Source organism: Pleurodeles waltl, chromosome 6 (genome assembly GCF_031143425.1).
Source record: "Pleurodeles waltl isolate 20211129_DDA chromosome 6, aPleWal1.hap1.20221129, whole genome shotgun sequence".
NCBI classification, from domain to species: Eukaryota; Metazoa; Chordata; class Amphibia; order Caudata; family Salamandridae; genus Pleurodeles; species Pleurodeles waltl.
The window spans coordinates 1439253808-1439397986 of record NC_090445.1 but is presented as its reverse complement, the minus strand read 5'-3'; the positions used below and the strand labels follow the sequence as shown (position 1 = coordinate 1439397986).

The following is a 144179-nucleotide window of genomic DNA, read 5'->3' as shown; positions in this document are numbered from 1 at the left end:
GATAAACTGTTTCTTTGTCTGTTTTGACTTCATTATTTTATCAGCCTTGATAAAGTCCCATAACGGGACGGAACACGTGTCAGCCAAAAACCTATATGGGTGAAAGGCAAACATAACTTCATATGGACTGTAACTGGTTCTCGAGGGGTGGAAGACCTAGAAAGACTGAAAATTTTTGCATGGACTGAAATTCTTTCTTTTGTGGTGGAAGATTCATAAAAATTGAAGAACAGGGCTCAATAGCCCACCTGGAATCTTTGAAGACTTACAAAGAATGAACTTTTGGATTTAAAGTATCAAGTTGAGCCTTACATTCATGTACAGTTATTCATTTTGCAGCATTGTGTTTGGGTAACTCTTATGTGCTTCTATGATATTAGGATCGGATATTTCAATATATTGCACGATGTATTTATAGCTAATTTACTATTAAAATTGTGGATAACAAATATAATCTCAACACCTTAATGATTTTTTCTGCAATTGTTTATGTTTTTCGTAGTTGGTTACATTTTGATCTAATTCCCCTTTTCTATGGCTTCATTGAGTATTATAAGAGCATCCTAGATAGATCTTGATTGCTCCACTATATTATCTTTTTCAAGTCCTTAGATGACTTAGCGTTTCAAAAGCCCAATTGAGAGGCCATTTAGAACTGCTTTATGGATAATGCAACATTCGCCAAGTTGCCCCTAACTGAAAGGGACACCTTTAAATCAGTGATCAGAGGGAGATGCATAGCTGAGACAGTGGGGGTCGGAGGTACAATCTTGAAAGAGGTGGAAGTACAAGAGGGGCCACTGGGGGACTTGTGGCTCACTAGATCTAGGAACCCAGGATGAAACAGCAACTCCTGGAGGCTAGGGAGCCGATGGTGGCTTGCAGGGAAAAACTCTGATGTTCTGATCACTGTGAATAAATGGTAAGAGCACACGCGTAGCAAGATAATGTGGGAACACTACTGGCATGGCTTGTCAACCCCATATGGTTCCTTATTTCACTGATTCTTGAAGTGGAGCCTCGGCAGGAGAGCGCCTCTATAGAAAACTGATATTAATAACAAGTTTGAGGAATAATATGCCTCCCTATATGCCCCACTACTGAGTTACCGCCCTGAGTTCACCAAGTTTCTTGGTACAATGGACTTACCACAAAAAATGGATGAAGAGGTGACAGGTCTGGGAGACCCTATTAATATACCAAAGGTATGAGCAGCCATTAAGGCAATGGCCCTATGCAAATTCCTGGGAGCAGATGGCCTGCAAGTGGAGTTCTACTCTGCGTATGTGGAGGACTTGGCACCAGACCTGGTTGATCTCTGCGCTACTGCCCTAGAAGTGGGTAACTTACCCACTACCACCAAGGAGGCACTTGTGGTTCCATTATTCAAGCCGGGCCGCTCTCCCAATGACGTTCGAGCATACCGCCCCTTATCAATACTTAATATGGACTACAAGATCCTTAGTTGAATACTTCCTCCTGCCTCTTGCCCTTTATGACCAAGAGGATCCATACTGACCAGACAGGTTTGATTTCCGGGGCAACAGTGGAATTGATATTAGACAGCTCCTCTCTGTCTTGAAATCCACCTTCCCAGACAAAGACAGGATGGTAATAGTAGCAATTGACAATGAAAAAACATTTCATAGCCTGAGATGGTATTATCTTTGCCAAGTGATTCCTAAGATGGGATTGAGTCTCAGAGTCATCCGATGGACCAAACCCCTCTACGCGGCTCCTATGGCTAGGGTCCAGAAGGTTAGGGTAATCACTGACTCCTATACAGTGGGAAGAGGAACCAGACAAGGTTGCCCACTCTCTCTGTTGTTATTCACCATAGCTGTTGGGACATTGGCAAGTTTTGCACGCTCAGGCGCACACTGTCGGGGCCTGGAACGTAGGGGCATCTCCCACCACATTGCTGTGTCACGGATGATTTGCTCCTGTTCCTCCGGTATGTGGAGGATGATCTACAAAGGGCAATATCCCTCCTGGAGCGCTTTGAAACCACATCAGGCCTTTGCATCAGCTGGCAGAAATCACACAATTTTTCTATCTGCAGGATAATGCCCCAGACTCTCCTGGGAGGCAAATTGTCTCAAATATCTAGCATTTAAAATCTATCACAAACCTCGGGACCTTCCAGATATTAACATTGGAGCAGCCATCAAAGTGCTAATGCTAACATCCACTTCTGGAAGTCTCTCCCCCTATCTGTGGGGGCTGAATAGCAGTTGAAAAAATTGTGGTGCTCCCACGTATGCTGTACTTCTTCTCAACACTACTAATCATTATCCCCTGCCAAATGTTCCGGGAAATGGACTCTCTACTGATAGAATTTATGTGAGGGGAAATGGTAGGTGCAGAGTGGCAATGTCCAAATTGTGACAACCAACCTTGGACCGGAGACTGGTGGTTCCAGACATGGATGCCTACTACTTGGCTTCACAGCTCCAGTGGTTTAACCAGTGGATCCACTTGTGAGTACTCCCAGATGAAGAGGTTCCTAGTGGAACCCGAGCCTCAAAACCATGTTTCAAAATCTTCTGATTGTCAGATGACCCCTTTGGGATGGGCCCATGGATTTACAGGCTGTCCGATGTTGCTGGCAGCACAGCATTCAGCGCACCCAAACCCACTCATCTTAGTCCCCAGACCTTCTATTGAAGGGATTGGTGATGCTACCTGGAGAGGGAGCATTATAGGGTTCTCCAGGCCCAGCGGGTCTGCCTATGGCTGTGTTTAAATCCAACATTATTGTCTGGCTGGATTGTTTTTTTTAATCGCCTTGTTTGCATTCTCTCTAAAAACAAATACTGTTATTAACAGTTAGCAGGGCTCACTCCTCATCCCAATACATAAAAAGGGCCAGTAGTCCTCTCCAGTGAATTATCATCTCATAGCCTTGCTTGACGTGGAAGGCAGATGCTTTGCTAAAGTACTAATAAACAAACTTGAAGAATGGACCACCAAAAACAGGGCATTATGTTTCATTCAGTGCCAAACGTATATCAGTCCCTGAAGGCATGCCTCAAAACACTTAGGGCCTGATTACGACCTTGGCGGATGGGACACTCTGTCACAAAAGTGACCGATATCCCGTCCGCCGTATTACAAGTTCCATTATATCCTATGGAACTTGTAAAACGGCAGGAGGGATATCCGTCACCTTTGTGACGATGTGTCCCATCCGCTAAGGTCGTAATCAGACCCTTATTGCAGTTGGAAGTGATCAAGACACTCACAAGGAGTGTGAAATCCTGGGGAGCAGATCTGGCCTCTCTTGCTAACTTGCACTTTAATGACATTTGGATGAAATGACTACCACCTCAACAGGTTAAAAACTCAATAATGACACAGGTGGTTGTATGACAGAACCCTGCATGCCATTACAACTTATACTTTACTACACCTCCATTACCATGCAATGCCTTTACCACGTAAGACTTTACCACACATATGGCTTTACCACGCATGCCTTTACCACATTATAGTAAGTATATTACAGGTTAGTCAAACCTCAATTTTTTATATATATATTTTTCACATTAGAAAGGGAAAGTGGAAACAAGGACACAGTGCAGTGCCAAACTCGGCTTTAACTACTTGAACATTGAGGGACAGCATAATTTTAAACATTTGAAGATACTAGTGTGACTTTCGAGGTTAACACAGGTCCAGTGTTTTGTTGGGAGAATACGGAATGTGTTATGTAAGTCCTGTTGTGTGTTTCTTCTTGGAGACAAATTCTGCCCTGATGAAGATTCCTTGGGGTAAAACATGTTGGCTGTGCTCTTGTATGAAGAAGAATAAATCAATTTAAGGAACGAAGATCTTCTATTGACTATGGGCATCTCATTTGGTTCTCATATTTTGTTTTTGGATTTCCTCTCTAATGTGAAAACAGCTTATAGGGTTTGGGCCTTTTGTTAGTTGGCCTATAGAGGTGGGCAACAGAGAAGGATACTGTTGGACACTACGGTTTGTGCAGTAGATAATATTTCCCTAGCTCCCAGATATTTAAATAAGATTTTATATAGTAGGTAGTTATAGTTAGGACCTCGATTCCATAGAAAACCAACAACTTTGGTGCAGGTTGATGAATCTTCATGAAATTTTCAAAACTGATAGAACAATCAGTTCAGCTGCTGTTCTGAAACAGGACGATCCGTCAAGAGGGAGGCGAGAAAAATGGGGGGGTCTCAAAACCCATTTCCCCATGTATTTTCCCATAGGGATTTTGAACATGACTACAGCCCGAACCGCTGGATGGAATTTGGCAGAAGGCCAGCTCTTGGTCCAGAAAAGGTGCTTCTGTTCAGTAGTTTTAGAGATAGTAAAGGAAAACGAAATATAGATATCAAATTCAAATATTTTTATTTTGGCAACCAGTGCCATAAAAGTCTTCCTGGCAACAGTCAAAGTAAATAAATGGATAAGGACATAAATAATCTCTTAAAAACTGAAGATAGTAAAAACACTACACCATCTTCACCAAAGTTTCAACAACACAGGAAAGATACGTCATTACAGCTCAAATATACAATTCATAAACATCAAGCAGCAAAGCTAAAGCTCCATTAGGTACACAAAATTGTTGTCACAAGACACTAAAAATAATTATTGACTTATAAAGTCTTCAATATCTTCCTCCTAATACGCCACATGCCCCCAAGAAATTTAGCAACTGCAATAGCAATCCATAAAGTGGAATCCGATTTAAGAATTCTCAAAGCTGTGGCATGGTCTCGAGTCCCTAGCTGCTTACAGATTGGAGACAACCATCTCACCTGAGGTGAAGCATAGGTTGGGCAAGCAAAAAGTGCATGTGCAGTGGATTCAGTGCCAGCTTTACAACTAGGGCACAATATGGTGGAGATAGAGCTATTGTGCCAGTTACTTGTCAAAGAATTTACTGGAAGGGTGCCAAACCTAAACTGCATAAAGAGCTTCCTATCACTTGGCACAGTGATGTAGTCGAAATAGGGCTCCAGAAACCTCGTACATTTAAAACTCAAGAACATACTTGATAGATATCTAGGAATGCAGATCCAGTGCAAGAATCTGATTGGCTGTCTGCAACATGACAGGGAAACTGCGGCTGCCATTTTGTTTTATTGAAAAATGGCCCGGGGCTCAATGTGTTCTACAATGGAGGTAAAGGGATCAGGGATAGAGGTTCCCTGACCACATGGGGTTGATTGAAATATGGTGAAAGAGTACATAATGGGCTGAAAGGGAGTATTTTTTTTACGGTTTCTGAGATCTTTCAATCCACTTGCAGGGCTCAGTGCAGCCCCCGGTGTAAATCTGCAGGTGCATCGACGGATCTGCGGAAATATATATATATTTATATGTTACATTTCCGGAAATCCGTGGATCCACCCGCATATTTACACCGGGGGCCACACTGAGCCCCGCGGGTGGATCGAAACAGAAGAAGGAAGAGGTCTGTTATGGGCCCATGGCCCTGGGGACCACCACCTCCCTGGGGCAAAGTCCTAGGTGAGGGGGGACACTTAGCTCTCCTTGAGCAGCTGTTGATGGCCCTGGGGACTGCCTTCTCCCACGGCCGGCTCCTGCTATGTACGGGGGTGCTCATTTCTGGAACAAAGCAAAAGCAAAGAAAATCCGCTTTTTGCAAGTGAGAGCTGTCTTGCAGAAAACGGAGTTTTCTTCTGTCTATCCCTGCATTCAAATATGCATGCGGGAAAGACAGATGAAAACATTGCTCCCGCAAGCAGAAAGCTGCTATTAAAAGCAGCTTCCTGCTTGGGGGAGCAATACCAGCTCCTGTGAGGATGTGGGGACCCGGCTAGGACCATGGGGGTCTTCAGGCTCCGTCCATGGTTCTGTCACTCTCTCTCTTTCTCTCTTCCATCCCATAGTGGGATGGAAGAGAGAAAGAGAGAGAGAGTGAGAGTTTGTCATTGTATGGTCTCTCCATGCAATGACTTCAAAGCTTCAAACTGGCAAGATGTTTGGTACGAATGGTATAGTTACATTTGGATGAAGGGCGGAACAGAGTCACTTCTGGCCTAATGGTCACAGTCTTAGGCTATTATTCAGGAGGCTGAAGGTTCAAATCATAGTATTGCTTGCAGTGTGTTTGTTTATTTACTAGTGTTTTGACTGTTAAACCTTCCTAGTGATGAAACATTCACGTTTCTTTCCAATCACATGGGTAGGTTGACTGTCATAGGTGTGCCTTGAAGCATCACAGTAAAGAGTCAACTGTGGCCTAAAGGTTAATGTCAAAGACACACAAGCTGAAAGTTGATGGTTCTACTCCAAGTGTGCCTGTGGTTGTTTTCCTTCTTTAATTTCTTTTAAACTTCAAAAGTTTAAGGTTCATACTGAAAGGTGATCTTACTCCTTTTAATTGACAAATATATTTTTCTTTTCAATTTGTCCAGAAATATCTTATTCTAAGTATTTAATCCATCAAAGCCTAAAAAAACGCTCCCTCTCTCTCCTTCTCACTCTCTTTCTATCTCTCTCTCTCTCTCTGTTTCATTTTCTTTCCTCCACTCACACACCCAATCAGACCCTTACGCACCCACTCACAGACCCACTCAGATACTCACGCACCCACTCACAGACCCACCTAGACCCTTATGCACTCCACTCACAGACCCACTCAGACTCTCACACACAAACCCACAGACCCACTGAAACCCTCATGCACCCACTCACAGACCCACACAGACACTGAGGCTCCCCCTCACAGACCCACTAAAACACTGATATATCCACTCTGACACCCAGACAGACACTCAGACAGCCACTCTCATACCCAGATACAACCTGTCACATTTATTCTCACACCCAGAGAGACAGGCCATGGGCACCTCCTACTACGTATGGCCAAAGGCTGTGCGCAGCGTGCGGTTTGGTGGTTAAGGGGGTTGGCCGCAGCATCTGGCCACCCCCGCTGTGCACGGCCATAGGCTGTGTGCAGCATGGGGTTGATTTGTTATAGTGTTTGGCCGCAGGGCCTTGCAGCACGTGTGGCGGTGGTTGGATTAATGTATAGTTTTGAAAATTGCCTTACATTAAAAAAAAACATAGAAATTCACTGAAAAAAAACAAAGGCTACAGGGACAATATAGTAAGGCAATAGAGTTAAAAAAAAACTCATATAAATCCACTTAAAAAAACAAAGCTTACAGGAACATTATAGGTAGGTTCTGAGTTTACTGGTACAAAACCATAGAAATTCACCAGTTATAATAAGAGTTATCTCAAGTAATTATAACTCGTGCCCTAAGGTAACTATAACTCGTGTATGTATGGGTGGTTTTAGGGTTTAGGGTGAATAAGGTATTTGGGTATTATGGGCATTTTTAGAGTTTAGGGTGGTTAAGGGTATTTAGGTGATAAGGGGATCTGGGTAGCAAGTGTGTTTTTAGGGTAAGGGTGTTTTTAAGGTGGGTAAGGGTAATTGGGTGGTATAGGTATTTTTAGGGTCTAGGGTGCGTTAGGTCATTTGGGTGGTAAAGGTTTTTTAGGGTTTAGGTTGGGTAAGGGCATTTTTGGGTTTTAGGGTGTGTAAGGCTATTTGGGTGGTAAGGGTATTTTCTTGGGCTTAGGGTGGGTAGGGGCATTTCGTGGTGAGAGTATATAGTTTTAGCATGTCTAGGGACATCTGAGTTCTAAGGATATTTTTAGGTTTTAGGGTGGGTAAGGGCATTTGGGTGGTAGGAGTATTTTTTAGAGTTTAGGGTTGGTAAGGGCATTGTAGTGGCAAGGGTATTTTAGGGTTTAGAGAGGGTAAGGGCATATGGGTGGTAAGGGTATTTTTAGGGTTTAGGGTGAGTAAGGGCATTTGGGTGTTAAGGTTGTGTTTAGGGTTTAGGGTGGGTAAGGGTGTTTGGGTGGTAAGGGTTTTTTTAGGGTTTAGGGTGAGTAAGCGTATTTAGATAGTAAGGGTATTTTTAGGGTTTAGGATGGGTAAAGGTATTTGGGTGGTGAGGGTGTTTTAGGGTTTAGGCTGGGGAAGGGCATTTGGATGGCAAAGGTATTTTTAGAATTTAGGTTTGGTAAGGGTTTTTGGGGGTAAGAGTATTTTAGGGGTTAGGATGTGTAAGGGCACTTGGGTGGTAAAGGTATTTCTAGGGATTAGGTGGGTAAGGGCATATGGATGGTAAGGTTATTTTTAAAGGTTTAGGTGGATAAGGGTATTTGGGATCTACCGCACTCCAAACAACAATTGATTTATTCAGTCAAGGCTGTCACAATCTTTTAGAGAAAACAATTTCTCGACTTGCAAAGGCTACGCGTTTCAACCATTGCGGTCTTCTTCATCAGCCCAGATAATTACAGAAGCCCCCTCTCCCTTAGAAAATATACCCATGGTTTGCCTAAACATAGAAGACAGATCATTATGTGAAGAGAACACCACAACACCCCACACTTAGAATTTTGTTTTCAAAAACACCCCAAATAAATCCAAATCTTAATTAAAATAAAATTATCCAAAAATAATAACAATGTCTCAGTTGTTTTCAAAATATATATCCAAAATGTTATTATCTCAAAATTCAAACATTTTTCAATTTTTTTAAAACTTTAACCAATTGCCCAATATAATAATCACAACATTTACTGGCAATATTCTATTATCACAAGCATTTACTGAAGTACTGCAGTCTTTTTAGGAAAAAAACTTCTCAACTTGCAAAAAGACATTCAAATACTCAAATTATAACTAAACTCGGGAGTTTGGGCTATCAGACAAACGCAAGTCATACATAATCCCCTACTAACCTGCCTAACATCAACCTGATCTAAAATTCCTTTTTAGATTCAATCACAACACTATTTGCATGATGTGAGGATTACCCTTTATGGACATAAAATTCCTCATCCTTATTTAATCCCCACGGATGTCTGCTATTGAGTCGAATTAGGTACTCGAATTCCATTCTTCTCACAATCCGTTCCCTGTCGCCTCCTCTTGGAGTTAGCTGTACCCTGTCAATTCCGAAAAATAACATTACTTCAGTTCTTCCTTGATGCATAAGATTACAATGGCGAGCCACAAGATAAGAAACATCATTATTCTTGATGGCTCGCCAGTGTTCCAAAATACGTTTCTTCAAAGGGAAAATTGTACTTCCCACATATCAAAGGCCACATGTGCAGATAATCACATAGATTGCATAGTCAGAATTACAATTCAAGAATCTTTTTATCCTGACTTCTTGTCCTGTGGGTAGTACATATGTTTTTCGGTTTACACTGTTTTTGCAGGCCTTACACTTTGTACCTCTGAAAAAATGTTGTTGTTTATCCCAAAAAGTTTCCCTGTCTTTCATCTGATAACTATGATAACTATGCACAAGTATATCCTGTAGGGAACTACTTTTCTATATGCAACAGACTGGCCAATCATCCTGTCAGTTCTTATCAAATGCCAATATAATTTCAAAATCTTCATAACCTGATCCGAGTGAACATTATAGGTAGTGATACATCTCACAACCTTATCATTTACTTGTTTTTTTCTTGGAATAAGGAGATTTTGGGCCACTGTAGCAAATGATTGCGAGTCGCAAACTGCTCGCATCGCAATTTGCGACCCCGCAAAATGTGAAATGGGATGTTCAAATCCCATTTTGGAGTACCAAATAGTGATGCAACCCATTACCGACTCGCAAAAATTGCGACCTAATTTTGCGACCCGCAATTAGGAAGTCGCAAATTGCGAGTCGCAAACCGTATGCAAAAGCCAGTCACAAATTGCAACTAGTCGCAAAAAGCCCGTTTTGCACACCCAGATTACCACTGATTCAGAGCAGGTGGTAACCAGAACCAAAGTATAAAAGGAGACCCAGAAGGCATCTGGGCTACTCAAAATGGCTGCACTATACATGATTGCATGGAGGAGGAGAGTCCAGGCTGCCCTGCCCTGCAGAGGAGGAGGAGGCAGAGACAGGAGAGGATATATCGAACCAGGGAGACACTATTTCAACAAACTGAGGAGGAGATATATGATAAATACAGACTGAGCAGCGCTGTTATCATAGAGATAATTGAACTGCTGAACCCTCAGCTTGAAGGACAGACAATGCGTGGCAGCGTCATCCCCACACATGTGCAAGTGCTATGCTCACTGCACCTTTTGGCCTCGGGTAGCTATCAGGGGGTAATTGCTGTGGCAGGTGGGGTATCCCAAAGTGCAGTCTCACGATTCTTCAGATGTTTCCTAGATGCAATACTCGCACACATGTCCAGATATATATACCTTCCCAGAAATGAGCCAGAAATTAACAGCACCAAGTTGGACTTCTATAAAATTGCCAACTTTCCCCATGTAATAGGGTGTGTAGACGGAACACATATACCAATTTGCCCACCAGCAATGTGTTCTGCAATAGGAAATGTACCCACTCACTAAACATCCAGGTGGTATGGCATTGTGGCTGAATATCCAGGGAGTACACATGATGCATACATATCCAGGCACAGTGGGATACACCAACGCCTAGAACGTGGGGAGTTTGGAGAAGGATATTTATTAGGTCTGGGCGAGTACACTCTGAAGCCTTACATACAGTTCACTGTGTAACCCTGTGATGCCCTGCTAAATTTGCCTCTTTTGTCAAACAGGTGACTGTTCATATGGCCTGAGACTCACCCCATACCTAACACCTGGCAATCAGAATGAGAGGCGATACAACAGTGCACATCGGAGGACCAGAACTGTAGTCGAGAGGACGTTTGGCTTGTTGGAGTCAAGATTCCGATGCCTCCACAAAAGTGGAGGAGCACTTCAGTATGCCCCAGAAACAGCATGCAAGATAGTTGCCACCTGTGGCATCCTACACAACATTGCCACCAGACATGGGCTATATCTCACCCCTGAAGACCCATATACGGAGGATGAGAAGCAAGAGCCACCACACCGACAGCCTGGGGATAGAAGCATTGCAATGGAGGGCAGACAGAGACGGAACCACATTGCAACCCACTACTTTGGCAGGTACGTGGCAACCGTGACATCAATCACTAATGTAAGACACACATAGCCCAGTTGTGTTGTCAAACAAATTAACCCTTTTATTGCAGGACCATAATGTTGAAATCATTGTGAACTATGCTACAGTATGGAAAAAAAAGAGTCAAATAGGACACATTGGCCCTCATTCTGACCCTGGCGGTCGGTGATAAAGCGGCGGCCAAGCCGCCAACAGGCCGGCGGTCTAAAATATGCAATTCTGACCCTGGCGGGAACCGCCAACACAGCCCGCCAACTTAACACTCCGCCCGCCACAGCGGTACAAACAAACAGCGCGGCGGTTCCCGCCAACAGCCAGGCGGCAGACAATGTACCGCCCACCCTATTACGACCCACCAATCTGCCACCTTTTCCGGGGCGGGAGCACCGCCGATAAGAACACGGCGGAAACAGACTACGAACGGGAAAACGCTCACCTCTACGCACTCCACGCGAGATTCCGGCAGCATGGAACCAGAGTTGCAGGTCATCCCCGCACTCCTATTCCTGCTCATATACCAGGAGCACGCCCGGCGGCGCGGAAGACATCGGTGAGTACTGCACCTACGACACAGGGGAGGGAAAAGATTACCGGCACACACCCACCCACCCACACCCACTACAACACACACATCAATGCATTCCCACAGATCACTGTCACAACCCACAAACCACCCCCCTCCGAAATAATGCAAAGACCAAAAGAAGAGATCATAAACGGGCAGATATATTGAAATATGGACACCAGTAATCGCAATAAATAAATAAACTATATACAAAATATATACAGCTACTAAATGTAGTCCAACCACTGTCCGTGGATCACAGGGGTCCTGTGCAAAGGGGCAAGGCCCAGTCCCACGACAAGAACTCCACGGAGAGAACACTGCAGGGGCATCAGAAAGAAAATAGGACAGGCACCTCAGGGGGAAGGGAAGGGGGGGGCACCTCAGCCACTTGAGTACACGACGCCAGATCCACGAGGGGACTCCATGACCACTGGCCCATCCTGGGGAGAGCAAAGCCACAGTCCAAACAGTCCATACAGTGGGTGGCCTGCCCACTGGGCCATCCTGGGGAGAGCAAAGCCACAGTCCATACAGTCCATACAGTGGGTGGCCTGCCCACTGGGCCATCCTGGGGAGAGCAAAGCCACAGTCCATACAGTCCATACAGTGGGTGGCCTGCCCACTGGGCCATCCTGGGGAGAGCAAAGCCACAGTCCATACAGTCCATACAGTGGGTGGGCTGCCCACTGGGCCATCCTGGGGAGAGCAAAGCCACAGTCCATACAGTCCATACAGTGGGTGGCCTGCCCACTGGGCCATCCTGGGGAGAGCAAAGCCACAGTCCAAACAGTCCATACAGTGGGTGGCCTGCCCACTGGGCCATCCTGGGGAGAGCAAAGCCACAGTCCAAACAGTCCATACAGTGGGTGGCCTGCCCACTGGGCCATCCTGGGGAGAGCAAAGCCACAGTCCATACAGTGGGTGGCCTGCCCACTGGGCCATCCTGGGGAGAGCAAAGCCACAGTCCAAACAGTCCATACAGTGGGTGGCCTGCCCACTGGGCCATCCTGGGGAGAGCAAAGCCACAGTCCATACAGTCCATACAGTGGGTGGCCTGCCCACTGGGCCATCCTGGGGAGAGCAAAGCCACAGTCCATACAGTCCATAACAGACCCCACTGCCACTGGAGGAGGCAAGTTGGCCAGAGGACATCCTGCAGCCCTGCCCGAGATAGATCCTGCCCTGCCACGTCCGCCAAAGGGCCAGCGGTTCTTGCCTTGAAGGGCCCAGTTCAGCGGTTCCTGAGACGGCGGGGCCCAGTTCAGCGGTCCTTGCCCTGAAGGGCCCAGTTCAGCGGTGCTTGAGACGGCGGGGCCCAGTTCAGCGGTCCTTGCCCTGAAGGGCCCAGTTCAGCGGTTCTTGAGACGGCGGGGCCCAGTTCAGCGCTCCTTGCCTTGAAGGGCCCAGTTCAGCGGTGCTTGAGACGGCGGGGCCCAGTTCAGCGCTCCTTGCCTTGAAGGGCCCAGTTCAGCGGTGCTTGAGACGGCGGGGCCCAGCGGAGCGGTTCTTGAGACGGCGGGGCCCAGCGGAGCGGTGCTTGAGACGGCGGGGCCCAGTTCAGCGCTCCTTGCCTTGAAGGGCCCAGTTCAGCGGTGCTTGAGACGGCGGGGCCCAGTTCAGCGCTCCTTGCCTTGAAGGGCCCAGTTCAGCGGTGCTTGAGACGGCGGGGCCCAGTTCAGCGGTGCTTGAGACGGCGGGGCCCAGCGGAGCGGTTCTTGAGACGGCGGGGCCCAGCGGAGCGGTGCTTGAGACGGCGGGGCCCAGTTCAGCGCTCCTTGCCTTGAAGGGCCCAGTTCAGCGGTGCTTGAGACGGCGGGGCCCAGCGGAGCGGTTCTTGAGACGGCGGGGCCCAGTTCAGCGGTGCTTGAGACGGCGGGGCCCAGTTCAGCGGTCCTTGCCCTGAAGGGCCCAGTTTAGCGGTTCTTGAGACGGCGGGGCCCAGTTCAGCGCTCCTTGCCTTGAAGGGCCCAGTTCAGCGGTGCTTGAGACGGCGGGGCCCAGTTCAGCGCTCCTTGCCTTGAAGGGCCCAGTTCAGCGGTGCTTGAGACGGCGGGGCCCAGCGGAGCGGTTCTTGAGACGGCGGGGCCCAGTTCAGCGGTGCTTGAGACGGCGGGGCCCAGTTCAGCGGTCCTTGCCCTGAAGGGCCCAGTTCAGCGATTCTTGAGACGGCGGGGCCCAGTTCAGCGCTCCTTGCCTTGAAGGGCCCAGTTCAGCGATGCTTGAGACGGCGGGGCCCAGTTCAGCGGTCCTTGCCCTGAAGGGCCCAGTTCAGCGGTTCCTGAGACGGCGGGGCCCAGTTCAGCGGTCCTTGCCTTGAAGGGCCCAGTTCAGCGGTTCTTGAGACGGCGGACGGTCTATGGCCAACTGCTAATTGCCTGGTGGTGCCCTCCTGGGCAGCGGGGATGGTGCTCCTTCACTGCCCACCTGGGCTGTGGGTGGTGGGGCCCTCCTGGCCAGCTGGGCTGGGTCCTCCCTGGGCAGCGGCTATGGGGGTGGTGGGCTCTCCCGGGGCAGCTGTGCCGGTTCCTCCCGGGGCAGCGGCTATGGGGGTTGTGGGCTCCTCCTGGGCAGCAGGCCTGCTGCCTGACCTCTCCGACTTGCTGCCCTTGCCCTCCTTAGTCGTCGGCCTGTGGCCCTTTCCTCCCTTTGGAGCTGTGGCTGGTGACTGTCTCTGGGTGGTGTCCGGGGGGGATGTAGAAGGCGGGCTCCTGCGGCGCCCCTTCCGCCTTCTGCTCCTCTTCCCAGGGGGTGGGCTGGCTGTCCCCTTGCTGCTGGGCGAAGATCCAGACATGCGGGCTGGCGGGCTCCAATACCCCTGCACCCTTGTCAAGGGGGCTGCAGGGCTGGTGGTGGCTGAGGTGCTCTTCTTACCCCGACGAGAAGGAGGGGGGGGCTCAGGGTCAGGAAAGAAGTTAGTAGTGGCGAGGAAGAGCTTCTTGGGACAATGGAGAGTGGTAGGTACAGTGGGAATGGGAGTGGAGGGAGAGGATGTGGTTGTAGGTGAGTCACGTTTGCTGTCTTTGGGTGCAGGTGCAGGAGGGATAGGCTGTCGTGAGGTGGATGGCTGTTGGGTGGGTGGGTGGGTGCGTTTGTGTGGTGTGGAAGAGGGGGTGACAGACACAGTGGGAGAGGACACAGGGGACGTGTCAATGGCAGTGGGGGTGGTGACTGCACGTGTGCGGACTGGAGTGGAGGGTGTGCTGGTGATGGAAACACTGGCTGATGGTGAGGTGAATGGAGGTGTGAGTGTAGACGTCACAGGGAGGGAGGAGGGAGACGAGGAGGTGGGGGTCACAGAGGTGGTAGTGACTGTTGGCATGTCTGCATCGGAATGTTGCGTGTGTGAATGTCTGCGTGATCTGTGGTGCTTATGTTTGGATGAGCTTCTCTTGGGTGTTGAGGTGTGTGCAGGCTGGTCTGATGGTGTGGGTGGGACAGGCAGAGGAACAGGAGACTGGGAGGAGGGAGTTAGTAGAGGCAGGCAGGAGACAGGGACAATGGCTGCCGTCAGTGCTGAGGCCAGAGCCTGGAACGATCGCTGATGGGCAGCCTGACCCGAATGAATGCCCTCCAGGTACGCATTGCTGCGATGAACCTCCCTCTCCACCCCCTGGATGGCATTCAAAAGGGTAGTCTGCCCAACAATGAGCGTTCGGAGGAGGTCAATGACCTCCTCACTGAGGGCAGCGGGGGTAACAGAGGCAGGGCCTGAGGTGCCTGGGGCGAAGGAGATGCCCGGCTTCCTGGCAGAGCGGGCACGGGGCGAACGCTGAGGGGCTGCTGGGAGGGCGGAGATGGTGCGCTGGGTGGCGGCTGTACCTGTAATGGCGGGGGGCACGGATGGTGCCACCCCCGCAAGGGAGCCCCCTTCCGAGGACGTGTCCGTGTCGCTGCAGGCTCCAGTCGTCCCCGTCGTGGAGCTCCCCTCGCCCTCCGTCTCACTGGTCCAGTCTGACTCTGTGGCATGGCCCTCCTGGGCCATGTGAGATGCAGCTCCCTCCTGCCCCGATGCCACTTCTCCTCCGCCTGATGATGCTGATGCACACAAGCACAGAAAGACAAACAAAAAGGGGGGGGGAGAGAGAAATAAAGGGATATTGAGTACATGGATCTCCGGTACAGTTAGCGGACATGACAGACACAGATGCCCCCTGCACTAAGTTGCGCACTTGGGGTCCGCTACGCATTCCGTGGAACATGCCCTACACGCCTAGAGTTGACAACTGCACCCATGGATGACACGGCCCAGGGATGGCTGTACTGACAAACTACTGAGGGTGGTGGCTGGGGACACAGGGGCTTACGGGGGTGCCCAGCCTACAGATATCGCCCTGGCCTAGGGGGACCCCCAGCCATCCTCCCCCAACCAGACACCTCCACTGCGCGACAACAGAGTAGATAATGCTTGTACTCACCCCCTTGTGTCTGCTGTGCTGCCCTCACGCGCCCATCCAATTCAGGGTAGGCCACCGCCAGGATCCGGAACATCAGGGGGCTCAGTTGACGGCAGGCACCCCGCCTACGTTGGGAGGCCATCCCCAGCAGAGACTCGGCGGTCTTCTTGGTCCCGCGGCGGATGTCCTCCCACCTCTTGCGGCAGTGGGTGCCCCGTCGATGGTGGACCCCCAGGGTCCGGACTTCCTTGGCGATGGCACGCCAAATCCCGATCTTCTCATGGGCGCGGACCTATGTGACACGTACAGGGAGGGAGAAATACCACGTTCAAGTTTGTCAGCATTTTCCTTTCCAGTGGCCCAACGCCCCCCATCCCCGCCAGGCCCCCCGCCATGCCCAACATGCCCCCCATCCCCGCCAGGCCCCCCGCCATGCCCCCCGCCAGGCCCAACATGCCCCCCATCCCCGCCAGGCCCCCCGCCAGGCCCAACATGCCCCCCATCCCCGCCAGGCCCCCCGCCATGCCCCCCGCCAGGCCCAACATGCCCCCCATCCCCGCCAGGCCCCCCGCCAGGCCCAACATTCCCCCAATCCCCGCCAGGCCCCCCGCCATGCCCCCCGCCAGGCCCAACATGCCCCCCATCCCCGCCAGGCCCCCCGCCAGGCCCAACATGCCCCCCATCCCCGCCAGGCCCCCCGCCATGCCCCCCGCCAGGCCCAACATGCCCCCCATCCCCGCCATGCCCCCCGCCAGGCCCAACATGCCCCCCATCCCCGCCAGGCCCCCCGCCAGGCCCAACATGCCCCCCATCCCCGCCAGGCCCCCCGCCATGCCCCCCGCCAGGCCCAACATGCCCCCCATCCCCGCCAGGCCCCCCGCCATGCCCCCCGCCAGGCCCAACATGCCCCCCATCCCCGCCAGGCCCCCCGCCAGGCCCAACATGCCCCCCATCCCCGCCAGGCCCCCCGCCATGCCCCCCGCCAGGCCCAACATGCCCCCCATCCCCGCCAGGCCCCCCGCCAGGCCCAAAATGCCCCCCATCCCCGCCAGGCCCCCCGCCATGCCCCCCGCCAGGCCCAACATGCCCCCCATCCCCGCCAGGCCCCCCGCCAGGCCCAACATGCCCCCCATCCCCGCCAGGCCCCCCGCCATGCCCCCCGCCAGGCCCAACATGCCCCCCATCCCCGCCATGCCCCCCGCCAGGCCCAACATGCCCCCCATCCCCGCCAGGCCCCCCGCCATGCCCCCCGCCATGCCCCCCGCCAGGCCCAACATGCCCCCCATCCCCGCCAGGCCCCCGCCATGCCCCCCGCCAGGCCCAACATGCCCCCCATCCCCGCCAGGCCCCCCGCCAGGCCCAACATCCCCCCCATCCCCGCCAGGCCCCCCGCCATGCCCCCCGCCAGGCCCAACATGCCCCCCATCCCCGCCAGGCCCCCCGCCAGGCCCAACATGCCCCCCATCCCCGCCAGGCCCCCCGCCATGCCCCCCGCCAGGCCCAACATGCCCCCCATCCCCGCCATGCCCCCGCCAGGCCCAACATGCCCCCCATCCCCGCCAGGCCCCCAAGCCAGCCAGTGTCCCCAAATCCAGATTGAATTAAACTCACTTGTTGGTCTGGAGGACCGTAGAGTAGCGCATACTGGGGGAGGACCCCATCCACGAGTTTCTCCAACTCCTCTCCAGTGAAGGCAGGGGCCCTTTCCCCAGGTGCAGCAGCCATTGTCCCTTCCAGACCGAGGTCACAGCAACACTTGCAGTATAGGTCCTCTCCTGTGAAAGTTCAAGTCGCAAGTGGATAAGTAGATAGAAAATGGCGGTCACGTCCGCGGCGGTGCGTACCGCGGCGGTGCGTCCCGCCACCGCCGGCGCCCTTCGCCATTGGCTCCTGAAACCCATAGGCTTCAATGTTAACCAATGCGGCTTTGCGCCGCGGTCTTCGCCCGCCGCCCGCCGCGGTGTGCCACGCCAGCGCATTGACCTCACATCCCATTGTCACACTTCACAGGTCAGGCAGCCGCCATTTCCAGGGCCCACATGGCTCAATTTCAACTGCGTCACACAGGCCTAGGCCTTGCATAGCCACTCAGACACGCCATTCACTGCATAGAGAATCGTATACTGTGCTAGCTGTGAGTACGTACCTGTGGGTTGCTTGACTGTGTGCTCCATGTTGTCCTTCCTAGGCACCGTCCGCTGGGTTGGGCGAGGAGACGGATGAATCCTCCCGTGTACCGACCGCTGGTGGACCTGTCGACAATGGAAGAACGCCACATTATCCTGACCTACCGTCTTAACCGTGCCACTATCCATGAACTGTGTGCCCAGCTGGAGCCCGACCTGATGTCCCCCATCCGCCAACCCACAGGGATTCCCCCTCTGGTGCAGGTCATGTCAGTACTCCATTTCTTGGCAAGTGGGTCATTTCAGACAACCGTGGGAATTGCTTCTGGGATGTCTCAGCCCATGTTTTCGAAGGTGTTATCCAGAGTGTTGTCTGCCCTGATGAAATCCGTGAGGAGCTACATCATTTTCCCTGAGGTGGGCGAATTGGCTACAGTGAAGGGTGATTTCTACACCCTTGGACATATTCCCAACGTAATTGGTGCCATTGATGGGACCCATGTGGCTTTGGTTCCCCCAAGAGACAGGGAGCAGGCGTACAGGAACAGAAAAAATTACCATTCAATGAACATCCAGGTGGTGTGTTTGGCTGACCAGTACATCTCGCATGTAAATGCCAAATTCCCAGGGTCAGTGCATGACGCCTACATCCTAAGGAATAGCAGCATCCCTTACGTGATGGAACAGCTACAGAGACACCGTGTATGGCTAGTGGGGGACTCTGGGTACCCCAACCTGTCGTGGCTACTGACCCCAGTAAGGAATCCCCGGACCAGGGCAGAGGAACGGTACAATGAGGCCCATGGGCGTACTAGGAGGGTGATCGAACGCACCTTTGGCCTCCTAAAGGCCAGGTTTAGGTGCCTGCATATGACAGGTGGATCCCTAATGTACTCACCTAAGAAGGTGTGTCACATCATCGTGGCCTGCTGCATGCTTCACAACCTGGCTTTGCGCCGCCAGGTGCCTTTCCTGCAGGAGGATGGTCGAGACGGTGGTGTTGTGGCAGCGGTGGAACCTGAGGAGAGTGACGAGGAGGAAGACGACGGGGCTGAAACAGACAACAGGGACAGAATCATTGAACAGTACTTCCAATAGGACACAGGTAACATTTCAAAGATAATTTAGTAAATGTTAACTACTCTCCAGCATCTCTGCTGCCTGTCTATTTGCCCCAGTGTATGATGACTGAGTTTTGGCTTTTCCCTCCCTATTTCAGATCTGGGGTCCCCACTACGAGTCCTGTTCTTCGTTTCCCCATGGACTACAGCTTTGTGGCAGCTGTTTGTTGACTTCACCATGTACAAGGACATATTTGCACTGTCATGTCAATTACAATCTATTGAAATCACAGCCAGACTCCAGATATTTTGGTGCAAAATAGGTGTTTATTGAAGTGCTCAAAATGGGATGGGTGGTTTCAAGTGGGTGGGGGCTATGGTGAAGGAATGTCCATGGCAGAGTCCAGAGTAACAGTCACACAGGTGCATTGTCCAGAGGCCTGTGGAGAGATGGAGCATGGGCAGTTCAAGGATGGACAGGGTGACAATGTGGGACAGTGGGATGACATCAGGTGGTATCCATTGCTGGCGGGGGTCTTGACATCCTACTCTGTCTTCTTGCGAGATCTCAGGGCCCTCTTGCGGGGTGGTTCTTCTCCTGCAGGAGGTGGGGGTCTGGTGGGCTGCTGCTGTGCGGGGGCCTCCTGTCCACTAGCGCCGGCGGAGGTGGTTGGCTGTTCTTGGTCCAGGCTAGTGGCAGGGGCCCTTGGGTGTTGTTCAGTGTCCGCCCTGGTGTTTACGAGGTCCTGCAGCAGCCCTACCATGGTAACCAGGGTGGTGTTGATGGCTCTGATGTCCTCCCTGTACCCCCGATAGTGTTCCTCCTGCAGTGCCTGGATCTCCTGGAACCGGGCCAGTACCGTCGCCATCGTCTCCTGGGAGCGGTTGTATGCTCCCATGATGGTGGTGAGGACCTCGTGGAGAGTGGGTTCCCTGGGCCTCTCCTCCCCCCCCTGTCGCACAGCAGCCCTCCGAGTTCCCCTGTTTCCCTGGGCCTCTGCCCCCTGGCCGGTGTGCCCACTACCACTGCCCCCAGGTCCCTGTTGTTGTTGGGGTGGTGGGTTATCCTGGGTGCCCTGTAGTGGTAGACACACCGCAGATTGACGCGCCCTGGAGACAGAGGCATGGGCCCGCTGGGTGGGAGCTGTGCTGGTGTTCCCAGAGGGGTTAGGGTCTGTAGTGGCCTGGGCCTGTGTGAGGGGAACCGACTGTCCAGAGGTCCCCGATGGTCCGGGCTGGTCATCGGTGTCCAGGTCGACAGAGCTGCTGTCATCGCTGACGGCCTCTTGGGTGGGGGGTGTGGAGAATTCTGGCCCCTCCGCCGCGGTGTGTTGACGGTCGGGTCCTGCAGGGGTATAGAGGTATGGTTATAGTTTCAATGAGTGGCATATGGGTGTATCTGTGGGTTCTCGTGTCCCCAAGTGCTGGCATTCGTGTGTGGGGGCTTTGGTGAGGGTGGCTTGTGGGGGGGATGTGTATATGCATTGGGCATGCTTTGGTGATGGGTGTCCATGCTTAGTGGACGCATGCAGGCCTAGGTTTTGGGATGTGTGGGTTGTGATGGTGAGACATTGGCGGGGAATAGGTGTGCTGGGGGTGGGGGTGAGGATGGTGGTGGGGGTGAGGATGGTGGTGGGGGTGAGGGTGGGTGTGAGGATGGGGGTGGGGGTGAGGGTGGGGTTCGAGGATGGGGGTGAGGGTTGGGGTCTGATTTGGCATGCAGGTGGGGGGGAAGCAGTATTGAAGCTTCAACTTACCAGTATCCATTCCTCCGCCGACTCCTGCGAGGCCGTCAGGATGCAGGATGTTCAAGACTTCCTCCTCCCATGATGTGAATTGTGGGGGTTGAGGTGGGGGTCCTCCGCCAGTCTTCTGCACGGCGATGTTGTGCCTGGATACCATGGAACGCACTTTCCCCCGTAGGTCGTTCCATCGCTTCCTGATGTCTTCCCGATTTCTGGGGTGCTGTCCCACTGCGTTCACCCTGTCGACAATCCTCTGCCATAGCTCCGTCCTCCGGGCAATGCTGGTGTATTGTATCTGTGTGCCGAACAGCTGGGGCTCTACCCGAACGATTTCCTCCACCATAACCCTGAGTTCTTCGTCTGTGAAGCGGGGTTGTCTTTGGGGTGCCATGGGGTGGTGTGTATGATGTGTGGGGTGGAGTATGTGTATTTAAGTGAGTTGAGTGTGGTGGTGTGTGTTGTTTTGTGTGTGGATAGTGTGTGGGTGATGGTGTTGAGTGGCTGTGGCTGTTATTTTTTGGATGCTGGTGTCTCGCTCTTGCCTTCTTTACGAATTTTTTAGCGTAGGGGTTTGTGGGTGATGTGGGTGTGTGTTTTATATTGTATTGTGTGTGTGGGAGTGGTGTGTGTATGTGTATCAGGTGTGTGGGATTCAAATCGTCCAATGTGGCTGAGTTTTGTTCGTTTGTGTGTATTCTGACCGCGGCGGTGTGTCCCGCCAATGGAATACCGCGTTTGAATGACCGCCGCGTGGATTCGTGGGTCGTAATGGCATGGGCGTATTTCTGTTGGCGTGACGGTGGAGGTTTTGTCACCTCCACCTTTCCGCCGACCGCTGGTCTGGCGGTCTGTTGTGGCGGTCGGATTTTCGGAGGTTTGCCTTCTGCGGGTCAGAATGACCGTGGCGGGTTTCCGCGACCGCGGCGGGATTATGGAGGATTTCTGACCGGCGGTAGGCGCCTTTTACCGCCGAGGTCAGAATGACCCCCATTATGTCCATGTGCCTCTGTAACAGTACGTGTCAATAGCTCACAACTTCCTACGACTGCGTCCACCATGGCTTACTCCAGCTTGGTCTCCTGAGCCCTGCCGTGCAATGCTACTCCGCAACACACATGCATCAGTGGCAGACACACTACTCACAGTTGAGCCCTCCTCACTGTCCTGCGGGGTATCCCCAATGCCCCTTGCAGCCTGTCTGGTCTCCAGCAGATCCACCACATGGCTGATGTGGCCAAGCCCACGTGCCACATCTCCTGCAAAATGCCCCAGTTCTACTTGTTGGCTGACAGTGCGGCTTGACAGGCAGGTTGTATTGGTTGCCAGGCGCCCTATGGATGCACCTAGCCTGTCTAAACGGGCAGCAGTGTTGCGCTCCCTGTGCCGTGCCTGTGCCCTGTCAGCCACCAGTTCCCTGACCATATTGTCAATGGAGGTAGTCAGGTTACCCAAATGTGTGTTCATTGTTGTGAACTGGTTGTCCACATTTGCCAGCCCATGTGTGATAGTGGTCTGCATTCTTGAGAGGTTACGGTTCATTAACCTCATTTGTCTATTTTGCAGGCTCTGACTATGCAATAAGGATGCCTCAAGTCCCACAAAATCAAAATCTGACACATCCTCATTGCACACAGACTGCATTGTGCATCTTCTAAGCACTGCGCCTGATGATCCATGTGTTTGCCTTTCCATAGGCATTGGCCCTGATGTCCCAATGGCTGCCTCCATACCAAGCGCAGGATCATCCATGGTCTCCTGTGCCAAATCCACAGGTGGTGTTGTCTTTCACTCCCCTGCGGTGTCTGTGGCAGCCTCTTTCTGTGTGTCTGTGCCATGTTCCTCTCCCTGCACAGTGGCACTGATGGGAGGGCCTTGTGGGAGACCTGTGGGACATAGGGGATACACTGTCAGTCTTGCACATATGTTTGATGCCTCAAAATAAACATTTGCCTATATTTTGACTACTGTACGGCATTGCCCATAATGCACTATTCTATAGGTTGCTAAACTGTGAATGGAGCTAGTCTGGAGGTGCCTGCTGATGTGTACTGGGATTGTGTGCATAGTGGATATGTGGGTTTGAATGCAGAGATTTTGTTACTTACTTTTTGATATTCCTGGTGCAGAACTGTCTACATCTCCAATGCCCAGTACAGCCTCTGGCTCCAGAGTTGTCCCCACCATGGTTTTGATGGCTGTAGGGGGTGGAACAGTAGATGTCCCTTCTCCAGTGCCATGTATCTCCCTCATGCTCTCTGCCACCCTCTCCTTGGTCCTGGAGCGAAGGTCATACCACCTTTTGCGTATTTCATCCAGGGTGCTGGGGCTTACATCAATGGCATTTATCTTGTTCTGGATGTCCTGCCAGATCTTCTTTTTCTGGGTGTCAGGGACACTCATTGCTGCCTTGCCAAATAATTATTCATGGTGCAGGCAGCACTTCTCGGTCAGCACCTCCAACTCCTTGTCAGAAAACGTGATTTTCTGCCTCCACTGGGTGTCTCCTTCTCCTGTGTAGCCATTGTTGCTGCAGCTCCTCTCACCTGGATGTGGCTCTGCAGTTTGGGCTGGGTGGGTTCCTCCCTCCTCCCTGTTCCATGTGGTTACTTTCTGCTTCTGATGTCATCACTCGAAACCAGGAAGTGGGTATTTCAAAAGTTTAATTCCACCTGCAGGCAATTTGCGAGTCAGTCGCAATTTGTGACACCAGACCACACCCTTCGTGCAATTTGCGACCTAGCTAAAAGCGAGGTTGCAAAATGCGGTGCGACTCGCGATGACCACCTTCCTGGGGCTAAATAAATACTAAAAGGGGGTCCTGCAGACGCCCCCAGGCCTCAGGGACCACCACCTCCCTGTGGAGAAATAAATACTAGTAAATGAGATCGGGACCCCGGGGCCGGAACATAGTGAAGCCCAGGAAGGGGGAGATCCGTGTGGCCCCCCTCTTTCTTTAAATTAAAGCCCTGGGGAGGTGGTGGGCCCTGGGGCTCAAATAGCCCATACAGAGGGGATCTGCATGTGCCCCTTCTTTATAAGATTAAAGTCCCAGGGAGGTGGTGGTCCCCGGTGCTCATAAGAGCTACATGAGGTGCCCCATATGCCCCCTCCTTTAATTTTTGTGAAATTTGTCATGCCCCCGGGACCTGGCCCACCTGGGGACTGTGTTAACAAGAGCGGGAGACCATGCTTGTTTTTTCTTTTCTTTTTACTGCTAATTTGTGGGAAAAGTTAAAAAGAAAATGCTTTTTTGTCTTGGCGGGCTCCTAGGGGGACTCCAGCACCAAGGCAAGGGAGTCAGGGTACTTCTACCATGCCCCCTTTCCTTTTTGTTGCGTAGGCCATGTGTGACATGGTCCTGACTGCCTATTGGGGTGTTGGGTACAGGGCCCGGCTGCAGGCTGGGTCCCTTCGGCCAACCCTCACCTTCGATGCCCAAAGGCCAGGAGTAGTGCGGGATTGGGTACATATAGTGGGTAGGTTGCAGGGCCTGGCTGCAGGCAGTGTGTGGCGAAGGATTTGGTGCTCATAGGGGGTAGGCAGCAGGGCCTGGCTGCAGACAAGGACCTGCGGCCAACCCCCGCAGTGCACAGCCAATGGCCATGCGTGGCATGGGGTTTGGTGCTTATAGGTGATTGGCTGCTGGCCCTGCGGCCAACCCCCATGGCGCACAGCCAATGGCCATATGTGGCACAGGATTTGGCGCTTGTAGCGGGTTGGCCACAGGGCCTGGTGGTTGGATTAACGTAAAGTAATTAAAATTAATTAAAGTTAAAAAAATAGAAAATCTCTGAAAAAGCTAAAGTTTACAGGGACATTATAGTAAGAAAATAGAATTAAAAAACATAGAAACTCACTTAAGAAACCAAAGGTAATAGGGACGTTATAGCTAGGCAATACAATTGAAAAAACATAGAAATTCACTTTAAAAGGCAAAGGTTACAGGGACTTTATAGTTAGGTTCATATATTACTACATGCGCCCATGGCCTGTAAATTGAATGCTACTAGGGGGTCAGCAGCACTGATTGTGCCACACACTAAAGTAGCCTTCCAAACATGTCTCAGGCCTGCCACTGCAGATCTTGTGTGCAGTTTTACGCTGCAATTATGATGTAGCAAGTGTACCCCCTAGCTAGGCCAAAACTTTCCTTTTTATTGCATGTATGTCATCCCTAAGATAGGCCCTAGTCAGTCCCAAGGACAGGGTGAAGTATATGTAAAAAGTTAGGCATGTACTTTTAAGTTTAAAATGTCCAGATAGTGAAAAACTCTTACATTCTTTTTTCACAATTGCAATGACTGCCTCTTCCGTAGGACAGCATTATAATTGTGTTTAAACATCTTTCAAGTGTAATTTCTATTTGGGAAGAGATAAAGATGTGGAGTTTGGTGTCTCTGGGCTCACAATTTAAAATCACAACTTATGGTGAAGTTAGATTTTGAATTGTAAGTCTGAAAACGCCACTTATAGGAAGTTGGGATTTTCTTATCTTAAACCATTTGTGCCTTAGCCTATCACTGAATACACGTCTGGATTGGGCGACAGCTACACCTTGTGAATTCCCTCTACACAGCTACAAACATAGGGCACTCAGCTGCATCTGCATTCATCTATATACTGATGATGAGTCTTCCTGGGCAGAAGGAAGGGGAGGGTTTGACACTTACACTTTAATAGGTGGTGTCCTGTCTCCACCCAAAGGACTGATCACCCCCTACAGATAACATGGCAGACAGGGCTGGGATGAAAGGAAAGTGACCAATTTGCACATTGGGGAACCCCCTTGAAGTCACCCCTACATCAGTGATGTCATCAGTGAGGTCACTGACTATGTCATGAGTGATGTAATATGTGAGGTCATAACTAGTGCATTGATGGTTCATAAGTTATAGTTAAGTTTTCCAACTATAACTGATGAATTTCTATGGTTTTGTGTGAGTAAATTCAAAATCTAACTATAACACCCCTGTAACCTTTGTTTTTTTCAGTGATTTTAAAAAGTTTTTATATTTTATTTCCTAACTATAACGACCCTGTAATCTTTGTTTTTTTCAGTGAAATTCATAGAGTTTTTAAACACAGTAAGGGGGCTGTGTTAGTGCATAGATTATTGTGTTCCTGGGTGTGTCAGTGTATGTATCAGTCTGTGCCTGGGTGTGTTAGAGTATACATGAATGTGTGCCTGGTATGTTAGTGTATGCATCAATGTGTGTTTGGCTGTGTCAAATGCTTGAGTGGATGCCTCCATGTGTTTCAGAATACATATGTTATTAGGCTTGTATGTCAGTGGATGCGTGAGTGTATGCCTCCATATTTTACAGAATACATAGGTTATTTAGGCTTGTATAACATTGTCTGCAAAGGTATGTGCCTGGGTTCATCATTGTATGTATGACTGTGTATTTGGGTGTGTGACTGGTTCCGTCACTGTATAGGTGGGTCTGTAAGTGTCTGCATTGTTCTGTTGCTGGGTGTGTCAGTATATACCTGAATGTTTTCCTGGGTGTGTTACTTTATGCACGTGTGTGTGCTTGAGTGTATGATTTATCACATTATTATTTGGCCGGGTGTCTCAGTGTATGTGCCAATGTATGCCTGCATCGCGCAGTGTATGTATGAGTGTGTGTTTGGTTGTGTCTATGACTGTATCGGAGTATAGCTGGGTGTCTCAGTGTATTGATGAGTGTGCGCCTGGGTCAGTTACTGTATGTAGAAATATATATGTGGATATATCAGTGTTTTTATAAGTGTGTATTTCTGTATCACTGTAATTAGCTATGTCTGATTTGGTATGTTTATGGATGGTCTATCAATTAAAATAGATGTATTTAGTTATGTACATTACTGCAGTAAAGCGGTACATTAATGTGTTTAAATTTGGTCTGTATAGTTTTCGATTCTGCAATGAAAAAGATCATGTTAATAATAAAGCACAACACTTTTGTACCTGTGTAAAGGAATCATAGTGAAAATAAAGGAGATTGCAACCAGAAATGGTGAAGAGTAAGGACAAGGGAGAGAAAAACAACTATATATAATACCGTATATATAATATGTATTATATATATATATATATATAATACATAAATAAATACATTATAATACAGTATTTATGTATACATTTATGTATATACACATATATGTGTATATATATATATATATATATATATATATATATATATATATATATATATATATATATATTTACCTGATATATACTTACCATTTAATTGTAAAGACATGCATGGTAAAGGCATATGTGTGGTAATGACTTGCCTGGTAAAGGCATTGCCTGGTAATGACCATGTGGTAAGTGTTGCTTCCAGACCCAGGCAAACCTGAGACCACATTATGAAGGTTGAGCTGACCGATAAAGAGGAAGCACGTGCAGATGATCTCAGCACGTATAACAACGCAACTCTGACATATTTTGATCTTCCACTTGGCCTTGAACTAAAACACAATTTATTTAAAATAAAGTTTAACTTGTCCCTAATTCGGGGATTCCTTATGGTCAACTACGTTGTCACCTGCTATCCTCTGGTGATGAGAATGTCATCCACAATTTGGGCACCTACCAGGACTTGGCAGAACTACTAAGGCAATCATTAATAACTCCCTTTCCGAACTTGAAAATGAGGAAATGCACCGATGCAGTGACATGCTGCCTGAGTGGTGCTGATCCTGAACTAACTGGCAGTTTAAAAGAAAATTCTGGACATCATTCTGAGCAAGTTTTTTAGACACTGATGTTTTCTTTTTACTAGAACACGAGTCCATTTAGAATTGTTAAAAACTGACTAGTTAATGCTTCCATTTTATTTTTTAAACATAATAATGGTTACTTTTGTTTGATTACAATGGTATTAATTAATTGTGCAAAAAGCATGTTTTGATTGATCCATTGGCATGTATGCGCATGTATTTGTCAGTCTCTTCTATCCTATGTTCTGAATCAATCTGTTCTCTGTATTCAGTCTCATTTTAGTATTTTCTCTAGTCATGTTCTTTATATTTATACATACTTTGACAATACTTGTACATTTACATATGACAATAGTGCCTTATTATAGACAGTGTAATGGCATGCCTAGTTTTCTGCCTTCAGTTGAATCTCAATTGGAGCAGCTACCGGAGCTACACAGAGACGCTAACATGCTAATTCGCAATATTTGGGGCAGTTTTATTACTGTAACTTGGTTAACGGAAGAGGTCCAGTGTTTATTTCTCTTTGCAATTCAATGTAGAACTATTATTGTATAATGGAATGTTGGGGTTGTCTTTTGGCTGGCTGATAGAGACACTGCTTCTGCTTAGCTAAATAAATACTAGAGTGAAAGGGAGTGTGATCCTGCTGAGGGAAGGGTTTCTTCTCACAGCCCAGGTTCAGCACAGGATGCAGTTTTAATTTATTTCAATGCATTTGTTCAGATTTAGATCTTCCGTGAGATCCACATTATTAATAGTACAAGACAACATGATCAATACAACTTTAAGAAACTTTTAATTAAAAAAACAAATATTGAAAACACACCATTTCATTCACTGGATTAAGATTAAAGTGCAATGCTCCGTTCTCTGAACACCCCATATTTCATGAACAAAGGTTTCAACTGCAAAGGTTAAAGTGCAACAATGGCAAATAAATAACACATCATTAATGTCTTGGTCTGAGGTCATACAAGGATCATGTAATCTGTCTTCACTATTCAATCCTTTCCAAGCACAGATGATGTTAATCTGCAGCAATAATAAAAAACTGCAAACTCTATTGTCTAATTTCCAAGTTAAATAAGGTTGTGGTTGTGCTTCAGTACAGGTGGAGACAATGATATCCATCTTCTTTTGCCCTGAAGATGTCAACATGTCATTAACCACTGAGCTATGCCTGGTAGTGTTTAGGTAGTTTTTTACACTGGAAGCAGGATCTTTCCCGCTATAACGAGCTTATTCAATTTAAAGTGCCTAAGTGCTTGATTAAACTTTTTTTATAATCCTTCATATTCTGACCGAAAAGTTCTGTACATAAAAAACCTCATAAGGTGTCCTCAGTGCTGCATAGAAGCCATTCCCCCAGCAGAGGGATGAGGCCAACCAACCCCTATTTATAACTACTCTCGAAGCCCAATTCGGGCCACCGCATTTAGAGTACAGATTTTATTAAGATTTTTTTCCCTCCGTTTTGTGTGCATGACTTCTATGGCTTATAATAAGGTTGAGGGAGGGGGACTTTTGCCCTAAACACCAACAGTAAGAAATGAAAGTGTCTTTGACTGGTGGACCTTGATAGAGATAAATGTGAATCATTTGCATGGGTCAATGCTTTACTTGAGAGGGTAGGCCTGCTCTGAGTGATAGGCAGTAAAGTTTTTTTCTAAATAAGGGTATGTGTCAATGATTTCTTTCTGCTTACATCGCCCAACCTATTCATATTTCCTCATTGTTTTATTACTCTTAACCCAAAACGTCATCACTTTACTTTTTTTGTATTCATTTTCAAGCACATTCGAGTTGATTTTGTAAGCCTTCAGGGATAAAGTCCACAAGCACTATATCGTTACATAGAGTAACAATTAAATATTTCGATATCCTAGCTTCAGTGCGTCCTCTCCCAATTCATTCAGTGCTGGGGAGAGATCATAAATGTATAGGGAAAATAGTAGCGGGTGAGCAGGCAACCTTGTTTTAATGCATTTTCTGTGAGGCTTATCAGCCAGGTGAAACAAGCAACAGATGGATTCATAGAGTACATTTAGAATTTTAAGGAGAGGCTCCAGGATACTTAAATCACAAAGCTTTTGCCACAGGGTAGACCTGTCAATGTGGTTAAATGCTGTCGAAAAATCAATGTAGTTCACACAGACAGGCATACTTATTTCTTCAAAATCATATGTAACGTTGTGATGTTATCTAGAGTTGAACTATTTGGTTTAAAACCAGATTGCTCTAATGCTATTATGTTATTATCATCCAACCAGATTTGCTGATGAATAACACACTCTGGTGAACCAACAGGTTTCAGTGTATTTGCCTCTTACTTTTTCTTACATATGCAAAACATTTCCCTTCCATTCTCTCACCGTTTTAAGCTTTTTTTAGCTTCTCCAACCCTCCCCCCATTCCCACAGTTGTACCACTGTAATTTACTCTTTCAGAATCTATAGGTCTTTTCTTCTGCCTTGCAATAACCTGCAAGCCAGAGATGAAAATTAAGAAGCGCCATAAAATGATTTCATCTGTCCCAGGCACCCTCGCTAGGCCCTTGGGAGTCACCCTACTTCCGCAGGGCAGTGCAATAAATTTTCAGAAACCTCTAGTTGTTTATCCATAGAACCTTTCCATCTGGTCTGTCTTTTTAATAGATTAACTAATTTCCTTCTCACCACAGAGAAGTATAAAAATGGTCACCTTTGTAATTTATTGATTAGTGTATTTAAAGTAGATTCAATGCAGGGGTCTTTAAGACCCTTTTTACCTGGGGAACTCCTTGTGCTATGGGTTGTTTTACTACAAACTTTGCCATATCCTGAGTGAATTCAAATAGAGAAGCCGATCTCTGCTCTGTTGTATGTGTTATTGCATTTATTATTTTTTCTTTTACTTTTATTTATTGGAGGCTGTACAGTGCACCTTCCCATTAAATGTATTAAGGTGCATTTTTACCCACACCATATTCCAAGTCAAGTTATCTTTGAAGCGATACTAACAGTTGTCAAAATGTTATTATCACCCAAGAGGGTATCTACAATCTCTAAGTCAGATAGCAAACTGTAAACAAGCAAGGAAACGATAACACAATCAATTATTGAGCTGGATCTTAAGGGACTGTGAGTTAAAATGCCCGGGATATCTTTATCAAGTCTGTCATTAACAATAATAGACCCATTATTCCTACAGTGTTCTAAGAGAAGCTTCCCCGTTGTATCTACTCTAAATCATTTTGGAAACATGGGCCTAAGAAATTTAATGCTTCAACCCCCTCTCTATCTGCAAACTGATTTATAGCGTGATTGGAGACCTTAGCTTTGTAATCCCTGACAATAAGCACTTTGTCGATGTTTTGTATTTCATCTGCTTGTGATTTAGTGAGAAAGTCGTTTTACTTTCCAGGGGGAATATATTTTAGCAAGGAGAAGAATATGAGGCTCATGTCCTTAGTTCCTTTTCCAGTTGAACACTATAGACTGCACTAAATTTGAAGTATGGCTGAACAAGTTATATGGCCCAAAACAAATCCATACAAAGCAGTGTTGCAATCCCTTCACTTTCATGGTCATTCCTGTTGTTTTTTGCTGGGCAGCTGATTAAGTAAAATGATCACAATCTAAAATCCCCATACACCAAGGACCTAATTATGACTTTGGTGGATGGTTTTCACCGTCCACCGAAGTCCTGCGGTCAGGTTGCTGCCAGTGCAGCCGCCTTCCGACAGGCCTCATTAAGAGTTCCCTGCTAGGTCAGTGGGCGGAAAAAGTGTTTCTGCTCGCTGGCACAGCCTACAACATTGACACTGGTTCATAATAGAGCCAGCGGCAATGCTGTAGTGCATAAGGTGCCCCAACACCTGTTGTGATGTTCACTGACTGCAAAGCAGAAAGTGAACATCGTGATGGGGCTGGCCAGGGGGGGCCCTGTACTGCCCATGCCAAGTGCTTGGGTAGTTCAGGTTGCAGGATGCCCCTGCACCCCGTCTCTGCCAACCTTTACATGCATTCAGAAAATTAAAGGAACACAACATGTGAGACTCAAAGTTGCAGACAGACAAATTCCAGGAAAGGATTTTAAGGTTTTATCAGATAAACTGTGCGGTCATGTGCGAACTTAAATGTTTAGAATTCATAGCTCCAGTCAACCAGTTCCATTTAGTTACTTCGTAATCTTCACCAGGCCATGGAAATTTATTATTCTCACCTAGTTAAGTGACAGACCTACCTCCCAAACCTACTGAGATAGCTGTAAATTTTACACAATGTACCAGCCCCTCTGAAGAGACACCACAGACTGCAAGACAGTGGCTTACAACTTTAGCCAGGAATGTTTCAGGGTGAATGGGATTCTGTACAGGAAAGTAAGGAGTAACATCATTGCCTCTGCTAAAGATGGACTCAAAGTTATCCAAAATGAAAGTAACAATTACCCATGAGTTAAAAGCACAGAACACACTCAACCCCATCTTCTCAGCCAGCAACCACGTCTCTTTCAGCCACTCCACTGAACTCAGCTGGACAGACCACCGCTGCATCCACTTCTCCTACCAAAAAACAGTCACTCACCACCACCGCACACAACCCCCCCCACGCAACTGGAGCAAAATATCAACGGATCAACTGATCTCCACTCTCGCCCGGGCCCCACCCCCTGGGACCCCGGACCCCAACACAGCCACCACCAACCTGCATCGCTGGATAGAAGATTGCGCCAACACCCTTGCACCTCTCCAAAAAAAAAAAAACACCTCCCACAGAATCAAGGCCAGCTGATTCACCCCAGAACTACAGGAATCCAAATGGCTATGTCGCAGAATGGAAAAAACCTGGCACCTTGACCCTACCAACTCCAGCCATATCGCTTTCAAGGATGCCCTATGCAAACATCACCAATTGATCCGCACCACCAAAAGGACCCACTTCAAAAACCGCTTCAACGCCAACACTCACAACAGTAAAGGGCTCTTCGGCATCGCCAATGAGCTCTCCACCCCCAGGAACTGCTCCAACAAACCCCCGCCATCACAGGAGTTCTGCAACTCACTGGCAACCCACTTCCGTCGAAAGATAGAAGAAATCCACAATAGCTTCAAACCCCAGACCCACCAGCTGACTACAAACACCCAAGAACCCAACTCTCCAAGCAACACCCACCTCCTCCACACCTGGACCCCCGTCAACATAGAGGACACCGCCACCACCATGGCCTCCATCCACTCCGGATCACCATCGGACCCCTGCCCACACCATATCTTCAATAAGGCAAACATCATCATCGCCCCCCCCACCTCTGCAAAACCATCAACAACTCCTTCGAGTCAGCCACCTTCCCAGAAAGATGGAAGCACACAGAAATCAACGCCCTGCTGAAGAAACCAAAGGCAGACCCAGACGACCCCAAGAACTACCGGCCGACCTCCCTCCTCCCCTTCCCAGCCAAGGTCATCGAAAAAATCGTAAACAGCAAACTATCCCGGTTCCTGGAAGACAGCAAGGTACTCAACACCTCCCAATCCGGATTCCGCAGAAACCACAGCACCGAGACTGCACTCATTGCTGCCACAGACGACATTAGGACCATGCTCGACGAAGAAGAAACAGCAGCACTCATCCTCCTGGACCTCTCCTCAGCTTTCGACACAGTATGTCATCACACTCTCCGCAATCGCCTCCACAACGCTGGAATCTGCGACAAGGCACTCGACTGGATCTCGTAATTTCTCTCAGGCAGAACCCAGAGAGTCCACCTCCCACCGTTCCTGTCAGAAGTCTCCAGAATCATCGGTGGCGTTCCCAAAGGATCTTCGCTCATCCCCACGCTCTTCAACATTTACATGGCCCCCCTCGCCAACATCGCACGAACCCACCACTTCAACATAGTTTCCTACGCAGATGACACTCAGCTCATCCTCTCCCTCACGAAAGACCCTACAACTGCAAAGAACAACCTCCACAACTGACTTTATGCCATCGCCAGCTGGATGGAATCAAGCCACCTCAAGCTAAACACAGACAAGACAGAAATCCTCATCTTTGGCACCAACCCCTCAACTTGAAATGACACCTGGTGGCCCACCTCCCTAGGAACCGCGCCCTCACCCACCACCCACACACGCAACCTAGGCTTCATCTTGGACTCCACACTCAGCATGACTCAGCAGGTCAATGCCATCTCCTCTTCCTGCTACAACACTCTCCGCATGCTCTGCAAAATCTTCAAGTGGATTCCCGTTGAAACCAGGAAAACTGTCACCCACGCCCTGGTCAGCAGCCGATTGGACTACAGAAATGCCCTATATGCAGGAATAACAACCAAACTCCTAAAAAGCTGCAAAGAATCCAGAACGCATCCGCCCGCCTCATTCTGGACATCCCACGCTGCGACCACATTTCCCCCCACCTCAGAGACCTTCACTGGCTACCAGTATCAAAGAGGATCACCTTCAAACTCCTCATCCACGCACACAAGGCCCTCCACGACACAGGCCCAGCCTACTTCAATGACAGACTCACCTTCCACACACCCACCCGCAATCTTCGCTCCACCAGCCTCGCCCTCGCCTCCATCCCCCGCATCCGCCACACCACAGCCGGAGGAAGATCCTTCTCTCACCTAGCCGCCAAGACCTGGAACTCCCTACCGCTCCACCTTCGCCAGACACAAGACCTCATGACATTCAGGAAATGCCTCAAGACATGGCTCTACGACCAGTAGCTCCCCCCCCCAGCGCCTTTAGACCCTAACGGGTGATTAGTGCGCTCTATAAATCCTTGATTGATTAATTGATTGATTGAATGCTGGGCATCTATGTTAGACCCTGGTGTTGATGCATGTCAAGGAGAATTTGTGGTGGCCAGTGACGAATAAGGAGGTGGTACACTGTGTTGAAAGATGTGAGGTATAGAAGGAGAGTGAAAAGAGGTTGAAGTTTGCGCTGGTGAAAGGCAGTGGATAGATTATCAAGAGATGCATTTAATCAAGGTGGCTTTAGTCTTTATTGGGCCCTTGTAATATCTCCCAAAGGTCAAGCATTGTACCATTGTAATAGAGGCCATGCATTGTCACTGGCTAGAGATTGAAGGGGTCAGGGATGTAACCATGTCTAGCACTGTCTGGGTTTGAGAAGGATCTTTACCTCAAATGATGTACCAAAGTGGCTTGTTACAGACCATGGAACAGAGTTGTGTTCACTTAATATGAGCACATTTTGGACAGAGTTTGGTGTGTTGCACATAATGACATCTGTTTATAACTTGAATTTGAATGGCATGGTTGAGAGGGTGAATTGCACAGTCAAGGGATGGATTAAGTTACTGTGCAAAGCCAAAATGGACTTGGGCAATGCTTTGGAAGACATGATTTGATTAAGTTGCACAATTATATGTATGACCACTGGGCCAGTGGAGTAACAAAGCCCTTGTAGCTTCTGCTTGCAAGGGGGGCCAAGTTGCAGGGTGCCCCCTCTGCACAGTACACTGTGCTGGGCAGCAGGCCCCTGACTGGGTTGGGACACCCTCGAGGTACTTTGCAGGGGGGGCTCAAGTTTCGTTACGCCACTGCACTGGGCAATCTCAGTTGAAGTTGACGAGGGGGAGAGAGGCCAGTATGAGGTTGGTTGCTTTCTAGTTGGAGGAAATCCTAGACTGCAAGAGTTGGGAGGAGGATTTTAAGAGAGTGAGAAAAGATGATTGGATAAGAATGGGGACTTGGTGAAGGTGAAAGATGTAAGGACAGATTGTTGCACAGCCAAGTTTAGAAGACCAGTTGAGGTGGGTAAAGCAAGTAGAGATTGGGTGAAGTTGGAAGAGGTCCAGAGATAAAATAGGAGAGTTATGCTTTATTGAAGGAAAGAGAGCAGGACTAAGCGACTCTAGGAGGGTGGATAGAGACTGCAAGGGTAATGGTTGCAGTGGTGCAATGTTGATGATAGACAAGAAGTGTTGTGCAAGGATTGTACAGGAGCAAGAGGGCGATAGAGGGAGTGGTGGCAGAAATGGTGGAGTAGAGAGTGGTGACATGGAAGCAAGGTCCTTTGAACCTCCTGTGTTGTTACAAATATGGGATAGAAGGTCAACCTTATGTTTGCAATATTCTGATTGTATTTTATTGTAGCATTTGTATAGCACTTAGTATCCCCACGTGGGGTGCTGAAGTGAGTACCACGCCACTAGCAAGATACACTGTCCATGATGTGTTTGGGGGGGTGTTGTTTTGGTTCTGAGCCTATATGAGAATTATTTTCATGTTATTCATGATGATCACTAAGGTGTGATTATCATACAATAGGATGCAGTGCCTGGTGATGTGATGGGTAAGGGTATGCTCAAGATAGACCCCGAAATTATAATAATGACTAACCAGCTTAGCCACCAGGGCAGTGAGATTCTATATGCCCGCAATCCAGATTTTATTACAAGACCGGAGACTCATATTATGCAGTCTTTTACTCCTTTATTAAAACAGCAGCCAAGCAAGAACTACGTTTCTCAGAAAAAACAAACATTAGAACTACTAAATGAAATCACAATGGGAACAGGCAATAGGACGGTGAGTAATCCATTAATTTTGTTGACTGCAAACAACAAGTTCTCTTTTCTTGCTGCTCATAGTCAAGATAAGTACTTTTAAATTTCTCTTCAATGTTTGGTAATCTTGATATTTTCATTGTGCTTATTTATTTAGACAAAGTATTAACCTTAATTGTGTCTAATATTAATATATTATGTCCTCACAAGCTCTTTGGGCACTTTCCTCACGCTTTCATAAACGCTCAAGTCCTTGTAACGCTTCCAATGTACTGTTACAAAACACGCCTGGTCACTCTTGCTTCCTATGCTTCTCAGAAGCTTTCCTTTTCTGTGCAAGGTCCCGCAGGTGCTGCCTCCTTCACGCTTCCACTGCTTCTGCCTCAGTCTCCGAGTTCGACTGAGTCTCGTGTCAATGCCCCACCCTGAGGTATGGTCTTCCTGTTTTTCTCCACTCCTCACATCAGTCTGTCAGCGGTGGGAGTATCTTAGTTAACTCCCCATTTTTCCTTCAGTCCCACTCCTTTACCTCCCATTTTCTTTCCCTTAAAGAGGAGTTACAATTTAAAGGGAAATTACAGTTTTCTTTCAGGATTGTAACCATTTCCTTCTGTTTTCCCTTCTTTTATACAATAATTATTCCTATTTATTTTTCCACTGCTAATTTATATTGTATTTGATTATTTACTCATTATGTCTGAGGAAGAGGAGGCACAACTTTTCAAGGATAATTTAAAATCCTTTATCAAGGATTCTGTTGAGCAGAGTGCCTCAGTCTCTCTGTTTGACGTCTCCAAAAATCTATAGGCTTCCATTACCAAAATGGTTTCTTCCTCCAATGAATGCCCTATAAAGGGCAAGAAACATGCAGATTCCATTACTGGGTCTGCGAAAGGCATTTCAGTGAAATTTGGTCCTCCCACCGAGAGGTTTGTATGTTGGGGCCCTCTTCCTCACCTTTACTCATATCCAAATTACGATACACTGATGAGGATGATGATGTGTTGGGCAACACAGGTGATATGGAAGGATCATCTGATCCTATGAGTTATGGGCCTCCGGAGAAAAGGAGAAAAGGCAAAACATGTTCTTCTGATGACGGTGGTGTGTCTCAACCAGTGTCTCGAGATCTTGTTGATCATCTAGGGGATCCCATGTTTAACTCTTCTTTCATCCACCACCCCGTAACTACTGCAGAAAGACTGCATAATACTCACCTGTGTGTCTTTAATAAAATCTAGCTTTTCTGACACCAAGGCTAGGAAAATCTAATTTGTAACATGCACAGGTCAGAGATGCTGTCAAATGAATATATGGATACCAACAGGGCAAGAATGGGAATTGTTTACATAAGCAATTGCCATGCAAGATTTTTTAAAAGGTATTTATTTTTTTAGGTTTTAAAGGCAGGGATACTGCCTACTGCTGACCTTAACCCCATGAAGGATTAAGGAAGTAGAAAAGCAATGAAGGCAGGTAAACTGAACAGAATCTGAACAAACTTTAAAAGGCCCAAAGTCCACATACTCCTGCTGGGCTGAAGAAAGCCAACATTTGGAGCAGGGATTCAAATCCCCTCTCAAAGATAGTGAACCCATATAGGAACCCAGTACAGTAAAGATTGTTGAGTTGCTGGGCTCTGTGCTGCATGGTGTTCTACACCTGGCATCAAACACCATTGTGCACTGTATTACCTTGTGGTGCTTTATGACGGGTTACATGTGGAATGCTAGTCATGCTTGATGTATTCACACTCGCTTGGATCACACATGATGGTGAGACAAAGCTGTGTCCTTTGTGGTTAATTGATGTCTAAATGCCTGCATGCTTTGAATTGCATAAAATGTTGTAGAAGGAACGTTTTTATTTCAGTTGCAGTCTAAGGGGGTCATTCTGACCTCGGCGGTAAAAGGCCCTTACCGCCGGTCAGAAGTCTGCCATTCTACCGCCGCGGCCGCGGTAAACCGCCACGGTCATTCTGACCACCAACTGTGAAACCGCCAAAAACCCGACATCCAAGGAAGTCCGCCTCATCAGCGGGCCGTGGAAAACTGGAGATGACCAAACCTCCACCGTCACGCCAACACAAACACGCCCATGCCATTCTGACCCACGAATCCACGCGGCGGTCTTTCAACCGCGGTATTCCATTGGCGGTACACACCGCCGCGCTCAAAATACACACACAGCTCCAAAACACAGCCACATTGGACAATTTGAAATACACACACCTGAGACACATACAAACAACACTCCCACACATCCAATCAACTATAAAACACACACCCACATCACCCACAAACCCCCACTAGTTGGAAATCGGAGAGAAGGCGATAGAGATAGAGATAGAGAGAGCGAGCACAGCAATCGAAAACCCCAACACACACAGGAACCCAACTTCATCACCCACACCACATCTACGCACACATCACCACACATCACCACGCACATCACCACAAACACCACCCCACACCTCATCCACACCACCCCATGGCACCCCAAAGACACCCCAGGTTCTCGGACCAAGAACTCAGGGTCATGGTGGAGGAAATTATAAGGGTTGAGCCCCAGCTCTTCGGCGCACAGGTGCAGCACACCACTATAGCAAGGAAGGCTGAGCTATGGCAAAGGATCGTAGACAGGGTCAACGCTGTGGGACAGCATCCCAGAAATCGGGAAGCTATCCGAAAGCGATGGAACGACCTACGGGGGAAGGTGCGCTCGATGGTGTCGCGACACAACATCGCTGTGCAGAAGACTGGCGGCGGACCCCCACCCACTCCACCCCAATTCACAGCATGGGAGCAAGAGGTAGTAAACATCCTGCATCCTGATGGCCTCGCTGGAGTACACGGAGGAATGGACTCTGGTAAGTCGAATCTCCACTACTTCACCCCACCCCCAACCACCAGCATGCCAACCCCCCCCCTCACCCTCAATCTCAACCCCCCAGCACACAACCTCCCTGCCAATGTCTCACCAGCACAACCCACCCTAAACAACACCAACCCCTGAATGCCAACACAAACCATAGACAGCCACCACCAAAGCATGACCATTGCACATACCCATACACCCCCCCCCCCACCACCCTCACAACACCTCCCACAAGGGAATGCCAGCACTGGGGGACAAGGGCACTCGAAATGCACGCCATGGCACACACAGAAACAATAACCATACTCTTTTACCCCTGCAGGGCCCGAACGCCAACACACCGCCACGGAGGGTCCAGATTTGTCCATCCCACCCCCAGGACAGGCCCCCAGTGGGGACAGCAGCTCTGTCGACCTAGAACCTGATGACCAGCCCGGACCATCGGGGACCTCTGGACAGTCGGTTCCCCACACACAGACACAGGCCACAGCAGACCCAACCCCCTCTGGGAACACCAGCACAGCTCCCACCCAGCGGGCCCATGCCTCTGTCTCCAGGACGCGTCAAGCAGCGGTGTGTCCGCCACTACAGGGCACCCAGGCTGACCCAACACCCCAACAACAACAGGGACCTGGGGGCAGTGGTAGTGGGCACACCGTCCAGGGGACAGAGGCCCAGGGAAACAGGGGAACTGGGAGGGCTGCTGTGCGACAGGGGGGGGAGGACAGGCCCAGGGAACCGACTCTCCAAGAGGCCCTCACCACCATCATGGGAGCATACCATCACTCCCAGGAGACGATGGCGACGGTACTGGCCAGGTTCACCGAGATCCAGGCACAGCAGGAGGAACGGTACATGGGGTTCAGCAATGAACTCAGGAACATCGCTACCGCTATGGGGACCATAGTCCAGGCCCTCAACCGGATAGAAACCACATTGCGGGACCATGTGGCACCACAAAGGGCCCCTGTCACTAGCCAGGACCAGGAACAGCCTACCACCTCCGCCGGCGCTAGTGGTCAGGAGGCCCCCACAGAACGACGGGCCACCAGAACCCCACCTCCTGCTGAAGAACAACCACCCCGCAAGAGGAACCTGAGATCTCACAGGAAGACAGAGTAGGATGCCAAGACCCCCGCCAGCATAAGATACCCCCTGATGTCATCCCACTGTCCCACATTGTCACCCTGTCCAACCTTGAACTGCCCCTGCTCCATCCTTCCACAGGCATATGGAAAATGCACCTGTGAAACTGAGAACTGGACTCTGCCATGGACATAACTCCACCCTCACCCATCACCGTTTTAATATCATGTACCAATATCTAGCACTAAAAATAAATCACTCATTGCACTGAAATCATTCAGGAGTCAGCCTGTATTATTTACAAATGTATAACACATTACTGATCAATAATGTTCAGTTAATTTTGTGATGACAGCATACCGATGTCAATAAGCATTAGTCCATGGGCTAACCAAGCAGAAGTCACGCAGTGGGTCATACAGCACTGAAAAGGGAAGGGAAAATCAAACATCAGTTTAAAAGAACTGGGGGGAAATACACAAAGTAAAGATGCAGGGGGCTTTCAGTAAATGTTAAATGGCGTGGGTGATTCTTACCTGTGTGCTACTGAAAATACTGTTGGATAACTCTGTCCCTGTTGTCTGTGTCGTCCCCTTCGTCTTCCTCCTCTTCACTCTCCGCAGGCTCCACAGCTGCCACAACACCACCATCTGGACCATCCTCCTGCAGGAAAGGCACCTGACGTCGCAATGCCAGATTGTGAAGCATACAGCAGGCCACGATGATCTGGCACACCTTCTTTGGTGAGTACATCAGGGATCCCCCTGTCATATGCAGGCACCTAAACCTGGCCTTCAGGAGGCCAAAGGTTCTTTCTATGATCCTCCTAGTTCGCCCATGGGCCTCATTGTACCGTTCCTCTGCCCTGGTCCGGGGATTCCTCACTGGGGTCAATAGCCAAGGCAGGTTGGGGTAACCAGAGTCACCAATTAGCCACACACGTTGTCTCTGTAGCTGTTCCATCACATAAGGGATGCTGCTATTACGCATCACATACGCGTCATGCACTGACCCAGGGAACTTGGCATTTACATGGGAGATGTACTGGTCAGCCAAACAGACCACCTGGACGTTCATAGAATGGTAACTTTTCCTGTTTCTGTACACCTGCTCATCGTCTTTTGGGGGTACTAAAGCCACATGGGTCCCATCAATGGCACCAATTATGTTGGGGATATGTCCAAGGGCATAAAAATCACCCTTCACAGTGGCCAAATCAACCTCCTCAGGGAATACAATGTAGCTCCGCATGTGTTTCGTCAGGGCAGACAACACTCTAGACAAAATTTTTGAAAACATAGGCTGAGACATTCCAGATGACATGGCCACTGTTGTCTGGAATGAGCCACTTGCCAAAAAATGGAGGACTGACAGAACCTGCACTAGAGGGGGAATTCCTGTGGGTTGGCGGATGGGGGACATCAGGGCTGGCTCCAGCTGGGCACACAGTTCATGTATAGTGGCTCGGTCAAGTCGGTATCGTAGTATGATATGGCGTTCTTCCATTGTCGACAGGTCCACCAGCGGTCGGTACACGCGAGGATTCATCCTTCTCCTCACAAGTCCTAGCGGACGGTGCCTAGGAAGGACAACATGGAGCACAGAGTCAAGCAAATCACAGGTACGTTCACCACAGCATGCATAGCACACGATTATCTATGTATTGAAAGGCGTGTATGTGTGGCAATGCAAGGCCTAGGCCTGTGTGACGCAGTACAAATTATGCCATGTGGGCCCTTGAAATGGCGGCTGCCTGACCTGTGAAGTGGGACAATGGGATGTGAGGTCAATGCGCTGGCGTGGCACACCGTGGCGGTAGGCGGTCGAAGACCGCTATACGAAGCCGCATTGGTTAACATTGAAGCCTATGGGTTTCTGGAGCCAATGACGAGGTGCGCCGGCGGTCGCGGTACGCACCGCCGCGGTACGCACCGCCGCGGGCGTGACCGCCATTTTCTATCTGCTAAATCACTCGAGACCTGATCATCCACAGGAGAGGACCTATACTGCAAGTGCTGCTGTGACCTCGGTCTGGAAGATACAATGGCTGCTGCGACTGGGGAAAGGGCCCCTGCCTTCACGTCTGAAGAGTTGGAGAAACTAGTGGATGGGGTCCTCCACCAGTATGCGTTACTCTACGGTCCTCCAGACCAACAGGTAAGTACACTGGGTGCACATGGAATGGGCTATGCCTGTGTTGAGTGGGGTGGATGTATGATGGTGGGGTGGGGAGCGAATGAGGAGTGCAACGCACGACAGATGAGAGCATGTGCCACATGGCAAATTTGGGGGGGCAATCACATCTAACATGCAGATAAATGATGAATTTTCCTTTCCCACCCTGTACATGTCAAATAGGTCAGCGCCCATCAGAAAGTCGACATTTGGCGTGCCATCGCCAAGGAAGTCCGGGCCCTGGGGGTCCACGTCAGACGGGGCACCCACTGCCGCAAGAGGTGGGAGGACATCCGCCGCGGGACCAGGAAGACCGCTGAGTCACTGCTGGGGATGGCCTCCCAACCTAGGAGGGGTGCCAGTCGTACCCTGACCCCCCTGATGTCCCGGATCCTGGCGGTGGCCTACCCTGATTTGGATGGGCGCTTGAGGACATCACAGCAGACACAAGGGGGTGAGTATCAGCACATTCTGCTATCTTTCTGCGCAGTGGAGGCGTCTGGGTGGGGGAGGAGGGTTGTGGGTGACATTAGGCCAGGGCGTTTTCTGTAGTGTAGTCCTCTCCTTTAGGCATGGCCCTGTGCCCCCGCCCCCGACCTCTGTAGGGTGCCAAGTACAGCTATCCATGGTCCTGCATGATCCATGTGTGTATTTGTTGTGCATAGACCTGTAGGCCTGGTCACAAGTACTGAGTAGTATACCCCGATTGCGCAGCGTAGTGCATGAGGCCCCTGTGTCTGTCCTCTCCGCCAACGGTGTTGACATTGCATGAACTCAACCTGTTTTATTATTTCTCCCCCCACCCTTTTTCTTGATCATCTTGTGCATGTGTGCATTAGCATCATCAGGCGGAGGAGATTTGGCATCGGAGCACGAGGGAGCTGCAAGTCACAAGGCCCCGGTGGGCCGTGGTACAGACACCGAGGGCACCAGTGATCCGGAGGGCGAGGGGAGCACCACAACGGGGACCGGTGGTGACACCAGCGACACCGACACGTCCTCGGATGGGAGCTCACCCAGCGCACCAGCCCCGCCCTCTCAGCAGCCCCTCAGCCTACGCTCCGTGCCCGCTCGCCCAAGAAGGCGGGCATCTCCTTCGCCCCAGGCACCTCAGGCCCTGCCCCTGTCACCCCTGCTGCCCTCAGTGAGGAGGTCATTGACCTCCTTCAGACCATCATTGTTGGGCAGACTACCCTTTTGAATGCCATCCAGGGGGTAGAAAGGGAGGTGCATCGGAGCAATGCCTACCTGGAGGGCATTCATTCGGGTCAGGCTGCCCATCAACGATCGTTCAATGCTCTGGCAGCAGCACTGACGGCAGCCATTGTCCCTGTTTCCAGCCTCCCTCTTCTAACTGCCTCCAGCCTGTCTCTGTCTCCTGTTCCTCTGCCTATCCCATCCACACCATCAGACCAGCCTGCACACACGTCAACACCCAAGGTCAGCTCATCCCCACACAAGCACCACAGGTCCCACAAACACTCACCCAAGCAACATCCAGATGCAGACATGCCAACAGCCACTACCTCCTCTGTGTCTGCCACCTCCTCGTCTCCCTCCTCCCTCCCTGTGACGTCTACACTCACACCTGCATGCACACCACCATCAGCCAGTGCTTCCATCACCAGCACACCCTCCAGTACAGTCCGCACACGTGCAGTCACCACCCCCACTGCCATTTACACGTCCTCTGTGTCCTCTCCCACTGTGTCTGTCACCTCCTCTTCCAAGACACACAAACGCAGGCAGCCACCCACCCAACAGCCATCCACCTCACGACAGCCTACGTCACAATCACCTGCACCCAAAGAAAGCACACCTGACTCTCCTACAACCACATCCTCTTCCTCCACTCCCATCACCACTACTCCCACCCTTTACCTTGGTCCTAAAAAGGTTTACCTCTCCAATCTTAACCTCTTTCCCTCCCCTGACCCACCCCCTCCATCTGCTAAGAGTCCCAAGAGCACCTCAGCCACCACCAGCCCAGCTTCGAGTGTCACTGTGGTGCATGGGTTCTGGAGTCCACCCTTTGGCAGCAGTGACACTTCTATCAGCAGCAAGGGGACAGCCAGCCCCCCCCCAGGCAAGAGGACCCGGAAACTCAAGGGCCGCCGTGAGAGGACTGACACGGCTGCCCCCAAGGACCAGAGTTCGGCCACTTCACCTGCCACAACATCTAGGGGAGGCAAGGGCCAGAGAGCCTCTTCTAAGGAGCGAAAGGGCAGCAGGGCGGAGAAGTCAGCCAGCAGGAGCGCGGAGCAGGAGGGCCCCACAAGCCCCATCCCGGCTGTAAGGAAGGACACCAAAGGGCCCAGGACTCCGTCACCGAAGGGTCCTGCGACTGCACGGTCGGAGGGCGACTGAGCAGGGAGTCCAGGCCAGGTCTGGCTCCCTTGAATTACTGGACAAGCACCGCTGAACAGGGCCCCGCCGCACAGAAGAGCACCGCTGAACCGGGCCCCGCCGCGCAGAAGAGCACCGCTGAACAGGGCCCCGCCGCACAGAAGAGCACCGCTGAACCGGGCCCCGCCGTGCAGAAGAGCACCGCTGAACAGGGCCCCGCCGCGCAGAGGAGCACCGCTGAACAGGGCCCCGCCGCACAGAAGAGCACCGCTGAACCGGGCCCTGCCGTGCAGAAGAGCACCGCTGAACCGGGCCCCGCCGTGCAGAAGAGCACCGCTGAACAGGGCCCCGCCGTGCAGAAGAGCACCGCTGAACAGGGCCCCGCCGTGCAGAAGAGCACCGCTGAACAGGGCCCCGCCGTGCAGAAGAGCACCGCTGAACAGGGCCCCGCCGTGCAGAAGAGCACCGCTGAACAGGGCCCCGCCGCGCAGAGGAGCACCGCTGAACAGGGCCCCGCCGCACAGAAGAGCACCGCTGAACCGGGCCCCGCCGTGCAGAAGAGCACCGCTGAACAGGGCCCCGCCGTCTCAAGCACCGCTCCGCTGGGCCCCTCCTTTCAAGCACCGCTCCGCTGGGCCCTTCCTGTCAAGCACCGCTCCGCTGGGCCCTTCCTGTCAAGCACCGCTCCGCTGGGCCCTTCCTGTCAAGCACCGCTCCGCTGGGCCCCGCCGTCTCAAGCACCGCTCCGCTGGGCCCCGCCGTCTCATGCACCGCTCCGCTGGGCCCTTCCTGTCAAGCACCGCTCCGCTGGGCCCCGCCGTCTCAAGCACCGCTCCGCTGGGCCCTTCCTGTCAATCACCGCTCCGCTGGGCCCCGCCGTCTCAAGCACCGCTCCGCTGGGCCCTTCCTGTCAAGCACCGTTCCGCTGGGCCCTTCCTGTCAAGCACCGCTCCGCTGGGCCCCGCCGTCTCAAGCACCGCTCCGCTGGGCCCTTCCTGTCAAGCACCGCTCTGCTGGGCCCTTCCTGTCAAGCACCGCTCCGCTGGGCCCCGCCGTCTCACGCACCGCTCCGCTGGGCCCCGCCGTCTCAGGCACCGCTCCGCTGGGCCCTTCCTGTCAAGCACCGCTCCGCTGGGCCCCGCCGTCTCAAGCACCGCTCCGCTGGGCCCTTCCTGTCAAGCACCGCTCCACTGGGCCCTTCCTGTCAAGCACCGCTCCGCTGGGCCCTTCCTGTCAAGCACCGCTCCGCTGGGCCCCGCCGTCTCAAGCACCGCTCCGCTGGGCCCCGCCGTCTCAAGCACCACTGGCACAATGACAGTGCCGGATCTGTCTCGAGCTACTGTTCACGGTTCACTGTGCCCACCATGCCTCCTCCTTGACCGGTGGAGACTGTTATCCACCTGATGGACTGTGGCTTTGCACTCCCCAGGATGGCACAGTGGGCAAGCCACCCACTGTAGAGACTTGAGAGACTGTGGCTTTGCACTCCCCAGGATGGCACAGTGGGCAAGCCACCCACTGTAGAGACTTGAGTGACTGTGGCTTTGCACTCCCCAGGATGGCACAGTGGGCAAGCCACCCACTGTAGAGACTTGAGTGACTGTGGCTTTGCACTCCCCAGGATGGCACAGTGGGCACGGTGGCCCCTTCGTGGATCTGGCGTCGTGGACTCATGTGGCTGTGGTGCCCCCCCCCTTCCTTTCCCCCTGAGGTGCCTGTAGTTTTGTCATCAGATGCCCCTGCAGTGTTCTCTCCAAAGGACTCAGGTCTCCTGTGTGGGCTTTGCCCTTGTGTTGATACACTTTGGCCCACGGACACTTGGAATTTCGTTAGATGTGCAGGACTAATTGCCTCGGTTTATCGTATGCACTAAATATTGAATTGATTTTTTAAAATTGTTATTGCTATTTGACCATGACTTATCAGTGGCTTTTTTTTCCATAAATTTCGATTCACAATTTAATTATGTCCTTGCTTTTTTCACGGGGTTTGAGTGGTGTCACTGTGACTTGTTGCTCTGCATTGGTGTGTACATAGTTTGGGGGGGGGTGGGGGTCGCATATGTGTGTGCCGTAACCTTTCGTCCTCCCCCCTCCCCTGTGTCGTAGGTGCAGTACTCACCGTTGTCGTCTGCGCCGGCGTTCGTACTCGTGGTAGATGAGCAGGTAGACGAGAGCAGGTAGGATGTTTAATTTGAGTTATCTGACCCCCATTTAATGTATGAGTCTATAAGGCTTCAGACAATTCAAGAACTGCTGAACAGACACAGATAGAAAAAACATTTAGGGGGTGATTCTAACCCTGGCGGTCGGTGATAAAGCGGTGGCCAACCCGCCAACAGGCCGGCGGTCCAAAAAATGGAATTCTGACCCTGGCGGGAACCGCCAACACAGCCCGCCACATTAACACTCCGCCCGCCACGGCGGTACAAACAAACAGCGCGGCGGTCACCGCCAACAGACAGGCAGCAGACAATGTACCGCCCACACTATCACAACTCACCAATCCGCCACCTTTTCCGGGGCGGGAGCACCGCCGATAAAAACACGGCGGAAACAGACTACGAACGGGAAAACACGCACCTCTACGCACTCCACGAGGAAGGAGGACAGCATGGAACCCGAATTATTGGTGTAATTATAAACGTGGTCCTTCAGCAGGATTTTGGATACTACCGTAAGAATGCCCACTGCAAAGTCAACAAAGTATTTGCAATTATTATCTCGAGTCGTAGGGACCCTAGCTCCTTATTTGAACGTACCACAATTATGCTTGTTGTTATAGTGCTTCTTGCCACAGCCATGTGAGCTCATAGCACAGAGATTGATTTGTGTTACTACTATGTAGCTGAACGTGATTTTCCATCAACAGTCTCTGAAAACAGGGAAGTGATACTGTTTTCAGAAATCTGCAGGCAAGAGAACTGGTTTGGGTTTGCTTTCCTTTTCAATTGCCTTTTTGCTGTCTGCAGATACAGCGTTTGTGTGGGGTGATACTCCACAGTGCAAGGTAGTCTCCAGCCTGAAGCAACCCTTCTAAATAATAGAGATTACAGCGCTCTTCTCCCCTTTCATCGATCAAGTGGCAGTGCTACAGGAAGAATAGTCAGGAGTCTCTCTCTGCAAAAGGGCCTATTTGAGTAACTACAGGAGTCTTGTCTCCTTTGTCCTCACTTCACTGTCTAGGTCGCCTCCCTCCTGCATCACCTCTGATACTCTTCCACTCTCTGGGAAAGCAACATCATCCCCATCTTTTGCTCAGGAAAAGGGTAGGGGCTTTCAAAATGGAACCCACAGGCCTCCATCACTCTGATTTGCTTATATGTACAATGCATATACGACAATGGCCACACACACAAACATGCACAACATACACAACATACACAGCTGGGATTAAGTGGGAAAACAGGGTGTAAATCTGATTGCGCATTAGAGACACACTCTCAGCCTGTGCCAAATATCTAATTTTAGTAAGTGAATGAAAAACCATTTATTACAGAATAGTGAGGGAAGATCTTTAAATGAGACCTTTTCTTTTTCGGTGCCAACTCCCCTTGTCCAGCATACAGATCATGTGCCAAGTTTGGGATATTCCAGACTATGTTCAAAAGGGCTGTCCAGGGCATGGCACACAACAGGCAAGGGTTCCTAATGTTTAAATGATGTGTACACTGGGAATCACGTTTCATCGGTCTGCCCTGGATATGAAGCACTATGTATAATGTGCCACTATACTTCTAAAATCCAGCATGAAAAATTGACCTTGACTTGCACTTGATTGATTCCTTTTCTTTCTTCACAGTGACCCTCTCTGTCTATCCTATCCTCTGCATACCTTCTATTTCTGAGTATAGCCTCCTCTCAGTTTCATGCCTGTCTGTCTTAATCTTTGTTATTGTAATAATACTGCCATTGGTTCACACATCAGTTCATAGATCACAATTTTAACTTCTTTAAATCTAAATCCCTGTAACCTGCCGTGGCCTAACTTCCACCACCCTATCTATTTTACCAGCTATTCACCTGAAACCACATAGCCTCCACTAATGATCACACCTACCTGGTATTATTATAATCTACTAAAATTTAACAAGACTAAGGCCCTCATTCTGACCCTGGCGGTTTGAAACCGCCATGGCAGAGGGCTGCGGAAGCACCGCCAACAGGCTGGCGGTGCTTCATGGGCAATTCTACAGCCGCGGTCAGAAAAGGGCAACCGGCGGTTTCCCGCCGGTTTACCCCTGGCCCAGGGAATCCTCCAGCGCCGCCATGGGGATTCCGACCCCCTTCCTGCCAGCCTGTTCCTGGCGGGAACGGGTGTCGTGGGGCCCCTGGGGGGCCCTGCACTGCCCATGCCACTGGCATGGGCAGTGCAGGGGCCCCCTAACAGGGCCCCATAATGATTTTCAGTGTCTGCTTTGCAGACACTGAAAATCGCGACGGGTGTAACTGCACCCGTCGCACCCCTGCAAATCCGCAGGCTCCATTCGGAGCCGGCTTCCTCTTTGCAGGGGCTTTCCCGCTGGGCCGGCGGGCGATCTTCTTGAGATCGCCCGCCGGCCCAGCGGGAAAGTTAGAATCACCGCCGCGGTCATTTGACCGCGGTGCGGTGTTTGGGCGGTTTCTGCCCGGCGGGCGGTGCCCGCCGCCCACCGGGGTCGGAATGACCCCCTAAATGCATTATTTATTTTTCTTGAAAGCACATGACTAATCATTTAACCAACAATAATCACTGGATTAACCACTAACCTTGGGTTCCAGCATAGCATGCAACTTGTTGTAAAGAACTTCAATACCTGGTAGTGGTAGTAAGACCTATATAAATACAATTACAATTACACATTTTGGTGATCATACTTCTATTTGTTTTTGGTTGGCTGTTTGCTTTTTTTTGTTTCTATGTTTTGGTTTCCTGATTCTTTTGTTACTTGGTAAGGGAAGAGGAATTGTAACTTGGTTAATGGGAAGGGATCCTGTGTTTTTCTATTTTTTAAGTTCCCTGCTTTGAATGCGTACATGACAACATTTTAGAAGAGGTAAGTGGGAGATTATTAAAGAATAATACAGAGGACGTATTTCCCCCATTAAGTTCTATTGAAGAAGAGGCAATTTCAAGCGGGAGACAGACAAAATAAAGCCATTTTTGGCATCAAAAATCTGGAATCTCCAACCTGAATCAGGTCTATTTGCATGTATGGGAACATTGCTTGTGTAATGGAATGTTGGGTATGTTTTAAACCATTTGTCGTTTGGCTTCCTTTGAGAGACACCGCTTCTGCTGCTTGGCCTAAAAAAATATGTTATACCTCCACTCCTGGAAGCTTGTATTACTACAGTTACATTTGTCCCACTTTAGCTGCTAAGTTTCCCAGGTCCATGGGTGACTAGTTCCAGTCCGTTTTCTTTTTCTAGAATTCAGTTTAAATAAATCTACAAAACCCAGCAATCTAAGAAACAGGGGGCATGTCCTAAATAATCATGCATAGAGCTGGAAAACTTGCCAGCTGTGCAAATTTTCAACAACTTTAGTTAGAGTTGTAAATTAGCCTCTGGCTACTGTGCCTAAATGTTAGCTTCCTTAAACATCCTGAGAGTGAAGTTAAATAAGTAAATTTGTTGTCCCGCCGTCACAATCCCTCTTCTCCAGAGATGTCAGCCCGTTTGCAAAATCCTTGCAGTTTCCTTTCAAATGTGATTCATAGAGTGCTAGATAGTCCTCTCTCTATTTCCCTTAGCCGTGTACTCAGGCAGTGCCTAGGCACCCCTGAGCTGGGTCCTTTCGACGCCATCTTGGATGATGTGTCAACCTGGAGTCGAACCGAGGAACCTGTGTGTGTGTATCCTTTACCTGACTTGATCTGAGCGGTGCTGGGTGTGCGTGACCCAGGTAATTGTCTCTTGTATATTCCTCTGTAGCCCGAGGACAATCCTGTTCTCCAGAGAATAAGGAAATGAGATTTCAAGGCACCACCGGCTCAGGTATTTGAGGGTAAATCTGGTTACCGTATCCTCGGGGCCAGGTAGTTGCGCTCCTCCCTCAGGTTCACGTTTGCAGACTTAATCGAATGACAGAAAAATCTTGACAATTCCTAGCAATCGAAAAGACTCAAAATATATCAAAAGTGCAGAAGCGTTGTCCCCAAAGCGCTAGAAGCGTGCCAGAAATTTATTTTTTTACGTGATGGCTTTTAAATCCCTTGTTTTTTTTCTCAGTGAATAGTTTAATGGCAGATGTAAAGATCTGGGTTTTTGTATCAGTACTTGATTATGAATTGATATTGGGGAATTAATGGATTGTTTTGTTGGAGGTTGCGTAACTTGAGAATGGAAAGTGAAATTTTCGGAATCCACCTTTGGCAGCATGTTTGAGCTTTCCAGTAAAATAGTTATGTTTTGCATTTTTTTGTGATGAAACCCTACTTGGATCAACACAGGTCTCCCAGTGCAGGCCCCAAATTGTGCTCATTTGTGAGAAATGCACAGCTCTGGGAGCGCTCCTCCAACCAACAAGGTAGTGTTGTATTTCAGAACTGATGGCAGACAGCTTTGTCACTTTTCATCAAACGTCTGCCACATCCTTCTTTTATAGTGATTCTGCACATGGTTATGCACTCCTTCCCCCTTTGCCACTTCTGTTTTTCTAGTGGCAGCAACAAATACCCTTTACCCAGCATCACCCCTTCAATTCTAGTATAGAGTAATTCCCAGTGAAATATAACTCTACCAATGCACGATATTTCATTCTTGGCATATAACAGCCGTGCTATTCCCGCGCTGAGACAGATCTTTAAGTTCTCAACAGTGAAGGCACAAGGGAGAACCACACTGTTGTCCAGTCCTTAAGGAACTACCTAATCTCTCTTCCACTCCTACAAGTGTCAGTATTTACTTTCTTGTGTGGGTACCATGCACAGCTTTTCCGGGACTGTTCTTATAAACTAGGCAGTAGACCTAGTTTCCTTACTGTATCACGTTGCACAAATCTTTAGCGAGCAATACAGATGTTTAATCAAAAGTTGTTCACTTTGTTTTTTACACTCCCAAGGGTTCAGTCTGCTACAGGACGTTTGCACCCTTTACCCTTCCCATCACTCCTCGCCCTTTCATTTTACATTCTTCTTATTTGTGTGTTGTTCATATGTGCATTCTGACCTCTGTGCCCTTCTGGAATTTGTACACATTTGAGGAAGTGCTGTTTTCCCCCAGCTATAGCACCTTTTTTTTACTGTCCTATTCATTCACTCTTAGCAGTTGGAACATTATGACTTTCGAGTCAACTGTGATTTGCAGAATCTAAGCCACTTCACTTCTTTTTAGATAACTGTTGGACCACAGATCTACAGTCTTGCTGATAAATGTGGGAAAAGTCACTGAGTCTGTCCACTCCAAAGCAGAAGTCTTTCACAAAGAGGATTACTTTTGAAACATGCTTTTTACAAATGTTTATGGTTCATCCAAGATGGCCTGGAGAACCAGGGCCAAGGAGCTTTTCCCCCCTTTTAGTTTTATTGTATAGTAAATGTTATCATTCTGTCTGGTAACGCCAGCACCTACACTGCAAATCAGATCTTGGCAAAGAAACCTTTGAGTTTCCCGAGGAACAAATAGAGGTTTGGCTGTTCAGTCAAGAGCCAATTGATGATAGAATATCATTCTTTGATGTAAGTATTTCTCCTGCATTTCAGGGATTGTGTAAGCAATTGGATTATTTTTGATTTTGGAGCCTTCCCAGCAGTGAGTAAAGTATTAATGTAAAGCAAAAACAATAATAAAGTAAAAAAAAAAAAAAAAACTACAAAAATCACTAACTGAATTAGAAATATTGTTTGAATCACTGAAAAAATAAAACGACACAAATCCAATTAGGGGAACCAGAGATATGGATTTTAAAGTTGTAAGTAAAAAAATAAGGCCACAAAGCGCCAATGATGGTCAATGGTTGAAGTAGATGGGGACCTAACTGAAATTGAACCACGATGGAGTGATGGCAATAAATCATCCATGTTTGTCCTGGTCAAAGATTTTACCTTCTGACTCAGTCATCTGAGTCCCAATCCACTATAGGAGAACACTTTCAAGACCACCAGGGGATACACTTAGGGACTCGCAGGGTGTCTGGCAGAGGCTATCAGCAGGATTCAGTCCAAGTCCCTTTGCCACTGGTTAGCTGTGTACTTCCAGGAAAAGGCCTCATATAGCTTGTTGTCTCCCTGTAGCTTGAGCAGGAGGTCAGCCTTATGGCTGTTGAAGTCCATGTCTTTGTTCTCGGTACAAGAGAGAGACGGTCCAGTCTTCTCAGGTCACAGAAAGCAAGTCCAGGCCTTATCTCATTTTCTGCAGGAAGTGTTCTCAAGTGGGTGCCTGGAGGTACCACATTTATACAATCACATAGAGAACAGTGCCAGCACATATAAACTAGATATCGGTCCTAGTTGGTAATCCTACATTAGGTAATCCTACATGGTTAAGGACAAAGGCCTTCACCCACCCACTGGGTGGCATGCTTCATCATTGGGCCCCTCCTGGCACCTCTCCTAAGGAGTAGCTACTACCCTTCAAAATATAGAGGAGCTTAGTGGGATAGTATGTAGTAGGTTAGCAATGCCGCCCATCTAGTCTGGAGTGGTGTAAGGGTGTGCGAAGGGAAAAATAAGAGTGAGCAAGTAGATAAATAATTAAAAACTACCTACAAGGGTGAAATACACAATTTAATGGGTCCCCTAATGGCAGAATACATATTTGTGCCTACCATGGGCTAGATGGTGGGAATGACTCTTGGGCATGCCCTAACCGAAGGGGAGGGGGGAAATACTGGGGCAACCCAGCCCACTTTTGGGCATTTTCAACATGGTGAAAGTCGTCTGCCTCACTAAACTTGGTTCTGAGGGTGGTGGTTATGTTTATGGGGAGTATACTATAGTAATATTAGTATTCTCCCACATCTAACACTAAAATCCAGTTTAAAGCGGCACCTGTACCTACAGTAAACCCAGAGACCGCAGTCTGGTTGGACAAAAGCTGATTCCTTCAGCAATCACACAGTGCATTCACAAGAGTTGTCTTGGCATCTTGTTCTACCCTCTTGCAAGCGTGCCCCAAGTGTTATGTGTCAACTCATTAGTCCTTTCAAGCAGGATTTGATACTAGAGTGTCAAAAAAGATACCCATGCCTGCATATTGCTAGTCATCTCTGCCCACTCAGGTCAACCTGTTTGCTCCTGAGTGGCATTTCACACTTATTCAAGGCTAAATACTGGCTAAAAGAAGCTCGAGAGCAAGGCCCCAGGAACTCTGGAGAGGGAAAAAGTAACTTTCTAAAAGTTATTATTCCTTAATATTTTTAATTATCCTTCTAATTGTGCCTAATCCCAACATATATTATTAAAATGTAATCTATTTTCTGGTTTTGTATGTAGGACAGCTAGTCCTGCCACAGCCTGTTGATGATAGTCCTTGTCAGGATACGTTAACATTACATTTCCTTATGCTCTACTTTTAAATACCGTGAACCTTGCCTTGTGGGCAACAAGGCCTACATAGTGGTAGTGTGTTAGTATTTAAAAGGGAGGTTTTGACCATGAAAAAATATTTCTTTTTGGCAGGTCAAATTATGTTTTTTACACTGCACAGTCAGGATACAGTTGAAGGCCTGAAGCAATGTTTACATTGTCACTGTAGTGGATGGCACAATAGGTGCTGCAGTTCACTAGTGGCATTTAACTTCCAGGCCCTGGGTACACTTCATACCGTATACTATGGTATTTTAGGCAAGATAAATATGACAATGTAGATTTTCCTAGGAAATTGTGAAGGAAAGTCTTAATTTTATTAAAGACACTGAGGCGAGTATTATGCATTCTAATATTGCTTTTATATTATAGCAGTAGTCAAGAACTACAAATCCCAAGGGGCCTAGCAACAGGCTAGCCAATGGGATCAAAAAACATAAGTACAGTAAGCACCAATGGGGTAACACTAATGACCATAGAGTGCCCCCTTGACTGCGAGCAGCCCTCTTTTCTTGTGCGAGAAGGTCAAAGAGAGTCATAAAACAAATGGAATATTTAGCAAATGATAGCGATTGCCAAAATGAATGACAAAAGTTCTTGGCAACAGTAGACAATCCAGAAAGCCCTTGGTAAAACTTGTGAATCTTGAAGGTATGAGATCCTGGAATCCTGAAGAAGTGAGGAGGAGGAAGATAACAAAGGACATCTGGAGTATTCACGAAGAAGAAGGTGGTAATGCTGGATTCGCTGATAGGGAGGGAAAAGAAGAACATGTTAATGGTAAATGTGTTGGGATAATACTTGCTTCCGCTTCCGAGTCTTTAATAAAATGAAGACTTTCCTTCATCCTTTACTAGGAAAATCTGCATTTTATGTCAAGCCCGGAGGCTCCTATTATGCTAGTTTAAAGCATATCAATCACTAATGAAGTTGCAGTTTGTACAGGTTTACAATAGAATGTTCTGAAAACATTGTGTTAGACCAGTCAGCCAACCTCAGAATGTCCTCAAGGCTAGAGCCTGCCGAAAAGGATTTATAGGCCATGACACCCCTGAAAGAATGGCCCCCAAAAGTGGAAATGTCAATCCCTGCCAAAGACATGACTCATTTAACCCAACGAACTAGAGTAGCAGAGGAAACTGGTTTGTGAGGTTTATGGAAAGAAATCAGTAGTTGGTGGCGAGAGGACATTCTGAGGTTGAGCGTATGTTTCCCGTATTCTTTTAAACACAGTCCCACGCAGACTTTGGGTTTATTGGGAAAGAAAGGATAAAAAACTGTATGTAAATTGTTTTTTGTGCATTTGTTAATGTGAAATAAAACTCATATAGGAGTGTATTGATGAGAAGAAACCTCTAAGGATTTGGCATCAGACACACGTTTAATAGATATAATACATAATAGCATAGTAAATTTTGCTGAAAGCTTTTTTAAAGAAAGGTCTGATTAATCAGGCCACAAAATAAACAAATTTAATACCACAGACACATCCCACAGATATGTGTACTTTGAAGAAGGAGGTTTGGAAAGTTTCACTCCCTTCAATAGGTGACAGACTAAAGGATGTTCTCCGACGGGGTTGCCATTGATATGCTAATGGTGCATGGAAATTCCTGATATATAGAGGTTGATGGTTCTATAGGACTTAATCTGAACTGGCTTCTGCGGCCAAGAAATTAGTGATTAAAGTTATATTTGTTGAAAAGGGATTGATACTTTTTACCACACACCAGCTTGTCCATAGAGACCAGGCTGATTATTAGGCCTTTCTTGTTCCAGGAGCCCAGGCGTTATTAATGAATTCTGAAGCTTCTGCCGAAATGAGAGTGCTTTGTTGGGGCGACCTGAGACCCTTCAGGCTGAGAGTGTTAAGCAGTTGTTGAGTATCAGGTTCTGGGGAGATCCTGATGGGTCTAGAAGGAGAGAAGGGAAATAAGGAAAAAGAACTGGAAAGTCTGTTGATAATTCGAGAAGAGGGGGAACCAAACTTGAGACTACCAAAAGGGGGCCACTATGACCAAGGATGCTTTCTGGCATCTGACTTGGACTAATTCTCTGTTGATCAAGATGAAAGGTGGAAAGACATAGTTGATTGCTGTGAGAAAGTAGCCTCTTTCTAGCCTTGTTACCCCCACTTTTGGCCTGTTACTGAGTGTATGTCAGGGTGTTTTCACTGTCTCACTGGGATCCTGCCAGCCAGGACCCAGTGCTCATAGTGAAAACCCTATGTTTTCAGTATGTTTGTTATGTGTCACTGGGACCCTGCTAGCCAGGACCCCAGTGCTCATAAGGTTGTGACCTATATGTATGTGTTCCCTGTGTGATGCCTAACTGTCTCACTGAGGCTCTGCTATCCAGAACCTCAGTGGTTATGCTCTCTCATTTCTTTCCAAATTGTCTCTAACAGGCTAGTGACCAATTTCACCAATTTACATTGGCATACTGGAACACCCTTATAATTCCCTAGTATATGGTACTGAGGTACCCAGGGTATTGGGGTTCCAGGAGATCCCTATGGGCTGCAGCATTTCTTTTGCCACCCATAGGGAGCTCTGACAATTCTTACACAGGCCTGCCACTGCAGCCTGAGTGAAATAACGTCCACGTTATTTCACAGCCATTTACCACTGCACTTAAGTGACTTATAAGTCACCTATATGTCTAACCTTTACCTGGTAAAGGTTAGGTGCAAAGTTACTTAGTGTGTGGGCACCCTGGCACTAGCCAAGGTGCCCCCACATTGTTCAGGGCAAATTCCCCGGACTTTGTGAGTGCAGGGACACCATTACACGCGTGCACTACACATAGGTCACTACCTATGTGTAGCTTCACAATGGTAACTCCGAATATGGCCATGTAACATGTCTATGATCATGGAATTGCCCCCTCTATGCCATCCTGGCATAGTTGGCACAATCCCATGATCCCACGGGTCTGTAACACAGACCCTGGTACTGCCAAACTGCCTTTTCAGGGGTTTCACTACAGCTGCTGCTGCTGCCAACCCCTCAGACAGGTTTCTGCCCTCCTGGGGTCCAGCCAGGCTTGGCCCAGGATGGCAGAACAAAGGACTTCCTCAGAGAGAGGGTGTTACACCCTCTCCCTTTGGAAAAAGGGGTTAAGGCAGGGGAGGAGTAGCCTCCCCCAGCCTCTGGAAATGCTTTCATGGGCACAGATGGTGCCCATTTCTGCATAAGCCAGTCTACACCGGTTCAGGGACCCCTCAGCCCTGCTCTGCCGTGAAACTGGACAAAGGAAAGGGGAGTGACCAGAGCTCCTCCATCTTGGAAACAGAGGTGCTGCTGGCACACTGGACTGCTCTGAGTGGCCAGGGCCAGCAGGTGACGTCAGAGACTCCTTCTGATAGGCTCCTTCAGGTGTTGCTAGCCTATCTTCTCTCCTAAGTAGCCAAACCCTCTTTTCTGGCTATTTAGGGTCTCTGCTTTGGGGATTTCCTTAGATAACGAATGCAAGAGCTCATCAGAGTTCCTCTGCATCTCTCTCTTCACCTTCTGCGCTGGAAGCCTGCAAAACTGCAACAAAGTAGCAAAGACGACTACTGCAACTCTGTAACGCTGATCCTGCCGCCTTCTCGACTGTTCTCCTGGTGGTGCATGCTGTGGAGGTAGTCTGCCTCCTCTCTGCACTAGAAGCTCCGAAGAAATCTCCCGTGGGTTGACGGAATCTTCCCCCTGCTACCGCAGGCAGCAAAGAACTGCATTACCGGTCCCCTGGGTCTCCTCTCCGCACGACGAGCGAGGTCCCTTGAATCCAGCAACTCTGTCCCCCAAGTGACTCCCACAGTCCAGTGACTCTTCAGTCCAAGTTTGGTGGAGGTAAGTCCTTGCCTCCCCACGCCAGACTGCATTGCTGGGAACCGCGTCTTTTGCAGCTACTCCGGCCTCTGTGCACTTCCGGCGGAAATCCTTTATGCACAGCCAAGCCTGGGTCCACGGCACTCTAACCTGCATTGCATGACTTTCTAAGTTGTCCTCCGGCGGCGTGGGACTCCTTTGTGCAACTTCGGGTGAGCACCGTTTCACTCCTCTTCGTAGTGCCTGTTCCGGCACTTCTGCGGGTGCTGCCTGCTTCTGAGAGGGCTCCTTGTCTTGCTGGGCGCCCCCTCTGTCCCCTGACGCAATTGGCGACATCCTGGTCCCTCCTGGGCTACAGCAGCATCCAAAAACCCTAACCGCACGATTTGCAGCTAACAAGGCTTGTTGGCGGTCTTTCGGCAGGAAAACACTTCTGCACGACTCTTCACGACGTGGGACATCCATCCTCCAAAGGGGAAGTTTCTAGCCCTTGTCGTTCCTGCAGAATCCAGAGCTTCTACTGCCTAGTAGCAGCTTCTTTGCACCCATAGCTGGCATTTCCTGGGCATCTGCCCATCTCCGACTTGCTTGTGACTTTTGGACTTGGTCCCCTTGTTCCACAGGTACCCTCGTTTGGAAATCCATTGTTATTGCATTGCTGGTTTGTGTCTTTCCTGCAGAATTTCCCAATCACGACTTCTGTGTCCTTTGGGGAACTTTAGTGCACTTTGCACTCACTTTTCAGGGTCTTGGGTGGGCTATTTTTCTAACCCTCACTGTTTTCTTACAGTCCCAGCGACCCTCTACAAGGTCACATAGGTTTGGGGTCCATTCGTGGTTCGCATTCCACTTTTGGAGTATATGGTTTGTGTAAAGAAATGGCTCCCTGTTGATGTTACCCCCCACTTTTTGCCTGATACTGATGCTGACTTGACTGAGAAGTGTGCTGAGACCCTGCTAACCAGGCCCCAGCACCAGTGTTCTTTCACCTAAAATGTACCATTGTTTCCACAATTGGCACAACTCTGGCACCTAGGTAAGTCCCTTGTAACTGGTACCCCTGGTACCAAGGGCCCTGATGCCAGGGAAGGTCTCTAAGGGCTGCAGCATGTCTTATGCCGCCCTAGGGACCCCTCACCCAGCACAGACACACTGCTTGCCAGCTTGTGTGTGCTGATGGGGAGAAAATGACTAAGTCGACATGGCACTCCCCTCAGGGTGCCATGCCAACCTCCCACTGCCTGTGGCATAGGTAAGTCACCCCTCTAGTAGGCCTTACAGCCCTAAGGCAGGGTGCACTATACCACAGGTGAGGGCATATGTGCTTGAGCACTATGCCCCTACAGTGTCTAAGCAAAACCTTAGACATTGTAAGTGCAGGGTAGCCATAAGAGTATATGGGCTGGGAGTCTGTCAAAAACGAACTCCACAGCTCCATAATGGCTACACTGAATACTGGGAAGTTTAGTATCAAACTTCTCAGAATAATAAACCCACACTGATGCCAGTGTTGGATTTATAAAAAAATGCACACAGAGGGCATCTTAGAGATACCCCCTGTATTTTACCCAATTGTTCAGTGCAGGACTGACTGGTCTGTGCCAGCCTGCTGCTGAGAGATGAGTGTCTGACCTCATGCGGTGAGAGCCTTTGTGCTCTCTGAGGACAGAAACAAAGCCTGCTCTGGGTGGAGGTGCTTCACACCTCCCCCCTGCAGGAACTGTAACACCTAGCAGTGAGCTTCAAAGGCTCAAGCTTCGTGTTACAAAGCCCCAGGGCACTCCAGCTAGTGGAGATGCCCGCCCCCTGGACACAGCCCCCACTTTTGGCGGCAAGTCCAGGAGAAATAATGAGAATAACAAGGAGGAGTCACTGGCCAGTCAGGACAGCCCCTAAGGTGTCCTGAGCTGAGGTGACTCTGACTTTTAGAAATCCTCCATCTTGTAGAAGGAGGATTCCCCCAATAGGGATAGGAATGTGACCCCCTCCCCTTGGGAGGAGGCACAAAGAGGGTGTACCCACCCTCAGGGCTAGTAGCCATTGGCTACTAACCCCTCAGACCTAAACACGCCCTTAAATTTAGTATTTAAGGGCTCCCCTGAACCTAAGAATTTAGATTCCTGCAACTAACAAGAAGAAGGACTGCTGAGCTGAAAAATCCCTGCAGAGGAAGAACAGAAGACACCAACTGCCTTGGCCCCAGACTTACCGGCCTGTCTCCTGCCTTCCAAAAAACCTGCTCCAGCGACGCTTTCCAAGGGACCAGCGACCTCTGAATCCTCTGAGGACTGCCCTGCTTCGAAAAAGACATGAAACTCCCGAGGACAGCGGCACTGCTCCAAAAGAACTGCAACTTTGTTACAAGGAGCAGATTTAAAGACCCCTGCAACTCCCCGCAAGAAGCGTGAGACTTGCAACACTGCACCCGGCGACCCCGACTCGACTGGTGGAGAATAAACAACTCAGGGAGGACCCTCCGGCGACTCTACGACTGTGAGTAACCAAAGTTGTCCCCCCTGAGCCCCCACAGCGACGCCTGCAGAGGGAATCCCCAGGCTCCCCCTGACCGCGACTGCCTGAACTCCATTTCCCGACGGCTGGAAAAGACCCTGCACCCGCAGCCCCCAGCACCTAAAGGAACGGAACTCCTGTGCAGGAGTGACCCCCAGGAGGCCCTCTCCCTTGCCCAGGTGGTGGCTACCCAGAGGAGCCCCCCCCCTTGCCTGCCTGCGACGCTGAAGAGATCCCTTGATCTCTCATTGACTTCCATTGAAAACCCGACGCGTGTTTGCACACTGCACCCGGCCGCCCCCGCGCTGCTGAGGGTGTACTTGTTGTGCTGACTTGTTTCCCCCCCGGTGCCCTACAAAACCCCCCTGGTCTGCCCTCCGAAGACGCGGGTACTTACCTGCTGGCAGACTGGAACCGGGGCACCCCCTTCTCCCCATTGAAGCCTATGTGTTTTGGGCACCTCTTTGACCTTTGCACCTGACCGGCCCTGAGCTGCTGGTGTGATAACTTTGGGGTTGCTCTGAACCCCCAACGGTGGGCTACCTTGGACCCAAACCTGAGACTTGTAAGTGATTTACTTACCTGACAAAACTAACAAAAACTTACCTCCCCTAGGAACTGTGAAAATTGCAGTGTGTCCACTTTTAAAACCGCTTATTGTGTTTTATGTAAAAAGTATACATGCTAAAGTAATGATTCAAAGTTCCTAGAGTACTTACCTGCAATACCTTTCAAATGAGATATTACATGTAAAATTTGAACCTGTGGTTCTTAAAATAAACTAAGAAAATATATTTTTCTATAAAAAAACCTATTGGCCTGGAATTGTTTCTGAGTGTGTGTTCCTCATTTATTGCCTGTGTGTATGTACAACAAATGCTTAACACTACTCCTTGGATAAGCCTACTGCTCGACCACACTACCACAAAATAGAGCATTAGTATTATCTCTTTTTGCCACTATCTTACCTCTAAGGGGAACCCTTGGACTCTGTGCATACTATTCCTTACTTTGAAATAGTGCATACAGAGCCAACTTCCTACATTGGTGGATCAGCGGTGGGGTACAAGACTTTGCATTTGCTGGACTACTCAGCCAATACCTGATCACACGACAAATTCCAAAAATTGTCATTAGAAATTCATTTTTGCAATTTGAAATTTTTCTAAATTCTTTAAAGTCCTGCTAGGGCCTTTTAGAGTTTAAAAGTTTGGTAAAAGTTTGAATTAGATTCTAGAACTAGTTTTAGTTTCTTAAAAAGTATTCCAACTTTTAGAAGCATAATGTCTAATACAGATGTGAATGTGGTGGAACTCGACACCACACCTTACCTCCATCTACAGATGAGAGAGCTAAGGTCACTCTGTAAACTAAAGAAAATAGCAATGGGCTCCAGACCTTCCAAACTACAGCTCCAGGAGCTGTTGGCAGAGTTTGAAAGAGCCAATCCCTCTGAGGATGGCAACACAGAGGATGATGATAGTGACTTGGAGGGTGATTCCCCCCCACCAGTCCTATCTAGGGAGAACAGGGCCTCTCAAGCCCTGACTCCACAAATAATAGTCAGAAATGCTGGTTCCCTCACAGGAGGGACCAACCTCTCTGAAATCACTGAGGATAACCCCAATGAAGAGGACATCCAGTTAGCCAGGATGGCCAAAAGATTGGCTTTGGAAAGACAGATCCTAGCCATAGAAAGGGAAAGACAAGAGATGGGCCTAGGACCCATCAATGGTGGCAGCAACTTAAATAGGGTCAGAGATTCTCCTGACATGTTGAAAATCCCTAAAGGGATTGTAACTAAATATGAAGCTGGTGATGACATCAGCAAATGGTTCACAGCTTTTGAGAGGGCTTGTGTAACCAGAAAAGTGAACAAATCTCACTGGGGTGCTCTCCTTTGGGAAATGTTCACAGGAAAGTGTAGGGATAGACTCCTCACACTCTCTGGAAAAGATGCAGAATCTTATGACCTCATGAAGGGTACCCTGATTGAGGGCTTTGGATTCTCCACTGAGGAGTATAGAATTAGATTCAGGGGGGCTCAAAAATCCTCGAGCCAGACCTGGGTTGATTTTGTTGACTACTCAGTGAAAACACTGGATGGTTGGGTAACTGGAAATGAAGTGCATGACTATGTTGGGCTTTATAATTTGTTTATGAAAGAACACATTTTAAGTAACTGCTTCAATGAAAAGTTGCATCAGTATCTGGTAGACCTAGGTCCAATTTCTCCCCAAGAATTGGGAAAGAAAGCAGACCACTGGGTCAAGACTAGGGTAACCAAAACTTCCACTGGGGGTGACCAAAAGAAAGGGGTTACAAAGCCTCCCCAGGACAAAGTGGTTGACACTAGAAACAAAGAAAAAGAGTCCTCTGTAGGCCCCCAAAAACCAGAACAGGTGGGTCGGCCCCAAGACACAACCCAAAACAAAGGTGGGTACCAGGGTAAGAACTGGGATGCCACTAAGGCATGGTGCCATAACTGTAGACAGACAGGGCACCACACCAAAGACACTTCGTATCCCAAAAACAAACCCCCTAGCAAAATCCCAGGGGTAACCAGTGTAGCCATTGGGGATGACTCCTCAGATGAGGAGGTCTTCATAGCCTTCAACTGGAAAAAGGGCCCAACAGGTGAGTTGGAGATTCCAGAGGGAAGTAGACACTTCCACCACCTACTGGTGAATGGAATCCCAGCCACTGCCCTGAGAGACACTTGTGCCAGTCACACTATTGTGCATGACAGGCTGGTGTTCTCAAACCAGTACATCCCAGGTGAGACTGCCAGAGTAAGAGTTAGCCCAGACAGGGTCACTGATAGGCCTGCTTTTGTGCCCATAGAAGTGGGTGGGACTTTTAGCTGGAGAAGGGTGGTAGTCAGTACAGACCTCCCCCTTGATTGTCTCCTTGGAAATGGCTACCCAGAGGTTAGTCAGAGCCCAAGAGAGGAACTGGTCCGGTGCCAGTCCTCTCCCAAGGATTCTGGAGGTGCTGCCTCTGCAGTAACTGCAAGCAGACCCCAGAACAAAAAGAAAAGAAAACAGTGTAGGAAGGGTGGACAACCTTTAGCCAAGGTTCCAGCAAGCCAAGGAGATTCTGCTCCAGTAGGGGAGAACTCCACAATTGGCACTGGTAAAGTCCCACCTGACCCACAAGAAGTCCTGGCTAGTCAGGCAACTGTTAAGCCTGAGTGGGTGGCTCCTCAGCTAACAGAAGAAAGAGTGGAAGAAGGGTGTTTACTACAAGATGTGGTAACCCCCCACTCTAATACAGCAGACAGGCACCCTGAAACCAAAGAAGCCTGTAACTTAGCCCCTTCCCTTGTAGGTGAAGAGCTAAAGGTGTGGTTCTGGGCACTGACAGCTGTCAGTGGCCTCTGCTGGGTGTTAGCCTTTATGGCTGCACTATCCTTGGCATGGTGGTTAGACCCCATGCCAAATAGCAAGTTAGGCCCCCTGACCCTGTTGGTCATGGTGGGGTTACTCCAGCTCTGGGTAGCCTCTTTGGGTAAGCTAGGGGTGACCCTGGCTAAGATAAGATTAGCAGAGGTGGATACCTCTAACCCCAAAATAGAGAGAATGGGTGAAGACATTAAAAGCACAGACAAGAGGCAGTTCAGATTAGGTCCTATCACTGTGGAAGTGGGTCAGTTCCCCAGAGGGAATGACCTGGACAGGAGGATGTAAGACAGAGTAGGCCCTGCAACAAACCAGCCTATTTCCTCTACTCTTCCTCGCCTGACAGACTAGGAAGACTCTCCCAGCTTTGGCTGAGTCTCCTGGCCTGTGGGCTGGGGGGGGGCTTGTGTAAAGAAATGGCTCCCTGTTGCAGTTACCCCCCACTTTTTGCCTGATACTGATGCTGACTTGACTGAGAAGTGTGCTGGGACCCTGCTAACCAGGCCCCAGCACCAGTGTTCTTTCACCTAAAATGTACCATTGTTTCCACAATTGGCACAACCCTGGCACCTAGGTAAGTCCCTTGTAACTGGTACCCCTGGTACCAAGGGCCCTGATGCCAGGGAAGGTCTCTAAGGGCTGCAGCATGTCTTATGCCGCCCTAGGGACCCCTCACTCAGCACAGACACACTGCTTGCCAGCTTGTGTGTGCTGATGGGGAGAAAATGACTAAGTCGACATGGCACGCCCCTCAGGGTGCCATGCCAACCTTCCACTGCCTGTGGCATAGGTAAGTCACCCCTCTAGTAGGCCTTACAGCCCTAAGGCAGGGTGCACTATACCACAGGTGAGGGCATATGTGCATGAGCACTATGCCCCTACAGTGTCTAAGCAAAACCTTAGACATTGTAAGTGCAGGGTAGCCATAAGAGTATATGGGCTGGGAGTCTGTCAAAAACGAACTCCACAGCTCCATAATGGCTACACTGAATACTGGGAAGTTTAGTATCAAACTTCTCAGAATAATAAACCCACACTGATGCCAGTGTTGGATTTATAAAAAAATGCACACAGAGGGCATCTTAGAGATACCCCCTGTATTTTACCCAATTGTTCAGTGCAGGACTGACTGGTCTGTGCCAGCCTGCTGCTGAGAGACGAGTGTCTGACCTCATGCGGTGAGAGCCTTTGTGCTCTCTGAGGACAGAAACAAAGCCTGCTCTGGGTGGAGGTGCTTCACACCTCCCCCCTGCAGGAACTGTAACACCTAGCAGTGAGCTTCAAAGGCTCAAGCTTCGTGTTACAAAGCCCCAGGGCACTCCAGCTAGTGGAGATGCCCGCCCCCCTGGACACAGCCCCCACTTTTGGCGGCAAGTCCAGGAGAAAAAATGAGAATGACAAGGAGGAGTCACTGGCCAGTCAGGACAGCCCCTAAGGTGTCCTGAGCTGAGGTGACTCTGACTTTTAGAAATCCTCCATCTTGTAGAAGGAGGATTCCCCCAATAGGGATAGGAATGTGACCCCCTCCCCTTGGGAGGAGGCACAAAGAGGGTGTACCCACCCTCAGGGCTAGTAACCATTGGCTACTAACCCCCCAGACCTAAACAAGCCCTTAAATTGAGTATTTAAGGGCTCCCCTGAACCTAAGAATTTAGATTCCTGCAACTAACAAGAAGAAGGACTGCTGAGCTGAAAAACCCCTGCAGAGGAAGAACAGTAGACACCAACTGCCTTGGCCCCAGACTTACTGGCCTGTCTCCTGCCTTCCAAAGAAACCTGCTCCAGCGACGCTTTCCAAGGGACCAGCGACCTCTGAATCCTCTGAGGACTGCCCTGCTTCGAAAAAGACAAGAAACTCCTGAGGACAGCGGCACTGCTCCAAAAGAACTGCAACTTTGTTACAAGGAGCAGATTTAAAGACCCCTGCAACTCCCCGCAAGAAACGTGAGACTTGCAACACTGCACCTGGCGACCCCGACTCGACTTGTGGAGAATAAACAACTCAGGGAGGACCCTCCGGCGACTCTACGACTGTGAGTAACCAAAGTTGTCCCCCCTGAGCCCCCACAGCGACGCCTGCAGAGGGAATCCCCAGGCTCCCCCTGACCGCGACTGCCTGAACTCCATTTCCCGACGGCTGGAAAAGACCCTGCACCCGCAGCCCCCAGCACCTAAAGGAACGGAACTCCTGTGCAGGAGTGACCCCCAGGAGGCCCTCTCCCTTGCCCAGGTGGTGGCTACCCAGAGGAGCCCCCCCCCCTTGCCTGCCTGCGACGCTGAAGAGATCCCTTGATCTCTCATTGACTTCCATTGAAAACCCGACGCGTGTTTGCACACTGCACCCGGCCGCCCCCGCGCTGCTGAGGGTGTACTTGTTGTGCTGACTTGTGTCCCCCCGGTGCCCTACAAAACCCCCCTGGTCTGCCCTCCGAAGACGCGGGTACTTACCTGCTGGCAGACTGGAACCGGGGCACCCCCTTCTCTCCATTGAAGCCTATGTGTTTTGGGCACCTCTTTGACCTTTGCACCTGACCGGCCCTGAGCTGCTGGTGTGATAACTTTGGGGTTGCTCTGAACCCCCAATGGTGGGCTACCTTGGACCCAAACCTGAGACTTGTAAGTGATTTACTTACCTGACAAAACTAACAAAAACTTACCTCCCCCAGGAACTGTGAAAATTGCAGTGTGTCCACTTTTAAAACAGCTTATTGTGTTTTACGTAAAAAGTATACATGCTAAAGTAATGATTCAAAGTTCCTAGAGTACTTACCTGCAATACCTTTCAAATGAGATATTACATGTAAAATTTGAACCTGTGGTTCTTAAAATAAACTAAGAAAAGATATTTTTCTATAACAAAACCTATTGGCCTGGAATTGTTTCTGAGTGTGTGTTCCTCATTTATTGCCTGTGTGTATGTACAACAAATGCTTAACACTACTCCTTGGATAAGCCTACTGCTCGACCACACTACCACAAAATAGAGCATTAGTATTATCTCTTTTTGCCACTATCTTACCTCTAAGGGGAACCCTTGGACTCTGTGCATACTATTCCTTACTTTGAAATAGTGCATACAGAGCCAACTTCCTACAGTTTGTGTTTCCCCTATCCCTATGTGTCCCCATTGCATCCTATTGTAACTATACATTGTTTGCACTGTTTTCTAAGACTATACTGCATATTTTTGGTATTGTGTACATATATCTTGTGTATATTTGCTATCCTCATACTGAGGGTGCTCGCTGAGATACTTTGGCATATTGTCATAAAAATAAAGTACCTTTATTTTTAGTATATCTGTGTATTGTGTTTTCTTATGATATTGTGCATATGACACTAGTGGTACTGTAGGAGCTTCACTCGTCTCCTAGTTCAGCCTAAGCTGCTCTGCTAAGCTACCATTATCTATCAGCCTAAGCTGCTAGACACCCTATACACTAATAAGGGATACCTGGGCCTGGTGCAAGGTGTAAGTACCCCTTGGTACTCACTACAAGCCAGTCCAGCCTCCTACAATTGCCAGAGACCAATCTTGTAGGAAAGCATCTGTTGCTATGGCCAAGGGATCTGGACGCCAACAGAATAAGCGTGGTAATTGAGAATTGAGGCAGGATGATATCTGTGTGACAGGACCCTATTTGTCCAAAATAATTTGGAATATGGAAGGATGGAGTTTCCAATCGCTGGAATCTTTCAGATGACGTGAGTGCCAATCTGCTATGGAATCTTGGGAACCTGGAAGGTACTCCGCTTGTATGGAAAACTTGTGAGAAAGACAGAATCCCCAAAGTCTTTTTGCTAGTTGACCTAAAGGTTTTTATTTGGTTCCTCCGATGTGATTGATGTACCGAAATGCAGAGACGTTTTCCATGCGAAGAAGACTAGAACATTGTACTATTTGTTTTGCAAGGCCTTTAATTGCAAAGGAGCCTGCAAGGATCTCTAAACAATTTATGTGCAATTTGGACTCCTCTAAAGACCATGTACCGCCAGTCGATATTGGTCCACAGCGGGCGCCTCAGCCTGTTAGACTTGCATCTGATTCTAATACAAGTTCAGGTGCTAAGGGGAAGATAGTCCTGCCATTCCAGGCGTCTAAATGGTGTATCCACCATTGAATTTCTAGACAAGACTGTGCCTGATTTTATAAAGTCGGAAAAGGCCAGACCTTTGAAGAGATGGCGAATTTTCAAACGTTGTAGATCTCAATAATGGAGCAGCTCCAGAATTATGGCTTGAATGGATGAAGAAAGAAGTCGTACGATTCTAGCAAGGGATCTGAGGGAGATTTGATCTTTGTGAAGGGAGTGAAGGAGTTCTTTTTTGATTTAAGTTACCTTTAAAATAGGGAGTTGAAGAGTAGCTGTGGTGGAATCTATTAAGAAACCTAGGAACTCAATCATAAGTGACTTGTCCGAGTTTTAGAAAACCCAGATCCGAAAGAAGTGAGCATGTGAACTGAAGCAAAGAGTTTGGACATTTTGGTTCATGAGAAGGATATTGTCCAGATAGATTATAAGTCTGATACCTAGAAACCTGAGATGGGCAACTGTCAGTTTCATTACTTTTGTAAAACACCTGGGGGCTGAGGAAAGCCTGAAAGGAAGGGAAGAAAACTGATAGGTTTTTCACTGCCATTGGAATTTAAGAAATTTCCTGTGAGATTGGTGAATGGGAATTGTAAGGTAGGCATCTTGTAAGTTCAGTCTCACCAGCCAGTCGTACTTAATTAAAGTATCTCTGAGATGGATTATTGTTTCCATTTTGAAGTGGCTTTATACCACAATCTGATTGAACGATTTGAGGTTGATTACATGTCTTAACTTCTTGTTTTTCTTTTGGACAAGGAAGAGGGAACTCATAAAACCCGTGGGATCGGGAAGGGAAGGTTGAATGGCATCTTTCTGCAAGAGCTATTACATTTCTATTTTAATGAGAGTGGTCATTTCAGTAGAAAATCTTGGAGAGGAGGGACATACATTTTGAAATGGAGGGAAGTAGAGTTCTATGAAATAACCCTGAAGAGTATTTAACACCCAAGGGTCTGTTGTAATTGAGTTCCATTTTGGTAGAAACAATTGAAGACGCCCTCCCACGGGAAGGCCAGAAGACAGGCTTACTTTGGGAAGTATTTTCTTTTGAAGTATTGTTGGCTGCGGAATCCTCTGGAACTCTGAAGATAGAACTGGGGCTTGCAGTCCTGGACATTGGAAGACGTGCTGAAGGAGCCTCTTAAACCTTGGTTACGGTAGGCACGTCTGGTAAAGCAGCTCCTGCATCTACCGGCCCGTGCAATAACACGTTGGTTGAAGACCTTTTTTTAGAGATTGTTGGGCCTTGTCAATAGATGAAAAAGTTGTGACATAGCGACTGAGGTCCTTGAGAAAGGAATCACCAAAAAGTTGGCCGGGATCAAGAGCAGCCAGATTTGCGAGTTTAGGGTCCAGTTTTAGAAGTAAACCTTTCCTTCTTTCATGGATAATAGCTGAATTGACATTGCCCAAGAGGCAAAAGGACCTTTGGACCCAAAGAGAAAGGTCTGAAGGATTGATGTTAGACGTTAAGGAAGGTCTAGGACATTCAGATTTTAATTTTGCTTGTGTTTGCTTGTCTAAAGGAAGATAAAGGCAAGAAGAAATGTATTCTCCAATGTGGGAGGCAGGTAATCATTCAGTGGAATTGGGGTGGTGGATAAAGGTAGGATCGAACATGGGAACTCCTTTGGTATCCGTAATGAAATAGGAAAGATCAGAACTGGTTAATTTGCTTTTCTTAGCAGGGCGTGGTGAAGAGATGGAGTTGTCGTCACCAGTCATATCAGATTTATCTAAATCATCCATTTCATCATCTGTATCCAATATTTTTGAAATAATAATCTTTTTTGGTGCATCATTTATATGTTTAAATTTGAATTTGCCTTTAGAATGCGAATTGGAAGAACTATTTGCATTCTTAGAAGTATTCCCCTCCTTACACGGAGGCCTGGGAGGAAGTAAATCCTGAGTTTGGAGTGAGGAAACCATACTAATCGACTGTGCATCATTAGAGGTACATTTATTTTTAATAAAAGGAGTTCATTTGCGTTTTCTGCTTTACCTCACAGAATTGGGCCAGCAAAGTATTGGACTTCATATTCCTTATTGAATTCTCAATATTTTTAGACATTTTATGCATAGAAGCCTGAACGGCTTGTTCCACAGAGAATTTAATAAAATCATTTAATTCTTGTTTGAAGGTTTCCCCATCATCATTAATATCAGACATCAAAGGGGAACATCCTAAATCCATATTGTGAAATAGCAATGGAAACAAAAATCAGTAATCGAGGGGTTAAAAGAATGGAGAGTGAAGGGGGGTGGGAAAAACAAAAAGAGAAACTCCTCTGAGGTGTGTATTGGTACTTGGAAGGGGTTTGAACGAAGCGGAATGGCAGAGGTTGAGGCCGCGCCCCTTGAAGGAAGCTGGGTGTGGAAAGCGGCAGCGAGAATCTGCACTCAGCCGCTGGAGCTCTGGAAAGAGCTGCTATAGGAGCAGTAAGCGAGAAGGGAGAAATTAGGCCGCGTCCCCTGAGAACTGAGAGTGGAGCTACAGTGAACGGAGTTCAGCGTGAGGAGCACTGTGGTGAGGCTGCGCGATGGTTAAAACCGTTATCGAATGCGCGAGCCAAAGTGAAACGCAAGAGAGGAGAGCAAGAAAATAAAAATATAAGTGCGCAGCGCGGCAAAGAAGACAGAAAACGTTCTAAAATTAACACCAGCAAATAAAACATAATAGAAGAGAAGAATATTAATGTTACTGAAGAGAGAATACATTTCAGTACATATCTTGACTGCGAGCAGCAAGAAAAGAGGACTGCTTGCAGTCAAGAGTGTACTCTGTGGTCACTAGTGTTACCCCATTGATGATTACTATACTTATGTTTTTTGATCCCATTGGCTAGCCTGTTGATGGGCCTCTTTTAGTTCTTGACTGCTGCTATAATATTAAAGTTGGATTAGAATGCATAATAGGAGCCTCCAGTCTTGACATAAAATTATGAATCTGCCATTTCAACCTTGTTCAAAGTGGAAGCACAGGCACTTTGCTACTGGTAAGCAGGAGTAAAGTGCACATAGTTGTAAAATCAATAAAAATGATAGGTTCCAACAAAAGATGAAAATCTAGGGTGCCCACCAGAAATGGCGGATTTACTACAACTTCAGTAATTTACTAGTACCACATTCAAATGCAGTGCTTCTCTGGCCATGTAAATATAGTAACATAAGTTGATCTCACATTTTCAATTTTTGAGCATTCTTAGAATCAGAGCTCTAAAAATAGAGGTAATTGAAAGCAAAAGGGTTTGTTTCACCCATCTGGAATGTGATCTCTGCTATTTTTATACTAAGCATGTCTCTGTAAGGAGGATTAAAGACAATTTCTTAGTTCAGGGTCCTCACATGTTTAACGACGTGCAAACAGAAAAGTTGATTGAATAAGAAACTTTTAAATTTCAACTATCCATCAGTTTACCAACTTGTACTATGTTGTGGGCCTTTAACAGTTCCTAACCTGACATATATATATATTCTTAAAGCACTAGTATAGTCACAGGGATGTTGAATTCCTGTCACCCGACGCCTGGAACATATTTTTTGGGGTCAAGGGCAACACGTTTCATGTTTATTTTGTCCTTAGCACAGACTCTTTGGCTGCCAGTTTACAGAGAAGGGAACTGTCTGCAGTTGAGGTAATATCTGTGTCCATATGTTACTGCTGTTCAGACTTGTATTTATGGTTCATTATTGAAATGCCTTCATTATTAGGGTGAGCTCTGTAATTAAACATTTTAAGATCACACTGCACAACTGACAGTGGTGCCATAAAAAAAAGTGTACACACAATTGAAAAGTTTAACAATATGAGGCTAAGTATAATGATCCCAGAATGCTCTGATTGGATGTAAATGTTTTCAGAAGCTTGTAAGCTTGATTGTTGATTCTTTGCTTTCAAAATAAAATGTTCAGAAAAAAAGTGCAAGTAAGAAAAAAACATTATGCTACTGTGAAATTTTAGGTGCTATTTCTTTGAAGCCTCATTTAGTAAAATGTGTTGATGCATTCTAGTATTTCCCAAAAATATTCCTAATAGGAAATCAGTATAGCTATAAGTTTATGGGAAGCATGAAAATAAACAAGCACTGGCAAAGCCAACCGACCCAACTTGTTTTTGTGAGTCTTTTGGTTTTGTCAATGCGTGTTTTGTTTTGACATGGCTTTTGTAACACTTTATTGTTGTCGGAGCTGTCAGACTCTCACAATTGTAACAAATACTAGCAAAAAAAAAAAGATATGTTTTTGGTCTCAATAAGCACTCATTGCCACCAGGGGAGTAACAAAGGCCCAGCAGACCCACATCCAGGGGGCTCCCTCAGCACAGCACCTGCCCTGAGTGATTCTGGAGGGGGGGACCTCCACATTCTTTGCAGGGGAGCCCCCTCCATTTATGTTACACCACTGACTGCCACAGTAGTTCCTGGCACTGATCAAACTACTTTGTGTGCCAATATGCTCCTTTTAGAAGAGCAGAATGTGATCACTCACAGTAAAGCCAGCTGATAGAGGAATAGAAGTTGAATCAAAACAAAATTTCTTTGTTAACGACAGACCTAATTAGGGACCCATTTCTTAAAGAAAGTCACAAAAGTGCACCAATGGTATAGGTCTTTGAATTAGTGGCTTTCATGAATTCACAAGAACTTGCAGAAGTAGACCAGGAAATCATAAGCCTAGAAAATATTTGTGAACTGTATTTTAGCACAAGCAAATATGCAAGTGTAGATTTGCTGATGTGAAAATCTATTGAGCGTTTACAAGTTCACTTTCCCTCCAACCACCTTTTTCCCAACCCTGGAAGAACTTCTGCTTCTGTCATTGTCAGGAGTAAAGTTTCAGCCTTTCTCAGTATGTGGAAATATTAGAGAAGAACTGTTGAAAATCCTTAAAACATACAAGTTAGTAGGTTTGCAGACTCAAAGGCATTCCAGCCCTGGAACTATTGCTTACTGCTTCCTATAGTCCCAGTATGTAGATTTGCGGAAAGGTGGCAAAATAAGAAAATTTCTATCATAGGGATTGAAATTGTAAGTATTCAAGCCCTATTATAATAGTAGCCCTGGCATAATCAGAGAGACTATTATCAGAGCTCTTACATAATGAGATTGCTGCCATAATTTGTCACCGCACTACATGGCACCAAAGAGAGACGTAGATTTTTTTACAGGACAAGTAGATTTCAGAAGCCCCCTGTCCCATGGACAAATTGATTTTTTATTAAATTCCACACCCCTGCTTAGTAAATAAAACCACATCCAATTTGGAAAACACCTTAATCATTGTGTACACGTGAAATGTGGTGCCACTCTCTTCAGGGCAATTCTATGTCAAAGGTCTGATTAATTTTTGAGCCCGTTAACAAACCTGCTTGCGAGTTCCAAGGGCAGAGCAAAACTGGATTATATATTTGGGTCAAAATTTCAAGCAGATTCATAGAACAGCACAAAAAGTATTAACAAATGAAAATATGTGTGCTTTTTGGTAACTATTTTAATAACTGAACTACAACTATATTACTGCCTTAATCCAGTTTGGGATGCATCGAAACAGTAATTAAAATGGTGGTGTGAATGGAAGCAAGACAAGTAAGGATTTTCAAAACATTCACGACCAGTATTAATGTACTAAAAACAAAATTCATCAGTGAATTTAGCAATGTTGTATTTTCAGTGTGGAACACAAATTTGAATCACCTTCTGTGCTAGAGAAAGGCTGTGAACGAGGTAGAATTTAGGGATCCAGAGCTTCTCAATCACCAGGATCGACAACTTTGATTTTGTTATCCTGCAGTTAATTATAGTTATTTTGCATTAACCACACGAAAAAGACACCTGCAGATTCCTAGACCATCACCCCCTATTCCCCTGAACCTTACTATAATCTGAGAGTACCCTCAAATTTTTGTATGTAAAATTATCTCTGTTCTGCTGACGGTGCTTCAGTGACATGACAGTGGCAGATTGAGTGCTGCATAAACAACAGACCACATAAAGACTGAAATATCAAAATTGTGCTTTTTCTCAGCAGAAAATGATCCACAGCCTCTTCCTTATAAACAGTTCTGGTGACATTTTCCTGGAGAAGCACTGGAAGAGTGTGGTGAGCCGCTCTGTCTGTGATTACTTCTTCGAAGCTCAGGACAAAGCTGCAGATGTTGAGAATGTGCCGCCTGTTATCCCAACCCCTCATCATTACCTCATCAGCATCTACCGTGACAAGCTGTTCTTTGTGGCTGTCATACAGACCGAGGTGACCCCCCTATTCGTTATTGAGTTCCTCCATCGAGTAGCTGACACTTTCCAGGTTGGTAGCCGTATGTCTTACCTGCAGCAAAAGCTCTGTTAACTGTATCATGTTTGACTTGTTAAAGTGGTTTTGTGGGCTGGTATAGCAATACTTGCCTGGATGAAGTTACTGACACGTGAATTCAGTGCCAGTTCATACTTCAATTTGTTCTCTTGAAGTGCTGTGTGATCTTCGCTGTCTCTGACCATTGTCACCCGCATCTATTTGCTTTTCACTTTAGCGTACCATTTAAGTGTATTTTTTTCATTCAAGCCATTCTGCATGCAACTCTCAGTTCACCATTTCTATTGACGTCCGTGGAAAATATTGGTTTCAATTATGCTTCGAGTGGCAGTCATTGATTTCATGTCCCCTTTAATTGCTCCTTTGGTCCTTAGTCCTTACTTGTATACAAAATACCTTTTTACTGGTTTTAATGTACTCGGATCTGCAGTGGTACCCCAAGACTGTCACCACTGTTCATTTTTCCTTTGCACTGTAGCTGGATTTGTGCAATATGAGTACCCTTATATTGGCCTCTTTGCAGAAACGTTTTTATTACATTATCGGTATAGAAAACAATTCTCTTGCACTTGGACTATTTAAAATGTTCTGTTGTAATTGATGGTGTTAGTATCCTTACTTGTGTTGGAAACAAGCAATCACTCAACCATTTTATTTTTAAGGATTACTTTGGCGAGTGTTCCGAAGCTTTAATAAAGGACAATGTTGTCATTGTGTACGAGCTCCTTGAAGAAATGTTGGACAATGGCTTCCCACTGGCAACAGAATCGAACATCTTGAAGGAGCTGATCAAGCCACCCACAATTCTTCGCTCTGTAGTCAATTCCCTCACAGGTAAGAGAGTGCTTTTTCATAATACAAGGCCCATTTAGTTTGCAACTGTGTGCATAGTGCATGAGTTTTTTTTGGGGGCACAGTTGCAACATCTGTAACATTTTTAGCTGAGACTGACGTGTGAAACACAGATGATGGTATAACACTGGATATTGCTAGTTCAATCTGTGTGTAATGCTGTACACCTTATACGTTTAATAGCAGGACCATTTTTTGTAGCTAAGAGGTCCCTGAGATATCCAATTTCAGGAAAGCTTGACAATTCAAAAATGTTTCCTCAGTTTAAAGGTAGAAGGGGAACACTTTTGTGTCTCATCACAGCTCCAGTTAGTGACATGCCCTTAATTAGAATGTTCTTCTCTTCTCCACTGTCCAGCTGTTAACACTACCAGGCAATTTAAAAGCCTAACTTAAGAAGAAATTAATGTATAAGAAGTCTAACCAAATTGATTATCCAAGTAACAGTAAATATTAAAAATTGAAAACCATAACATGTTGTACAATACAAAAAGTGAAAAGGAAAAACTGATCTGATAATACTGGTATAGCCCTGGACCAGCATGTTGGAATCTTGTGAAATGAACAATATAACAGTCTAAACTAGGAACGTCACTCAATCAAAATAGCCCTAAAATCTCACAAATAGTTGAGACTCACTTTCCAGTTCATAAGTCTAAGTAATGTGTTTGTTCCTCTGTGCATGTTTACTTCTAGCCATTTTCTTAGAAGTACCTGTTTACTAATCCATAACAAGCCCCAAATCCAGGTGATCCTTTTTCATGCAAAATTGGGTTCTGACAAATTAAAATGGTATTTTGTATGTCCAGCCTAACAGAGGGATAAGCTGCCAAATATATTATTAATATTTTAACATCTTCCCAAAATATTCCGCTGTAGAGCACTCAGTGAATAAATGTTTGTGAAAATCTGCAATGTGATATTTCCGGCAGAGACAGAAATGTGCCAGGCTTAGTTTACAAAGCTTAATGGGGTCCTGTATAGTCTGTTCATACAATGGTAATGCATATAAGCTAATCCTTTTTCATCCTATTAGATGTTTGTTCATTAAATTCTTCACTCTGTTTCCCCTATTTTTCATATAGTTTAGAGTCCGCATTAGCCGTTTACCCTACCTCATGTAATTGAAAAGTTTTAGCAATAAAAGAATAATACCTTTATACACATGAAGAGGTATTTAGATTAGCTCTCTTCATCCATTGGTCTGTTCAAATCTGTCATTCACATTTTGCTTCCGTATCCCCAAGCCTACAGCATGGGTCAGCCCATTTCAGACATTTCGCCTGATGGGATGCACATCTGCATAGAAAGAGCTGCAATTAAGTGCCAGGCTAGTTGGCGGTGCTTTTTTTTTTTCCATTCTCTCTTTTTTCATTTTTCATTAAAACTAAAATAGTTTCTGTACCTCTTTTAAATACACCAGCCTACTTGATGTGTCTGCAATGTGTTTTTAAAAAAAAACATTGATGGGGTTTATTTTTTTTTTAAATTAACATTTTTATTGCATCCACATGGTTGCCCGCTTTAGGCATTGACACACTTTTCTTCCTTTTATTTTTGTTGCACATGCTTACATGTAATAATAGAAAGCTTCAGCTTGCTAAGGCCGTACTCTTTGGCTTTGCCATTGTTTCTTTTCACCCAAATAAAATGTAGTGTCAGATTAGCTCCACAAATTCTGGAAATTCTCACTCACTTTTTTCTGTCCAAGACAATCTGTCGAGTTCCAAGTCAGATGCCTGAGATCGTGACCTATTATTTTGGGTCCGAGACAACAGGTTTTGTTGTTTGTGTCCACTGGAGAAGTAGTCCAAACCTAAGACACGCAGATTTGTTTAGAATTTGGACGTGGTTCATTATTGAAACAACTTTATTATTAGGGCAAGTATTCTACGGAAATAAAGTGAGCATTAAGCTCAGCTTGCATTACTGCCAGAAGTTCCAGTATAGACATGCTCATTGATTATATACAAGTGCATGCTAACAAATAGATTCAAAAGTACTCATTGTTTGCTTTCAGAATTTTAAACATTTAAGGTAGGATAGTACGCAAAATCACTGGGCATTCAGCCCTTGATTAACAACTTTCCACCTTCTCTCAGCCCCTGTGACTTGATTTGGTCACTCAAAAATGTTCATGTAAGTAAGCACTGCAACCAGACAGGTATGCAGACGCGCCCTTTGGGCTTTTTGTCTTTATCCACCCTAGTTTCTGCAACCCTTTAGGAACGATATGGTGCCCTCTTCACAGGCTGATCTTGTGGTAGATGGGATTCATATTTCTTCTGTTAACACATTTGAGCCCCTTAGCTCCCCTTAGCTCCCCGTATAACAGCAATTGACTGAACATCATACCTTCCATCCATAATGCCTGTCTCGTTTCATCACACTTAACAGTTTTTAAATTGGACTATTGCAGGATTTAATTGGCAAGGACGATAATGTTGCTTGGCCCCATTTTATTAAAAGCTTCTCTGTTGTCTGTTTTCAGGAAACCTGAGTGGTTTCTGTCGTTTTTCGTGTATGTTTTAACTCTTCCCCTCCCCATCCTCCTCCCAAACTATCCAGCCTCATCTGCAGGGTGAAGGGCGGCTTAGTTACATTGATTATGTCAATTATGTTGATCTCACTACAGCATAATTGAGATGGCACACTACTTTGCACATGTAGTCCTTATCTGCTCTGCTGTGAGGTTATTAAACTAATCCAAATCATTAAATCTATAATTTTTGTATTTCTACAATCAACCCAAAGGGTTTCTCAGCAACTCATGGACTTGAGTGTTTTAGATTTGGCACCTCTTTTATCCCATTAGTGCTCTTAGTGGATTTTAACCTGCACTTATGAAGTGAAGTCTGTTAAAGTGTTGGCAGTCGGCAGAAATTTTTTGATGTTCGTCACCTGCATATGGAACACACTGCACAAGGGGAGATGTTATATTCTCTGTACCAAATGAGTTTCACCTTGTCTTTATGCTGAAGCAGCTGTGTGTGTGTATATATCTTTACCCGTAGAACCCCACCTTCTGTGGGGAGGGTGCCTCATCTATACATTGATTGCTTACTTTATCGATATACTATTTTAAAGTTTTTTTGAAAGTATTTGGTAATCACAACTCTATTAACCTTTTTTATATTGGACAAAAAACATGGGAAATAATTTGGATACACACATAAAAAGCACTTTTGTTGTCCTCTGCTGACCAAGGCCATAGTCTGGTTTGCGGTTTGATGTACCCCAGGGCTCTCCAAAAATGACATTTCATCCTGACGAAATTACTGACGCTATCATATGGCTCTCAAATAATAAAGCTACTGCCCCTGATGACGTCCCTTGAAAGCTATATAAATTAAATGTTGATCTTTGGGCCCACATTAATCTCTCACATATCAAATGCTGCTGCCAGAAAAGGAATCCCCTCATCATGGTCACACCTAGTCTTTATCCCTGTCTTTGGGAAAAGGGGACAGGAATGATACCTTGTGTTACAGGCCCATCTTGTGGATTTTAGTTGATCATCAACTCGTGAGTTGTGTGGAGAAAAATCTGATAATTTGTGATTTACAGTATGGTTTTCCGGCTTGGTCTGAGCACGCTTGATCAATCCGTTAACTTACATTTGATTATAAATATACGGTGGCTAAACAGAGCAGTCTACACATGGCCTTTATGGACATCACATCCGTCTTTGACAAGGTCAGTAGGGACAAATTGCACCTATGGAGATTTCTCTGTGGGGCTGACTTGGATATACTTTATTTTTTATCTGATTTGCATGGGGATCTGACATCTTTGGTAAGATATGGCTCCGATGGCACTTGACCAGAGTTTAGCTATTAAACGAGGGGGGTTCAGACAAGGATGCATTTTAGCCCTTTTTTCCGTTACAAAAATGTATATTATTCAAATGGAGGCCTCCCTGCTCAGAGATGGTCCTGATATGCCTCAGACGGGTTCTAGATTAATTTCAACATTATTTTATGCTGAACAATGCAGTGTTAATCGGCAGAACAGCCCTTGCGCCTAAATGTTTATTAAATTAATTTGTGAATTTTATGAACTTTTTGGAACTTTGTAAGTCCCACATTATGGTCATGGGACCTAGTTTCACAAAGCTGAGACTGTAATAGGTGGAAGGACCCGAGCTCTCTAGGGTCGCGTCATTTCTGTATCTGGGAGTGCTGTTCGATCAACATGGTAAGTGGGAACCACTTTTAAGTACAACAAAAAAAAAACAACCTTTTCTACGTCGATTTCTGACGTATTTGAATTTGCCTCCAGATTGGGTACTAAACCAATTAATACATTGCTAAAGATTTAATTGGATAAATGTGTCCCAACCATCTCATATGGTAGCAACTCTTGAGGTTTTGTGGACGCTTCTTTATAAAAAAAAAACCACAAGAATAATTTTGCATATATTCTGTTATCTTTACCCTCAGAGTATGGCTGCTTACATTACCCATGCAGAACTGGATGCATTTCTGATGTGTTTCACCCCTTACTGATGCCTCTCGATTTGGATTAAAAGCAAAACAAAACAGAACTGTATAGAATAGAATAGAATAGTCTTGAGGGATTGTTTGAATCTGGATAGGAACACAAAGATTCCTAGGCTTAACTAGGTCATTACATTAAATCTAGTACATTGGTTATAGGCTGAACCAAGAGGTTTGCACAAGGTTAAAAGTCTGGGTCCTGGTGTGTGCATTTCTTTTTCATCTCCGAAGGTGATGCATTCTATATTTTGTGGGCACAGTGTATATTTATAAAATAAGTTTATTTTTTTCTTGGGTAAAAGACTTACGTTTTAACTAAGTGAGACAAACTTTGGTATATCTACAAATGTCATCGAAACAGATTTGCTTTTATATTGTTAGTGTTTTAAAACATCGGTCAAAAGAATCTTGGTAGATTTGTAACTGTTATTACGTTGTATATTATGTGCACTTTTATTCAAACCGAAATAAAAAGAGTGATGATAATGATGAGTTCAAAACCGACATTTGCGCATGTAAGCCAAACTTATTCACTTCAGGAGCTTTGAGAATCTGACCTTGCAGAATTAATTTTTCTGTAAAATGTCAAAATCTGGTGATAGATAAAGCAAGTGGCATGTGTTCGCAGTTATGTCGAACACCAAAAGTGAGGCACAGTAAGATGGCGTGATAAGCAGAAGAATTACACTTTACGATCAAGTGGAAAAGGTCAGTCACGTAACACTCTTTGGCCGCAAGTATACTCTTGGTTTACATAAGTAACATTTTGTAAGATTAAGTGAATGCCTAGTAGTAAATTTGCTGAATCAATTAGCAAGACTATTTTCCAGATTCGTAAGTAAGAATAAAAACAATGTGGCAAATAAAACATTCATATACCCACAACTCTACTGCAATCAGATGTTATGTATAATTAAAACGTTGGCATATTCAGGCCCCTACCATTATCAGAAATCTGGCCGATGCATTTCCCATATGTAAGTAAAGCCTTTGACTGTACTGGAAACATACTGATAGTTTTAATGAGGCCAAAAGACCTGCATAACGTGTCTTCTTGACTTCCTCTGCAAGCTTTATTTTTTTTTCCAGTTTCTTTTTACACAAGGTCTGATTGGAAATGCGCAAAAGTTGTAACTGATTAATAATAGTTTCTTGTAATTACCACACTGCGTGTGTTTTTCACCATGTGCTTATTGATTTAAAAGTTTGCAAAAGCTGTTGACTGGCCACGCTTTTTCAGCATATGTTTTTTTATTTGGCTTTGCAGGAAGCAGTAATGTGGGGGATATGCTACCTACAGGACAGCTTTCTAACATTCCTTGGCGCAGGGTGGGTGTGAAGTACACCAACAACGAAGCTTACTTTGATGTCATTGAGGAGATAGACGCCATCATAGACAAAACCGGTGAGAGATGGCCCTGTACAGAGCAAGAAGTGTGAGAACTATAATAAAGGCAGTGATAGTGCATGAGATGAAACAGAATAAAATGAAGGAGGACACATTGAATTGAGGCTGGGGTGAGGTAAAAGTAAGAAGGACAGTGTGAGCAGGGTAGGAATGCAAAACTGAAAGAACCACTGAGGAAAGCTCCACTTAAGACAGAGGAGACACATGAAGATATTAATGAGTTCTGGGTTTTAAATTGGGGAGAGACAGATGGCAGAAGGCAAAAGGGGAAGAAGCAACCAGGAAAGACTGATTGAGGAGATGGAATCAGAGAAGAAGGCTAGTCATGAAGCAGTAGGGACTGAGAAGAGATGGTGTGAGATCACTAAAGAGGCATGGAGGAGAGGGCTCATTTAGCGTTGTGAGCGATGAGGAACAAGACTGTTAAGAGATAGTATCAGGTAAGAATGTGAAGTGACGAAGCAGTAATGATCAGAAAGAATGAGGGACAAAGAAAAGACTGAGTAGAGATGATATCTTGAGGCAAGAGAGGATGCTTAAATATCTGGGTCAGCATAGAGTATTTCTTTGATGCCCTTAATAAGTTAATCGCTACATCTTATGCTTTCCATTTGTAGGTGCTCCAGTGTTTGCAGAGATTCAGGGGATTGTGGACGCCTGTGTCAAGCTTTCAGGGATGCCGGATCTCACTCTTTCATTCATGGTAATCTCCACAGACATCTTTTATTTTTTTAGCCAAGTCCTTTGAAATACCCCGGACATTGGCATCATTAGTTTTCGGATGGCCAGAGGGTACATTGGATTTGCCCCACTTTACAATCCTGTGCTTAATGTTTGTACCATACAAAAAACATAACCTGGGGCAAAAGCCTTCTTATAATTGTAATTGTTTCCTGGTCTCCAACTAAATCACTCTACAACTTTTCATCACCAAAGACTTTTCCAGTACTCACAATGATTTAAATTGACTTGTGCAACAACTTCCTCCCAAAATAGATGACTTAACAAAATAGTTGCAGGAGCATACCCCCTGACATTAATCCACTTCCCACATCATCACCAGCTACCATACTCTTAGTTGTGTACATCCCAGCAAGACAGACTCTGCTTTCTGTCCTTCTGAAGTGGTTCAGTTGAGCACCATAAACTGAAATATCTGTTTTTACGTGCGTAGAAACTCAGAATTGCAGTAATTAGTGCTATATAAAAATCAAAGCCCTCTCTGAACTGGAACACAAGCAAGCTGAGACTAGTTTTGTTCTGATTAGGGCTCATTAGTTGGGTGCAGCTTGTTTCCAGTGACACAGTGTATAAGGGGCCCATTCTGGACTTACTCGTCCCACTTAGGGTGACAGACCAAAGTATATAAAAAAAGCGATGGATGGAATGCTTGAATGAGTCTCAGCCGCATGTAATTACTCGGGCCGCATCCCAGTCCATTGTTATTTTGCTCATCATGTCACCTCAGTTTGGACCCAGCTATATGCAAATCTGTCTTGTCCCTGCTTCAGTCAGAACAGTCCAGTTTGAACTGCAAAGCCAGGCCCCCTCTGAACTGGAATACAAGCAAGCCAAGACTGGTTTCGCCCTGACTTGGGCGGTGCAGCTTGTTTGCAGTGGCACGGGGCCCATGTCTTGGTGTGCCCATTGCACTTATGGCCTGACACTGAAGTAAACCAAACAGCAATGGATGGAGTGCGTCAAATTCATCTCAGTCACTGGTAATTACTACGACCCCATTTCTGCCCATCTTTATTTTCCTCACCATGCCAACTCAGATTAGACCTAGCTATTTTCAAACCCGCCTTGCTCCGGCTCCAGTAGGCACAGTCCAGCCCAAACTGTAAAAACTTCCCTCTTGGAAGTGGAATTCAAGCTGTTTTTGCACTGGCTGATCACTCGGGTACAACTTGATTCCAGTGGCAGTTCACCTGGCAGTACGGGGTGGACTATCTCATGAGGAGAAGGGTCAGTACTGATTTGCATAACGCAAGCCTTTGTTTAGAGTGGCAGGGTGGGTGAAAAACAATGGAATGTAAAAAATATTCTACAGTGGAAATGTATTGCATCGTAATGAGGACAGGCCGAAGAGACATTTAGGTCATGGTGGGTCACTCTCTGATTTTGAGGGGGACAGTACTCGTATGTCTGAGGCCCTCAGTGTTTTAGACATGGTAAGCTAAAACCCCCCTATTCTATTTTATTGTGGTATGTGTGTTGTGAAAGGACACCATGTTGCGGCTATTGTAGCCACCCGGTCTCTGATTATCACTGTAAGCTCCTCCATGGCGTACAGTTTCCATATGTTCCCTGCCCATAGGTTTAGCGTAGGGGCTTGAGACTGTTTCCTCATTGTACTATACACAGCCGTGCTTCCAGTAATCAATGGGAAAGAAATCACCCCTGTAGAGAGGACAAGGAACGAGTTCTATCTGCGGCAGGATTGCCAAGAGGATAATGAATGGATTGCGCGGTAAAGTGAGATTAGTACCGGTTTGTATCGTGAGGAGGACCTTTCCCTAAATTGTTTGCGGGCTCTGGCACACCCACCATGTGTGCAAGAACGTATCCTGCTCCCCAAATCCCTTCTAAAAGGATTCTGAGCTTCCAAACATTTTGTGTAACTGTACCAGTGCCAAGTACCACTGTGTAAGGAGTTTGTAGGAGTTTTCCTTGTAATAGAAACAGCTAAAAGGACTTGAAGGCACTTTGCCATATCGCTCACCATATTCCGTGTGTGATGTCTGTATTTAATCCCTTTTCCTATTCTTTCATTTAAGCGTGCTTCTTTGGCGTGGCATGGAATCATTTTTGAGCTGTCACTACAACTGATGTCATTGCTATCACTTCAACATCGTTGCTGTTGATACTTGCCTAGCCCAAATATTACAACCAGCACCTCTTCTCTGCTCTAACCCAGGAGCTTACCTCTTTGTTCAACAATCCCCCAAATATCTGTAAGGTTACCAAGTTAGGGAGGTCATCTGTGCTCAAACCATTGCTAAAAAGCTTTTCATGTCCCCTGATTATCATAATTTCCATACAATATATGGGAAAAATCGTAGAAACGATGATCTTTATTCATCTTCAAACCTTTGTAGAAATTAACAACATCCTTTATCCATTTCAGGAAGGCTGTTGACCAGGCCTTAGTAGGGAACTTGTCATCACCTCTGTTAGTTTGACCTCTAGGGCCAGTGTCAGGGTCCTGGCCCTTTTAGATCTGTCCACAACCTTCAGCACCATCAATCACACCATTTTTCTGGCTAGATGAAGTGACTTTAACACTCTTGCATTGAAATGGCTAAAATCATTCTTGATTTATCAGCCCCAGTCTTCTTTTCTCTCACAGTTTAGGACTGAGGCAAGACACGTTGCCTGTGGTGTCTCTAGAGGTCTGTATTTTCTCCTCTCTGATTTAACATCAATATATGTTATCCCTGGCTTATTTGGTGCCCACAAAGGAGCTCAGATGTTATGTGTATGCCAGTGACTTGTGACTGATGCTGTCTACCGGTCAGATCTCATTTTCTGCATCCTCCTACAGCCCAAAACACTCTTACATACGTTAATTACTGTTCGTTGGTCATGTGCCATCCACCACCATGAACACCATGCATCGAAAATTGCCAGAACCTGTTTCTGGCACATTAAATTCCTGAAGAATATATGACCCTTCATTGATACCCAAATCGCATTCCCGTAGTCAGTGCCATTGTACAATACCAGCTTCATTATAGCAATTTTATCTGGCTCTCCAAGACAAGCTATGAAAAGTCTGCAGACGTTCCAAAATGACACAGCCAGGCTTTTTTTTACTGGTTCCTGATGCCTTGAAAATATCTCATTTAATTTCAGACCTCTTCATTGGGTTCCACTCAAGAAATCTACAAGTACATAAACTTTGATGTATCCTGTACTCCTCTGAACAGTATCTTCTAAAAGCAAATGCTGCCTAGAGGAGAATAGCAAAGCACCAGACCATGCAAAGAGAATCTTTAAAACTACAAGAAATTCTGGTATGATCTCCTTCTTCAAAGACGTTAGTTAGCCTGCTTTCTCAACTGGTCCATCTCATTCTATGTACAGATGCAGTCAATTTACTGCTTAATTTATGTCTAAGATCAACAATATTGTACATGTTTCACACATGATGAAAGTTATCATTTGAAATTTTCAAGAGCATATTTGATATTCAAGTTTTACTGTCATCCTGCCAACCACTGACCAAGATTCCAATCAGCTGGTTCAAAGTTATCGACTCTCAGGATCTTCTGAGGACATTCCTGATTGCATCCATAAGACAATCTTAACGTTGAGGGAACGGTTGTTAGAGATATTACAAGTTTCTCTTTGATGGCAAGTTCAGCACCTGGTGATTTGAACACTGCAATTGTGGTGCCCTTTTTGAAAAAGACAACCTTAAAAACATCTACCTTAGCAAACATTTTTCCGATTTTGTAATTTAGTTTTTGCTCACAATTACTTAAAAATACTCTACAACCAACTTCAGAGGTTCTTTTAGTCAAGCAATAACCTTCCTACTATGCAAGCAAGCATTTGACCCAGCTGCAGTACTAAGACTGTGTCGATCTCTGCATTAGACAAACTTAGATATTCTGCTGATAAGACTCAGCCCGCTGCACTTACCTTGCTGAACCTGTTGGCAGTGTTTGGTACTGTAAATCACCAAGGTGGTGATTCCTAGTTTGGCGGGCGGCGGTCGCCGCCCGCCAAGCGGGAACCGCCAGAAGACCGCACAGCGGTCAAAAGACCGCAGCGGTCATTCTGGCTTTCCCGCTGGGCGGGCGGGCGACCGCCAAAAGGCCGCCCGCCCGCCCAGCGGGAAACCCACAGCAACGATGAAGCCGGCTCCGAATGGAGCCGGCGGAGTTGCTTTTGTGCGACGGGTGCAGTTGCACCCGTCGCGATTTCCAGTGTCTGCTATGCAGACACTGGAAATCAATGTGGGGCCCTGTTAGGGGGCCCCTGCAGTGCCCATGCCATTGGCATGGGCACTGCAGGGGGCCCCACGACAACCGTTCCCGCCAGCCTGGTTCTGGCGGTCGAAACCGCCAGAACCAGGCTGGCGGGAAGGGGGTCAGAATCCCCATGGCGGCGCTGCCTGCAGCGCCGCCATGGGGGATTCTGCAGGCCAGGGGAAAACCGGCGGGAAACCGCCGGTTTCCCTTTTCTGACCGCGGCTTTACCGCCGCGGTCAGAATGGGCCTGGATGCACCGCCAGCCTGTTGGCGGTGCATCCGCGGTCCCCTACCCTGGCGGTCTCGGACCGCCAGGGTAGGAATGACCCCCCAAGTCTTATAATCTAGTTTGGAATATGTGGTAGTGCATTAGCCTAGTTTCTAGACTTTCCTAATAGTCGGACCTAGCAGGTGATGCTTGCTCTTTATATAAAACATCAAAACCGGGCAAATACCATAATACCTCAGATTTCTATCTTGCCCCTGCTGCTTTTCATTTGCTATATATTTCCTCAGCTTTCTTATACTTGCCTTATGGTTTTACTCTTCTCATGTACATGCAGGTGATACAGGATTCCAGCCACAAGATCTCAGTGAATGCCCAACTCTTGTAAACACTGTCACATTCTACACACAGCTGTCACTTATGCCTCAAATCAAAGCAGTGGTTGGCTTTTTTTGCTATCACCTGAGAGTTTTAAACACGATTTTGCTTCATTTTTCCTTTTCAAATGAAGGCCAAAACCTGAACCCTTTCGTCTCCTTGTGATTGTATTACTGCAGTGCCTTTAAGAAAGGACTCAATGTAAAGTCATCTTCATTCCTTCTATTTGGTACAAAATGCGACAGATGCATGTCCACGGGCTGGATCAGAAGGTTCCATATGATCCTTGCTTTATCTTCATTACATTTACTTCTTATTAAGCAGAGAGTGATTTTCAAATATGTGTGCGTCGTACACAAATTTCTGTAAGCCAAGACTAATGCTATCCTCTCAGATGCTGCATCAATATCTTCTTCAGATTCGTAAGGTAAGGAGAACATTGGTGGGCAGCCGTGCTTTCTTGGTGAAGGCAAACTCCCCTTCCGCTAAATGGAACATACTCCCTTTTTTTTTTTTAGACCTACACAATGAACCCAACCTATTAATCTTCTGGAAAGCAATAAAGACTTTGTTGTACCCCTTTTGAAGAATTGCTCTCTATTCGAGATCAGCCATTTTTCACACTACCAGGGCCATTGTTGCTTTAGGCGGAAGTGCACTTAATAAAAACTTTAAATAAAAGTTACTTAAATAAATAAGTCCCTAAACCCTAGATCCTACTCTGTCTCTTTTGAGGATAGGGTATTCCCCCTTTGCCGCAGCGAATTGGGAAACAGCTATCAGACAGGGAGGCGCGCATTCCTTCATTATCTGTTTCTAGAAAAAATAAATGCCTTGCTTTTTAGCAAATAAATGAGATTGTAATTTTACTTTAGCAATCGTCACTGTTGTGAATATTATCTTGTATAGCACCAAGAAACCCTAGATTACAATACTTACTCGTAACATAATGAAAAGTTTTTTATTTTTTTTATTTTTATACAAACAAACCTAGTGGAAGAAACTTAATACATCCCACATTTAACCCCAAAATTCTTGCAAAGATTTGTTTTTATGCAGGAAACCTTTGCTGCAAGCAAAGGTAGTTATCTCTGTAAACAGGCAAAGTCTGAATTTACCCAACTTCAGCAAACATTGGAAACAGGATTAAAAGCTTCACCCACCGTTAGCCAACATTTCCTGTCCTTGAAACTCACATTGTGCTTTTTTGACTTGCAATCTATTCATCTTAGACCTGTCTTGTAGGAGAGCCCGATAATTCTGTCAGATTTGACTCCCTAACCACACCATTCTTCTTCAGATCTCAAAGAATCTGAGTGGACTCCTAGGTGAACTGGAAAGAAGGTCTCTGATAAAGGTGCCAAGTTCTCTGACCTGGTGGAACTACGATGATCAAACCTAATTTCTATCCTGTATACATCTGCTGGTCTTCTCTAGGCATTGTAATTAGAATCAATGACCTCTAAGTAGTAGCCCATTATGCAGATTACTTGGCACTATGCTCATTTATTTAGCATTCTAAATGCCAACACTCAGAAAACGTTTCTGCTGACTGGCTTTGCCTAAACAACATCAAGGTAGAGTTATTGCTAATATGCCTTGAAGCAAAGCACCCTACTATTAATAAGCCATGTTGTTCTTGGTGCATAGAGGATTACACCCAGTAAAGACATTAGAACATGCATGTAAGTAAATTCAATTTCCCGCCTTTTTACAGACCATTTTAGATTGGCCTCTCAGTTATCTACTCCAGCACAGCTACATTCCTGTGTTCGTGGTTATTAAAGAATCTTTTCTTTAAGCCCTACAAATAGTACACAATGCATCTGCTTTGCCGGTATTTCGTTTCAAATACTGGAACTATTTCTGCTCTATTAACTGGCTTCCCAACATTCTCATAAGCTGACTGTTGGCCTAACATCCCACATTGTTCTTGTACCCCAGTCTTAACACTGAATTGTGACTACGTACTTAGTACTCATACTATATCATATATGAGATGTAAAAGTCTAATGATGATAACATTAAAAAAGTCTTGGCTAGTAAGGGCATGCAGGGCAACCACCGCTGCAACCAGCCCGGAGGGATCTTTATCTAAAGCTTGCGAATGAGCGGTACTGTGGCTCATTGAATAAAAGTGCCAGGCTAGTTATGCCACTCACCAATAGGTACTCAGTGCAGTTGAAGGCAAACTATTACCACCAAAGAGATTTTTTTTATTTTCCTTCTGCTCCCTTGATACTTTCCTTACACATAATAGTGCATGTTAAAATACTTTTTCTTATGTCCAAGTCCCTTCATTTTTGCAAATACATCAAATATGTTCCTTCAGGTAAATCAATGCATGAATCAACATTATTATATTAAGATAAAACATTTGATTTCCCAGAACCTTTTTGGGTGCACCACGGGCCCTTTTTTGTTGTATAAATGTTCCATGCTTAGGGCAAACCATGCTGCTCTACATGCATGACATTGTGAGTGTTAGAACTTAAACACAGTATCTGCTGTCACTAGTTCACCATGTCTATTGAGAAAGTTTTCACGTCCAACCATCATTATATTTTTTAGCATCCCTACAGTCAGCTCAGATGGCAATTTGAGTGTTAATGTAACTAGGTGCATGTTCCTCTTATCACATTTTCACTATTTTATTATCTGTTGCAGAACCCACGGCTCTTAGATGACGTCAGTTTCCACCCCTGTGTCCGATTTAAGCGCTGGGAGTCTGAACGAGTGCTCTCCTTCATCCCACCTGATGGCAATTTCCGGTTGATGTCGTATCGCGTCAGTGCTCAAAAGTAAGTAGCACCATGGACAGCACTGATAGCTTTGGTTAATGCTTGAGACCGCACTTAGTTGTCCAAGTCAAGCAATGCGTCATTTTCATAGAAAATTGTGTGTACGGCTTATATTGTTCCAGTAAATTCATAAGGAAATGACATTGGGAATCAACATTAAAACACAGCTCTTATCCCCCTGACGAGATCAATACAGGACTGTATTGGTCATAAAGGTTAGTGTGCACCGCAATTTGTGCATCTCTCATATGTTTACAATTGTATAGCAATTCCAGCTCTAACTCTGTCATCACTGCATTTATTATTACATAGTTTATTTGAAAAATCCTCAATGTAACTTTTCCATTGAATGAATTGTGAGAATCGTATGCAAGTCATCTATTCCATTTTCAGCACTCCCCTTGGCATTCTCTTGGTTTTTGGTTTGCGTTTTGTGTGTAGAAGCCACATTTGTTTTACTTTATAAAGAAGTGCCATCTGAACTGTGCATGTTCAGAAGCAAATCATTTGGTGGAGCACCATAACAATCTCTTCACTTATAAAGAGTCTAGGTTCACTGTTGTTTTGCTGAGATGCAGACCTTATTCTTGGCTATTCCTCCTTGCAGTGAACATCTTCAGCACATGTGCCTTTTTGCAGGTGAAAGAAACTCAAGGTTTCCTATGTCTTGTTTCATTTTCTATCATATTCTCCAATATAAGAGCATCATTTGTTGTTGTAATCATTTATTTGCTTTTAATTGACAGTGTGTCTTGTTTCCCAAGTTACATATTTAAGTAAAATACTATATGATGAAAATAACCTGTATAACATTGAAACCTGAACTTTTTTCGTGTATTAGAATTTCAAGTTTTAAGATAGAACATCTTGTTCACATTGAAATATCCCCAAAAAGCTTATCCAGAACTATAATACTGCAGAGAATAAGGGCAGGTGAAGTTACAAATGGGGATGGGGGAAGGGCATCACAAAGTGCACGGGAAAGTGGGGGACTTCATCACAACCACCTATCTGGGAGTTTAGTCTGAATTAATATAACTGCAGCAATGTTTCTCAAAATATATACCTCCCCCTTAATTACAAGTCGACTATGTATATATGTAATTTCTGTGTCAATTAGGTTACAATATATCTCTGTACATTATCCCGAGTTTGGACTCCCTGGCACAAAATGTACCATTTTTCAATTTTAAGCACTCACTAGTCTGCATTAGAGATGCTATAATACACTGATTCAATAGTTGTAAATTCTTGCTTTATATTGTGCTAGGAAAGGATGACGTATTCGATTGATGAGTCAGCCTGCCCATTGTGTCCGCTATTAAATTCAGACCTCACACCCACGTTTAGGAAAATTGACCACACCTAGCTAAAGGAGACGTATCCTGTATTGTATTTGCTTGGATGAGGCTAATGTATGTAGTTTTATAAGCATTTCCTCTTGGAGTGGGTTGGAGGTTTGCCAGTCTCTTCCACATTTTTTCACTGTGGCCACAGTTGTCCCTAGCCTTTGTCTAAAAAGCAGGTTGATGTCCTTACTGTGGATGGGTGTATGGCATTGTTAGTCATATGGGGACAGATCTTTAGTTGCAAATAAAGGACCTTTCAGTTTGCCATGTCTTGTGCAAAATGTGTTTCTAAAATCACCCAGGTTGGTGCATTGGAAGCATTTGTGAGCATGTCTGCTAGCTGTGTGTTTAATGTAACGTGATAATATTGTGTGTGAGGTAGTTCCACCTGCTCCATCCCCCCACATTGATTAATCGCTATTATTTTGTACCGTTTTCATTTTGTTTCGTTTTTTTTTTTCCCAAACAAAAGACCAGATTCTCCTGTCTACGAACCTTATCATTGTAGTGGGTACTGTCAAAGTCAGCATACATAATTCATAGTTAAAACTCAGAAAAACTACCATATTACCTTTTTGCACAGCTGCACATAGAAAGGTTAATTCGTGGCCATTATGTCTAGTTATTGGATGTTAAAAGAAGGAGAGGGGTTAGATTGGCATTTACCATATTTCATAAGCTGCATCTGACATCTCCCTAAATATTGTCTTCCATGGAAGGTTTATCAGTCTGGGGGCATATGTGGTGCTCCTGGACATTGTCACTGCTTCAGTGAGTTTTCCCCAATTCACTGTGTAACATGAAATGTGGGAAAGGTCTGACATTATTTCCATGAGGGCTAATAAGCATTGTAAGTTGCCAAGTCTGAGCACAATATCGTTTGCATAGAACAGTATTCTACAGTTTCCTTCCTGAGTAGCAACTTAGGTTATTAGGTCTATTGTATTGCAGCTGAAAAGGAATCTACAGCAATAGTGATGATAAATGTCAGCCCTGGTGCATCCCACGGTGGAAGTCAAAGGGGTCTGCAAAAGAAAAGAAAAAATCAGCAATTTTCTTGTGCTAAAGGGGTGTTAGACAGCCACCACACTTTGACAATTAAGTCTGTGTCTAATCCTGCTCTGTGTAACATTCTGAACACCTAGTACCATTCTGTCAACGGCCATTTCAGTGTCTAATGATAGTGCTCTAATGATAGATGCTCAAAGTTCACTTTGAGTGTCTTTTGACAGTCCTGATAGATGTAAGAGGGTGCATATAATTCCTTAAGCACTTGCCTGGGACGAATCTCGCTTTAGTATGATTTGTAAGTGACTGGAGTACATTTTAAAGCCTGTTTGCCAGAATTTTAGCTAGTATTATAGTATCCGCATTAAGTATTGAAATAGAGCATTTATTACTATAGTGAAGCAGATTCTTACTGTGTTTGGTGCCCACTGTTATTAGTGCTATATTGGAGACCTTTGTCAAAGAACCTTTGGTTGGTGCTTTGTTGTAGACTTTTAATAGTGTTCCACCACATCTTCTTTACTATGTCCATAGAATTTGCCTGGGAAGCTGTCTGTACCTAGTGTTTTATTGTATGGCAAGCATGATATGTCAGACAGTATCTCTACTTTTGCTATTTCACGTTCCAACAGATTAGAGTGGGTTATGGTTAAGACAGACACTATCTCAACTTTTGTTATTTCGCACTTCAGCAGATTAGAGTGGGTTATGGTTAATCCCCAAGGTTTTCCGTCTAGTTCCCTATGTTAATGATAGTTGGACACGTGCATGACCCGACAAAACTCCTTTTGTTCTCCAGCATTGGATCTATCCTATATTTACATTCTTGAAATATTTAATGTTGTCAGTCTGGGAATCTGTGGTAATTTTGTAAAGTTACAGTAACCGTAGTGATAAAGTGTCCATCTGCCTCAACAGCAGTGTTAGTAGCACAGCCCCCTCATTTGAAACAGCCTGAATATCAATCAATGAGGTGAAATTGTTGGGCTCTTACACTTCTCACACAGGCCACCATAGCTCAAATTTCTACCTGTTGTATGTGAGGGGGTCCCTGAAAGGATCTCTACTCTAACTTGTTTTTGACCTTTTATTGGACACTTTAAACTATTTATTTCATACTCCCTAAATTTATGCCAGCCCTGTCTTCAGATTTTAACAAAATGTACGTTGTTTTTATCGGAAGTCCACAATTTTCACTTTAGGACTGTCCCTGGGGGACCACCGTCACCAACCTGCCACTATGACTTGGCTGAGTAAGAAAAGAGATTTCTCTTGATGTCCTGCTTAGACTGCGATCAGAAGATGATCTGCACTGATGAGCCACACAATCAGTGTATTTATGCCTTTATCCTGCTGATAAATCGTCGTGCTATGACATACATGAAACCTTTCTATCAAACACACCTAGGGACTGAGAAATTAGGTTGACTTTTTATTTACCAGAAAGTGGGTGAATTTCCCCTTGCAAAGGGATGCATCCTCCTCTGGGACAATTCTATGGAAAACACCTCAAGCACTTCCACGAAGGTGATGTAAAAAAGGAGTCATGTGAAGCTTCATCAGTTGGAATTTACTGTAAAAGTGTCCACAGCCACCATCTGAAAATGGCAGGTTATGACATACTCAGAAAAAGGTGTTAAAAAAGAGTGAGGAATCTTTTGCGCAAATCAATATGCGCCAAAATCCAACTTCTTCTGACATCCAGTCAAGCTAACCACTGAAGCAGTCAACGAGGAAGATCCTCTCAATGGGTACCTTGGAGTTATTGACAATCAAGAAGCCACTGTCGATGACAAGAATCTTGTCAGCTAGAGCACTGTGATTGACCATCAACTCTCAATCACAATGGGCCTTCTGTCAACAGCATTAACTTTCCCTTCAGTGCCAATGCTGTGAGACATCTCCCTGTTGACAATGCTCTGTCAATGGCAACAATGCAACCACTGTCAACTGAGGGCCCGGTGAGTATACTACTTGTAAACTGTGTCCATCTACACATGGTCTACTCACCAGCTGCTGGTCACATACTGGAGCAGTATATTGTAGTATACTGGACCATATATTAGATCTACATATTTCAATGAGACTTTGAACAATAGATATTCAAGTGTTTGGGATGGAATATTGCCTGATAGATTACCCAGATAGATTACTATTTGTATTAAGTGCCAATCGGCTCTGAGGAAGTCGTGGGGCAGTATGTCTGAGAGACTAAACACGTGCTGGCTGAGGGCAGAGAAGTGATAAAGATTGGAAGTGTGACTACTGAACATTAGACTTGTGAAATTCTTTTAGTGGACTTTTTGGGCGATGTGTGCTCAAGGACTTTTGTTGTGCTAAACCCTTGGTTGGCTCAGGGGTGCATGGTGACCACCTTTCCTTAGGAGCACCATGATTGTGATATAATTTTGTACAAGCCTTATCTATGTAGAAAATTATAAGTGAGTACCAGTGTTTTCCAGTCACCCTTGGCTTTGTTCCAACTACTGTCAACTGCCTTAACCATCTCGCCTACAATCCTAACTCCATCGACAATGACATTGTTGACAACCTTGTTGAGGGGAGGAATATCAGGATGAAGATTTATAAGCACCCTCTGGTGCAGACACTGGATTTGGTCCTGGACCTTGACACCAGCTACTAATAAGAAGGCTTGGACAGAGCTTACAGTCCTGCTCAATTAGATTAGCACTATGTAGCCATGAGGAATAGTTGACAGCAGGCGTACAAATATCAACCTAAGACCCTCACAGGCACAGCCTCTTCTCAGGAGATACCCGCCCCTCCTCCTCACTTTTTCCACCAACACCTGAGGACATGGGGTAATTGGATACTTCTGACTCTGATCTATTGTCAGATGGGGAAGAAGAGAGCAAATGTTTTAGACAAGATCAGGAGGTTGTTTATGCTTATTATGAAGGGTGGGGTGTCTCACTAGATGCAGCAATAAATCACCAGTGCAGCCTGATTTGCTTCATGATGACATTGGCAATTTTCACACCTTACTGGAAAGAGCAAAAACATATGAACTCCCCATGTCTTCTGCACAACAGCAATGATTTCCATACGGTTTTAAGGGGCATCCTAGAAAAACTAACACATCTATCCCAATTATTACATCTGGTCGGACGATCTCAAGCTCATGAATTTGCTAGCCACACATCAGGCTGTTTTGTCCCCACTTGTAGAAGAAGCACAGAGTACCACATTTTGAGTCAACATGTTTGACTGGCCATCTCAAGCCTGAATCCATCAGCAGAGCAGACATATATCAAAGAATCCAGTCACTCAGGGAGCCCCTTCAGACAGGGATGACCGACTTATTGACAACTTGGGGTACCAGGCCGGCTAAATTAATACAGTCTCTATCAAAGCAGCAAATGCCCTAATGAATATGGGGCGAGATGTAGCACAACATTTTCCCCTAAGTTAGTCTCATCCCAGAAGACAGGAGCAGCAGTCTTATATAAGCAGGGATGGCTTTCATCCATTTCCTTCAGTCCAGACGTCCAAGCAAAAATGTTAAGCATTCCTTTTGATGTCCGACTGAACCATGAAGGTGACTGCAAAATATCAAAATGGACACTGACACAGCACTGTTAGAGTACAGACATAATATCTCCCCTTCTTTTTTGTAGCTTATGTTGATCCCAAGCATGTAGAGAAGGTTTCTAATGTTACAGAGGTGAGGGTAGCTTATGCTTTCATCCAAAATAATCTGGGTACGACCAGTAACTCTTCAAATAGAGACCAGAGCAGAGGCTATGGCAACACAATAGTGAGGAAAATGGAAGCATCCCAGACATGGTCCCAGAAACTTGAAATTTTCTGTAAAAACTATACCTCAGAATGATTACTCCCAAAAAGTCATTAAGGTGCTTCAGAAAGGAGAGTAACTCACTTCTGTGAATCTTCAGGATGCATATTTTCACGCCCCAAAATGCAAACTGTGCCTACGGTTCTTTGGTGGGGCAGCACTGCCATTTTAAGGTGCCTCAGAGTTTTACTGAGTGCTTGGTGCTAGTGGCTGCTTTCCTTCGAAGACAAGGGCACCAAGTATATCCATACTTGGATGTCTGGCTCATCTAAAGTCCGTCAGAGGAAGAGGTTTGTACCCCTACACCAGCTTCATCAGCCTTCAGGAATGGGAACTGATGCAGCATACAGAGAAAATTTCCATCCTTGCTCTGACAAGATTGTTGTTCCCAGGGGCATTCTTGAATATTCAACTGTTTTACCCATCAGAGGAAAAAGGGCCAATATTTCAGGCCATAGCAGTGTCATTGTGTCCAAGCACATAGTGATCTTCAGGCATACAAATCCTTCCCTTAGAACTGGACATTGGGATTCATCCCTTTATACTCTGCATAACTACAAGTGTCAAATAGCATTCAACGTCGCCCAGAAAATATACAGAAGGAATAGACTACTCGTGTGGCACTCCTACAGGAATAAGGAGGTACCAAAGGTTACATACCAATAGAACTGGTTTCAAGTGCTAGCTACATCCGACCACACCCTATAAGGCGACATGGATTTCAGATTACAACGTAAGAAAAAGGAGCAGAAGAAGTGGCCTGTGGTGGTCACAGCATTACTCACCCCGGTAGCAGCTATAGTACTAACAACAATCCTGATAGTATATAAAGACGACATACATATTCCATGGCTCGACCAGGAACACTACAGCCCCAAAAGTGGCCAAGGTGAAGTAGCAACCGGTGCTTAGAACAACAATATCTCAAAACAACAGTTTCACCGTGCTCCTCTTTGGCCCTACCTGTGCCCCTCCATTGTTCACCAATGTGATGGTGATGGCAGCAGCTCATCTGCGCAGATCAGTGGTTTCAGTGTTCCCCTACCTCGACGACTGGCTGTTGAAGGTGGGTTCGCCCCAGGTGTCGTCTTCCACCTTCAGCATACAACGAACTCCCTACATTTGCTGGAGTTCACTTGAAACATGTTGAAGCCACACCTGGCTTCCTCTCAGACGCTCCCTTTCATCAGAGCTGTTCTGGACGCAGTGCAGTTTCTGGCTTATCCTCCTTAGTGGTGAGTTTGGGATATTCAGGCTATGATACAGCCTCTATCCTGGATCTAGGTGAGAATGACTCTGAGGCTGCTGGGCCTGATGGCTTCCTGCATTCTGTTGGTGAAACATGCCAGATGGCATAGGCAGGCTCTGCAGTAGGACCTGAAGATCAGTGAGTGCAGCATCAGTTTAATCTCCTCAATGTGGTCCAGATCTCGGAGGGAACTGCACAAGATCTGCAGGATGGCTAACAAACCGGGATCGGGTCAGAAGCAGATCCCTCTTCCTTCCCTAACCAGATCGGACAGTAGCGACAGATGCGTCACTCCTGGGCTAGGGCAGCCACCTGGGAGAGGTGGGGATCAGATACGCCTAGTCTCTGGCAGAGTCAGGACTCCACATCAACCTTTTTGAGCTCCATGCGATCAAACTGGCATTGAAAGCATTTCTTCTCTTTCTCAAAGGGAAAAGTAGTGCAGGTGTTCACAGACAACACCACTTCTATGTGATACTGCAACAAGCAGGGTGGGTTGGGGTTGAGGACCCTTTGTCAGGAGGCACTGCGCCTCTGGACATGGCTGGAACATCAGGGCATTTCCTTGGTGGTTCAACACCTGGCAGGCTCTCTGAATGCCAGAGCATGCGCACTCAGCTGACAATGCCTGGTTGATCACAAATGGCATCTCCATCTGGAGGTAGTGAAAGCTCTCTTTCAGCAAAGTGGAGAGCCTTGGTTAGATCTTTTTGACTCTTCAGAGAATGCGCAATGTCAGATACCCCCGGTGGGGTTTGCTCGCTCACTCTACCAGAGTGACAGCTGCAACCACTTTGTTTGCAAGCGGAGTTCCAGTCCTGGACATCTGTCAGGCAACTACGTGGCATCCTTTCACACGTTCACCAGACACTACTGCCTAGTATGATCTTGGTTCACAGTCCCACCTCTGGGGATGTTATTGCTTTGGTATCTATTCTAAAGGAAGGAATCTGCAACTAGAGGTCTATCAGATGAACGAGTTACTTACCTTGAGCAATGCCTTATCTGGTAGAGGCATTTTCAAGTTGTAAATTCCTTACTGACCCACCCATCCTCCCCTCTCTGTGAACTGATTTCTAGGCACAGGGATTTCCCTTTCATGGCCGTAGTTTTGACGCACCAGTGGTCAGTGTTCTTCGTGGCTCCAAGCTTCTGGCGTGGGAAGTCATTAAAAGAAACCGATGTAAGCGCACCATGGTGGTGCCTTTATAGGACAAGTTACATCATATCAGACGTGCACGATGACGAATGTAGATCCGACCGATGCCACCTGATGGTGCACAGGAGTACTACTGGAGAAAAATCTCAGGATCCAGACTGATGTCTGTGGGAAATTCTGAGGAATGTAATCTGCAACTAGAAAATGTCTCTACCAGATAAGGCGTTACTGAAGATACGTAACTTGTTCCTCAGGCACAACTGAGACCTACAATACTTAGTGAAAGAGATTCATGAACATGGGTGCACTTGGACACAATTTCCAGGTTCCAGAGAAAGGAAGACTTTTCCTCATCCTTATTGTCAGAGGATAATAACCAAGTTTAAGAAAAGGCTTTTGCTCCAGTGAGGCGTTCTTCAAGTCTGTGGGAGTTGAACACTGAGCCAGCGCATGCTGCCTCCTTTCGAGCTCATTCACCAAGCCCATCTGAAGTTCCTTTCATGGTATACTGTACTTCTACTTTTTCTCACTTCAACTAGTAGAGTCTGTGAGGAGCCATGTCTTCGCTTCACCAGAGACAAGTTAATTCCACTGATCAATCAAAGATTCATGCTAACAGCCCCTACAGATTTTCACTTTAGTGAATGTTATCTTTCAGTCTTTCTTCCTTAACCCATCTAGTTCTAGTGAGATATCTGCCATTTGCAGGATGTCTGCAGGTGCATAGGGTTCTGTGTGGGCAAAACTAAGGGTTGGCATTCTTCGGATTAGATATTTATCTCATTCAGCCTTCCAAGAAGAGGCTGCCTGCTATACAAACAAGACTTCCCACATTGGATGTCTGCATGCATCAGTTTCTGCCACAGTAAAGCTAAGCATCCGCTCCGGGGCAAGTGAGTGTGCACTCCAAAGAAGCCCAGATGCGGCACTCTAGGCAGCAATGGCTTTGCTGGACATTTGCAGTGCAGCCACGTGGAAAAGCAATGACATATTCACCCAGTATTGCTGGCTAGATGTGAATGCAGCACTCTTTCAGAAGAGAAACCTGATTCCCGCTTTTTAAAATTTTTATATTTTGGTTGCTATTCTGATTCAAACATTCGAATATATGAAATTAAATAAATCCAGTGCTGGAGAAGAAATTAGTTACTTGCCTGTAACTCCAGTTCTTCAGTATTGGTATCGTACATATATTCACATACGACTCTCAGTCCTCCCCGGTTGCAAGCTTACTCCGATCACCAGTAACATTCACGTTTGTATTACTAAATCTTAGCTATGGTGGAATCTGAGGGCATGGGAGGGCTGAAGCTCAGGTTGTTTCAAATGTGGTGGTGTGCTAATAAACAAAGACTATTGTTATGTGTATATTTGATTATTGTTATTTTAAATTACCAGGGATTCCCAGCTGGACGACAGAATTACTTAATCATGTGAATATTTGGAAGATACCACAGTTTTAAGAACTAGAGTTACAGGTAAGTAACTAATTTCATGTGTTGCATTCACTTATATAGGGTGTCAGTGAGTATGAGGTGTAAAAGTAATCTATTTTGATAAGGTGCCAGTGGTACATGAAAGGAATTTATCTCCTTTGCCAGCTGGTAAATAAAGCATCATAAGTCTATTCATAGCCTGATAATATGTCTTTCATATTGGTGTTTTCGTTGTTATTCGGAGTACCTATTGTGTCTTTTAGACAGTGCCTGGTTTGAGACCATGTTCCAGTTCTCTTGCAGTCATTGGTTTCCCTGATTCTGGATAATTTTGAGAAGGTTAGTTTGGTAGTATTAGGTGAATTGATAGATCCTAAGATCTTGTTTGTCTTCTGCTTTTAGTTTTTCTAACATATATCTGCCTTCCACATCCGGCCATGTTTAAAAATTGTGCATGGGATTTATTTATGAGTCAGTATTGCTACTCTGAATTTTTTTAAGCAGACTGTATTGCTAACTGATTACGATGAGGTGGGGTGTGCCTGCTGCTGTGAATTACTTATCCTACCCAGTTCTGTTTGAATTTTTCTGACTAAGATAACTGTGTTTCTTGTAGTAGTGCCTCATCAATGTTTTCATCGAAGATCTTTCTTCTAACAGAGCCCCTTAGACTATTAGCAGGCAGGGAATGATTGTTAATTGTATTAGTATCATGATTGGCTTCGTAAAGAGATATTATCATATACGTCCATCAGAGCAGGGATAGTGGGTGTACGGTGTTGGCTAAATGTATGTTTAAGGGTGTTTTACCTACTGTGTTATGTAGTCTGGAATGACAAGCAACCCTTTCTGTTAAATCTGATTATTTTGTAATTGTTAGTTAACTATTGATCAAATCATTCAAATCATTAGCATTTATAAAGCGCGCTACTCACCCGTGCGGGTCTCAAGGCGCTAGGGACAAAGGGGGTGGTTATCGCTGCTCGAACAGCCAGGTCTTTAGGAGTCTCCGGAAAGCGGAGTGGTCCTGGGTGGTCCTGAGGCTGGTGGGGAGGGAGTTCCAGGTCTTGGCCGCCAGGAAGGAGAAAGATCTCCCACCCGCCGTAGAGCGTCGGATGCGAGGGACGGCGGCGAGTGCGAGGCCAGAGGAGCGGAGGGGGCGGGTGGGGACGTAGAAGTTGAGCCGTCTGTTGAGGTATTCCGGTCCCTTGTCGTGGAGGGCTTTGTGTGCGTGGGTGAGAAGTCGGAAGGTGATCCTTTTGCTGACTGGGAGCCAATGCAGGTGTCTCAGGTGTGCGGAGATGTGGCTGTTGCGGGGTACGTCGAGGATGAGGCGGGCTGAGGCGTTTTGAATGCGTTGCAGGCGATTTTGGAGTTTGGCGGTGGTCCCAGCGTAGAGGGTGTTGCCGTAGTCCAGGCGGCTCGTGACGAGGGCGTGGGTCACGGTTTTTCTGGTGTCGGCGGGGATCCAGCGGAAGATCTTGCGGAGCATGCGGAGGGTGAGGAAGCAGGCGGAGGACACGGCGTTGACTTGCTTGGTCATGGTGAGAAGGGGGTCCAAGATGAAGCCGAGGTTGCGGGCGTGGTCTGCGGGGGTCGGTGCGGTGCCGAGGGCCGTGGGCCACCAGGAGTCGTCCCAGGCGGACGGGGTGTTGCCGAGGATGAGGACTTCAGTTTTTTCAGAGTTCAGCTTTAGGCGGCTGAGCCTCATCCAATCTGCGACGTCCTTCATACCCTCTTGTAGGTTGGTCTTGGCGCTGGCGGGGTCCTTGGTGAGGGAGAGTATAAGTTGGGTGTCGTCGGCGTAGGAGGTGATGATGATGTCGTGCTTGCGTACGATGTTAGCGAGGGGGCTCATGTAGACATTGAAGAGTGTCGGGCTGAGTGATGAGCCTTGAGGTACGCCGCAGATGATCTCAGTGGGTTCTGAGCGAAACGGAGGGAGGTAGACTCTTTGGGAGCGGTTTACGAGGAAGGAGGCGATCCAGTCCAGGGCCTGGTCTTGGATCCCGGTGGAGCGGAGGCGGGTGATTAGGGTACGGTGACAGACGGTGTCAAAGGCAGCCGAGAGGTCAAGAAGAATGAGGGCGACTGTTTCACCGTTGTCCATCAGGGTTCTGATGTCGTCTGTGACTGAGATGAGGGCGGTTTCAGTGCTGTGGTTGGTTCGGAATCCGGTCTGTGAGGGGTCGAGCAGGTTGTTGTCTTCCAGGAAGGTGGTCAGCTGTTTGTTGACGGTCTTCTCTAATACTTTGGCTGGGAAAGGCAGAAGGGAGATGGGGCGGAAGTTTTTCAGGTCGCTCGGGTCAGCCGTAGGTTTCTTTAGTAGGGCGTTGACTTCGGCGTGTTTCCAGCATTCGGGGAAGGTAGCAGAAGAAAAAGAAGAGTTGATGACGGTCTGGAGGTGCGGGGCGATGATGTTGTCGGCTTTGTTAAAGATGAAGTGCGGGCAGGGGTCCGAAGGGGCGCCGGAGTGGATAGAGTTCATGATGGATTTGGTTTCTTCCGTGCTGATGTGGGTCCAGTTGTTGAGGGTGATGGTCGGGGATGTGGGTTCGGTGGTGTTAGGTTGGGTCTGGTGTCCGAAGCTGTCGTGGAGGTCGCTGATCTTGCGATGGAAGAAAGTGGCGAGGGATTCGCATAGATCCTGTGAGGGCGTGACGGCGTTGGCGTTGGCGCTGGGGTTGGAGAACTCCTTGACGATGCTGAAGAGTTCTCTGCTGTTGTGGCTGTTTTTGTCCAGTCTGTCGGTGAAAAAATTCCTTTTGGCAGTGCGGATCAGGTGGTGGTGTTTGCGGGTAGCGTTCTTGAGGGCGGTCATGTTGTCAGCGGTGCGGTCCTTGCGCCAGGCTTTCTCAAGTGCGCGACAAGTTTTCTTTGATTCTTTGAGGGTGTCAGAGAACCAGAGGGGTTTCTTGGTGTTGTTCTGTCGCTGCGAGCGTTTGAGGGGAACAAGGTTGTCTGCGCAGTTGGAGATCCAGTTTGTGAGGTTGAGGGCTGCGACGTTGGGGTCGGTGGTGAGGGTGGGTTGGTTGGTGGCGAGTGCGGCGAATAATTGATGACATTTATTGTAGGAGCAAAGATGAGGTGGCTTCATTAGTTAATGCACATCACAATGTGTTTCAAAATGTGTTAGATACTTTATCAGTATCTACATTTTGCACAGGATATGAGTAAGAGAGGTGATCTTATTCAGAAGATTGAAATAATTGGGAAAGGGGAAAAAGAGGAGATTCTTGTGAGGAAGTAGTGGGTAGAAGAGAGCAGTATTTTTCTGTGAGCTTCATTATGGGTGTAGAATTCTGCTTTTCTCCCACTCTTGCTCCAACAGTTGTCCACTTGCTGAGACTCTCTCTTTGCTGTTTTTGCATCTCGGGGTGCCCTGAGGGTCTCTGGTGGAAGGGAGAGAGTGTATGTGGCAGTGGACCTTGCTTTGAACTTGTGTATGCGGTGGTAGCCCTATATGTGGCTATGTAGATGTGTTCATTTCTGACTGGTGTCAGAAGATACATGCAGACAGTAGAGTCCAATCCATAACAGTGGTCCAAAGAAGTGGAAGGTAGAGAAAAGGTATACTTGGTGTACATCGTTATGTGGTTCCCCCATGCAGACTTCCTGAGCTAAACCCTTATTGCTCTATTTAGGGAATGTAGATAAATGAGACAAATCATTCGAATAGTCAAATAATAGAACAGTGTAGCTTTATAGCATTGTGAATCACTCACAATGATCCTATACTCAAAGTCTATACATTTCCTCAAGTGTATGATCTTTCCTTGTGGCTTTCTGGTTTTTCATGTTTTATGCATTAGAGTCCTGCAGGTTCCAATAATCTCTCTTTAGTGGTGATCTTGATTTCTCTCTTCCTTTTTATCTTACATCCTACGCAGCTTTTATTCTCTCCCATTGGCCTATGATGAATCCTTAATATTATTTATCTGAGTTTCATTTCGTTCCCACAGTTCCATAGGGGAAGTTCCTAAACTGGCTGGGAACTGTGCTAGGTCTCTGGGTTCATGGAGTCTGATGAGCTCTCATATATTGCGACCCTCTTCGTAACTGATTCTAAGACTCTGTGTATTGCTACTAGTGTTTAAGTCAAGGTCTTAATGCCAAGAAAGCTTTGTGTTTCATGTTGGTCGCTGACAAATCATCAGCAGATTTTTATATCTTGATTCCATCCAATAGGAATGGCCTGTTCTGGTGTGCTGTTTATAATACCTGCCTCACCGGTTTATGCTTCATGAAACAGGCAATGATGGACCCAGGGCACCAATGGCTGCACTTTACTGGATTCCAGGGTTTGATCCTGTGGACTCTCTGAAATTACATTTGGGTGGAGGGGGCAGGAGATGTTCAGTAGCTTGGGTAGCCTTGATGTCAGGAACATTTTGGTAGATATTGTCACTTTGAGATTTGTGAGTTTTTGTTTCAATTGCCATACTTCAGGCCCCACTCCAGGCTTTTTTGAAAAACATTTTTTATTGAATTTCAGAGGATGCCATACATTCTTAGGTTAACAGCAAAGATTCTCATACATAATACATCTCAGTGGACGTAGGTTGTTATGCAGAGCTCGTAACATGTTATGGAGAAATATTTATAGCAGAACACCCTACGCCACCCTCTTTCCCCTCCCATCATGCATCCATGGTATCGGTTATGTATACATGTGATCTGGTATCAACTTGTATGTTTTTGGGGGCTATGCTTGGAGGAGGACAGTCAGCGAGGCCCGCTTGAAATAGTACAGTGTAATCATGCATCAACGGAGGTCATGTTGATAGGGGGACCTTTCATCTGTTGACTTTTAGTGTGTAACATGGCATCCCATGATCGAAGATCCTCGTCTAATTTTTCATCTGTATGCACACTTTTCATACGGATTTCCTCCACCAAACCCCATTCATTCACATATCTAAGCCATGCTGTATGTTGAGGGGGCTCTGGAGAGAGCCATCCAATAGCTAAGCGACGTTTCGATAGTGTAAGACGCAATAAGATACATTTTCTACCAAGTATTCTCTTGGCCGGGTCAGGAATGAGACCTGTCATAACTTGTCTTATAGTTAACTTGATGTGCCACCTGAGGCTCTGTTAATGTCCTCCAAAATACGCTCCCGGTAGGAGAGCAATTTCTCAGTCCCATACCATATGTAGGAAAGTGACCCCCGGGGTTCCACAACGAGGGCAGGCAGCCGAACGTGCTCTGTAGATTGCATGTAATTTCAATGGAGTGAGGTAAGTTTGATGTAAAAAAATTATATTGCGTTAACGTGAATCGGACGTTGGAACTGGCCAGTCTTACTCTGGTGAAAATCTTTACCCAGTCCCCCACAAACAGAGGTTCCGGGACAACCTCTTCCCATTGGGTCTGAACCCGTAGCGGGGCACTGGGTAGATCATTCTGCAGTGCTCGATTATATCTGAGATACCAAGAGTTGCTCCCCTCTAACTCGTAGGATTGTGGAGAGTGTAGCGGATGGTGGAGTGGCATCCTGAAATGTGGGCCATATCTTCCTGGCCGTCGGTGAGATTTTACAGTACTGTAAAAATTGACCTGGCCCTAAACGAAAGGTGTCAAACACTTCCGTCATTGAAATAAAACGTCCCCCCTTGGTAGAGATCTTCTAGGATGGTGCAACCTCCCTTCCACCAGCAGGGAACCAATATAGATTCTGCAATTTTGCGGAATGGTTGTGGGGCCCACAGAGACATATCAGGGGCATAGGGGGCACAACAAACTACCCTGGTGACTGCATTCTCCCCCAAATACTGGCTACTTGTCGAACCACATATGGGGTGTTGGGGGGTAAGCTGGTTCCCCTCATTAAGAGGGATGGCAGCTCTTCTGTCACGCAGGAGCCTTCCAGCAATTGTTTCTCCCAGGAGGTATCCAGTGGAACCAATATATTGCGTGTTGCAGGTGAGCCGCCATGTAATCGGGCCTCCAACCCCCCTTTCTCCCATGCCCACTGCAGGGTCGAACGTCTGATTATTTTACGTTTATCTGCCCACAGCAAATCAACGATATTACTGTCTATTTTCCAGAAGTACTCTCTAGGGATCTTATAGAATGACCCTTGTAAGGGAAAAAGGCAACGAGGAAGTAAGACCATTTTCGTTTTAGCGATTCTCCCCATAAGTGACAAAGGCAGTCCCTGCCAGAATTCTACAGAGGTCTAGAGACTTGCTATCACTCTCCCTATATTAAGTTCCTGGAAGGATTGTGCCGTGGGTGCCAGCCAGATTCCCAGATATCTCACATCCATGGTCTCCCATGGCCGCGCCAACCGTGGGAGGGTTTTGAGGGTCCTTCCTGCCAGTGAGCCCAAGGGGAATAATTTAGGTTTGCAGGCGTGAACTCTCAGATCTGAGACTCTCTAAAAATCCAGCAGCAGTAGCATGAGGAGAGGCACACACACTTCAGGGTTCTCGCAAATATAACAAGGTGTCATCAGCATATAGGGAGCCTACATGTATGGTCCTGCCATTTGGAATGCCCCATGGGTTCAGTACTTGGCAAAGATGTGCTGCTAATGGCTCCATAGCTAGCGCGAAGAGTAACAGCGAAAGAGGGCAACCCTGTCACATCCCTCGACCAAGAGTAAAGATTGATGAGACAGTTGTCCCAGTCTTCACCCTAGTAGTGGGTCCGTGTAGAGGAGCTGGACACATTGTACATAAGCTGGCCCAAAACCAAGTTTATGCAACACCTGCCATAAATATTGCCAGTGCAGAGACTCAAAGGCCTGTGCTGTATCTAGAAAGGCTAAGGCCATTTCCTCCGATTGAGATTGTGTGGAATGATAGACATGGGCTAGCCAACGTAAATTATGTAAAGTGCTGCGTATAGGAATGAACCCGGATTGGTCCGAGTGCACCAGGGAGGACACATAGGGTAGAAGGTGGAGGCAGCACCTTAATGTCAATGTTCAGTTGGGATATTGGTCAATATTCCGCCGGTGCAGTGGGCTTATTCTGTTTAGGGATCATAATTATAAGTGCCTTGCGCATTGTGGGTGGAAGCCGGCCAATATTCAAATATTCCTCAAAAACTTCAAGGGGTTAATCTGCCAAAATATTGGCATTACTATGATAAAGCTCCGCTATGAAGCCGTCATTACTAGGAGTCTTCGAGGTTTTAAGCAAATGGATTACTGTAACTAACTCCTCCATAGTAATAGGGCGGTCAAGGTTCTCGCGGGCCTCCGACATCAGCCCTGGGAGAGTCACCAGCTGGAAGGAGCTGTGGAAACAATGTTGCGAGAAGAGTCTTCTTCGTGGATGCAGATTGTCGGTTCCTGGAGGGTCCAGTCACGGTTCCAGTGGCTAGAAGTCAAAGTAGAGGTTGCAGAGGAGTGCTGCTGGAATCTTGCAAGCCGAATCTGAGGACCCACCCATGAGAGAAACCCCCAAAAAGCCCTGAAAGAGGGATTGGTCACCTAGCCAGATGACCACCTATCAGAAGGGGGCTAATATCACCTGCCTGGCCTGGCCACTCAGATGCTCCCAGAGGTCCCTGCCAACCTTGGATTCAAGATGGCAGAACCCAGGGACCCTCTGGAGGAGCTCTGGGCAACACCCCTAGGGTGGTGATGGACAAGAGAGTGGTTACTCCCCTTTCCATTGTCCAGTTTTGCCCCAGAGCAGGACCTGGGGGTCCCTGAACTGACATAGACTGGTTTATGCACAGAGGGCACCAAATGTGCCCTTCAAAGCATACCAGTGGCTTGGGGAGGCTACCATTCGAAAGCCATGTAACACCTATTTCCAAAGGGAGAGAGTGTTACCCACCCTCCCCCAAAGGAAATCCTTTGTTCTGGATTCCTGGGCTTGAGCTGTTCAAGCAGAAGGAGGGCAGAAATCTATCTGCGGGGTGGCAACAGCTTGGGCTGCCTGGAAAACCATGGAAGACTGGTAGGAGCAGTGCTGGGGGTCCTCTAAGGAGCCCCCAGAGTGCATGGAATCATACTGGCAACAGTTTTGGGGTATGATTCCCGCATGTTTGATTTCCAAGCATGCCCCCTTAGTTCGGAGTTACCGGTATGTAGCTGGACATAGGTAGTGACCTAAGTCCAGTACACGCATAAAACGGCGTCCCTGCACTCATGAAGTCCATGAAAATAACACTGGAGTTAGTGGGGGCACTCCTGCTAGTGCAGGGGTGCTCACACACACAGGTACTTGCACCCTGACCTCTGGGCTAGGAGGGTCTGCCATAGGGGTGACTTATAGTGACCTGGTGCAGTGACCTGGTAGTGAAAGGGGGCATGCACCCTTGCATGCAGGCTGCAATGGCAGGCCTGCATAACACTTTGCAGGGGCTCTCTATGGGTGGCATAATGCATGCTGCAGTCCATAGGGATCCCCTGGTACCCCAATGCACTGGGTACCTAGGTACCATATAGTAGGGGCATACATGGGTTCACCAGTGTGCCAAATGTGGGGGTGAAAAGGTTCCAGCAACCAAGGTAGAAGAGGGAGAGCATAATCACTGGGTCCTGGTTAGCAGGATCCCAGAGTACACAGTCAAACACACTGACAACAGGCAGAAAATTGATGTAACCATGCCAAGAAAGAGGGTACTTTCCTACATAACCCACTGCTTCCCAAACGAAGAACAAGAAGGCTAACCTTGCCCAGATGAGGCTTCATTGTCTAAGTGGAAATATCTGGAGGGTTCATCTGCAGTGGAGTGGTTACTCCCAGGTCTATGTTCTACTATATAATCCATTCCCTGTAGGGATAGGACCACCTCAACAGTTTGGGATTTTCTCCTTTCATCTGTTTTAACCATAGAAGGGGATTGTGGTCTGTCTGAACAATGAAGTGAGTACCAAAGAGGTATGGCCTCAGCTTCTTCAATGCACAGACCACAGCAAAGGCCTCCCTATCTATGCCTGACCAACGCCTTTCCCTGGGGGTCAACCTTCTGCTTATGAAAGTAACTTGTTGGTCTTGGCTCTTAGTGTTAAGTTGAGATAGAACTCCCCCCACCCGTACCTCAGAAGCATCTGTTTGTACTTTGAACTTCTTGGAGTAGTCAGGGCTGGAGTAGTCAGGGCTTTTTAACACAGCTGCAGAGCACATGGCCTCTTTGAGGTCTTCAAAAGTTTTTTGACAGCTAGCTATCCTCAGAACTTTCTTAGGCATCGTCTTTGAGGTGAGGTAATTAAAAGGGGCTACCTTGGAGCCATAGTTCTTAGTGAACCTCCTGTAGTACCCAGTGGGGCCCAAGAAGGCTCTCACTTGGGTCTGTGTAGTAGGAGGAATCCAATCTAAAATAGTTTGGATCTTCCCCTGTAGTGGATAAATCTGGCCTCCACGTCCCAGGTGGCCCAGAAACACAACCTTCTCCTGCCCTATCTGGCACTTAAAGGCCTTGTTAGTGAGGCCTGCCTTTTGCAGGGCCTCTAAGACATTCCCGAGGTGGGCCAGGGGGTTATCCCAGGTGGAGCTAAAGAAAGCTATAACGTTTAGATAAGCTGCGCTATAGGCTTCCAGTCCTTGGAGGACAGTATTCACCAGCCTCTGAAAAGCGGTAGGTGCATTTTTCAAACCAAAGGGCATCACTGTAAAGTGATAATGCCCTCCAATGGTTGAAAATGCAGTTTTTGCTTTACCTTCATCTGATAACTTGATCTGCCAATAGCCTGTAGTCAGATCAGATGTGCCAAGATACCTGTCAGATGCCAGTGTATCCATGAGCTCATCTGCGTTAGGGATAGAAAGAGTGTCAGTTTTTGTGACAGTGTTAAGCCCTATGTAATCAACACAGAACCTCATGTCTCTTTTCCCATTGTGAGAGTGTGGTTTTGGAACCAGCACCACTGGGCTAGCCCAGTGGCTGTCGGAGTGCTCAATGACTCCTAGGTCCAGTATCTTGTGCACCTCTTCTTTGATGCAGTTTCTAACATGGTCCGGTTGCCTGTAAATTTTAACTTTGATAGACAAACTGTCCCCTGCATCAGTGGTGTGTTCACACCATGTTGTTTAACCAGGTGTCAGAGAAAACAGTTCTGATAACTGCCCTAGGAGGTTCCTGCGGTCTTCTTTCTGAGATTCAAGAAGACAATCTGCTAGGACAACCCCATCCACTGGGCCGTCAGCTAGAGTAGAGGTCAAGGAGAGGGTCACTCTCTTCTTCCTGTCCCTCGTCAGTGGCCATGAGCAGGGTCATATCAGCCCTGTCAAAGTAAGGCGGTTCACATGAGGCACCATGAGGGAGCTTCTGGGAGTATCCCGGTCAACCACATAGGGGACCTCTCCCTTTTTCTGCACTGTAGTGTCCGGACTAATCCACTTGTCTTGGAGTGCTTGCGAGCCACAGGTTCTAGGACCCACACTTTCTGCCCTGGCTGGTAAACAGTTAAGACAGCCTTCTGGTCATGCCACTGCTCCTGCAGTTCCTGGCTGGCCTGAAGGTTTGTAGTGGCCTTTTTCATGTTCTCAGCCATTCTGGATCTGAGACCAAGTACATAATCCACAATGTCTTGTGCAGGGGGCTTGAGAGGTTGCTCTCAGCCCTCCCTTACAAGAACAAGTGGACCCCTAACAGGGTGTCCAACAGAAGGTCAAAGGGTCTGTAGCTCACTCCTTTCTGAGGAACCTCCCTGTAGGCTTAAAGGAGGCATGGCAGTAGAACATCCCATCTCCGTTTGAGTTTTTCTGAGTACCATGATCACGCCCTTGAGAGTTTTATTAAACCTCTCTCTACCAAACCATTGGTTTAGCGGTGGTAAGGGGTGGCGAATTTGTAAGTTACACCACATTCCTTCCACATGGCTTTACGGTATGCAGTCATAAGGTGCACTACCTCTTTTTGGAAGCCCACTCTGGAGAAAATACCTAGGAGGGCTTTTGCCACTACAGGAGCTGTAGTGGTCCTTAGATTTATACTGGTGGTGATGGTGGACCATGCCACCAGGTACCCAGAGGCTATACCTCTGTTTCCAGAGGCAGTGTGTTGGTCTAGGGGGCCAACAATATCCACCCCAACCTTCTCAAAGGGAACCCCAACTACTGGCAGTGGAATTAAGTGGGCCTTTGGAGTGCCACCTGTCTTGCCAACAACTTGACAGGTAACACATGAGTGACAAAACTCCTTTGTATCTTCAGACATATGGGGCCAGTGAAAGTGTGGGACAAGCCTGTCCCAAGTCGTGCTTTGCCCCAAGTGACCTGCCAGGGAAATGTCATGGGCAAGGGTCAACAAAGATTCACTATTCTGAAGAGGTACTATCGATCTCCTGGTGGCACCAGGTTTGGGTTCCCTTGGCTCTGAGTATAAGAGGTTGTCTTCCCAGTACACCCTGTGGGTGCCACTGACATCCCCTGCTCCCTGAAGGACAGCTTGCTGTCTTAACCCTTCCAGTGTGAGACAGGTTTTCTGTGCCATACTGAATTCCTCCCTTGCAGGCCCCCCACACCTAAGAGTTCAGCTGTGTCAGCTTTCAACTCTTCAGGTGTAGGTTCTTGCAAAGAAGTGGATTCCACCTCCTCAAAGGGGAATCCTCACTGGAGGGTGGGGTAGGGGGCATTTTTTCCCCTTCTACCCTTGGCTTTGGGAGCCTCTTGGGCCATTATTTCAGGCTCCAAGTTTCCTTTTCTTTTTGTTTTTTGGCCTGTGCCCTAGTTAAAGCAAAAATATTCCCTGGGATGCCCAGCATTGCTGCAAGGACCTCCAACTCTACCTCAGCCCAAGCTGAAGTCTTCAAGTCATTCCCCGGTAGGCACTCTACACTACAACTTTATTAGGACTAGTAAACCCTCCACCCCCAATGAAATCAACAACTGTAATGGAGTGGCACACAGTATTGTTGTGGGTGTCGGTCACTTGGTACTGATGGCCAAGTGTTGCTCAGGGAACACCAGTTTTTCGGTCACCATAATAACCACGGCACCTGTGTCCCTGTAGGAGTCTGCCTGAATACTATTTATCAAGGGCAGCAGCCAGTACTTACTCATATTAGGGGGACAGGCAGCAAAGGAGGCAAAATCAATGCCCCCATCTGAGACTAAAACAGCCTCAGTAGTCTCTCTAATGAAACCAGCCCCCACTACACTTCCTAAAGAGAGCCATGCTACACCCTTTGACTGGCTGTTGCTCCCAGACCAACCACTACTGCTATTACTAGGGGCACTAGTGGTAGAGGTGGGGGTTGTAGTGGTGGGTGGCTTGGTGCCTTTCGTAGGACAGGAGATGTCTCCTGGCCAAGACTTTTGTTTCTGCAAACATAGCACCAAGGCTTTTTGTTGTGGGAAGAAAAGAAAGAGGTTTTGGATCTACTGCAGAGGAATTTTTTTGGGCCTGATGAAGACTCTTTAGGTTTGTTTTTGCCCCCACCCTTGTCCTGGAACTTACCTGCTTCCCTTTTCTTATCTTTGTCACCCCCTGTGTGAGCTTTTCTCCACACCCTTTTTCTTACCCATTTATCTGCTTCTTTCTCAGTTCTTGGGGAGAGGTCCGATCTGAGCCTACCAAGTACTAGTGCAAAAAATCTGACACACAATTGTTCAGTATATGCTCTCTCAGAATAAGATTGTATAAGACCTCATAGTCACGGACTTTGCTACCACGTAACCAGCCTTCCAAAGCCTTCACAGAGCAATCCACAAAATAAACCCAATCGCAGGAGAATTCTTTCCTGGTCTCCCTGAACTTGATAGTGTATTGTTCACTGATGAGACCAAAACCATTAAAAAGAGCAGACTTCAATACTGTGTAATTATCAGCATCCTCTACCCTGACAGTGAGGAGTCTATCCCTCCCCTTGTCAGAGAAGGAGAGACAAATGATAGCAGCCCACTGTCTCTGGGGTCCCCTCTGTACGTTACAGGCCCTCTCCAGAGCAGAGAACCATGTGTGAATGTCATCCCCCACCTTGTAGAGGGGGACAACCTTAATGAGGTTTCTGGAATCAAGAGTCCTCGCTGACCCTAGCTTCCCTGAAACCAAAATTTCTGCTGCCACCATGGGGTGCTAACCCCAAACCCTGCCTCTCTCTCGTTCCACTGCCAAGGCATCCCTGTCTAGGGCTAGCTGTTGCTGCTGCAGCCTCAGCTTGGCCTCCAGTTGCCTGAGTTCCCTATCTAAAGAACCCCCTGGATTTGTGCAGTAGCTCTCCCCAAATGCTGAGGAGGTGTGAGAATGGGCAGAGGAGGATCTGTTCCTATTCTGGGACACCCTCTGAACTAGCCCTCTAATGACAAAGGTGTATCTACTGTTATGGCCCCCCTTTACACTACTGACAGTGCTCCTAGCAGGAATATGGGTGTTCGGAGACGTTGCCTGATCCTCCCTGGGTGTATCCTGACCCACCTCAGTAGCTACATTTTCTTTTTCTAGCACGGGTGGGGGATTAGAGTCTACTTCACCCTCCTCCGCCTGGATACCAGCATGTTCCTGGTCATCCTGAAGGAGCAGGCCTAGAAGCGGAGTCTTGTTGAGATTTCTTCCAGTCTTCAGCTTTCTTTCTACACACAACTCCCTCAGCTCTCGGAAGGTAATTTCCTCATAAGGAGACTCTATGACATGAGCTGTGTGCTCTGCTGAAGACATGCCAGCTAGCTTGACTGTTGTAGGGTCCCTAACTACTCTAACTAGGTCCCCAAAAAGGCGTTTGGAGTAAGGGTTATGCCTAGACCCTTCTCTTACCCAAACCCAGGAGACTGTTTCTCTGTTACTAGATATAGTGTAGACCCCTAGCTAGTAAGTGGTCTTTTCTGTGGAAAGTAGCAAGTGACAGAGTGGTAAGGCAATTGCAAGTGCTATCCCACCACTGCACCACCAATTTAGGAAGCTGGACCTGTGTGTGGTGGGTAACTAGGGTACTTACACCTTATACCAGGTCCAGGTATCCCCTCCTAGTGAAGTGTAGGCAGTGTCTAGAAGCCAGGCTCTCTAGTGGTAGTTGTGGATGGGCAACCAAAGCTCATCTAGGAGACATGCAAAGCTCATGCAAAAACCACTGTAGTCACACAGTACTTACACACATAAAAGAAAACACTCAGTTGTACAAAAACAAAAGGTACTTTTGGTCACAGAATACCACAAAATACTAGATGGGCAACCATCCAATATGAAAGTGGTAAAACACTAATTATATACACTTGTAAACAGTATTAGGCATAGAAAATGTTAGAAAACAGTGCAAATGTAAATAACCAATAGTTGACCCTAGGGGGTGCCAAAACCATATTCTAAAAAAATGGAATGCAAACACAAGACCCCCACCTAGGTAAGTGGAATGTGTAGAGGGGAACTGAGAGTACTAGAAGACCACAGAGGTTAAGTAACACAGTAACCCCCAAGCGACCAGGAAAGCAGGAGTAAATCACTGGAATTTCCCCATACCACCCAAAAGGAAGGAAATGAAGACACCCAGACAAGACTGCAAGAAACCAGCGGTGGATTCCTATAGAGGAAGTCCTGTGGAGAGAGGGGACCAAGTCCAAAAGTGTGAATGGAGTCCAGGAGGAGTAGGCGCTACTACTCACTCACCTATACTTGCAGGAGTTGGTTGATGGGGAGGAAGAACAGGTCAGCACTGGAGCTGCAGAAGAGTTCCTGAGGAATGCAGATGATGTCCCACGTTGGAAGGAAGATTGCAGAGTAGACTCTGTGCAGGAATTCCACCAACAAGCCTTGACAAATTCGCAGTTAGTGGAAAAGTGGTGCTGACGGGTACCAGCAAGGCCTAGGAGGACTCAACCCAGGAGTGGGAGTAACAGAAGACCCTCAGCGACAGAGGGCCCACATGAGCGCAGGCAGCACCCACAGGAGTCCAGTAGAACAAGGACACAGAAGTTGCAGAAGAAGCCCACGCAGCGCAGCAGAAAGGGATCCCATGCCGCTGGATAACCACGCAGAGGGTTGTGCGTCTCAGGATGGAGTGCTGTGGGCTGGAGCTGCATGAAGCCTGAAGTTCCGGTGGAGGCGATGCAAACAAGCCTTGGCAGCTGCAAGAGATGGGGCGCACACGGGTGCTGTCCTGCGTGGGAAGGCAAGGGCTTACCTCCACCAAAGTTTGACAGATGGCAGAGTGACGTCTCTGCAGTTCCTCGACCGTCATGCAGGGACGGGGGCATTCACACTTCCTATCTCGCAGGCCGTGGGGGGAGGTGGGGTCATCTGGAGATGCAATGTGCCATGCAGGCACCAGGATAACGCAGGATGATCCCGAACGAAGACGGGAGCTCACAGGGGTGCGACTAGCCACCACCCCTGCCCCCCCCTCACCCCACTCTAGGATATTAGCCAGACTTTACTTCATGTAGTCTACTCTCTTTTCTACTCCTCTGATCTTCTGTGAAAGGCAGTAAACGTCAACTTTAAAGATTTATCATCTGTTGTAAGTTCTGCAATTTTAGAATTCACTGAGCCCTCTTTGTCTTCCACCACATATATCTCCTTATTAAGTAAAAAAATAATGAATGTCTTTGCACTAGCCGCTGTCAACAAGGTTGTTTTAGCGCCTCCCACTACCCCTTTGAAGAGGAGCCATCTCAAAATGTAGGAGCATTCATGTTCTTTTTTTGTTCTCCTGCTCTGTGTGGTCGTTACATTTGCACAGAGTTAATCACAGTCATGCAACCATTGAGAAATAGGGTCCTGTCAGTGTAAACACCTACTACTGTCCTTAGCTCCTTTTGAGATGCTATAAACTTGGGCACCTGCTCTTTATCGGAAGATTTTATATTTCGTTGGACATCTCCCTCTGTTAGGAAAAAGAGGAGGAGGGGTGGGAAGATGTCTATTCAATTTTATACCAGTTTGCACAGATACACTGTTAATTGGGAATAGGATTAAGTTGTAGGGCTTTGTATTAAATACCCCAGATTGCTTTTAGCCCTGTATTTGTTCTGTTTCCTCTGTGTTTGTAGGCTGATTTTACTTGATTCTCTTTTTGTTTCACATCCCCTTTACACAGTCTTCATATCGGGTCAAGGTAGTACATTTTTGTTTAAATATCTGTCTCTGTCGCATGATAACTCTGAAAACTACTGGTTGTGTAATATGAAAAATTCAGTTGTCTCTTTTGATGCCATGCAGTAAAGTAACAATTTGTGACTACATTCCGAATATGACAGAACTCTGATAATAATCTCTCTTGGTATGTTAGGATTCTTACCAGTGTTTGGATTGAAGCTAGGCTGCGACTTTGCCACCTTTTGCAAATTTACATACAGGGTTTGGAAGAAGGCAGAAAGTGGTATTTCCAGGGTTTGAATGCCTTTTTTTGTTTAAATGTGGCCCTTGTTTATTTTCATGTTGCTTATACTGGTTTTATGCAGAATCTCTGTTCATCTTTGTTTCTATGTACTGGCAAGTATAAAATATTTTACTAAATGATGCGTCTGAGAAATTGTATTTAATGTTGTGCTTTTTTTCTTTTTAAGCAAAAAGTCACCTGTTTTCCTTTGATGCTTAACCATGTATTATGCATATAATTAGGCAGTATTATAAATTGCCTCAGTTGTTTCCTTTTACAAATATGAGGCCCGTTACTATCCTGGAACCACCGTCAGTAATGCAAACTGAGCTCACAGCTCAACGAATTTCCTAATAGTAAAGGCTTAAGAATTAATGAAACATATATGTTGGAACAACAGATACATATGGATTAAATTCTTGCCTTTAGTGGCACACGGGTCTCTTCTTTCACAGCTCAATAATGTGTTACTGTAAACAAGCCAGCTAACATTTTTGTGCTGCAGGGGGTTGGGCTTACTTGTCCAGTGAGCAAAATAAACTTGAAACTTGTTGTCCTTGACCCAAAACAATATGTCAGTGGTGTTTAGTGATGGTAATTCCACAGCCCTGCTTCTTCATCTCTTTCTCTACCTTGTGGGGGAAGGCATCAGTCTGGCCACTGACCTGGGGGTTCTTTCCTTCACTTACCTCTGGTGAAGGGCTCATTGTAATTTTGAATGTGTGGCGTGTGTCACTGGCCCGATCTGTGCAACGTGCTCTATTGTGAATGGGGCCAGGTGTAGGGGCACTGTCTCTTTCATGGGGAGTCTCACAGTTTCTCCATCGTGTCCTGCGGTCATCTTCCCTCCAATGTCTCCAGCACTTCCCAGAGGTCTTTCTCAGGAACCTGTGCCCTCCATGCAGTTCATTTCAATCAGGTCTGTGAGGCTTAGGGAAGTGGAGGGGGAGGACGTCCTTTTCCCTTGATGTACGTTTGCTCTTCCAATACGTATTGTCAGCCATGGAATCTCTGTAGGAGCAGAGGGCACCTAATCCACCAAACGCCATCTCAGTTTTGCTCTTCAGGGTGAAAATTGTCTATGGTATTGAGCCTTCCCCTGGCAGAAGCTGCAGAGATTTAAGCAGAGGTGGCCTGCTCTTTCGGCAGCCTACTCATGCGTCTTCATCATGTGATCATCATTGATATTCATGATCATTGCAGTGTATCTTGATGTGTATGTATGTGGCAAATATAAATTCATTTATTTATTCAAATATACTCGTCGGAGAACAAATATTACAGATAAGTAGCATACTTGTACCATTAACATTTAAGCCCTGGTGTGAGACCCCGACATTCCAGGGTACGGCAAAGCTATAGTAATGTTTATTAATTACAACACATGCACTAGCGGTCAACAGGTGTTTGATTATTCACTTGGGATGAATATACGGTCATAAAAGGCAGGGGGTGGGTCAATGAGGTAGTTGACCTTGTTAGTAGACAATGAATCATCCCCTCACAGAGTGAGAGAGCTCGAGCTCAGGTTACATGCCAGCGGGGATAAAGGAAAATCTTGTATTGGAACAGCATTGTGAGTGTTCCATGTGAGCATACTTGTCTCTGTTGCATGTCCTTTGCCTGCTTTGACTGAGAGGCGGGGAATTCCTGATTGCCCACCTCTGTTGCATAGGACTAAAGAAGCCACAATGTGTCAAATAATCCTTTTCCCTCTGCCTTGGGCTAGAGCATGAGGCTTCCTCTCTGTCGTCAAACCCTTTAACCTCCACCTGACACCATGCTACCCATGTGTGAAGATGATCTGTTATCATAGGACCAGACCTCTTTGCTGCTACTCTGGCCCTCCCTCCTCCAATATAAGACTCACTCCAAAAGTATTGCAATGAATGTTGGCCCCAGCAATAGAGCTACCTGTTAAGGCTTCAGGCCACAGTTCCCACTAGAAATCCAGCTTTCATTAACTGTGGAACTAGACTAAGAACTGAGAAGGTAACCAAAAAAAAAAATTTATTTCTGTATAACAATGACTTAAAAACTGTAACTTTATTCTAATCAGTATTACAATACAACATCTGAATTCTATCACACCCAGCTATCAAACTAACATTCCCCTGCTCCTTGTCTTTTTAGGCAAAGAAGGTCTCTCTGTTAGAAATGTTATGTTATAATAACTTTGAGAGTTCTCGTACACAAGAGGTTTCTTGATGGCTGGTGGGAAACAGAACTGTTTTAGTATTCATCTATAGCTATAAGCCAGCTACCGATAATCCTTATTTTTATTATTTTTTTTAAACAGTTTTAAGCTTTCCTCAATGGACTCATACACACAATAGATTCTAGCTACTCGGTCATTATTTCCATACCTTGGTAGCAAAGACACAAAACGTGCGTCCACCTTTCCTGGATTTGCCAAATCTGTGGATTGCCGGTAGATTGGTAGAGAAAGAGAGCAACGCGCGTCAAGGCTTACAAAAAGAAATACTTTTCAGAAGAAACCATTGGCATAACCAAAAATGGTGCAATACACTGTACACAGCATTTTAAACAGAATATCATTACTGACAAAAGTTGGTGATGGGACTAAAGAAGAAGGTGAGAATGACAGTATTTTTAACTCATTGTCACTCAACAAATAATTAGGAAGTCTAGGCAGGGGTTTACATAATCTAGCCCCGTACCTATAATAACTAATACCACCCACCTTGTTTCATCTTCATGAGGTACGGCCAAAATTTCCACAGGACCCTCTTTTGAAGAGAGTTCAGGAATACACTAGTGTTGATGCAAGGGCAAAGAAAGACCGTCCGGACTCTATCTTTGTCTGTATCCAGTGGCACAGTTGGGGCATCAATTTCACTAGGCCTTTGTCTAACCACAAGTCTGCTTTGGCATTCAACACCAATACATACATCAATTTTATCACTATTGAGGTTAATCATTGGATTAACTGATGCTGCCATATCACTCCAGCTGATACATTGCTGCAGATGTATTCCTGGGAAAAGATCATCAGCCTCTCAAAATCTAAAAATCTTTTGGGGTTTAGGCCCACTGAGTGAATGATCTTGGCGAGCTGTGCTACTTATAGGTTGAATAAATTTAAGGAGAGCGCTGAGTTTTCCAGAGTACTACAAGTCAGTGAAAATACGTTGAGGTAAAGAGAAGGAACCAAACTGATTGCGTTTGACCAGTTAAAAAGGAGCTGAACTGTGGCACTGCAGAGCCAGTGACTCCAGCTTACAGAAGTCTTTTCCCTATGACGTAATGGTCAAATGTGAAATGGATTGAGTAAAGAATCAATTTGCTGACACAATAGCAGTCTGCAGGCACATTAATATGAGTGGCAACAAGCCAAAAAAACTGATTGTAATGCACCAGCTTCCAAAACTCTTGGGGCCAGATGTAGAAAAATCAGATTTTGCGAATCGGAAATTGCGAGTCGGTGCGACTCGCAATTTCCGAATCGCAAAATCGGATGCAGAACGGTGTCTCAGACACCGTCTGCGTATCTCAATGGGGTCGCAAAGACCCACCTCATTAATATTAATGAGGTGGGTCGCATTTTGCGACCCCATTGAGATTCCCTGCACTCACAGGGATGGTGGCCTGCTAGAGACAGCAGACCTCCATGTCTGTGACTGCTTTTTAAATAAAACAGTTTTTTTTTTTTTTTTTTTTGTACTGCAGCCCGTTTTCCTTACAGGAAAACGAGTTGCAATACAAAAAAAATAACAAAACCATTTGGTTCTGGTTTTTCAGAGTAGGCAGTGGTCCATTGCTCTGAAAAAACATTAATGGCGACATTCACAAAGGGGAAGGGGTCCCATGGGGACCCCCGCCCTTTTGCGAATGGGTTACCACCAGTGTGACACTGGTGGTAACTGCGAATTGCTTTGCGACCGCTTTCGCGGTCACAAAGCAATCTGCATTGCGGTGCGAGTCGCAAATAGGAAGGGAACACCCCTTCCTATTTGCGAGTCACATTCGCATTTTGCGAGTCCGTACTGACTCGCAAAATGGGAACGTGCATCGCGATGCGTGTTTTGCATGGCGCAAACTGCGATTTTCGCAGTTTGCGCCATGCAAAACGCTACCTACATCTGGCCCTTGGTGAGATAGAGGATCTCGCAGATTGCATATGGCTACATAGCTGTTTCACCACAGGACCTTCTAAAGTCCTGGCAGGGCTGGTAGAAATATAATAGCTGGATTTGCATTGTGTTTTGTCAGGATTGGGGAGTCTACTGCTGATTTAAACTGATATGGAATCCTACCAGTCTCCACAGACAGATTTACAGTTGTTCTCAGCAAATTTAAAATGTAGGCCTTTGTGTTTTTTAAGGAATGCTGCGAGCACGGGCTCAGAGGGAGCTTCCGAATTGAGCTGCTTAAGAGCACACTGAAAGTTGTTGACAATGGAAGATTGTGTATCGCATTACTAGTGATAGTGCCCACCGGGCTATCTCCCACATAATTGCAGTTTTCCCCCCATGGATATCGTTCCTGCCTTTATGTTGGAAATGTTCTCCAGAAAATAGTTGTTGAGTCAAATACAAACCTCTTGAGAGAGAACAGTAAAGGTAAAGATGATTGAGTGGTCTGTCAATTCTTTTTGACCTGTTTCTGTGGATTGGGAGCAGGGATTATTATATTAGACTGAAAGGTTATTTTTCTGGATAACATCCCAACCTTGCATTGTTTTGTTGCCTAACTTTTTGAATGCAAGTGTTGATTGTTTATCATAGCTAAAACGGTTTGGGGCTTTTTACTCTTCTATACCCCATTGAGCCTCACTGGAACAATCATTTAACCCGACTTCTGTTTTGTGGCTCACCTCTTCCATCCTCGTATCAGCTTGCTGTCTCTCCCCATTATCCATTCATTCATTTTATACATAGCACTATCCAGAACTATGAACCTGCACAACCTACCTCACTACCGTCGTATCAACAACCTATGTTTGGTGCATCTACTTCGTGGGCTTACTCTTGCCATTTCCTGGCAATATCGTTGCCCCATTTTGCGCTCTCGTCATTGGTCAATGGCATGCATAGCTTATTCCTTTTCCGGTGTTTATCCCTCCACGAGAGCACTGCTCTGAAGCGAATTTTCAGGGTGAGCACAAGTGACTGGAAGGAGCTTTTCCGGCTCCCTGTCGCCTCGGCAGATTTATGGAAGCTGATAACCCGTATTATAAACTTAATACTTGAATATGTCAGAAGGCATAACCTTTCACAGCTCCAAGAGGGGACGCGGCATTATGATTTACTAGCACAATTGAAGTTAGCAAATGGAAACCAAGCCGCCCTGCTCCGCTGTGCTTGCCACTCGGATTGGCGACAAGGTGTACACGTTCCACGCGCATGCACAGGCACAAAGAGGGCTTGTAATAACATCTGTCTGGGAACACGCTTTTACTTGTAGGAGCCCGGGTGTTTCATTCAGTCCGTGCTGCCACTGGTGAAGTCTGTAGTTCACAGCTGCGGCTTTGATGTGACAGAAGCTACCATGCAAAGAGGATTTCAGCTTTCAAGGGCATGCGGGAGACTGTTCAAAGGCTGCTCCACCATTCAGGTGGTGGTATTACTGGCCCTCCGAAACCACGGAACAGATAAGCACCCCTCCTCTTTCCAACAAGCTGCCCCTGAACCCCCCATCATGTACTCAAAGCACTGTTGGACGTGGGAATATTTCATCAGAACAGTTGACTGATAAATGCACGTAAGTCCTCCCATCATAGTTTTGCATTTCTCTTTATGCAGAACTGAAATGCCGTGACCCTTACCCTCGTTGTTTCTACATTTCACTACTGCCACCATTATGAATCATATGCATCGTCCCCAAGAAAAACCCTCCCTGCTATAATTAGAGTGCTGTATCCAGCAATGACCTCCACCTAGTCCGAAAGCAGGCTGTGTCTCCCCCAGCCATCTTGTCCTAGCCTCGTTTCCTCGTTATCCGCAATTATATAACTGCCCGAAACCTCTTCCAACCTCATAATTTCCCTAGTGATTTTATGGCCATCCAAATAAAACCATACGATCAAGGTGAAAGGGAATGCCATGGGAGGTGAAAGATAAAGCAAGCATTGACAAAGCCGGTAGGTCTCGGCAATCCGAGAGTTATGGGCGTTGACAATGTAAATGCACTTCTGTACGGCTCTGGGGCCCTTTTTATTTGATATATACACATAAGCTTTAACATTTCCAACTGTATAGCTGTCAGATAGCCGAGACCTAGAGGCTTTGCCAACGCTTGTTTTAGATTTCCTATGAATCATAAGGGGCACCAATGTTAAAAGATTTGCTATAGGCATTATTCACTGTTTCCAGACCTTTTCTGTGAACTCATGCCAACACTTTGTACCAGATTTTCAAGAGAATACCATATCATAACAGCATCATTTACCATGTAGTGCTAGGTGAGTCCTCACACATGTAATAACGGGGTATTGGAATCATACCAGTTTCTACTGCAGAGACAGTCAATTGATGTACATCTTGGTCCCACAGCTCTTGAGGACAGTTCATTGCCCCCACATATTTTTTCAAACCCCGTCCTGGATTCCCTCCATGTCCTGCAGATTTTGACAAATTCCTGGGGTAGCCACCCTTCATCTATAATCTTTTCTGCCATTATGCACCAGTTTTTTTTTGCCAGGCTTTAGGTTGCAGAAGACCTCAACTTCCCCATAGCTGTTTAAAATTCCTGTTGGTCACCATCAACCCAGTATTCTATAATATCATACTTCAAACATATGTTATCTCCCCATATTCCCGACCACCATTGGGTCCAACTACAGCTTACCCTATCTACTCACAAATTATCTCCCCCTCTCAGAAGTCCTTCAGTCAAGGACATTACCAAAGTATATAAGTGAACGTGTCCCCCTGTCAGCAGCCTGACAAAAATAATAATCGTCTGCCCTGCCTGACAGTATCTTCTGTGAACAAGGGCCAGATGTACATTGCAACAAGAAAAAAGCATTTTAGTATGTACAAACCCTATTTTGCGATTCAGTAATATATTTACTGAATCGCAGAATAGGTTTGCGAGTCATAATTAGGAAGCGGCTTTCCCTTCCTAATTGCGATGTATGATTGTTTTGTGAGCGTGAATGTGGTCACAAAACATTCACAGTTAGCACCCATTTTAACCCTTTTCCTTGGTGAATGGATGCAAAAAACTTTTTTCAGAGCAGGCAGTGTTCCCAGGGATCACTGCCTGCTCTGGAAAAAATAGAAAGAACACTTTTCATTTTTGTTTTTAAAAGGCATCCAGTTTTTCCTTAAGGAAAAGGGCTGCATTTAAAAAAAAATGCTTTATTTAAAAACAGTCACAGACATGGTGGTCTGGTGTCCCCAGCAGGCCATCATCCCTGTGAGTGTAGCCATTCCCAATGAGGTCGCAAATTGCGACCTACCTCATGAATATTAATGAGCTAGGTCATTTGCGACCCCATTGGGAATGGCAAACAGTGTGAGGTACACTGTTGTACAAGTGGTTTTGCGACTCGCAATTGAGTTGCAAATTGCGAGTTGCAAAATTCTGGGTCGTACATCTGGTCTATAGTTTATTGGACTCAGTGGACTATTATCATCCTGGGCCAGCCAAAAGGCAGACTTTATTGCAACAGTTTGAGGAATTCCACAGGCCTTCCCCTAACCAATTCCTGAATGACTCCTATGTCTGACTCTCCCGTTTTTCTTTTAATCCCCCCAGGAAATCACATCTGTTATTTGTCAGTGTTCTGTACATCGGGGGCATCATTTTTTTCTCAAGTCTAGTGGACAACAATCTCTCTCCCAAGGTTGAGGTATCTTCGATTTCAATCGAGTCTTTGGTAGACTCGTATCGTGGATACTGGAATCTCAAAATCATCTTTGATTGTTTCAGAGGAAACGGCTGTAGTCCCATACATCCCAAAACTTCGAGATCCCTAGCATATCCCATTTGGCAAATCCTCACAAGCCCCTTACTTCCTTTAATGTTTCACTATCCTAAAGGACCCTTTTACTTTCTTGCATACTTTCTTCTGTTGTCTTCTGTTTTCCTCATAATATCTTGTAGCCACCGAAAGAGACATTCAGCTTACCCTTAGCAGATACTCCACAAACGGTACAAGCATGTTGAAAACAGGATGCCGCTACAGATGTAGGATGATTTTGATACGTTCCTTAAGAGACTTTGGACATTGCGTTCATTATGTGAAATCGCTTGCTGGGACATCTCAGCGTGACACAGTACTTGAAATGTGATGTTTTCTTGTTAATCCTTGTATAATAAATTACAAAATATTTTTTTTAAAAAGATATCCATGATAGATATTATTGACAAGTCAATTTTTCAGCCTGTGCTTTCTTCTTAGATAGCAGCCTGTTTGCCATCTGCACTTCACAGCCACTGCTCGGGAGTGAAAAGTTTAACTTGTAGCTCCTGATTTGTTAGTTTGTTAATCTTGGACTAATTGATTCTTTCCCCCCAATGTTTTGCTTACAGTAGTGGAATAAGGTCTTGTTATTCGGCCTCACTCTCTGCTGTCGTTTGTTTTAGTTAGGGAGAACATAGACTTAGTTACTTCAATGTTATATTCACCACTTAAGAGAGTGATGGTTATTGATCAAATATCTCTTTGTCTTTGCTCCTGTGCCTTCACTCCTAGAATAAAGAAATTGAGTTTGAGGGGGAAAGTACTAGGCGACACCAAATAACAAATAAATATAAAGAGACACATTCTTTTTTTCTATTGCTTTTGCTGTAGCATACATTCGTAGTGAAAGCAATGTCTAACAATCTTCTAATGCATATTCTAAAAAGGGCTTAAGAAAGATTTCCAAGGAGTCTTTTAGCCCATAGGTAGAGCCCCATAGCTCAGGTAAAACCACAGAACCACTTTTCAGTGATGGCTTTAGTGTTGTGCTCACACAAAAGAAAGGCCATGAGTTTAGTAGATGTAGTGGATTTATTGTACATTCCAAAACAGCGATCCAGGGAATATGGTCAGAATCCAAACGGGCTTCTAATGAACCTAGGGTAAGTATGTTTCCAAAATCTTAGGCACTTGTAAAGTAAAGAGAAGGCTTGCATTTGGGTGGTGGTGGCAGCTGCCACTTTTTACGATTTACTTCACTGCAATCTAAATTATCTCTCTAATATTCAGGTAGGTGAAAAGAATCTCACACATGTTGTTTCTGTAGTCACCACCCCTGTAACAGTGAGTGTTTTTCTCCTACAGCCTAGTGGCCATTCCAGTCTTTGTCAAGCACAACATCAGCTTCCATGAAAATGGCTCGCTCGGTCGGTTTGATATCTCTCTTGGACTAAAGCAGAACATGGGAAAGACCGTTGAAGCACTTATTCTTACGGCGCACTTGCCCAAAGTGGTGCTAAACATGAACCTGACACCCGCACAGGGCTCCTATACCTTCGATCCTGTGTCTAAGGTAAGTGCAGCTTGGAGCTACGAACATTGTACATCCTGGGAGGTGATTGCCATCTGAAATGGCACTATGTACATTTTTGGTTTCATACTACAATCTTTTATGTGTAGAGACATTATTGATCACTGTGTATCTAGATGTGACAGGGCAGCAGGGTTCCCCAACAAATTATCCATCCCTGTCTTTTGTTGGCATAATTCCTTCTCACCAGGTAAGATTAGTAACACTTTGTGTTAAAGCTGTTAATATTGCTATAACTTTCTTTAATAAATCGATACTGTTTCCATCAAACAAACCAAGAAGAGGGCAGCTGAAGAACAGTATACATCATCCTATATTATACCGTATGTCTTAGCGTCTTGTTGACCACCATTAAGCTGCAGTAATAGAGAACATCAAATTACAATAATTAGCAGTATTAGACCTAAGAGTCTTTATGTTCGCACATGGTTCTAAATATTTCTCTTCTGCATTGTTGGTCTTCTTGCAGGTTAGGGTCTCTTCCGACAGAGGCAGTGGTATTATTTTTTTGATTATAATTAATCATTTTTCTGTATTTTCAATCCAAAATAGACAGATGGTAAAACAACGCCTTAAGAGGAATTATCTTCTTAGTTTCAGAAGCATTTGGTACTTGAATCCCAGTACGCTGTGCAGCAAAGCAACATTCGCCCTTGACTCCCAGAAAGCTCTGTCCAACTCAAGCCTTACTGTAGTGTTTAGTTCTCCACCAGGGCTGGGTTCCCAGATTTTCTTTGCATTGTATCCGTTTTCTTTCTATTCTACTATTCCTAGTAATATTGGTATATATTAAATAAAAGAACAGAGTTGTAAGATTACAGTTAAAGGCCATCAAAGAGTTGTCGAATAGCCCTAGGGAAAAAGAGTTCCAGGCTTAAATGCTTTAACACAAGTTTCTCCTTTCTCTGGAATCTATTCCAAAGGGGGTGAGGATCTTCAAACGATTCTGGGTAGTGCTCCTAGAGGTACAGACAAAAGAGAGTTGGGTATATATTAATGGACATGATGATGCTTTTTAAGTACAAAGCTGTTAACTATAAACAGTATTTTATCTTTCACTTGTAACCAACAGGGGTATTTTCCCAATGGTACATAAACGGCATTGTTTTTTGTGTACACAGCATTCTGTGCAAATTAAAGGAATTGAATGAGACCTGATGGGGAGAGCTCCCACATAAGGAAGCTAAGGACCCTAGTTCTGAGAAACTGGTTTAATAACAGGGGAGGCAAAGCAGGCAGCCTCCACACTAAGGGTGCTTTGGAAAAAGGCTTCCATATTTGAGCTATAATCCACTGACAGTTAACTTGCAGAGCCTGAGAGGGGTGACAAGAGGGGAACACTAGCCACCCTAATATTTGTCAGCAGTACACTTGGCTGTACTTCATTTCTGTGGTTGTACATGGATTTTTAAAAGGGGCAGAAGCTCCAGTAGTTTTAAAGCTTATCAAAGGCAATTTGAGGAAAACGTAAAAACAAGTCTAAAATGTGCATTAGTGAGGATAGCTCATGTTTTCAAAGCCATGCATAACACCTATTTCACAACATCCTACTCCTCTTTGAGGTAGTAATATTCCTGAGCAGTGTAGTCTGGTGGAGACTTTAGCTTGGAAGATTTGCGTACCAAGTGTTCTACTGCTGACACAGCCATTTTCATTAGACTCCTTCTACTATTTTCGTGGAATTGTGGAACCCATGGTATATTTGGTATTGACCACAGCTCTTTTAAAACCTGTCACTATGCACCAGAAAAGAAAGTATAATGCTCATATCTCAGACCCTGTTTGGTGGTGGTGAAAAATGGGTTTCCAAGCAACAGTCTGTCGTGCAGAGGAGTTGCTTTTTTCATTGCTTGTTTCATTCTTTTGTCTTCCTGGGACTTGTTCCTAACATAATAAATGGCAGCAAAATGTTAATGCGCCTTTTTAATGGCAGAGCAGTAACACATTCACCTCTCATGTTTGTATTTGTGGGAGGGGAGGCTCCCCAGCCTGATGAAGGAGTCTTCAGGCATATGAAGTTAAGAAAGATTCCAGCGCTGGAGGAATGTCAATTCCGTTTTTTTGCTGGCAGCACCAGTAATATTAAAATTTCTCTTTATACCATCTGTCTAATTTGCTCACATGTTATTAAAGATTATACACGTTCTATTTGTAGATAGTAGGAGTCTTTAATTTTGCTGAACTCGTTTCCTTCGATAGCCATTCTTCTATTTACTGTGTACCTCATCCTTATCCTGTGCTGCTCCCTGTCTCCACGTTAGGACACCTGTATCAGTTTTCTTTGTGGCACCTATTCTTGCATCTCTTCGTTTCCACTCCACACGTTTCCCCTCTAATCTGTTTACTTTAGTTGTTTTCAGTGTTTTGATTTTCGTTATAGAACTTGTTCTTTGATTTTCCTATATCATTCTCCCCTCCCCCCAAGTTATCTCTTGCTGTTTAATTGAGTTATTTTCTGCACTCTTGAGTATTTTTACTTACCAGGAGGATATTGGTTTTGAGTCTTGCCATTGTGCACCTTCTCCAGATCTTAGCGTTTATCTAGTTGTTCTCAACTGCATCTTTGAACTTCATGTTTTTCATTAGCAGTGATTTCTTTGTATGCATCTGGACTATGGTTGAACTAACTTATTTTCAGTTCACCCTTCTCTGTTTTTATTTTAGGCCTTTTCTAGCTTCTTCCCCTTGAGGTTCCCTTTACGATTCTGGTTTTCATTGTATAACTCCTATAATAGCTCGTAAAGTAGCTCAAAAGTTCCTTTTGTTTTGTTATGGGTTAATATGATGATATGATGGATGTCGGTGTGAACATTTGATGGGATGTACCGATCATAGTTGAGTGGAACCGCTGGTGCTTGTCATTTTCATTGACTGCCCCAATTATGGCTGCGATTTCTGCTGACTGGTATTTTTGCACCCACCATATCATGTCTGATCAGTGTCATGGTCCTGCTAATAAGGGGCTGACATTTACCTTCCAAGTTACTGCTGTCACCCTTTTGAGTTTAGTTGCCCAATACAGTTAAGAACAGCATATTTGTCAACCAGAATGTGATGACTGTAGGGAATCAATGAAAGGAGATGGTTCCCACTCCTCTCTTTCATCTAAATTGACTTGAGCTTTATGATGCATTTGTTCTTTTTCAGTAACAAAAATAAAATCCCTATATTGTTGAGTCTGTTCTCTATGTTGTCTTTTCCTTTGTATACGTGGCATCAATATAGCCGTTTGGTTTTACTGTCCCATACATTTGAGACCCAGAGCTTCACCTTAATTATGCTGCGTATCCTAATCATTTTCAGTGTAATTCAGAATGTTTGCATTTTGCAAAATGCTTGTCTCTAATATGGCACTTGAAATTTAGCACATTTTTCCCTGTTTTCCGTATTTATATTTTTCAGATTGGGAATTTTCAACAGGTATAGTGTAGATTAACACATGCACTCTTCTGATGTCCAGTGTTGGGATCAGACTATTACAACTTGTTTTTCTTCATAGTCTGTGTGTCTGTTTCGGGCATGCTGCAAATGACTTGTCATCGTGTTTGCTGAATCCCACAATGCCCAGGGAGACACACTACACTTCTGTTTTTATTTTTCCATCATTGAGGCTGACGTTGTTAATCTGCAGCAGAAGCAAGGATCCATAACCAAGGATTGGAAAACAAATAGTTGCAGAGCAGAACTGGTGAAGATCGGACATAGAAAAGAGGCATTTTTTTGTTCAATGCCTCAAACGTTACAGCGCTTGAGCCAGGTCCTATCAAATTTGCCCATCCTGTAACATCTGCTACCCTTGGAAAGACCTTCATGAGGTTTTTGTTTTGTGTTTAACAATAGTTCGCACTCAAGATAACTAAACTATACAGAATATTCGACTGACTTCAAGAGGAAAGTGTAAGGACGAGCGGCCAAGACTGTTCTTTACTTGCCGGTAGGAATTTATTAGTTGAACAACCTCAAGACGAAGTAATATCCAAAACGGGGCACAGAGCCTCGACGAGATCAGCCATCCGTTAGCGTTGCATGGAATCCTCAGGCATTACTAGCTACGTCAAAGGATTCCATACCACGCAACGGCATTCTTGCCCACATCACCACACTTCTCCCCCCCTTATACAAAAATACAATAGGAATATAACAATCTGAATATTTAAAAACAAGCTTATGTGACAAGAAATCACTGGAATGAACAAAGAAAAAGAAAACTGAGTTTAGCCTAATAACTAGCTGAACCAATCACAAAAATTATTGTGTTATTATTACTATTATTATTATTTTTTTTTAAGGCAAAACAAAGTCCTGAAATTTTGTGGGCCTGTACCCTTTTCTCATACTCTTTCTTCTTCCAATAATTAATTGTTCGGCATGAACGCTATCCCCCATTCGTTTATTTTGATCCGAAGATTTGTGACAATGCTCCTCACTCCCCGCAATTCTACTCCGAACACTAGGATCTAAAGCTAACCTTGTGATACACCACCAACTGCCATATGTTAGTTTTGCAGCATTTCTGCGTACCTCTCGAATCTGTTGAGGTTCTTTGAACTTCGACATGCCTTTCTTGACTGCTAAGGGATCTTTTACTCTCACCCAATCACCAACCTGCAGATTATTATTACCTTGAACCCCACTCATTCTTTTCCTCCCCACTACGTCCAAATTGTTTCTTGGCACACTCCAAGCCTCCTTCAAGTTACTACCTTCATGAAACAACTCAATCATCCAAAAAGGACATAATTCAGTCGTCGCTACTCTGCCCCTCATTAGTTCAAAAGGGCTTTTACCAGTGGCGATATGAGGTGTAGTACGATGAGACCAGACTAATTCCTAAATGGCCTGACTTACCAACATGTTGCTCCTGAGAGCAGCTTGTATACACTCTACAAGCACACGATTAAAACGTTCTACAATGCTGTTGCTTTGGGGATGATATAATGGGGTTCTTATGTGTTTAATTACACATTTGCTTAAGAACGGACGCATCTCGGCAGATACAAATTCAACCCCATTGTCTGTCAAGATCTGTTCGGGGAACCCCTCACGACTGAAAACATCTCTCAAACATCTAATGACACTTTGTGTAGTTGGAAATCTTACAGGTAAAACTTCCACTCATCTTGAAAGATGATCCACCAACACAACAAAATATCTCATGTCAGGTGGTAACACATGATAGGGACCTAAAAAATCCAAACCAATTTTCTGCCAAGCTCTACCTGGTGACGGAACAAAAGAATCCCCCACTTCTTGTGTAATAAGTACTTTGTCACTTAAGCAGCATCTAGCGCAGTTTCTCACAAATTCCTCAATTTCTTTGTCCATCCTAGCCCACCAAAAGTCTGATCTCAATTTTCTTTTGGTTATGGTGGAGCCTAAGTGGCCAGAATGTGCTTTAATGATCAAATCTCTTCTAAAGCACTCAGGAGGAATGAGTTTATCACCCCTAATAAGTTTATCACTTTCAATGGACAATTCGTCTGACCTTCCAGAAAGGTTGTAACTCAGATGGCAAACTCTTCTCCTTTGGCCAACCAACCTCAACCAAATGATTTACTTTGCAGAGTAAATCATCCTTCTTTAATGACTCAACCCAAGACCCTTCCTCCAACATTTTATCAAATTCAGTAATGCATGCTACAAAACATTCCTCAATTTCAGCCTCCCACTCTAGTTCGTCATCCTCTCTGATAGGCAATGAGATAAACAGTCTGCTCTACTGTTTTTCCTGCCAGGAATATACTCAACCGAGAAATTGTTAGTCTGGCTATGCGAGCAGTGGAGCGTTAAATATTTTTTCCTGATAAAATTTCTACCAGAGGACGATGATCAGTTTTTTAGAATAAAATGTCTACCCCAAAGATATTGCTTACATTTTTCTACACTCCATACACAGGCTAAAAGTTCCTTCTCAATTACGAAATATTTCCGTTCCACTACTCGTAACGTTCTTGATGCAAAACCGATGGTACTTTCCTTGCCTTCACTAGAAACTTGTGTTAAGACTAAACTCAAACCATACTCACACGCATCTACCATAACTATGGTCTTACTACTTTCTGAAAAGGTTTGTAATACTGGGGATTTAACAATGCTTTGCTTAATCTGTTCAAATGCCTCATTGCACTCCTCAGACCAAACAAATTCTTGTTTTTTCTTAAGTATTGATCTGAGACTTTTGGAAAAATCCTTCCAAAATTTTGCATAAAATTCGCACAATCCTAGAAAAGATAACAACTGCTCTTTGGTCTCTGGTGAAGGAGCCTCAAGAATACTTTTTACCAATCCTGGCTTAGGTTTGACCCCCTTTTCAGATAATACATGACCGAGATACTCGATTTCCCTAGTCTTAAAAAAACACTTGTCCTTCCTTAGTGTAACCCCTCTATCCTCCAAAGTTTTCAGGACTTCTTCCAAAATTTCGTCATGTGCAATATCTGTGTCAGCAAAAATCAAAATATCATCCTGGAATATCACCACATTGGGGTTGTTGAGAAACATATCTGTCATCAATCTTTGAAATACAGCGCCAGCTGACGCTAGACCAAATGGCAACCTGCAAAATTGGAATGTCCCGTCAGGAGTCACAAAGGCAGTCAGGTGTCTTGAATTAACATCTAATTCAACTTGGTGATAGGCCTATCTTAAGTCTAATTTCGTAAACCAACTGGCAGAACCTACCTTCTTAATGAGGTCATCAATTCTTGGTAACTGGAAACTGTCAACCCAAATCACGTTATTCAAACTCCTCAAATCCACACACATTCTCAAATCCCCAGAACTCTTCTTTGCCAAAATTATGGGAGACAACCACAGGGTAGATTCCACTTTATTATACCCTGTTCGCACATGTCTTTAAGCAACTTGGATAAGTCTGTTCTCACACTAAAGGGAACATTTGTCAATTTATGTTTAACGGGTACCGCTCCTTGTTTTAACTTAATTGTGTGTGCGAAATCTGTTATTTTCCCTAAGTTGTCCTGAAATAACTTCTTAAACTTATGTTGACAGACATTAGCAGTGTCTAAAATAGTTTGAACACAATTAGCATCACTTCTCTCAATAGTCACAGGTTTTTCCCTACCTGGTTCGATGATCAATTTAAACTCAGCCTGGTGAATTAGTCCCAAGGCATTGATTCCTTTTCTAGCTCCATAAACTTTGCCTTGAATGGTTTCACTAAAAATAGACAATGAAGTCCAAAAGTACCCAATCAAGTCAATCTTCCTGCCTTCAAAAGCTAGTGTTGCAACATCAGGCGGAGAAAGGGTTTTTTCCGCCCAGAACTCATAGAATTTTTCTAGTGAAACAATTGTAATGCAAGCTCCTGTGTCTACCAATAATTTGACTGCAATTCCTCCAATTAACACATCAATGTCAGGATCTACTACTAACTTGTTGCGAGAGTGTCCCTGACCACTAATACAAATTCAGTGTCTTCATGTTGAACTGTCTCTTTGTCTCCCTCTAATACACATCGAACACTACTCTTATTAATGCTTCTACACACTTGTGAAAAATGTCCAAGTTTGTTGCAACTCCTACACTGTTGATTAGCAGCATGACAGTTCTTAAATGAGGAAATATGATTCGCAGAACCACATCTAAAACACATAGGGGGTCATTCCGAGTTTACTCCGTCAAATGACCGCTCCGACCGCGGGGGCCATTCAGACTTTCCCGCTGGGCCGGCGGGCGCCCGCCAAGGGAGCGCCCGTCGGCCCAGCGGGAAAGGCCCTGCAACATTGAAGCCGGCTCCGAATGGAGCCGGCGGTGTTGCAGGGGTGCGATGGGTGCAGTTGCACCCGTCGCGATTTTCACTTTCTGCTATGCAGACAGTGAAAATCATGCTGGGGCCCTGTTAGGGGGCCCCTGAACTGCCCATGCCAGTGGCATGGGCAGCGCAGGGGCCCCACGACAACCGTTCCCGCCATCCTGTTTCTTTTGGTGAAAACCGCCAGAAACAGGCTGGCGGGAAGGGGGTCGGAATCCCCATGTCGGCGCTGCTTGCAGCGCCGCCATGGAGGATTCTCCCAGCCGGGGGTAATCCGGCGGGAAACCGCCTGACCCGGCTGGGCGACCACGGCTCTACAGCCGCGGTCGGAATGCCAAATGAAGCACCGCCAGCCTGTTGCCGGTGCTTCCGGCTACATCGACCCTGGCGGGCATAGACCGCCAGGGTTGGAATGAGGGCCATAGTCTTGTGGTTGAACCTTGGCAACAAAGTATTTCTGGAAAATGAGATGGCCTCTTGTTTCCTTTCCGCACGGGCTGACTTCTTGTTATCATTGTTCTGTGAACCCAACATCGCACCTGAAACAGAAATGTTAGACAGAGACAACTCCAATTGCTTTGCATCCTCCAGCAAACATTCATTACTCTTTGCTATGTCGATAGCCTTATCTAGAGACAGGTCTTTGCATGTCAACAACTTTTCTTGGATCATTTTAGAATAACACCTCTCCAACAGGTCAGTGGACGCCTTATCAGACTCACCAACAGTAAGGACACACCGCGGTTTTAACAAGCTCAGCTTCACTACACAGGGAGGGAGATAATCACCCTGAATCCACCCACACCTCAATTTTGTTTTTATTCCTGCCTAGGGGAGACCGAGAATAAAATTTAGGAGGATGCCCCCTTAGACAGTTTTAATACTGGATCCCTTCGGACGCACTCCCTCCCCACCCCCCAAAACTAGGGTTCCAAAGAGATATTTTGTAGGAATTATCACTAAAACGTCCCCCTTTTTTGAGAGTCTGAGGTTAGTTGTAATACATAGGGACAAGGGTAGGGGGTACCTCTCGCCCTCTCCCTTTTCGTGTCAAGTTATGGATTGTAACCATCAGTGGCTCTTGAACTAGGTGTGTGCAATGTGCTGCAGCACCCCCATAAAACGTCAAAGAGTTTAGATGGGGAATGAGCATCAAAGGAGCACTTCAAAGGATCATTTTAGGCAGCATGTTTTGTTTTTTTACAAGAAACTCTGTTGAATATTCTGTGACTTTAGTGAGATGAACTTATTGAGCAGCATCCCCACTCTAAGAATAGTTCATGCACCACTGGGTAACCATAAAATCCCTTCCATGGGTTTTTAAAATAATGTAGGTAACAGGCAGCGTGTAGCCTTTTACCATTTTCTTTAGCTCACCTCCCGCTTTTCTATGTGAAATTGGCACTTGGAAGCCACCATCTAACTTAGTAGCACCTCTAACCAATTTTCAAAACATTTGAGGGATCGTCCAAAGGTGGGCCTGTTTTGTTTGTAAACATTTTTGTATTTAATAGTTTCACACGGATTTAACAAACCACCACAATGTTTTTAATAGAAATGCGCTTTATATATGCTGTTTCCCTATCTGGAACATAATTGTGTGTATGTTGAGAGATCATGCTTTCTGTATGTTTCCAAAGCATATTAATGTGTTTAGTGTACCCCATTTTGAGTTAAATTCTAGGGGGTCAAATCTTGCTCCATTATGTCACATATCCTGTTTAGAACATAAAGGCTTTGATTTGGCCTACACCCTACAAATAATTGTGCCTATCATTTAGCAGTTGACGAGTTCCTGCTAGCTTCTCTCAAGAACAGACAATTCAAATACAGTAATAAAAAATGATGGCCATTACTGCGTCTCATACAGTGCAAGAAGGAGGCTTAATGTCTTGACAGAACAGCTACTAATTATGATGCCAGTGAATTCATCATCATGGAAATATTTGGTTAGGCACAGCAACAGTCCTCTACTGGCCTATATTTAAATTGGTGTAATGGTCTTTGGAGCCATTGATATTGTGAAAACCCATATTTGCAATTTTAGGTATTGACCTGGGATATTGGCAAAATAGTTCCTCAAAAGCTGCCAAACTTGAAGGGCACAGTCGTCCTACAGTCCGGAGCGCCAAGGCCGGAAGACAACCCCAGTCTCAATGTACAGTTCAAGATTCAGCAGCTGGCTATCTCAGGTAAGAACAGCACCTCCAAATGTGGTTGACATCAAGGTCATGTAGTTGTGCATAGACTGCTAGGTTTGTACTGCTTGTTTATGTTAATGTTCGGCATTCAGTTTTACCTCGTCTGAAGATTTGCTGTATTGGGTAAAGCATCCCCGGGGGGCGTGGCCAAGCCGTTGGTAATGGCGGACTCGAGCTGAAGAAGCTCTGCATCTCGCCTGGCTTATCCGGTGCCATCTGGGGGGGGTCAGGAGACCGGCGACGGGGCCGGCATCAGCGGGACACGGGCCGAATTGGTGCTGCGTGCCGACTTGTCGGAGCGGCGTGCAGAGGAGTTGAGCCGGGGCCGCGTGGGCCGGCGGCCAGTGGTGTTTGGCCGGGAGGCGGTGCAGCTGCGCCGTGCGGCGTTGAGCACACGGCAGGGCCTGACCACAGGAGCGGACTCGGGGAGAGACTCAACAAAATATTGGTGCTCCAGTGGGGGGCGAAGACAAGGCTGCAGGTGCGGAGTGCGAGTGGGCTGCCTGCCGGCTCGCTGGAGGGGCAGGCAGAGGAGATGGGCCGGGTCCATGAGGATCTGCGGCCGGGCCGCGGTGCGGGCGTGCTGCGGAGGGGCCTGGCCGCAGGAGAGGGCCAGAGGAGGGTTTCCCAAAGCATTAGTGCCCCATCGGGGCACGGAGAAAACATCTGTGACTGCAGTGAACGCGTGGTTGCGTGTGCTGGCCTGCCGTGGCGGGCGCCTCGGCGCAGCGGGGGTTGGGCCGGCCCACGGACCACGCAGCCTAGATTGAAGGACTGACTTTGCCCTGGCAGATCACCTGGGACCCTTGGAAGCTGGCATTGGGACCGGGGACCTGGAGGTTGGAAGTAGAAGGCCAGCGTTGCAGCAGCTGGTGGCTGGGCTGCTCGTGCTGCCGCGCGGTGCTGGTTTGGTCGCACAGGCAAGCGGGCCCAGCCTGATTCAAGGACTGGTGCGGTGTCGAATGAAGCGACGTTGAAGGAGCCCGGGTGGTGGAGCGGTTGTTGGCTGCGAAGACAGCATCGGGAAGAGGTCCCCCTTTGGTGCCTATTGCTGTGGAATCCAGTACATGCGGAAGCTGGTGGTGTGGAGCTGGGAGCGGATCCTGAGTGTTCATTTTGACGTCGGACTGTTGGATCATTCATAGTGGTCCCTTGGCTTGATATCTCTGCACCAGCTGCGAACATTAGATGGTTCTGAGCTGCTGGAGTCGGCGGCATGGCCGCTGGTGAGAGATTGGGAACTGGTTGGAATCCTCCGTGGCCTAGATCATGGCGGGGATGGGGGCTGTCTTCGTTCTGGTACTGGAAATGGAAGGTCGCAGGACAGCCAGAAGCTGGATGCGGTACTAGCTGCGGTGGAGCGCATTGGAGACTTGTTGGAGCGGGCCCGCACATCATTGGAAGCCAAGATAGATAAGGTGACCAGTGACCTTGTCCTCTTGCACGCTGATCACCGTAAGCTTGGCGGACAAAACAGGTGTAATAGAGGCACGGGTGGTTGGAAGTCTGAGATGGGGAACGTGCTAGCACGTGTGGCGGAGCTGGAGCGTCGCATCGAGGATGCGGAGTGGCGCTCCAAGAGAAACAACATACAGGTGGTTGGTTTGCCGGAAGGTACCGAGGGCCGGGATGCAGTGGCATACTCGGAGAACTGGCTACGGGGGCTGGTGCCGGCAGGCACGCTAACGTCCTTTTTTTCGGTCGAGCAGGTGCATCGGATCCCCACGCGGCCGAGACCTCCGGGGAGTGGCCCCGTCCTTTCATAATTCGCCTCCTCCATTATGCGGACAGAGATGTTATACTTAAAACTGTGAGATCCTCGAGTGGATGATGCACAGGTACTGCTGTTTCTGGACTACACTCTGGCAGTGCAGAGGGATCGGGCCTCCTACATGCCCTTGAAGCGTAAACTCAGAGCTCTTGGCCTGGATTACTCGCTACTATTCCCCGCCAAGCTCCGCATTGTAGCCGAGAATAAGTCGCACTTCTTTACCACGCCGGAGGCAGCATGGGAGTGGCTCGAGTCAATGGGCCTGGGCCTGGGCCTCTGGTCGTACAGCGGAGCGTGCCAGCGGCGCGGAACAGGCGCAGTTGGGTCAGGCGCGGCAGGAAGGGCGGTGATGTGCCAGCGGAGGCCGTGGCACATGCCCCTGACCTGGAGCAGCTCATTCAGGAGAGGAGGGAGGCGATCCACTCTTCTGCGGCCATTAGTGCCTCCCCAATGGCGTTGGAGTCGGAAACTGAAATCTCGCAGCCACCTAGTGATCGACCTACCACGCCGGATCGACTTTCGGAGTTGGGCTCCGCCGGGGGCCCGCCTGTAACACCAGCCACGGCAGACAAACCTTTTTAGGTGCTGCAGGAGTTACGCTGGCTGACCGGTCACTGATGTGGCCGTCCGTTTGGAGTATTGAGCTGTCTGGACTCTAGTGAGAATGTGTTGTTAATATAAGCTGATGGTGGGCCTGGCCGCCTGGCGTGGGTCACTGTCCTGTGAGGGGCGGGTAGGTCATTGCTGGTATTGTAACTGTCTTTGTTTGCTGTTAACAACTGTGGCCGGCTGTCAGGGTTTTTCTTTCCCCCCCTTTCTGTTATCCACTATAGCCGGGTAGTCTGGTTTGTATGGGGCTTGCTTCCTTGTGAGTTTGGCCTGTCCCATTCTCCTACTAGCGGAGATTCACAACGTGTGATTGCGAGGTTGCATGTTTTCGTTGTTTGGTTTGGGCGGAGACCTGTTGTCTATCTGCTCTGGTATTGGTTATGTTTTGGCTATGCTGGAAGCCACATACAAGAGCACCTGATTAGATGTTGGGAGTCTGCTAGTGCAGTGCTGTGCGTGGGGTGGATGGGGGGGGGGGGTACCAGGCTCGTCGCGTCTTGAATTCATACACTGTGATTACTTGGAATGTGAGAGGCATACATACCCCTAAGCGCTGGTATGCTCTATAATCCTATCTTAGAAGGCACTCAGTGCACTTAGCTTTTCTGCAAGAGACCCATTTGGTGCACTTGGGGCTCCCCCGATTGCAGAGGCGCTGGAGAGGGCAGTTATATGCGACAGGTCACTCCACCTATGCTAGGGGTGCTCTGGTCTGGATTAGAGCAGGTGTCCCCTTTGCGGCAGAAGAGCAGATCATAGACCTGCAGGGTAGATTTGTCCTGGTTTGAGGGAGGCTGGCGGCCCGGGCCGTAGTGCTGGGCTCGATCTATGCTCTGAATGTAGATCAGACTTCCTTTCACACGGTCTGTCTCAGCACTTGGCGGGTTGGAGTGATTTTCCTTGGTTGCTAGGGGTGGGGACTTTAACAATGTACTAGACATTGATTTAGACCGTTACTTCCCCCCACTGCCATGTCCCCGTTTATGGTGGCTGCGCGTGGTTTAGTGACTTGGATGCAGCACTGGCAATTGATAGATATATGGGGGCAGCAGCATGCTGAGGACAGGGTTTATTCGTATTATTCTGCCCCGCACTCCCTGCATGTGCTCTTGGACAGGATACTTTGCACACGGAATCTGACCCCAGTGACACAGATTATCTGGGGCGTACGCATTCGGATCACAACCCGCAGCTTATGCGACTGAGCTGGGACTCTTCTCCTCCAGCTGTCCCCACTTGGAAGATTAGGCCGGAGCTCTTAGACGCTGCCTTTAGGGCGTCGCTGGGCACTGTGATCCTGGAATTCTTCGAGCATAATGATGGTACGGCTTCGTCGGGCTTGCTGGAATGGGATGCCTTTAAGGTCTTCTTTCAAGGGCATTGCCTGGGGACTCAGTGGAATCTGCGCCGCTCCATCGAGCGTGAGCTGGCTCGGATAGAGCAAGACACGCTGCGACCAGAGAGGGAAACGACTGGTGGCCTTGTAGAGGAGTGACTGCTGCCAGCAGCCCGTGGCGAGCGTCTGTAGCTGCTTGAGCAGCTGCGCTGTCTGAACTACGCCGCGAACTCTGCGGGGAACACATGTCTCGGCTGACAAGACGGGCAGGCTACTGGCCTGGCTGATTCGACGCGATTGCGAGAAGGGCCCGGTTATGGAGGTTCGCTCGCAGGCTGGAGGAACGATATATATGCCTGGGGAAATACAGTCCATGCGGCACTACGAGGCGCTCTATGCCTCAAGTGTGCTTCCAATGGTGTGGTCTTGTAGCGACTTTCTTGCTGGAGTGGAACTCCCACGTCTGGAGGAGGAGCAGATCGGAGCGCTTGAGGAGCCTCTTGACCTTGAGGAGATAAAGTCCAGTATTGGTGAGCTAGCATCTGGTCAAACGCCGAGCCCAGATGGTGTACGGGCTGACTTTTACAAAGTTTTTGCTTCCACTCCGGTGCCCGGATTGCTCCGTGTGTATGAGGAGGCAGTTCGGAGGGTCTGTTTGACGGCATCTCAGAGAGAGGCACTGTTGGTATCCCTTCCCAAGCCTGGGAGGGATCCGGTGGAGTTGGGCTTGTATCGGCCACTGGCGATGCTGAACGCTGACTACAAAATCCTGGCCAAAGCACTAGCAATGCGTCTTGCGCCGAGAGTACGGGATCTGGTGCACCCGGATCAGAACGGGTTTGTGCCGGCAAGGGATACGTCGCACAATATCAGGCGGCTGTTTCGCATTATGCAATAAGCGAGACGGGATTGGCCCTGGCGGGATGTCTTGTCTTGGATTTAGACAAGGCTTTTGATTCTCTAGAATGGTCTTATCTGTTCGGGGTATTGTAGCGGTTTGGCATTGGACCCCACTTCATTCGGATGGTTAAGCTGTTATATACTGAGCCGCAGTAAAACGGATAAAGTTGGGGGGCATGGTATAAGAACCGGTCCATGTGTGCAGGGGTGCGAGGCAGGGCTGCCCTCTTTCCCCATTGTTGTTTTCACTTGCCATGGAGCCCCTGGCAGCGGCCCTGCATAGCGTAGGAGCTGAATGGGGTATTACCCTGGGGGATGGCCTGCACGTGGTATCCCTGTATGCTGATGACCTCCTCCTGTATTTTAGGGATGTTACGCGGATCCCTCCGGAGGTTGGGACGCTGCTGCAGCGATTTGCTTTGTTGTCTGGCCTCAGGGTCAATTGGTCCAAATCATGCCTCTTTCCTTTTGACTCTATGCTCCCGAATCCAGAGCTTTGCCTTGCTGGGAGTCCTGTCCCGTGGCAGCCACACACATTCCGGTATTTGGGTGTCCGTATTTATCATCGGGAGAGGGACCTACTTGACTGCAACCTTACGAGAGTGGTGTCCTCGATCAAATCCCAGATGACTTTTTGGCAGCCGCTGCCGGTGGCCGTTAGAATAGCGCTCCTAAAAATGGTAGTCTTACCGCGTCTATTATATTACTTTTCTAACCTTCCGCATTACATTCCCCCCAGCTTCTTTAGGAGTTTTAGAATCAGAGTTGAGGGAATTTATCTGGAATGGGAGCCGTTGCAGAGTCGCGCTGAAAAACTGTACTGGCCATTGGAGAGAGGTGGACTGGCGGTTCCTAATCTAGAGCACTACTACCTGGCCTCTCAGCTCCAGTGGGTGTCCAGATGGCTGGCGGGCCACCACCTGGCGGATATGGCGTCTGAGCAGGGTACTTGGGCTCTACTGAAGGTTTTGCACTTATTTCATCCACTCGCATGCGTGCCAATGCCGAATCAATTATTCCTCAAGGTGGCGTATAGCTGTTATCGTAGGTCCCTTTGTCTCACTGGGCGGGTGGTCCGATTCGCTCCAGCCTTGGTGCTGTTGGGCACTCCACGTGGCCTAGGATCACGTCGGGCTCGGAGCTGCGCACGTGTCATGAAGCGGAGTTGTATACGCTAGGTGATCTCTATGAGGATGGCCAGCTGCTCTAGTTTTCTAGGCTTCAGGGATTGGGGCTGCCGTCAGGGCAGTTTTTGCTATATAATTCGTTGTTGAGGGCTCTGAGATCCAGGTGGGGTGATGTGTCGGTGGCTCCCCCACACACTTGCTGATACAATACCTGCAGGTGATAGGCCGGCGGTTGATCAGTTGGTTTACTGACGCGCTGCGGGTACATACAGTTCTTGAATGCGATGCGGGCGGCCTGGGAGGAGGATGTAGGCAGTTCAATTACAGATACGCTGTGGAGGTTAGCTCTTTCTGGCCACCTTAACATACCCCGCAACTCTAGATTTCGTTTTAATCCAATTCTACATCATTCACAGGGCCTACCTCACTCCAGCCCGAGTGAACAGATATTTTGCTTGTCAGCTTGTCCCCGCTGCTTTTACGTAAATGCAGACTTGTTACATATGCTATGGTCCTGCCCAACCTTGGGCTGCTTCTGGAAGGTATGGTGGGCTGCCTGTTGGAGTGCACAACACCACAGGTTCCGTTCACCTGGGAAGTGTGTGTGCTAGGACTTTTTCCCAGAGGTGACCAGCATAGAGCTGCGGTGCGATTTAAGGACCTGGGGTTGACCACGGCTAAACGTCTGGTGACTCATGGGTGGAAGTCGTCTGACCCACCGTCTGTGCAGGCCTGGACATATTCTTTTGAGGTGTGGGCGGGAGCAGAGGGAGTGGCGTTGAAAAGAGAAGACGCGTTAGGGCTGCGCAAATATCCGTTGTCAGATAGCTGGGAGGAGATGCCACTGCACCTGCGGAATGTGAGTGGGGGCCCTGCTGTGGAGGAATCGGTCTAGGGTGGATGTGTGCCTACTGGGGAGGGGAGCGGTGCGACTGGGTGGGTGTATGCCCGATGGCTTGATCTGATGCAGAATTAGTGAGCTAAAGGGCGATGTTGATCTGGAGCCAATATGGGGCTCTGCCCTCCCCTGGTATGTTGGGTTGATGCAGAGTGGTTCCCCATACCGATTATAGCGCGCTTGAATTGCAATCCGTTATCTGTATAAATAGTATCCAGCAGTTGTTATTGTTCATACTGTTATTTGTAATCTGTTTACATTATCTGCCTACCAGCAAGAAATACCCATGCTCAATTATGGGTGGGGATGAACTGACCTTTCGGACTGATTTGCTGAACCATGCAATTGCTTGTCATCCCTTCAAGGACGTATAAGCTTCAAGCATCTGGCGTATGCATGCCCTATCTAGGACTTACATAACTGTTAATGGTGGGCTGTGGGTGCTTGGGTTAACTATGGCTTACTGTATTGGTTGGAGGCTTGGTTACATCTTGTTCTGACACCTACCTTTTTTCGCACGTGGGTACACAAGAGAATTGTAATTGCACAATGGCGATTATCCAAATGCTGTCGATCTTTTGGTGTTATGATGAGACAAAATGCTAATAAACAGATTTATGGAAAAAAAAGGGGTAAAGCATCCCCTCTGTACTCTAAGCGTTTGTCTCTGGCTTCTAATGTCTAGTACCATATGAGTTGTATGCGTCTTTCAAAGATACCCACCAGTAGTAGGAATGTCAAAATTATTTAAAACATTGTATAAATGCCATTGGTCAATCGTTTAACCATTAACTTAAACAAAATACACATAAGGAAACAGGTTGTTATCAGGTGTCCTCATTAAAACAAAACTAAGTTATGTGTGAAGCTTAATGCACACACATTGCAAATATTGAGTCAGTTCTCACAATGAAACAGTTGGTATTGTTTTAAATGTGTACACTGAACGAGCATGGGGTGAAGAATATTCTGTTGGTCGAGGAACTACTTCCTGGGTGGTCAGTGCTCGTACTGGCAGCATTTAGACATTGATAGATAACTTAAGTCCAGTGTTTCTCCCAGACTTGTGCTGCCCAGCTGTTTCATACATATTTGGGACCCAGTGGATTTGCTGTGTTGGCAGGTTCTTTTGAGCGCTGAATTACTTTTGATATAGGCTCTTTGTTAATGTTTACTGTAACTGGATCGTGATTGCCACCTCTTCCTCTCCTGCTGCAGGGCTGAAGGTCAATCGACTGGACATGTATGGAGAGAAATACAAACCCTTCAAAGGAGTGAAGTATATGACCAAAGCAGGGAAGTTTCAGGTCCGGACGTGAGTCGCAGAGCACCCCAAGGACAATAGCATTTTTAAATTACTTTTGGATCTAGCAATCAGATGCTGCAACGAACATTTGGGAAGAAGAAGGGAACTGGTGCACAATGTTCGTTCGGATTGACTGGGATTTTGTCCTCCAGACAAGGGAACCTTTTCTCCTGGGCACTTGTAGTATTAATGATAGGAGAAGAATTTGTGTGTTAGGTTTCGTTGAAGGATTTGCAGAGCACATGGTACTGTTATTGCTTTGAGGGAAAACATGTTCACCTGTTACTGCTGCAGAGAAGGTGATCTTATCCACATTGTATAGTCATGATGGTGAGGGCAAGTGCAGGACAAATCAATTCAGTGTACATCCAGGAGCACACTTGAACATCTGTTCATTGTGTGTTTTTACCATTTCTGTTTAGTGATAAGACAAATGTTCTGCTGCCTGTCTGCTATGAAAACACTTTGCACACTAGGAGGTATTGAATGTTAGTAACGTGTCGCCTTTATCCAGTTGCCTTAGTTCTCACCTGCCATTGGCAAGTAAAAAAAAAAGTAGCCTCTAAGTAGAAGTGCCGTTAACAAATTCCTAAACACCACTTTTTCTATATCTTAGGGTGGAGGATATGCGTTAGTTAAGTTGCCTTACTGTGTGTTAAATGATGTCACTTTTCCTAGATGAAATCTTTCACGTGCACAACCTTTGTGATCCATTAAGAAGTTCATATGTAACGTTTATTGTAAATTAGAGAACCTGGAAGGGCAAACTAATCTATAATTGTCTTTGCACAGGAGGCTTTGTATATGTTTATATAAAATATGAACTATGTTGTGTGTACCCAAAAAGGGTCCTCATTTCTGGCCTTGATTTGCTCAGTAAATTATTCACACTTTTCTCCTCTGATGTTTCCTATATCTCCCAAAGAGATTATTGTTGATCATGGTGGAAAGTTATGTATAGCACAGAACATGTCTGTCGATGATGGAGCTCCTTACAGTGTTGTGGAATGTCTGCAGAGGTTGACTTCAGGACTATTTACATTTTGGACAGGTTGTATATTCGAATCAGAGTTAAGTGTTTTCAGAACCCAGATCAGAGTGTTTCCATCTTATGTTCCATTACTTTGCTTTCATTCACTCCAGTGTGCGTTTGA

At 46.5% G+C, this 144179-nt stretch overlaps 1 protein-coding gene across 5 annotated transcripts; it reads left to right on the top strand.

Annotated features, from left to right (window-relative positions):
* The first annotated feature begins 50397 nt into the window (after window positions 1-50397).
* On the top strand, window positions 50398-143919 carry AP3M1 (adaptor related protein complex 3 subunit mu 1). 5 transcript variants are annotated; one of them, XM_069240841.1, is made up of 10 exons: window positions 50398-50503; window positions 69779-69903; window positions 73974-74252; window positions 74921-75092; window positions 80877-81014; window positions 81635-81720; window positions 89271-89404; window positions 124878-125085; window positions 134925-135069; window positions 142938-143919. In XM_069240841.1, the coding sequence occupies exons 3-10, from the start codon at window positions 73980-73982 to the stop codon at window positions 143036-143038; spliced, it is 1257 nt and encodes a 418-aa protein (XP_069096942.1). In that variant the 5' UTR covers window positions 50398-50503; window positions 69779-69903; window positions 73974-73979; the 3' UTR covers window positions 143039-143919. The 5 variants fall into 5 exon arrangements, with proteins under 5 accessions (XP_069096942.1, XP_069096941.1, XP_069096940.1 ...); XM_069240842.1 differs by lacking the exon at window positions 69779-69903 and adding an exon at window positions 71533-71584 and having other exon boundaries at window positions 50428-50503; window positions 73977-74252; window positions 142938-143189; XM_069240840.1 differs by lacking the exon at window positions 69779-69903 and having other exon boundaries at window positions 50401-50503; window positions 73977-74252.
* The last annotated feature ends 260 nt before the right edge of the window (window positions 143920-144179 follow it).

What these genes read in the sequence shown, in the direction of transcription:
- AP3M1 (XM_069240841.1), top strand. Translation starts at nt 73,980, where the DNA reads ATGATCCACAGCCTCTTCCTTATAAACAGTTCTGGTGACATTTTCCTG. An exon ending in GAGTAGCTGACACTTTCCAG is followed by an intron (nt 74,253 to 74,920) that starts GTTGGTAGCCGT and finishes TTTATTTTTAAG; the next exon opens with GATTACTTTGGCGAGTGTTC. An exon ending in TGTAGTCAATTCCCTCACAG is followed by an intron (nt 75,093 to 80,876) that starts GTAAGAGAGTGC and finishes TTGGCTTTGCAG; the next exon opens with GAAGCAGTAATGTGGGGGAT.